Source organism: Podarcis cretensis (genome assembly GCF_951804945.1).
Source record: "Podarcis cretensis genome assembly, chromosome: 8".
Taxonomy (NCBI): Eukaryota; Metazoa; Chordata; class Lepidosauria; order Squamata; family Lacertidae; genus Podarcis; species Podarcis cretensis.
In genome coordinates, this window is record NC_137177.1 from 70044477 (window position 1) to 70188655 (window position 144179).

Consider the following 144179-nt stretch of genomic DNA (forward strand, 5'->3'; position numbering starts at 1 on the left):
GAGGAAATTCCCAGCCCTACCTGCAGATGCCAAGAATTGAACCCATGACCATCTGCATCCACCATTTGCTCTTTTACCTGTTTGCTCTTTTACTATTGCAGCAAAACCATAAGTGAATACGATTCCTAAGTGACAGGAGCTTTCCATGTCAAAAGTCCAGCAACTATGAAAACTCTCTCTGACCCCAAATCCCACAGGCAGGCAGGCAGGCAGGTTCTAACTTCCACTTCAAACCAAAATACAGATGTGGCTGTTCAGCTCCAACCGCTTCACATTTATCCTAAGATGTCCTATTGAACCTTATCTTCAGGTATACTCTGCAAGGAGCCATCCTGGCAGGATAGAATCATTATAGCTTCTGGGAGATCTGAGACCTTACATTGTATGGGGCCTCTCAAGTTCCAGCATAAAGGTTTCTCACTCAAGTAGGAAGCCAAACCTCTGACAAACTCCTAATGGGGTGCCTAGTAAAGAGGTGACCAGATTTTCAGAGCTCCTACCCATGATATTTGATGGATCCAGTTTAATTGCACCATGGTGAAAACATAGCCCACAGTTAGATAACTCCACTCCTCGACCTCTGAAACACCCTCCAGCCTAGTTGTTGATCTGCAATGGGATCTCTGGGCATAACAAGGGGAGGGTGTGTTTGGAAGGGTGTTCCCTTTGTGTGCTTTGTGTGCAGAAGGCCTGAGGTTCAGTCCCCAATGGTATCTCCAGAAAGGTCTGGAAAAAATCCTTTCCAGGAACCCTGGAGAGAAGCTGCCTGTCAGTTCAGACAATAATGCACTAGGACCAGATTCATTATAAGGTAGGGTTGCCGTATTTCAAAAAGTCCAGGCACAAAAGTTCTTGAGCTATTGAGCTTTTGGGGGGCAAAGTTGTTGGGCTTTTTTTTTCAAAATTGCCCCCCCCCCCCAAGTTTTTGAACTCTTTTTAAAGGAAATTTGCCAAAAGATCAACACTTCCAATATGGGTTTGCTGATTTCCAGAAATTCCACCCGGATGCTGTTTCTGACATGGCAACCCTATTACAAGGCATCTTCCTAGGTTCCTACTCAGAATAGACCCATTGAAGTTCATGGGCATAACTAGCTTGGGCTCATTCATTTCAAAGGGTCTACTTTGAGTTGGGTAGTTGGGTGCTACCTAATGCCCCCCCCCGCAAGGGACTGGGGAAGCCAGGGAATGCCTATCGAACTGCAGTGGCGGAACAAAGAGCTAATCTAGTTGGTTCCCAGGATCCAAATGAGGGGAATGATATCCTGGAAGGAAATTAATAGAGCAGAAAATCCCAAATGGTGTGGCAATAATTTCTCAAGCTTAAGGAAGGCCTCCACGAGGCAAATTTGAGGGTGCAACTCGGCAAATTACCATCTCAGCCGGCGGAGGCCCCACCAAAGGGAAACTGACAAGCCAACAAATACTGTTTCCCCCTCCTGCCGAAGCCAGTCCTCAGCAGGGAAACACATGAAAGGACAGCAATAAAGCTGGGGTACATAATTAGTCAATGAAGGCGATTAAGCAGCCATGATGGTCTGTTGGTGTGAAATGACGGACAGCTGGAGGCAACCAGCAGGGATTTGCTTTGTGGAAGGGGTGGGCTGTTGGGTAAATTTCTTGCAAATAGAGTTGCCAACACAAAACTGAACGCAGCCTGGACAGGAACGGGAAATGGCCTGGACATCTCACTACCTCTTTGCGGTGATGAAAACGTTTCCGTTCTTTGCAGCTTTGTGGAAGGGGTGGGCTGTTGGGTAAATTTCTTGCAAATAGAGTTGCCAACACAAAACTGAACGCAGCCTGGACAGGAACGGGAAATGGCCTGGACATCTCACTACCTCTTTGCGGTGATGAAAACGTTTCCGTTCTTTGCAGCTGTTCCCTTTGGTGGGCAGGGAGGGCTTGCCACCCGCTTGTTCAGAGAGACCAGCTTGACTCTGTCACGGGGCTGCTGAGAACTGCCAACCTTTGAGGTGGGCTGTGAAGAAAGCCGGCAATTTTTCTCAATATTCTTATCCGGAGCTGTCAGCCATTAGCCAGAGTGAGGTAGCTGCCTCAGGAGACAGATTCCAGGGGACGAAGAATGACTGGAAATGCTAAGAGGACAGAACTGTGTGAGGCATGTGCTCTGAGCTCACTAAGCTAATCTGTTGCCATTGTGTGCGTTGGAGGAAACTCTCTGGTTGACAGTACAGTGGTACCTTGGGTTAAGAACTTAATTCGTTCCGGAGGTCCGTTCTTAACCTGAAACTGTTCTTAACCTGAAGCACCACTTTAGCTAATGGGGCCTCCCGCTGCTGCCATGCCGCAGCTGCACGATTTCTGTTCTCATCCTGAAGCAAAGTTCTTAACCCAAGGTACTATTTCTGGGTTAGCGGAGTCTGTAAGCTGAAGCGTCTGTAAGCTGAAGCGTCTGTAACCCGAGGTACCACTGTATTGCTGTAAAATGCAGCTCCAAGTCTTGGTGCAAACGGTGTGGATGCAATCTTGTCCTTTGTTCCAGGCACCAATTTTTGTACATCCCAGGTAGAGCTGGAAATGCCCCCCATCTGAAGCAAGGGACCAGTCAGTGTAGACAACACTAAGCTAGATGACCCAGTGGTCTGACTCAGTACAAGGCAGTTTGCTTTATTTCTCAGATAAATGCCCTTCCGTTGAGCTCCAGACCTTGTTGGTGCAAGTTGCTCACTTGTGAGTGTCATGTCCTAAGTCCTAATCAGAGTGAAGGGACACAGGTGGCGCTGTGGTCTAAACCACTGAGTCTCTTGGGCTTGCCGATCAGAAGGTCGGCGATTTGAATCCCCGCAATTGGGTGAGCTCCCGTTGCTCTGCCCTGCTCCTGCCAACCTAGCAGTTCAAAAGCACGCCAGTGCAAGTAGATAAATAGGTACCACTGCGGTGGGAAGGTAAACGGCATTTCCATGCAGTCTGGTTTCCATCACAGTGTTTCATGCACCAGAAGAGGTTTAGTCCTGCTGGCCACATGATCCAGAAAGCTGTGTGTGGACAAACGCCAGCTCTCTCGGCCTGAAAGCAAGATGATCGCCACAACTCCATAGTCACCTTTGATTGGACTTAACTGTCCTGGGGTCCTTTGCCTTTTTTACCTTTACCCTAATCAGAGTAGACCCATAGTAAAAAATGAACCTAAGTTCACTGTTCCTGTTAAGTATCCTGCCATTGGAGTGTTGGCCAGGAAAATTAAAATCCCAGGAGTGTTCTTGGAAAATCAACTCCTGCGAAATTTCAGCAACATCTGTGCCTGGCCTCCTCCTGAGCGATAATATGTGTTGCTAGACACCAGGTGGCACCAGTGACAAAGTCTGGTATCGCTCAGCCACTGAGACAGGGCAGGTTTGTTAAGGGAAGCCTGACAGACAGAGAGGTCTGGTTGCTTAGGAAGGCAGCGGACTCACTTTCTCTAGAGAGCTCCAAGGGAAGGTTAGGCAGGCATCCACGAAGGATGCTTTCGAAATAAGACGACCTGTCTTCCGGGAGGTGGCTAGATGTGAGGGGCAGAGGCAGCTGGGAGACGAGGTGAACAGTTGCAGCAATTTCACCTTGTCCGGGTGGAATTGTTTGTGTGTGTGATGTTCAGTTTTTGATGTGAAAAACTGACATTTTGAAAGGTTAAGAAACACCTCCCCACTCCTTCCTGCTATTTGGATCTTTTATTTTATTTTTATGCCATTTGTTCTATTGACATTCTGGTGCTTCCAAATCACATTTTTGTTTTGTTTTGTTTTGTTATTTTTTTGTTGTTGAAAGGACATTGTCTTGCTACTCTTTCAGCCCCATTGGAATAAGCAATGGGTCCTCAAAGTGGTGCCCAGCATCCTCAGAATCCCCCCTCAGTGCCCACTGAGACACTCTGCCCCATGATTTCCTTTAATTGAAGTGTTGCTTTTTGTTCTTCATTTGGGGTGGGTGAGGGGTCCTGCTTTTTTGGTCTCTGTTTTGAGTTCTGTAATATGTCTCTTTGGAGAAGGGGAAGTGATTTAAAGCACCACCACTTTTACTTCTGTGAAATGGGTATTTTGTGGTGCCCAAGGCAACCTCTTAGATTTCCAAGTCATCATCATCAAACCTTTATTGGCATCACTTACAAACATTCAGAATAAATAAGCCAGTGCGATCTAGTCGCCATTTCAACAGTACAGTCATCTTTGTGGGTCTCCAGCAAGGGCAGGATCCTGTAGCGTACTGCGGCAACAAAAAATCAAATAGAGGAACTTAGCTACTGTCTTGGTGAGCTCCTGGCCTCTCCCCTGTAAAAAGAAGTGTATTACCTCCGCCTCTGCTTTCCATATTGGAATACATAGATGGTCTAGAAATTGTTGGTGGAGATCATCATACATTTTACATTTACATTTAAGGGCCATGTGAGCTGGAGTTTCCACCAGGTGGGCATCCCATGGGCAGATCCTATCTCCTGCCATACCCCCAAACCCTCCCAAACGAGGAATTCCAAGTCCTTCAGTCCCCGTGAAACAGTTAGGGTGCTCCTGCAGTAAGTTGATATACTTTGTTATTTACTGTACTTTTAAATATTTTTCAAGCTCACTGCACACTAGTAGCCTATCTACTGTAGATTTCCCAAACACAGAAGTCAAGCAAGCAGAAAGTAATGTTCATTTCCCTCTTTTTAAGGGTTTTGTTTGTGTGTGGAGACTTGCCATTGTTTGTTTTTAAAATAAAAGTCATAAAACTCCAGCTGGGGTGAGGTGGTATCAGTTTAGGATTGACTTTTTTGTGGATGCAGAGTGAGAAATATCATGGTGTTTATTTCCCAAAATACAGTGAAGGAGATGGGGACCAGAATTTGGAGGAAAATTCCAAAAGCTTCTCCTTTTTTTCATTGTCTAAGGAGGCAAGTAGAGAGATGTTAACCTGATGTGCAATGACCAACTCTGCTTGGGGTTAAACTGACCAAAACATTAGTTCACACAACCAATTTATTTAAGTATTCAGTGATGTCAGACTGTATCCTGTGGAGCACAATGAGGCTTACTCCCTAGTAAAGTGTGCATAGGCTTGCTGCACAGCTGCAGTTCCAGGCTCTTCCCTTCAGCAGAAGAAACAGACAGAAGAGCCTGCTGGATCAGGTCCGTGGCTCATCTGCTCCAGCATCCTGTTCTCACAGTGGCCAATCAGATACCTCTGGGAAACCCCAAACAGGGAAGAGCTATTAGTAGACTCAGGACCTGGTTGTCACTTGAGTCAGCTGTATCAAAGAGTTGGGATGGGTCTTATGGGCCATTTAGTACAACTCCAAAGCTAGAGCATCTGTGGCAAATGACCTTCTGGACCAGTTGGGTCCTTGGATGTTGTTGGACTACAACTCCCATCATCCCCAGTCATTAAGGATGATGGGCATTGTAGTCCAACGACATCTGAGGACTCAAGGTTGGGGAAGTTCTATGGAGAGGGAGTGATCACCAACCTTCTAGGTAATTTGCTATGTTGCTTAATGGCTCTTACTGTTGAAGTTGTTCTCATAATGCCCGGTTGAAGTCTACCTTCCTGTAACTGAAATCCCATGAGACCTAGCCCTGTCTTCTGGAGCAGCTGTGAATAACTCTTTGCCTTCAACACTCATCATTTTCCATTTAAGAAGCCATTTTTTCACATGCTGCCCTTCTCTCAAATAGTTCAAGTGTGTTTTGCAGGGAACAGGAAACCTTTCTCAAAAGCGGATGTGAGATTGGTCTGACATGCACAACTTTTCAGGTACCTGGGTGCCATTGCACAACATTTGCCTCCTCCTTCCATTGTTCCTTTTCCTAATCCTTCCTTCAGTTCAATGAGTTTAAGAGATGGCAGAAGGGCCACCTGATAGCAACTTCATTAAGGGCGTAGGAACAGACCCACTGGATAATAGCAAAGCCCTTTCTAGTGCAGGATCTGTCTTCCCACAGCAGGCAGGCAGATGTTTCCAGGGATCCTGCAAATTGAGGCATGAAGCCTAATCATAGAATTGTAAAGTTGGAAGGGACCCCGAGGGACATCTAGTCCAACCCACATATACTGCCTCTCAACCCAGAAGCAATATTTTGCTATCATAGCTAATAGTCATTGTCAGACCTCTTGACATGTTCAGCCTAATATCATGGTGGAGGGGAGGCTTACCTGGATCAACCATACCTGGGTCAACACCTAGCCCAACCTGGATCCAGTCGGAAGGAGGATAATCTTTAATTAGGATTTTTTAACCCGAACGTACTGTTAGGAAGGGCCAGAGGAAGGAGATCATGTGTCTCTTCCCTCTGCCAACCACAATGCAGTGTTCCTGAAGGGAACACACTGTTGAAGCAAACCCTGGCAGCCAGGAGGATTGAATCTTCTGGTGACCGGAGTATTCAATGGAGAATTCAATCCTGCTCATTTTGGACTGCATGCATATGTCCCCCTGCTGAGCTCCTTCAGTCAAAGCTCCTTCTTCCTGCCCAGTGCCCCACCCCTTTGCAACCTTAGTTTGTGGTGCAGGGCTGTTTCCACCTGACTTAACCGGAGCCAGTGGCCCCAGCCAATTTGATTCAGGATTTGGCTGGATCTAGTGCACAGCCCGAATCCTGAATATTCAAGGACGCATTCCAGCCCAGTGAAAGAACCATACCTTCCAAAAGTTTCCCAATGAAAATAGGGGTGTCCTATTCCATTGTTGTTGTTATTGTTATTGTTGTTGTTGTTGTTGTTGTTGTTGTCATCCTACCCCACCCATCTGACTGGGTTGCCGCAGCCACTCTGGGCAGCTTCCAACATATATAAAAACATGATAAAACACTCAACATTAGAAAATTTCCCTATACAGGGCTGCCTTCAGGTGTCTTCTAAAGGTTGTATAGTTACTCATCTCCTCGGCTTGAGGGTCACATAACTCCATACCCTCCAGCATTTCTCCAATGAAAATAGGGACATCCTAAGGAAAAGCAGGACATTCCAGCATCAAACCAGAAACTGAGATGGCTTCTGTAAATCCAGGGCTGTCCCTGGAAAAGAGGGACACTTGGAGGGTCTGAAGAACTGGAGGAAAGTGTGGAGCAAGGCTGGTGAGGGGTGTGGCCTGGGAAAGGGGTGTGGCCTGGGGATAGTCCCAGAGGCCGACAGAGAATCCTGGTGGTCTGCATTTGGCTCTCTGGCTTAAGCTTCCCCATCCCTGTGACTTGGAGGTTGACTGTGAGCTATGTCCTGCTCCTCTCTCTCCCTCCCTAACCTTCGATGGCAGCAAGGCCTCCCCCACGTGATTTTTTTGCAGAGCCTGAAATGTAAAATGAAGAGAACTCCCAGGAGGGACAATCCTGCACAAGAAAGGGACAGCCAGAGACAGGAGGAGGGGGTGCAAAGTCACAGGGAGAGAAGAAAGGGAGGAGAAGGGAAAGGAGAGGCCAAGGAAAGCGATTCTTCTCCGGCGGAATACTCTTTGCAGCTCTTTTTGAAAGCATTTATCTCTTTTCCCCCTGGAAATGGTGTCTTGCGTCTTTAAGGCACTGCTGCCAGAGAGAGAGAGAGAGAGAGAGAGAGGCTGTCTCAAAACTGTGTGTGTGTGTGTCAGTCAAGAGAAATCCCTGGCTAATTGCCGTGTTGTGACAGCACTGGCGTGTTAAGGACTATCCATGTAAGGAGGCATAGCATGTCAAGTGCTCCCCAGGGGAGGGGTGGGTTCGCTGCTTGGCTGTTGCTCCCTTCCCCCCTCCCTTCACAGGCAAAGGAGGGCCCAGAGTGTCAAAAAAAATAGGAGGAGGGGCAGGGAGGAAAGGACTAGACCATAGCTGTCAACTTTTCCCCTTTCTTGTGAGGAATCCTATTTGGAATAAGGGAATTTCCCTTTAAAAAAGGGAAATGTTGACAGCTATGGACTAGACTCTCCATCCACTATCAGGGGCAGCAAGTACCTCTGAATGCCAGCTGCTGGAAACAGCAGGAGGGGAGAGTTGCTTCGCTGCTCAGGTCCTCCTTCGGTTGGCTGTGTGGGAACAAGATGCTGAATTGCATGGGCCCCCTTGGGCCTGATCCAGCAGGGCCCTTCCTATGTTCTTAGCTCTAGTCTGAACTGGGAAGTGGGGGTCACCCATCACTTGTCTCGAGAGACAATGGAGCACACCTCTGGGAATGAAGTCAAATCACTGTGTTGGCAGTGTCCTTCCCCCAGAGAGATGCATATGGAGATCCTGGGCTGCCCAGACGACAAGACCTGCCTTCCTCTCGACCTCACTGATGTGGCCCAAAGGAAGGCAGAGCAATACACTTGGCACCAGCTTGACTGGAAGGAGACATACAGGCGCCATCCAACCATCTTAGGGACTCTTGTGTAGGGTCTACTCCTTACATTTCTTCTTCCAAAGATATCCCACAAGGCAGCAGAGGTTGAGAACCAGAGCTTAGGATCAGCTACCTTCCCAGGTTGATGAGTCCCATCTGCCTCTCCCTTCCCTCTACAGCACATGCAGAAACTTCCTTCTTGACCTTAGACCCACTATTGGTCTTGTCTGCTCAATCTGCCAGAGCTTTGACTAGAGGTGGAAAAACTGGGGATTGAGGTAGCAGGTGGTAACTGTATTGGGGCCTCAGGACTTAGGGTTAGACTTAGGGTGGTGCAGGCAGGTCCCATGCACAGGGCGCCGAGCTGAGAGGGTGCAAAATTGGGAAGATCCATAACTGAGACGATCCATTTGGGGGTGCTAAATTTTGCCCGTGAACAGGGCACCATATTACAAAAGATTACCAAAGTCCACTCCTGCCCAACACTGACTTTCCGCTACCATAATCTCCCTTTGCCTGCGGCAAGATGCTTTGGTTGGCATTTATGCACCAGCTGAACCAGGTGAAAGGGGTCCACTGGTGTTACCCTACTAAGGACCCCACCCCCCAAAAAACCCATGAGCTCACACAGTACTGGGGATTCACAGTGAAGAGTTTCCACACTTTGTGTACAGCAACCTCTTCCCCCAGAGGCCAGCAGAAGGAGCTGATGTCTGTCCACTTTGCATTCAGGAACACGTTCATGGTCAGCATGCAGCACTGTCTCTGAACCAGGTACGCATGAATTTATCAATTTCACTTTCATTCATGTCCCATCCCCCATTCTTAAGATCAGTTTTCCGTATCAGCTTGTGAAAATGTGCCAGCATTTTATGGAACATTTCTCCTAAAAATACATACGCTTTTCATATGCAGTTTTGCCCGAGTTACACATTTTCACAAGCAATTTACCCTGATGCAGTGCATTGTTGCATGTTGTTTATATTCCCAATTTCCTCTAATAAATGTATTATTATTATTATTATTATTATTATTATTATTATTCACATTGGTTGAAAAATCATTGCAAAATTCAGAGGAGTGTGGATTTGTAAACTTAGCTGCATTTTGATTCACCTGTTGTCTCTGCGAAGCATGAATTAATGCAAATGGAACCAAATTTATTCTCTTCTCTTAGATCTTAGAGTTGGTCCCTTCCAGCTCTAAGATTCTATGATCTCTTTGCAAGTCTTGGGTGCACTGAACTGCATCTTCAGTTTTATAATGGCGGGCACTATTTAGAAAAGTACCAGATGAGGTGGTTGTAGCTGATGCTCACTTAACAGGACCTGGAGGCAACATGGGGAAATTTAAGGAGGTGGTGGCAGTTGTGGTTGCCTTGCATGGAGCTTATCTTTGGAGTGCCCAGCCATTCGCCACCACCCATCTCTGCAATTCCTCTGTGCAGCGTCTCTACCACCCTTGTGGAGGGTTCCACTTCTCCAACTCTTGAGATGCAATTCTCAGCCAACCCAAGTTATTTTAAAATTGCACGTATGATAGGGAAACATGCGTCTAAATGCATATATTCATAAGAACAACATATAAACATGCATTATATTAGGAGGAATCATTTTTTGGTGGGGTGGAATGCATATTAGCTAAAGGTGCACACAAATATCCATGAGGAGAAATTCGCATTAAAACGCAGGGGAATTTTCACGAACATTTGGGAACAGATTGCAAATTGCTGCAGAGATACAGAGAAAGGAATTGAATTCTGGAACACCGAGAAGACCAAAATGGGGCCCTCCTTCCTAGCCTTGTCCATTGACTCCAGTGGGTCTACTCTGAGTAAGACTAGCCTTGAGTCCAAGCAGCTGGAAAGCGTGCAGGCCCTGCTGCCTGGGCTCCTGAGGAGCAGCTTGCTTTGCTGGTGACCCCTCCTTGGGCTGAGCTGTGCGCCAGGGCGGAGGGAAGAGAAATGTTCTGCCCGCACGGAAGCGGGCGCGAGGAAGCCCTGCACAGCGGGAGGCATTGATCTGTTTGCATGTTTCCGTGCCAAGGTTTTCGTGCCTGGCTGGTGTGTGGATGGATTCCATTCCCTCCTTGTCACCTCCGCTGAAGCTCACGCAGCAGCGATAGCGTGCTGGGATGGCCGTGACTCAGCCGCAGCTGATGCCAGAGCAGTGGGTGGCGAGGCAGAAAGCAGGATGGCCTGGCATGAAACACTTCGGGGGGGGGAGGGAAGATCCCAGAGGGCCCCACAGCACCGTCGACTAATAGTCAAGTGGCTAGACAGAGGAGGGAGAAAGGCGGGTGTGGGGTGAAAGAAAGAAAGAGAGAGAGAGAGAGAGAGAGAGAGAGAGAGAGAGAGAGAGAATGACTTTTGAGCATTGCAACTTGTATGGTATTTGAAAAAGACATCTCGGCTGAGCACTACAGATGGCTTTTCCATGTCCCGTGCTCCCAGTTCCACTTCCCACAGTGGCAAAATGCCATCTGGAGTTTTCTTCTTTGTGTTCTACATGCTTCTACCTCCCAAAGTATCACTGGCTTTCTATTGTTGTTGCAATGGTGCCCACCTGAGAGGTGCCGGAACTGAGTTCCTGTGAGTTCTAGCCATAAAAATCATAAAATCATAAAAATAATGGAACTAATACTATATATATATCTCAGCAGTATTAAAACCCCTTTCCTTAAAAAGCAGCCAGTTCCCAAAGGTCTGCCAGAATAAAACCGGCAAAAGGACAAGAATGAAGGGGCAAGTTTGGCTTGTCTAGGGAGTTCCAAAGTCTGGGAACGGCCACCAAGAAGACCCTCTCCTATGTCCCCACCTCGCATGTCTGTGAGGGTGGTGGGACTGAGAGAAGGGTCTCCTTTCTCAGAGCCCAGGAAGGTTTGTATGAGGGACTAGTCTTTCAGACAGCTTGGACCTAAGCCTCAAGTGGTAGTCGTACACTCTGAGGTGTAAATTCAGACATGCACTTGGTTCTGCGGCTTACATCTTCTGCTATTAAGATTAGAGCTCATATTCATTGACTTGCTGAATATGTGGTTGGATGTTGCCCTGCAGACTAGGGAAGCTTATCTTTGCTTGAGCTACAGGAAGGGATTATTTCTTTACATGCTCTGGCATTGGAGCGGCAGTGGAGGAGTTTGTGTCCATGTGTGTGCACGCTCATTTCAACACACACTCATAAACCCCTCTCTATCCTCCATTCCAGCAGGCAAGAGGCTTAGTCAGAGTTCAGCCAGGGACTGGGGAGAGAGATCCAAGGGCCAGATAGAGACAGGTCTATGGGAGGGCTGCATTTGGCTCCAGGTCTAGGGTTCACCACTTTTGTCTTAGAGGACTACATTCCGTTATAGGCCACTCTCCAGAGGTTCAGTCCAGAGGCAAATGTGTTTGAGGCCAGAGGCAAACATGAGCTGAAGAAAGGATGCAACTCTTACTTTTGTTTCATAGGATACAGTCCAGACATGCAGTCATGTAGGGCTGCCATACATCTGGGATTTCCTAGACATATCTGGGATTCGTCCGGGCAGAATTTCTGAAAACTGGGGGGGGGGGGGATGTCCGGGATATGGTTGCTCATACTGGAAGTATTGTGTGTTTTTCTGGTGAACTTCCTTAAAAATAGCTCAAAAACTCCAATTATTATTATTTTTTTAAGATCTTGGGGGGGGGGGGAAGCTCAACAACTTTGCCCTGTGTCTGGATTTTCACTTTCTGAAATATGGCAGCTCTACAGACAGTCACTTGCACACTCACACAACCCTGGCAGATGAAAGGCATTGTCTAGGTGATAAGTTGCTGGCTAAAGTATTATAAATTTGGAACGCAGGAGCGTGAGATGTGAGGAAGTCCAAAGGATGAAGAAAAGATGGGTACTGCAAGATGTTAAATTTTATGCTTGTTTTTTCTTACGTTTATTTTCTGTTTACTCTGTCTTTTCTCTATTGTATTAACAAAACTCTTAATAAAAATTATTATAAAATAAAGAAGAAAGGCATTGTCTAGTACTGTGCAAAAACCTATCCTCCAGTTTCTTTTAAAAATATATATACAATAATCTTCTTCTTTAAATAGGTTTCCATTTTTCCAACTCGTTCCTAGGGCACTTGAGAATTAATCTAGAATTCCCCTTACTGAGGGTTTTGAGCTTGACCTTATGGTTATGTGTTTGTATAAACTCCCCTAAATGGGTCTAATGGGTGCTGCGTCTAGTGGATGTCAGAGTTTAATCAATGTTTGGAGTATTAAGATGTGCACCCAGGTGTTGAATTTAGCAGTATCAAAATACAGGCAAAACCAGTTTGGTGTTGTTTCTTTCCCATGCCCAGGAAATTGCCTGGGAGAAGATGGAGCATTAAAAGTGGACGAAAGGGGAGGTGAAGAGCCATTAGGAAAGCCATAAAGAAAGCATAGGCTGTGCCAGACAGCAAAGGGGTGGAGCCCCTTCTTCCACTGAGAGATAGTTAGCAGAGACAAAAGTGTAGCAGTAGTGGAGTTTTGGGGTTGCAAAGCTTTGAAGCGAGCGAGCTGGAGGAAAAATAGTTGCAGTCTGTAAAAACGCAGCCGGCTGCAGAGGATCAGAGAACCATGGCTGATTTCTGGTTTGAGTGTAATGCTGGAAGCCCCTCAATTTTAGGTTCAGGTTGTATATACAGTGGTACCTTGGGTTAAGAACTTAATTTGTTCTGGAGGTCCGTTTTTAACCTGAAATTGTTCTTAACCTGAGGTACCACTTTAGCTAATGGGGCCCCCTGCTGCTGCCGCACCTTCACCGTGTGTTTTCTCTTCTCATCCTGAAGCAAAGTTCTTAACCCTAGGTACTATTTCTGGGTTAGTGGAGTCTGTAACCTGAAGCATCTGTAACCTGAAGCGTCTGTAACCCGAGGTATGTGTAAATAAGCCATATATCATAAAGACACCACAGTCTCTGCTGTGCCTCATTTCCAAAGGAAACACAAATCCTGGGTAAGTAGAATCATAGAATCATAGAATCATAGAATCATAGAATCATAGAATCATAGAGTTGGAAGAGACCACAAGGGCCATCGAGTCCAACCCCCTGCCAAGCAGGAAACACCATCAGAGCACTCCTGACATATGGTTGTCAAGCCTCTGCTTAAAGACCTCCAAAGAAGGAGACACCTTCCAGTGTCTGGAATCCCTGAAATCTCACACTGGCATAGGAATTGTGGTGGCATGTAACATTATTATGACATGTCCAGGGGTCAGATATGTTGCTTCTTTGCAGTAAATATGTCTCCAGCACCCTGCAACCTTCCTGGTGGCTCCAGGGAGCCATAGTGTCTGCCCTTGGCAGCAACCTGTCTGAACCCCTTGATCCAAGGGTATGGGGGATGTATGGGAGAAGTTGTCTCGTGTTGTCTTCTCCTGCGCTTTAATTGAAGTTAGATGCTTTGCAGAATGAAAGGCCAACACCCCTTGGCCACCTCATTAGTAAAGGAAGCCATTAAACTATGGAACTCGCTCCTGCGAGGGGCAGTGGTGACCACCAATGGCTTTAGAAGAAGACTAGATTGGTTTGTGGAGGACAGAGCTCTCGGTGGCTACTAGCCACAATGTCTATGTTCCACCTCCACTGCCAGAGGCAGCATGCCTCTAAATGCCAGCTGTGGGAGTCGCCGGTGCACAGAGTGCTACTGTTGTTGTTTTTTAATAAAGATTTTTATTGAGTTTTAGAAAAGACAACAAGCATGAGAAAAAAACAACAAAAACACAAAAACACAAAATTATAAAATACATAAGAAAAAAGGAAAATGGTTTCAAAAAGGAAAAGAAAAAACACATTTTAAGAAAAAAGAAGAAAAAACACAAAAATCCCTCTTTTTACTTCTCATCTTTGATTCACTTATTTTCTTGACTTCCTCACATCTCCCTTTTTTGTATCCCTGTTAAAAATTAGTTCAGCAAATTCCTATCCAATTTATTAGTCTAATTATCCATCCCATCTTATTTTTAACCTCATTGCTAGAACCCCTTCAGTTCATTTCAATGTCATTAACATTCAAAAAATTTTCAATATTTCTGTAAATAAATTTTAAATTTCTTCCAATCTTCTTCCACCGACTCTTCTCCCAGAGTGCTACTGTTTTGCTTGGGTGCTGCTAGCAGCCTTCTCATAAGAGGCATCTAGTTGGCCACTGTGATGCTAGAGCCAATAGGCCATTGGCCTTATTCAACATGCTCTTCTGGCATTCATATAAAAGAACCTGCTCCAGACTCTTCATCATTGCACATTTTGACATCAGAGTGCTAGGTACATACAGTTGGGTTCCTCCAGCTGAGTGGGCACCTTGGCTTGTGGGGCATGGCCAACAGGTATGTTGACGTGAAAGGGTTGGAAAGGTAAGGATATTTATACGGGTAAGGTTATTGATAGGCGCAATAGCTGTGTCGTACCTCCGCTGTTGGAGGCAGTGCACTTCTCGATTCCCAAGTGATATCTCCTTTGTGGGCTTCCCATATAGACATCTGGTTAGCCACAGTGAGAATAAGATGCTGAAGCAGATGGTCCTTTGACTTGATCCAGCAGCTAAGGCATTCTGGCGGTTTCCTCACTGCGAGAAGTGAAGCTATAGGGAACCAGAAAGGAGGCCTTCTCGGTAGTGGCACCCACCCTGTGGAACACACTCCCATCAGATGTCAAGAAGATGAGTAACTATATAACCTTTAGAAGAACATCTGAAGGCAGCCCTGTATAGGGAAGCTTTTCAATGTGTAATGTTTCATCATGTTTTTATATATGTTGGAAGCTACCAAGAGTGGTTGGGGCAACCCAGTCAGATGGGTGGGGTACAAATAATAAAATTCTAATTATTTTCTTCATAGAGTGTTAATCTTTGAATGGATCAGGTCATCCACTGTGAAGAGCAGCTACAAGTAGAACTCCATTAGCAGAACTGGCCACTCTTATAATGAGGTTCATGGAAAAGGGTGAAGCTGAGGCTCGGTCAAAAACCCCCTCCATTAGTTTCCTGGATTATTATCTGCCTTCCTAAAGTGGAGGCCATTTTTTTCCTACTGCTTTCTAGTGGGCTGAGGGACTTCTCTGAACATTTCAGGGGGTACCACTCACCTTCCTGGTTCCCTGTCTCTCCAGGGAACCATAGTATCTGCTTTGAATGCAGGAGGTCCCAAGTTCAGCCCTTGGCTGAACACCCTGGAGAGCTGCTGCCAGCCAGTGTAGACAGTACTGAGCAGGATGCACCAATGGTCTGACTCAGTATAAGGCAGTTTCCTATGTCTTTCTGCCCCACAAGTGCTTGGGTTGTTTTTTTCCAGCTCTGCCTCACTGCTCCTCAGCTGCCAGCCAGGCCAGGGAATTGCGGTGGGGGGATCACATCAAAGGGTGATTGTTTGCTTCTGCCTGTTTGAAGTTGGCTGCTCGCAGTTGGCATGTGGAGTGCAGCCCCCGCTCCTCAGCTCCCACAACGAACCCTCATTGCCTTGCTCTTAAATTATCAGAGACACCTGCACCCACCAATTTCCATCTTTTATTCATGCTCTCCTGCCCAAGCAGAGGCAAGCGGACACCTTCCAAAATACAAAACGGGAGAAATCTAGAATGGGAGCAAGCAGGAATCTTTTTGTGGTCAATTGCCACATTCCCATCTAGGCAATCTTATAAAGGCCATATGTCGGTGGTAGGCAGGACAGGGCTGGAGACAAAGGTGGGTGGAGCAATTCATGCTAATTTCCCCTTTGTACAGTAGGCTAGTTTCTACTGTCCCACTTTTCCTTAAATGTAAAGGGACCCCTGACCATTAGGTCCAGTCGCAGATGACTCTGGGGTTGCGGTGCTCATCTCGCTTTACTCGCAGAGGGAGCCAGCGTACAGCTTTCGGGTCCTGTTGCCAGCATGACTAAGCTGCTTCTGGCAAACCAGAGCAGCGCACGGAAACGCCGTTTACCTTACCGCCGGAGCGGTACCTATTTATCTACTTGCACTGCATGCTTTCGAACTGCTAGGTTGGCAGGAGCAGGGACTGAGCAACGGGAGCTCACCCCATTGTGGGGATTTGAACTGCCGACCTTCTGATCAGCATGCCCTAGGCTCTGTGGTTTAACCCACAGTGCCACCCGTGTCCCTCACTTTTCCTTAGGACGTCCCTATTTTCATCAGAGAAATGTTGGAGGGTATGGAGTTATTTGACCCCTGAGCCAAGGAGATACAACCTTTAGAAAGCAACTGAAGGCACCTATGTATAGGGAAGGTTTTTTTTAATGTTTAATGTTTTATCATGTTTTTATATATGTTGGAAGCTACCCAGAGTGGCTGGGGCAACCCGGTCAGATGGATGGAGTATAAATAGCAAAATTGTTGCTGTTGTTTTTGTTGAATAGGACATCCCTATTTTCATCAGAGAAATGTTGGAGGGTATGTAAAGTTTGTGGCCTGTGGAGAATCACACCAGCTCTCCAGCCAGGTGGGGCAGAAGCAAAAATAATTAACAAAGAACCCGCTGCCCCCAGTCTTGGGAACTATAATTTGTTAGGGTGCTTGGCACTGTAGCTCTGTAGGGCTGAACTACAATTCTCAGGATTCTTTGTGTGGAGGGTGGGGAGAGAAATGTGTGTTAATTGTGTTTTAGGTGTATGGAGAGGATGTGACCTCAATAAGCCTAATGTCAATTAAAATGCAAACTGATCTAAATGTCTCCTCCTTCCATATCTTGAACTTTGGGAAAAGTGTGAGAGAGAAATAGCTTGTGCCAGAAGGAATAAAAGCACCTCCCTTCTGAAGTGAACGGCAGAAATTGAGTAGCCACAGATGACACCTCATCAAATAAGGAACAAAGAGGCAAGCTGTGAATGGAAGAGTTTTATTCTCTGAGGACAGCCTGGACAGGAGAGGCGTAGGGATCAGAAAGAGCAGGAAGGATGAATCAACTGCCTGGCAGAATCCTCAACCACATCCCTCTTCCTGGCCCTTCCCGGCCCTGATTCTGGGGAGCAAGGTCTGTCCTGCAGCTTTTTCTCCCCCCAATGCACCCTCTTCCTCTCACCTTCTAGGAGTCCCCTTTAACCCCCTATGTGCTGGCTGCGAAACAAAACAAAACAAAACATTGGGCTCTGCAAGCCCTTGCAGTTCATACAGGAGGTTGGTGCTTCCTCTTCCTTGGCTGCTGGATTTGTACACTGTAAACAGAAGGTATTGCATCTTTCTCTGCTTAAAAATAAAGAAAAGGAAGAAAACAAAAGAAGGAAGAGCTTCCATAGGAAGAAAGAGTTGCTGCTATACAACTGAAGTGGCATTTGCCCTGCAGAGATGGCTAAGGTTAGCCAGGTTTATTGCGTTATGGAATGACTCAAATATTCCTCCCATGTCCTACTCCTAGGATCTTGCATGTGTCACATGAAAACATATGTATGGAAACTGATCACTGGTCCACTTAATTGAGTAAGATCTGCTCTTGGGGCCTTCAACAATGACACCCTTGATGTTTTTCCGTTGCACCCACAAAGCCCCTGAGCACCCTCCCCCCAGACTTACTGCCCACTTGATGATCATGGTCTCATGTTGAGAGTGGGAGTGGTTATCGTCTTATCCTTTGAAAGGTACATAGAGATGAAGGAGGAAGTTGGAAGAGTGACAATCTTCCCCACTTCCTCTTTCAGCTTTGTGTGCTTTTAAGGTTCAGACTAATGCTACTTGGATGATTTTAACCCAAATATTTTGGAAGAGCAAAGTGTGCCACGCTCTGTCTCTTTTTGTGGGGAGAGTTGATGTGGTGGATAGAAGCGACCAAAGAGTGTGGCACCCATGTCAACTCTCTCAAAAGTTCAAATCTGCCCACTGGCTTAAAAAGTTGGTGGCCCTGATCTACTCCAGCAACAGATCCCCAAGGTCTCTGGTAGAGCCCCCACCCAGCTCTGCTACCAGAGTTCAGGAGATGCTAATTATTGAACCTAAGACTTTTGGCATGCAAAGCAGGAAACTCTACCACTGAGCTACAGCCTTGGGAATGCACAAAGAAAGGTGGCAGCTGTGGGTGGTGGTCAACAAAGTTCTACTCATAGCAGAACCACTGAAATGAGTGAACCCAAGGGTTGCATTCAAATGCTAGTCCTATTTGGAGTTGATCCACTGAAATAAATAGACATAACTAACTGAGGTCCATTAATTTCAAAGGTTCTGCTCTGAGTAAACATTAGTTGGAGACAACCCTGAGTGAGCCATGTCCATTAACCTCAATGATTCTGCTCTTAGAACTAGCATTGGGTATAAATGCTTAATTGTTATGCTGGGAGTCAACATTCCAAAAAAGATGGACCAGTTGAGCTTCCTTTATGTTGGAGACTATGCAGGGGCCAGGGAGAGATGCTGTGCTTTTAGACCATTTTTGCTTATTCGAATGGGGGTGGGGTGGAGAGAGAACCATCTGGACTGTGGCAGACAATCCTATTTACAGGGAGGGTTGTGAGTAGTCTCTCTCTCATGCATTGCTTGTTCTGTGTCTTTGTTTCTTCAGAGGGCTGTTTCTCCCCTCCTTCAAAAAAAAAAAATGAGAAGAAAATGGTACAGCCCAACACCAGAGTGCCTGGATCCTCTTGCCAGCAGAGAGGCCTACTAAGAGATCAATGGGCTTTCTCAGACCCAAGTTCTGTACTTGGCTGGAAACAGTCACAAATGCCTTTCAAGGAACCAAAATACATCAACCCCACCCCACCCTGTATCCCATAATGAAAGACCAGAAGTACAGTGGTGCTTCCTAGCAGCTGAAGAGAAGCTATGTCTGGTCCCATCCTGTCCCAGTGAGGACAAGACCTTGGTGGACATTAGAGAGATCAAATAGATGAAGGTCTTTCTTTTAGCAGCAATGGAAGAACAGCGATAGTCTCTCCCCAGACCTGGAAGAGGAACTGGGCCACATCAGGTTAGTCTCTGGCTGGGTGAGCTGGAATGTGGGAAACCTGAGTTTGTGGCCCCAAGTCCTGGGCCCTCAGCCCAAGCTTCAGGCTTGTGGGTGTGAACTGCTGGTAGATTCAAAGTGTGGCTTTTTCCTCCCCGGCAGGCAACATCCTCCACTTCTGAAAGGATCATCTCAGATTCCAAGGCGCAGGTGAGGACCCAGAATGCATCTTCTCTGCCTGTCCTGGTTTTGGTGAGGTGTTCCTTGAAAGCCCATTCTCTTCCATCCCAATAAAGGGCAGCTTATTGCCAGAGCTTATTGCAATGGGATGGCAGGATAACGCTTAAAGTCCCTTGATAGTCCTCCATCTCTGCTCATGAAGAATGGTCAGGACCATCACACATTGCAGAAGTGCTAGTCCTTGGTCCTCTGCAAGCAAAGTCCAAGATATGTGCATATGCAGTGCATATGAAGTCCACCCTAGTGATGAATTGTGCAATGCAAGCCCCAGCCCTCCATCTCCAGGGGGAACAGGCCTTCCGCTGAGAGTGGCAAATCATTCTGTGTGCAGCCCAGAATCCTACATCTAACCAACCATCCTACCACACAACCTTTAGAGGAATTTCTCCTTGGCAGGTGCTTAGCCACCAACACAGGTGAAGAAGCTTCTGGGTCTATAGAGGAAGGGTCCATCACAGGTGTCTTCTGGAGCCCATGGTATTGAGCAGTTGAGACCTCATGATCTGGATGCTGGTCAGGATCTTCCTCTGGTGACCCACGAGGCTGATGCCCAAACTCTGCACATCACTGTGGAAACAAAGGCAGCATCAGGCAGACCAAAAGAAGAAGACTCAAAGAGGGTGCAAAGTAGGGGGAGTGAAGGGTGTGGCCTGGGAAGGGTCCCAAAAACCAGAGAGAAAGAGATCTAGAGAGCAACATTTAGCCTGTTCAAGGACATGCTGCAATCAGGAAGAAACACTCCTAGGGGGTATAAAGCAAGGCTGGTGAAAGGCATGGCCTGGGAAGGAGGTCCTGGGGTCATATAGAGAGAGCCACATTTGACATACACACCCTGCTGGGCCAGATGCTTCCCACCCCTAGTCTAGCTAATAATGCTCATGGGTATTCTGAGCCAGGCGACATTATGCCGATGGAACTTGCAATGCAAAATGAGATTCTACCCACGTCCCTCCAAAACACCATTTAGGTTGCTTGATAATTGAAAGTGCAAAAGTGTGTTCAATGAGGGAGAATCTTTCACTGAAGCAAATCACGGGGGAGGGGCAGAATGAGTATTTCTCCCTGTTTTTCATTTTAAGTGAGATTCTTTGCAGAGCTCTATCTAAACTGTGATCACTACCCAGGACTTGGATCCAAAGGAGTGGTGGTGGTGGTAGGAAGTACGTTTTCAGGGGCAATTGAAACTGATACGGCAATAGGATAAGGGATAAATCCACCACCACGACAGTGGTGGTCAGTGCCCACTGGGAATGGTAGGGTGAGGCCAATAGTAAGTGGCGACAGAGCCAACAAAAGGAAAAAGCAACAAATTCTACTCTTGTCCCCATCTCCCTGCTGAGCTATACAACAGCAACACTGGGACTAAGGAGGAGGAAGCTGATAGCCAGGGATACCCTCTCTGGACTGGTTGTCAGGAAGATAGCAGGCAGCTGAGGGCAGGCTGAGGGCACACAGAGGTTATTGGGGCAGTGCACAATTTGCCCTAATAGAACAACCTCCACCTCCCCTGAGAGTAGGCATGGGCAAGTTCTCTCGGTTTCTCATTTTTCCAACCTTGAGTTCAGGTCTCCACGTTTCCAGAGCAGTTGGCTCCCCACCCTGCCCTTTTAAAGAGTCCTTGTGAAAATTCAGCAGTCATTTAGCGTGAATTTCTCCCAAAAAACACACATCCGTATGCAATTTGGCCCAATGCACACATTCCTTTGCAAAATGTTTTACCCTAATAGAATGCCTTTTTGTGTCTTATTTTCATGAGGATATGTAGTTTTAAGGACACTGGTATGTGCGTTTCTATACACAAGTTGTGGCTGGAGAAACGGCATTGCAGAGAAGTGTGAATGTTGAACGACAGCTGTGTTTCAGTTGGCACATTTGGAAATTGTGAATCAGGTTGGTTCGCCTTTGAATGCGAGCCGAGTCATAATTCCCCCCATCCCTACTTGAAGGAGCCCTGGGCTTCAAGCTGATTTTGAGCTGAGCTGAATCGAGTTCACCCACCATGAGCCACATCTGCACTTCCCAATTTTCTCCAACAGAACCGCACCTTCTGCTCAAGCCAGAACAGGTGGGGGATACAGCCAAGTCTGGAACAGAAAGCTCCTCAGCTGTGGCTGAGGAATTGCCTGACACTCCTCATATAATATGCTTATGCTTCTCCTGGCCTCTTTCAACTGATAGGTTGTGTAGCAGTTTAGGCTCCTAAAATGTAATAGCAGGGAGATCCAACGGGGCTCAAGAGGCGTGTAGATGCATCCCAGGGATCCTGATTGGAGGTCAGTAGCAAAGCAGGCCACTGGGATTGGTAGGGTGGGAAGCAGGGAGGCCAACAGTAGGTGGAGCCAGAGCCAAGAAGAGACAGACCCAGAGTCAATGATAGATGAAGCCAACTAATTCTGGTTTCATCCCCATCCTTGTCTCTACTGAGTTCTACAAGGGCAACACTGAGGCTAAGAAGACAACAGCCAGCTGCACCCCCTAGACTGGGGGCTCATCCAGACTTCCGCTTGTCTTACTTCTTTCCTCAAGAAAAACCCAATCTTTACCACTGAATTGTAGGAAACGTCATCTGGGTTTCCTGCAGATTGACAGCTGCTCCAATTTAGCACTAAAAAATTGGGTTTCCCTAGGGGAAACAGCGGAGGAGACTCTTGAGAGTCCCATGGACTGCAAGAAGATGAAACCTATTCATTCTTAAGGAAATCAGCCCTGAGTGCTCACTGGAAGGAGAGATCCTGAAGCTGAGGCTCCAATACTTTGGCCACCTCATGAGAAGAGAAGACTCCCTGGAAAAGACCCTGATGTTGGGAAAGATGGAGGGCACAAGGAGAAAGGGATGGCAGAGGACGAGATGGTTGGGCAGTGTTCTCGAAGCTACCAGCATGAGTTTGACCAAACTGCGGGAGGCAGTGGAAGACAGGAGTGCCTGGCGTGCTCTGGTCCATGGAGTCACGAAGAGTCGGACACAACTAAATGACTAAACAACAACAACAGGGGAAACAGCATATAGAAAACCGTTTGGATAAGCAGAAGCATGGAGGAACCCTAAATGTGAGTAAAGAGGTAGGCTGATGGGGGCCTGAGGGCTGACTGAACTTGGAGGGGCAGTGCCCCACACATTCCAATGCACCAGCCTCCATTCAGTGGAATAACATGGGTCCCCTACCAAAGAGGAGCATGACCAAAGCTGGTGCTGGTAAGTGGTGCAGTGTAACAGGGAAAGGGGTGTCACAGTCATAGTACAGAGGGTGGGGGATCCTTTTCAGCCCAAGAGCCACATTCCCTCTGGTCAACCTTCGAAAGACCAAAGGCCAGGGGTGGGCAGGGCCAGAAGGAAAAGTGGGTGGAGCACGAGATGTAAATTTTACCTTTCTGCAGCAGCCTAGTTCACACACACACACCTCTCTCTAGCCTCCAGCCATGCAAATGAAGTGCATGGTCAGAGTTCGAGGACCAATTCCAGCAAGACAAAAACACTCAAGGAGGGTGCAAAGTAGGGGGAGTGAAGGGTGTGGCCTGGGGAAGGTCCCAAGAACCTGAGAGAGAGATCTAGAGAGCCACATTCAGCCTCTAGTCCTTACCCCTGCCATGGTGCCTAGCAGTGACTGAAGAGGAGATGTTGGGACTAGAACCCCATTTTGGCCCCTGTTCACCAAGCCTCAACCCCCCACCCCTCACACACATTTTGTGCTTACTCGATGTTCATCCGCATCACCATGCCAAGGGAAGAGTAGCCGGCCAGAGCAAAGTTCTCTTGGTATCGCCCCAGCCGGATGGAGTCCAGCCAGTCTTCCACAGTTGCACAGCTGGTGAAATCGATGCAGCCTCGTTCCGAGATGGTTTGGGTGAATCTGCAAGCCAAGAGATGGAGCACAGGAGGGAGAGGTGAGTGGAAGGTGGAGCAATGATTCTGTGTAGAAAGCGTGTGGTAGTAACACAGCACCTAAGGAAGCATAGGCCAGTTATTTTTTTCCCCTTTCCCAGAATGAGCTGCTTCTTGACAAGAGGGAGAACAAGGCAGAGCACAGCCAACTGAGCTCTGGCTCACTCTGTTCAGAGCCAGTAAGCCAGACAAGGGAAACATCCATCATCCCTGCTGGCTGGGGCTGATAGTCATTGTAGCCCAACATCTAGAGCAGTGTTTCCCAAACTTGGGTCTTCAGCTGTTTTTGGACTACAGTTCCCATCATCCCTGCTCACTGGTCCTGCTAGCTAGGGATGATGGGAGTTGTAGTTAAAAACAACTGGAGACCTAACTCTGGGAAACACTGATGTAGAGAGCCACAAGTTCTCCTTTTAGTGTGTCAATAGAAGTCAGAACAGCGACTCATACAGAGAAACAGCACAGAGCCCCCTTTCTGGATAGGGATTCCAGGGTGGGAGAACCTGTGGCCTTCCAGATGTTGCTGGATCACAACTCCCATAATCTCTGAACATTGGGCATGCTGTCCAGGTGTTGGTGGTAGTTGGAGTCCAGCAGAATCTGAAGTGTCACAGGCTCCCCATCCCTGTAATAAGCAATCACTGCTCCTCCTCCTCTAATTTCTCAAAGGTGTTCTCTGTCGGTCTGCCTCATTCACAGAGCACTTCAAACTTTCGTTATAATTTCAATGGCGCATGATAGACACCCCCCCCATCACCTCACCTTGACCTGGGTGGTTCTAACCACCTTTGGCTGCCTTCCTCCACTCCTGTCTTCATTGCCAGGGGAACAATGGACACCGATGGCCTTACTTTGGTTTCCAGCCATGGACACACAACTATCTTAGTTCTCTTCCCATGGGAGCAGAGCATCTCTCTGCTGGCAAACACGTACCTGTTGACTGTGGCCGTGCACTTGAGGTTCTGTGGGCTGCGGATGAGCTTGTCCAGGATGCTGACAATCTGGGAAAAACGTGGCCTCTCATTCCGATCTTTCTGCCAGCAATCCAACATGAGTTGATGAAGTGCTGTGGGGCAGCCCATGGGGGCGGGCAGCCGGTAACCCTCCTCCACCGACTGAATGACCTGCGATGAAGGTTTGACAATGTGCGTTTATTGGTGTTACACCTCTCTTTCCTCCAAGGTTGTACACTCAAGGTTCTGCCCTTCTCCATTTTATCTTCACAACAACTCTGCATGGGAGGTTAGGCAGATAGGTAGTGACTACCTCAAGGACACTCAGTGAGCTTCATGCCCGAGTGGAGATTTGAACCCTGGTCTCCTAGGTCCTAGTCTGATACTCTAACCACTACACAGCACTGCCTCTCCCAAGGTTTGCCTTTCTAAGAATCACCCTGCTAGGTGAGGTCAAAAAGTTTGCCTTGATGCCCCCAGAGAAGCTTAGAAGCAGGAAAAGACAGTTGCAGCTAAGGAAGGGTGAACCTGCCCATTTCAATTTCTCTCATTTTTTCAGTCTCAAAATTAGTTTTGCCCATTTCCACATCAGTTTGCATTTTTAAAGAAAAGAACAAAACCCTCAGGAAAATCCATCAGCATTTCTCCTTATATACACATTTTCATATGCCATGCAACATAACAGACACATTTTAACGCAGCAATTTTCCCCAATAGAATGCAGTTTTATGTTATTTTCACTAATATATGTCCACACCATCCTAGTATGTGTGTTCTCTCTAAAAGCTACTTGGTTGGAGAACTGCCTTGCAAAATTCAGAGAACTGCGAATGCTGAAGGACTGTTGTGTTCCAGTTTGTGTATTGTTTCAAGCATTGCAAACTAGGCAGGTTTGCCTTTCAATGCAAACTGATTCAAATCTCTCTCTCTCTCATCCCATCTTGTTAACCCCCAGCCTTGGGCCTTCAGGGCTGCCTGAAGAATCCTTGGAAAAGGATACTGTGCTGCTTAAAAAAGAGAGATGGCAGAAAAGGAAAGGAAAAGCAGAGTGTGCTTCTAGACCACATATCAAATTCGCGGAAGACCCTTTTTGAATGGCTAGAGCCCTGCTCCAACCAGAGATCAGCTGCCCCATCCAATTTCCACTATTTTCACCTGAATTTCCTTCTACATGCATTATTGCCCCTGGAGGCTACAGGGACAGAGCAGAGGTGCAATTTGCCTGATTTCCCCAATTCGTTCACTTTTCTCTAGAGCCTAAGCCCACCCCACTTTGCAGCTGTGTCTGTTTTGTCAATGACCAGCTCTTTTGCTTCGGTGTGCAGTGTCTTTGTATGATTTCATAATTGCTTACTTTGTGTTTTGTGAACACACAGAATGCCTGCATGATCTACACTTCTTCCCCACTGCAACATACTGTGTGTGTGTGTGTGTGTGTGTGTGTGTGTGTGAGAGAGAGAGAGAGAGAGAGAGAGAGAGAGAGAGAAATTGGAGCAGTACTAGCCATGCTGGGTAACCTGCAAGCCCCCACTTGGGAGAGTACGCAGGGATGGATAAGCAGAGACCGAGCCAGGGTTCAGGCTAGTCAAGGTAATTACTGCAAGATTCATCCAGGGAATTGACTCACTTGCAATTAATGTTCTTTTTTGTTTTTCAAAACAACACTATCAATTGATTCTTAACAGGGTAATCAAGTCACACAATTAACTGAAGCATTTTTAATTTTTGACAAAAAAAGATTCTGAACACATGTGGAACCCCATTCAATGTGGAGTGCACAACTACAACACATGCCATGTTTGGGTAGCGAAAATTCTGCACATTACGACTTTCTTTGCAATCCCACCCAACAACGATGATGTGCAGAGGTTGTGGGGGGCTGGGAGACATCTATAACAGATTGACCCTCTGGCTGAAGGACCTCCCTCTGCTCTTTCGTTGCCCTTCCTTGATGTCTTCTTGGGCACACTTCCTTCTAAACTGGCAGCCATCTGGATTGAGTAACAAATTCCTCAAGGAGAGGCCAGCTAGTCTGTCACAGTGCAAAGATCCCCATGGAGCCTGTTTAAGACCAACACACTTGATAGCATGGAATGTGGTCTCAACAGATCCTGAGACATAGGAGAACATGGCAGGAGCCGAAATTGGTGGAGCGATGGTGATGGCAGTGGGGTGGGGACCCTCTGAAATTTATCAGTTCAGAGAGATTTACCAAGGTGTAGGGGTAATGATTGAGTAACAAATTCCTCAAGGAGAGGCCAGCTAGTCTGTCACAGTGCAAAGATCCCCATGGAGCCTGTTTAAGACCAACACACTTGATAGCATGGAATGTGGTCTCAACAGATCCTAAGGCATAGGAGAACATGGCAGGAGCCGAAATTGGTGGAGCGATGGTGATGGCAGTGGGGTGGGGACCCTCTGAAATTTATCAGTTCAGAGAGATTTACCAAGGTGTAGGGGTAATGAGAGAGGGAGCCACCATAGACAGTGATGGGAATAAGGGGAGAAATCCTGTTTAGGTCATCGATTCAGATCTCTGGTAAGAATGGTCCTTCTTCCAGGAACCTGCCAGGATCAGGAGAGAAACTAGAGTGACAGAAAGTGGGGGGGGGGGTTGGAGGTATGTCCCCACCCATTTTCTATTCTCACTCCATTTTCTGCCCACACATGGCCCTGTGTCCAACTCCTGCCTGAAACCCTTGAGAGTCACTGACAGTCAATGTGCTTAGCTTGATAGGACAAGTGTCTGACCCTGAATAAGGCAGGTTCCTTTGTTCTCACATCTTAACAGAAGGACCATAGCTCATTGTTTTCCATACAAGAGGTTCCAGGTACAACTCCCAACATTTAGACAGGTAAATCCCTGTCTGAAACTATTGGAGAGCACCTGCAAGTCAGTGTAGACAATACTGAATTAGATGGACCAATGGTGTGATTTGGCAGAAGGCAGCTCCTGATGAAGTGCAGGAGCAGAGAGTTGAGAAGGGCGCCAGTCTCTGGTTCCAGAGTCTGTTCCAGATGCTGCACCCAGTTCTCCTACTCTGATCCCACCAGCAGAGACCATTCTTGTCTTCCTGGCAACTTGGGGAAAGGAATGACCCGGGGATGTGCACAATTCCCTTCCCACAATGCTGAAATCTACAGGGATCGCTTTCACACAAGTTCTGTTTCAGATGGAGGAATAGATTAAGTCATGGGCAGCAGCTGCTGCTTCCCTTACGTCCCGGTTGGTCATGTTCCAGTAAGGCCGCTCCCCATAGGCCAGCACTTCCCACATGACAATGCCGTAGCTCCACACGTCACTGGCCGATGAGAACTTCCGGTACGTGATGGCTTCTGGCGCTGTCCACCGTACCGGGATTTTCCCACCCTGCAATAAGGAAAGTTCAAGGCAGAGACATGCAAGTCAACCAGTCTGAATGAACCACTAGCCACCAAGAACCACTGGATTCATCAAAACGGGCACCCAGGGGGTGTGAAACCCTGAACCCTTGACTGGCTGCTAAGTTAGCTAAGAGCTTTCCATAGCTAGCTGTATTTGTGTGCATGGCTTCTGCAGTTAAAGGTAAGTAGTGAGAGAGTGCACAGCAGCGGCAAGGAGCATTTTTCAGCCTGTGGGCCACATTCCCATCCGGGAAGCCTTCTGGGGGCCACATGCCAATGGTGGGAGGAGAAACAAGGGTCAATTTGACCTCTTGCACAACAGGCTAGTTTCACACACCCTCTCTGTCTTTCATCCAGGGATCAGAGTTGAAGAACACATGCCAACATCTAAAGAGGGTGCAATGTGGGGCAGGGAAAGGATTATAGAGGCTTGGGGCTGCATTCAGCCCTCCAGGTTTCAGATTCTCCATCACTTATGTACAAATTAGTGGTGAGTGAATGATCCTTAAGCTCAATTTGGGATCAGCTCAATATTTCTCAAACCATATGAAGTTGGCACACGATAGGGATGTCTGCCTTTTCCAAAAAGTTCTTTCCTGGCTGTTGGCATTGGGTATATCTTGATGGTTTCATCTGCCCCTCAAATGGCCATCTATGTTGTAAATGTGTGTGCCATTTTCTGGGCGAAATGAAGCTCAATTCAGGATACTTCTGAGCATTGCAAGCTGCCCAGATTCATAACTCTGAAGCAGCACCAGCAGCAACATCTCAGATGTAGAACCGGATGCTGGAGGAAGGCAGTGAAAGAGACCTGTGGGGGCAATAGGAACCTGACAGGCTCCAGAGAGCAGGATCAGACATCCTTAAGGAAACGTCTGTAGCTCAGCAGGAGAGCACATGCTTGGCCTGCATAATGTCTGGTGGTCAATTCCCAGCATCTCCAGGTGCTGAGAGCCTGGAGAGCTACTGCCAGTCGAAGTGGACAATATTGCGCATAGTGGACCATGGTCCTGCCTGGTATATATATATATATATATATATATATATATATATGCCAGGCTCCTATATTTTGCTGAGAAAGGAATATGGGGGGGGGGAAGGCTGTCTGAGAAACAAGGAGGGGACAAGCAGAGTTAAGCTGAATGTGGTTCTCTCTGTGTGCATGTGTGCATGAAGAGCCCCCAAGCTAGGATCTGCAGGAAGAGGTACCAGTTCAACAAAGCTACAAAACTGCTTGAAGGACGGTTCCCCCAAAACCTGTTAAGGTCCAGGGAATTATCCAGATGCCTTAAATGTCTACAGAGATGCTGAGGAGTGGGGTTCATTTGGGTTGATGGGGCATTGCCCTGCTAACCTCAGTCTGCCCTCTTCCACCCCCACCTGCCTCTCTGCTTTCAGAGTCCAGAGGTGGCAATACCTGCCAGCATCAGTGTTGTCCCTGTAGAATGCATCAGAGAGGAGGATGGGTACAAAACTAGCAAAAGCTAGCTCTTGCCTCTGGCTCCACCTACTGCTGGGCTCCCTACTTTCTGCCCCACCAGATGCCACTGGTCCCAAGAGACCACTAGTCTCCTTTCAGAGGCTTAGAAACCATCATGGCAATCCAGCAGTATGTAAAATCACCATCACCATCAGGACTCCATAAAAAAAAAGCTAATCGCAATCACAACATAATCACGACAAGTAGCCCCTGTGCGCCACAAGCCAGAGCGTACCGTGGTGGTATAAGCGGCCTCGGGGTTGTTCTCCAGGATTCGCGACAGGCCAAAGTCAGAGACCTTGCAGACCAAGTTGCCGTTGACCAAGATGTTGCGCGCCGCCAAGTCGCGGTGCACGTAGCCCAGGTCCGCAAGGTAGCGCATGCCAGCACCGATGCCTCTCAGCATGACGACCAGCTGAAGCACCGTAAATTGCCCATCATGTTTCTGGAGAAAGACCAGCCCGTGTTAGTTTTCAGCCAGTGTCATGTCACCGGTAGAGGCTGGTCTGGAGGGCAAACAGGGCACCACCACACCAAACTCAGCCTGCCTCTAAGCAGCCCCAGATTCTCAGCCCTCATACTTATAACCAGTCCTGCGGGTGGCGCTGCCTGCCAGCTTCCTCCTCCTTGGTGTTGCCTTTGTAGATCTCACCAGGGAGGAAGAAGGGAACGAAACTAGAATGAGTTGGCTCTGTCTCTCATGGGCAACCCCTGGAGGCACCAGCCCACACTGCACCCCACTAATGCATATCCCAGGACCAACCTAAAATACAGGGGTTACATTTCAGGGCTGACACTGGAGAACGTAAGAAGAGCCTGGCTGCTAGATCAGGCCAAAGGGTGCTCTAGTGCATTATGCTGTTCTTTCAGTGGCCAACCTGATGCCTCTTGGAAGCCCACAAAGAGGGCCAGGATGTGACAGTGCTTTCCCCAGCTGTAATTTCCACCAACTGGAAGAGAACATAGCCACCATGGGTTTGTTTAATCCACGTTTATAGCTATTCAGGTTGGTGTTCATCACTACCCCTTGTGGAGGCAAATTCTGGAGTTTAACAATGGATCATGTGAAGCAATGTTTTCTTCCATCCTTTCCTGAAAGTTGGGAGATGTTGGAAGAACATTCAGCTTCACTGGATTCCCCCATGTTCTAGTATTCATAGAATCATAGAATTGTAGAGTTGGAAGCGGTCCTGAGGATCATCTAGTCCAACCCACTGTGATGCAGGAATATGCAGCTGTCCCATATGGGAATTGAACCTGCAACCTTGGCATTATGAGCACCATGCTTGAACCAGCTGAGCTATCACCAGCTCCACCCCCTTGATTATTCTGGCTACCCCTCTCTCAACCATTTTGGGTTCTATACTATCCTTCCTCCTGTGATCCTCCAGTCAGATGCCACTGTCGTGAGGCTGCAGCGCCCGCCTCTCCTTGCTCCTGTCAGTCACTCTGCCAGGAACCATGCAGCATGAATAAGAAGGCGTGCTGTTTTACCCGGAGAAAGGAATCCAGCGAGCCGTTCTCCATGTACTCGGTCACAATCATGACTAATTTGCCTGCAGGAGACAAGAGAGGTCAAGTTAATAGACATGTGCCTTTGCAGCTGATGTGTTTCTGTCTGTTCAGGACTGGTATGAGACATTGTGCGAACGAGGGCACCAATGGGTCCCCCACTCTACTTGACCACAGCTGTGCAGTATTTTCTTTTCCAGCTGCTGCACCACTCACTGCCCTCCCAGATGCCCCCCTCCATTATATCATTTTGGCAGTAGATGAGGAGTGGTGCCACTTTTGAATGGGGCTAAGCTTGATTCCCACCCATGGTGGTCACCAGCCATTGTTATTTCCCCAAAAGGAAATCTAGGTATGTCAAACCTGGAATAGCCTATATAGAGCTATAATAACTGCAGAGTCTCAAGGTCAGGACATTGCATTTGGGGTAACCCCCGGATTAGAGGACAAGCTTTGCTCTCATTCCAAAGAAGAATGTATGCCTGGCTATTTCCAATAGGGCTGATTTGGAACTCAGTGGGGAAGGCAAGGAGGCAGCTGGATCAGGCAGTGCAGTGTCCCTGGGGTGTGAGACCAGTGTCTGAATTGACTAACTGCTGAGGTGCTTATTGGTGGGGAAGGGACATTTAGAAAGCCCTCTCTGCTCCACCATAGTTCCTGAGACTTCCTCACAGGATACCAAAGACAGACAATCTATAGGCACCGTTCATGCTATTAAGTCATTCTGATATTTGCATCCTGTTACCATAATGCTTTGCATCAGAAGTGTGACCCAAAAGCTCCCCCTCCTCCCCAGCTTTATAATTCAATTCAATTCAGCTCATCCCAAAAAAAGAGAGTGAAAGGGCATTTTACTTCTGTGCAGGAAAAGAGAGTCAGAAGCGCAAGCCAAACGTTCCCTCCCCCTCCCTTTTTTCTCATCTCCATCAAATGAACCGCTGCAGGAAGAACAAACCCAAATCAACGGCTCATTTTGCTAATGATATTCGTAAGGAAGCAAGGACATCAGCCGGGGACAGGCTGCCTTCCTCTCCCTCTGAAATGAGAGGCAACAACTAAAGGAGAGAGGAGAACTAAACTCCCGCCTGAGGCTTCAGAACAATTGACAGCTGGCCAGTAGGCCAATCCAAGCTGAAGGTTACCAAGTCTTGGGCTGGACACTTGTAGGTGTCTCTTTTCAGAGGGGTCTAACCTGTAGGTAGGGATGGGTGAATCATAGGAACAGAAGAAGAGCATGAGGGAATAGGTCATTGACCAATGTGGCCCAGCATCCTGCTCTGACACTGGCCAACCAGATGTCAATGGGAAGCCCAAAAGCCGGGCATGAGCACAACAGCACTCTGCTCACATGCGACCCCCAGCGACTGCTATTGAGAGACATAATGTTTCTGACAGTGGAATAGAACACAGTCATGGACACTGGGGACCAAAACTCAGTGACATATGTTGATTTAAACCAGAGGAGGAGGATCTGCGGTCCTCCAGATGTTGGACCACAAACTCCCAACATCCTTGAATTTGCTGGCTGGGGCTGATGGATGCTGGAGATCAACAGCATCTATTTTTGTTTTATTTATTACATGTCTATACTGCCCTTCATTTGGGGATCACAGGGGCAGTTTACAATATAAAAACACAAAAATATATAGCATAGTAACAACTAAAATCAATAATCCCCAGCCACGCACACAAAGCTTAAAAGGCCATAGATGGTTTAATTAGCCAAAAGCTAACCTAGAAGGCTGCTGGGTCCTCATCCCTGACAATTACTTTCTCAACATACAGGTTGAACCTAATTTGCATTGTGACTGGTCAGGGTAAAACAATTGGAGGTTGGTGGAATGAACGTGGCCACTAGTAAGGCTGAGTTTGATAGCCAAAAGATGAGACTTGCCCAATGCCTTTCCAATGTCCCTCAATGACGCAGGTATCCCTGAAACAAGACTGATTTCTTAAAGCCATTCACGACTCCCATCTTCATAATAAAGTCCCTTTCTGGGTTGGTCTGCAATGCTGATGAGTCCAGACTGATATCAAAAAGGTTAGTTTTTCTCTCTGCTTGGGGCCTCGAATACCCTGCAGTTCTTCTGAACACTGGCCCCTTCCACCCTGATTGCCTACAAATTGATTCTTGATGTCCTTATTCATAGGAAACTATGCATTCCTCAAATGTTTCCCTGTCCCCTCCCGTATTTTAAGAGCCTTCGTCCTTCCTGACAACCCATTTGGATGGAAGGAAGATGGGTGTGTAGGTCAGGGGAGGCAGAAGAAGAGAGTAATGGGGATAAAGGCTAGCTAGCTAAGTTGTGGCTTCACATCATAAATAACTGTGAAATCTGGGTGTAGACTAGTGGCAAAGAGTCTGATCTGTGACCCAGGAAGGACCTGGTTCAAATCTCACCTGTGCCATGAGTTCCCTAGGTAGCCTTAGGCAAGTCACACTCTCTCAAACCTGCCACCTTCTGCACTATGGAGGAAAATAATACAGGCTTCTCTTACAGGGTTACTATAGGACAGCCTTCTTCAATCTACTGCCCTCCAAATGTTCTGGACTAGAACTCTCATTATCTCTGACCATTGGCAAAGAGTCCAAAACATCTGGACAGCAGCATGGAGGAGAAGGCCATTGGAAGAACTGCAACCAAATCATAGGCATGCAAAGTGTTTTGAACAACATCATTCTCTCTAGCAGCCCCCTGGAGTCATGAGACATGTTCCCCTTGTTCCATTCGCTAAACTCACCTAGTTGAGTCAGACCTGGCCTCACACTTACTTTTGGTGACCACCCCCTCCAGGTGGATGACATTGGGGTGGTCAAACTGGGCCATGATGCTTGCTTCACTCAGAAAGTCCCGTCGCTGCTTCTCTGTGTACCCAGCTTTCAGGGCCTTGACTGCCACGGGTACCTCTCTCTTCCCAGGTAGCTTCAGACGGCCATAACACACCTCTCCTGACTCTCCTGCAGACCAAGATGGACCAGCACATCACATTCAGTTTTTATCTTACTGCCTAGCCCCTTCCGAGCTTCCCTTGGCCACCAATTCCACCCTCAGATAGGCTTCTGAGTACCATCCAGAAGGCCAATGATTCTCATTTGAGAAAATGAGATCTGGTGCCCCATTGGCCTTAAAAGAGCAGCTTCCCTTGCCCCAGGATGTTCTCTGGGTCCAGGGAGAGGGACATCTATGGGGGGAAAGGGAGTACACACCAGACCCAATGACTCTCTCGATTTTAATCCTGGAGGCTTCGATTTCTCGCGTGAACTCATGCACAGCCTGGCAGGGGTCCTCATAAGTGTGGGGCTCCACGTAGAACTTTGACTCGGGGAATTTCACTGTAGGGCATTCCAAGAAGGACAGAAGAGACATGAAGCTTGAGGCAGTTATGCAAAGCAGGGGCAGGGGAGAAAGTCGATCTTGTTTGCATTTGAATGAGAAACTGGCTGCTTGGCACTTCCCAAAAGCAATACACAAACTGACCCCTCCACACACAAATCCTCTGAAATTTTTCACTTCCCTGAATGTTGCAGTGTAGTTGTCTAACCAAGCAATGTGTACATACATGAAACATTATTTTTTTAAAAAAAAGAAAATGAAATCCCACATGCATTTACAACCCCCCCCCCCCCCCCCCCCGATTCCACATTTTCACTTTTATATAGTTTTAAATGCTAATAATGCACACTATCAATCCTTACATGGCAATTCACAAAGCAATATGCATAGGATTAGCATGAAAATTAGTCCTCCAATGTGTCAGGAGAAAGGCATAGGCATGCGATTGGTCAGAAATATATATCTTAGCGAAAAAAGTTTGGGCCTATCTCTTCCCACACTGCATCACTCATGGAAATTGAAAAAATGAGCATCTCATCAGAAGAACACATTCCATTCCTGACAAGCATGGAGTGCCCCTTTGGTCTGGTCAGCCTAAGCTGGAATCCAACATGGAAGCAAGAGTTTTGCTGCAACCCACCTGGTGTGGCCTTGCAACCCACCTGTGGGTCCTGACCCACTGGTTGAAGATCTATGCTTTAGGCTTGTCTACAGTAGCTAATGGTTGAGGAAGTCAAGTGAAAGTCCTCTGCCAAAGGGAAAGCATCCATGGCATCCTCAGCACTGAAAGGATATCAGGGAAAGCAATACCAAGCTAGCAAAACATATCTCAGGGAAACAGAGATAGGCTTCTTCCTCTAGACCACCCAACTTCCTATCGTCAAGGTTGCATCCTCCTCCCAGGTGGTTCAAACCTTGAGCCAGCCAGGTACAGTGATGCCTTCACTTTGCCTCCTGGGACAGTGTCAGAGTTCCATGTGCACCATGCTCGAGGCTCTGACCCTGCACATTTACCAGCAGAGGCTTGCTCTTGGCATGGTAATGTTAGCTCTGGTGCTGCAGAATGGGCATACATGAAGGTCATTGGACAAGCTTTAGCTCAACTCTTACCCTGTCCGTTCTGGTAATGCATCTTCTCCTCGTCGGAGTCCTGGAATGCCTTGCTGTAGCCGCAGTGTCTGCACGCCCAGTGATGCGGTGGGGTGGAGGGTGAAGAGAGAGATGAGACACCAAATATGCTAGTGAGGCACCACCTTAAGAACTTCAGAAGAGCCCTTCTGGATTTGACCAAATGCCCATCTAGTCCAGCAGCCTGTTTTCACAGTGGCCAACCAGGTGCCTATGGGAAATCTGCAAGCAGCAGATGAAAGCAACAGCGACTTCTCCACTTGTGCTCTCCATCAACCTTCTCCTTCATAAATGGTCTAAACTCTTTTAAAGTCATCTAAGTTGGTGGCTATCACTTGCTTGCCTTCCTTCCAAACTAAGAAGAAGGCCCAAACCCAAATGTTGCAACTTTTCCTCTTAGGGGCATGAAAACACGCAGAAGCATACCACTTGGGGGGAGGCCCCCGGTGAGAGATCTGCCCTTAAAAGATAAGCCTACCTCTTCTTGCAGATCAGAAAGAGCAGCAATGCGACAAGGCCACTGATGAGGGTGAGGCAGGTCCATACGACTGCTGTGGTGTCGTAATGGGGAGCTACTGGGAAAGAAAGATTGCAGGATTCTAGCTCTGCAGCCTGAGACATGGGCACTGTTCTTTTCCCTTTATCCCTGGGCTCAGTGCATCCTGACTCCCGATGGAACAGAGGCAGCTATCTTTCATCAAGTCCAGCTAGCTCAAGACTGTCCACAATGACTGGCTCTCCAGGATTTCGGATAGGGGCAATTCCCAGCCTTACCTGCAGATGCTGGGGGTTGAACCAGGGACCTTCTGCATGCAATGCAGATAACTCTACAACTCTGCTACAGCCCTTCCCCAAGGAAGCAGAGGCAAGGGTGATCCGATGACAAGGAAATATGTTCTTCCTAAGAATGGAGTCTGTTCCTGAGCATGACTTACTAGTGGGAGGTCATTGGCAGTTTGATCTTTTTGCAGCATTCCATAGCTCAGTGATGGCCAAACTTGGCCCTCCAGCTGTTTTGGGACTACAACTCCCATCATCTCAACTAACAGGACCAGTGGTCAGGGATGATGGGAATTGTAGTCCCAAAACAGCTGGAGGGCCAAGTTTGGCCTTCACTGACATAGCTGATACGCCTTTGTTGCTTGAGAACACCAATGGAGAAGAAATTACGGAGGAAAGTAATGGTAAAGCAGGGGAGGAATTCTAGCAGTGAAGGGCTGTAGCTCATTCATAGAGCATCTACTTTGCATGCAGAAGGTCTATGGTTCAATGCCTGGCATCTCCAGGAAGAACTGGAAGCCACTACCAGTCATTGTAGACAAAACTGAAATAGGTGGGTCACTGGCCTGTCTCCCTCTAAGGCAGCTGCCTCTGTTCCTTCATTGAGCTGTGGCTGATGGAAGCTGGAGTCCAACAACATCTGGAAGACTCAATGGTTGCCTGATTCTCCATCTGTCCCATGTCCAAAATTCATACAGAACCTCAGAACCAGTGGCGTAGCGTAGGGGGTGCAGGGGGGGCCGGCCGCACCGGGCGCAACATCTGGGGTTTAGGGTTAGGGGGCGCAAATCCACGGGTTAGGGGGCGCAAATCCATGGGTTAGGGGGTGCAAATTACTTGCCTTGCCCCGGGTGCTGACAACCCACGTTACGCCACTGCTCAGAACAGGTGAAAGACCAAGGATAACAGGGATCATGACTGTGTCGGCACACTGCCCTAGAGCCTTAATTCTCCCCCTTCTGGACTTAGCCCTCCCTTCCATAAGAACATAAGAAAGAGCTCATCTAGTCCAGCTTCCTGTTCTCACAGTGGCCAAAGAGATGCCCCAATGGGAAGCCCACAAGCAGCACCTGGGTACAACATTGCTCTCCCCAGTTGTGATTCCCAGCAACCAGCAATTCATGGGCATAACTGCCTCCAGCAGTGGAGGGAGAACTCCTTCTCTGAAATGGGTATGTCCTGTAGGGGTTGGAGGCCACCGCATGGGGGAAGGCAAACAGAGCTTGCATTTTGGGGTGGGGTGCCTTCCAGTCCTGCCCCATCCCACACCTGCACTCTCATGCACCCCTCTCCTCCCCCTGCTTTGCCTCACTTGCTTTGGCGGTCTCCACTTCCACCACCTGGCTGAATTTGCCACAGCCGGCAGAGGTGCGGGCTCGGACCTGGAAGACATAGCAGGTTGCCGGCTTCAAGCCTGAGACGGTGGTGCTGTTGCCTTTGGACTTCAGGGTGGAGTAGCTCTGCATTTCTTTGTCCTGGGGAAGCAGAAAGTGACGTCAGTCCAGGGCAGGGGTGGGGAACCTCAGGCCTGGAGGGCAAAAGTGGCCTTTTGGGCCTCTCCATCTAGCCATCAGGACTCTCCCCAGGCCACCCCGTCATCAGCCCTGTTTTGCCTTCCCACTGCTTTTTCCTGGCTGGAATGTCTCCTTCAATTCTGTCAATGTCTTTTGGATGGTGGTTGCAGACGGACGGGTGCAGGAACTAGTCTTTTATACAAAGGTAACGTCTGCAATTTTTGCTCCAATCACTTTTGCACCTGGCCACTCCCACCACCAGATCTTTGAACGGTCCCCAGAAAAAGAATATTCCTCACCCCTGGATCAAAGCCTTGTGCTAGAGAAGGTATTATTAGCAATGGGAACAGGAAGCAGCAATTGGTTTATTTCAGCCTTTCCATATTTGCTTGGCTTGCCTTCCAGGTTAACTTGGGCAATTTCTAAAATCAGTGTTGGAATCTGGGAAATGCAGGGTTTGCTGGAGTCTTCAGTTCATGGTTTTATTTAGTTTCCTTGTGGCTTACTGAAGCACACCAACCATTAGAGATTATGAGGATGGGTGAAATCTGGTCAAGAAGGAATCATGTCGCAATTCCATCAGGATTCCTTTTTATGCTGCAATTTAGTCACTGCATATACAAGCACATGTGCATGGAATCCTGATGCAACTGCATTTAATCAATGCACATGCATGCAATCACATTAATATTCCGTGTTGTGCTGTGATTTAATCGGTGCATGTCGGAGCATGAGCAGTTGTGCGTGGAATCTCGATGTAATCATGCAGTCATGTCAGAACTCCATTTTACACTTTGATTAAATCAATGTCATCATTACAACTGTAATTTGTAAGTTAAAAAAAAGGCAAGCTGAAACTCGTGAGAAACTGCACATGCACAGTTGTCTGAACAAAGTCTGGAAATAAGAGGAAGCAGAAGTAAATAGCTGCTTGCTAATGGAGAGGTGAGGGACGCGGGTGGCGCTGTGGGTAAAACCTCAGCGCCTAGGACTTGCCGATCGTATGGTCGGCGGTTCGAATCCCCGCAGCGGGGTGCGCTCCCGTCATTCGGTCCCAGCGCCTGCCAACCTAGCAGTTCGAAAGCACCTCCGGGTGCAAGTAGATAAATAGGGACCGCTTACCAGCGGGAAGGTAAACGGTGTTCCGTGTGCTGCGCTGGCTCGCCAGATGCAGCTTTGTCACGCTAGCCACGTGACCCGGAAGTGTCTGCGGACAGCGCTGGCTCCCAGCCTATAGAGTGAGTTGAGCGCACAACCCTAGAGTCTGTCAAGACTGGCCCATACGGGCAGGGGTACCTTTACCTTTTTAATGGAGAGGTGCCCTGTGGAAGCAAGACTCTGGAAGGAGGAGGAGGAGGGGGAGATTTCCATTTGCTTTATTTGCACCTTAGATTCTGGGAAGCAACTTGGATGGAGAGATTTAGCACATGCAATGGCACACCTGGCCCAACAGAGATAGCAGACAGGTCAACCAACACAACCAGCACAAGGGTAAAACCAACTTTTACCTTTTCATAGTACTTGATCTCATATTCCAGAATGATGCCGTTGGGCTGATCCGGTTCCTGCCACAGGAGCGTGACACTGTTTTGGCCCACATTCTCCTGGTGAACAGCCAGCACTTGGGATGGAGCTACGGAAACAGACAATAGGAAACCATATGAGGGTGGTGCTGATAACGCCAAGGTTGCAGGTTTGATCCCTGTATGCTACAGCTGCATAGGTTGGGCTAGATAATCCTCAGGATCCCTTCCAACTCTACAGTCCTCTAGGAGAGAGAGAGGCAGAGAGAGGCCATGGTGGTAGTGGAGAAAGCAAGGAGGCCAGCTGTAGATGGAGCCAGAGCCATTGCAAGGTGGGCCCACCTCCTGTTTGATTGCAAGTAAGACAGTAGAAAGATAGGAGCTGGCCAAGGGGAGACCGAGGTTGGTAGGGTTCTGTTCCATCTGCCTTAGTGGACCACCATTGTCAAATGGGTCAAGAGGTTCTAGGTGGCTTAGGTAACCAAGCTCAGCCAATTGCTATAAGAGGGAGACTACATTTAATCTCACAACAAGCACCAGTTAGTGGCATTGCCAGGCAACTGCCAGGACATCAGTACTCCAGGAAGGCTTACCATTGGTGCCTGCCTTGTGACTTCCTAAAAACACCCAGCAACCATAATAGTATGACACTGACTTCCACCCATATACAATTCGGGTTGCAAATTTTCCCATTTGTTTATTTGATTCCGTTTAGGAACCACTTCCCATAGAATATCTCAAAGGGACTTCATGGCAAAAATGCCAACCACCAAAACAATTAAAAACAGTTCCAGATACAAAAACAAAATTTATTTTAATATGTAAAAAAAACCAAAAAACCAAAAACAGTTTCAGGCTTGATACAGGCACAGTCTGGAATAAAGATCTGCCATTGAAAGTGTTGTTGACAAAGGAAGGTTTTCAGAGAACTGGAAAGAATTCTTCAGCAAAGTATACTCTAACTCTGAATTGGAAGAGTACTTCATTCCTCAATAAATTGGTGCGTTGACCTATTCTTGGTTTCTAGAATTAGCGATTCATCATTGCTCTTGCTATGTAGACAACATTTTGTATGTACTGTATATAAAACATTTCTGCAGAGATGGCCCCTGCCTGATACGTAGGGGGAGAGAATTCTCAAAAGGAGGTGCCACCACACTAAAGATTGCTCTCTCAAACAGAAGTGACGTCCTGATAAAAGCAGAGTAGGCATGTCAGGGGTAAGATGATATTTTAGGTATATTTTTCCAGGTCTTCCTCATCATTAATAGTAACAGTTGGGGATTGGACTAGATGATCCTTTGGGTCCCTTCCAACTCTGCAATTCTATGACTCTATGAATTAAGGCTGCAATCCTATGCCCACTTACCTTGCGCTATGCTCCACTGAACTCATTTCTGAGCAGACATGTATAGGATTGCTCTGTTAATCTGCAATGTTTTTAATGGGTCAAAACATCCAGAGTAGGGTAGGTATGTGAGATGGAGTTCTGGTTGGTTCTATCGTGGAGGGGAAAGAAAAAGAAAAGAAAAGCAGAAAATAATGGAAGTGGGAAAGGTCACAAAAGGCAACCCAAATGAACAGAGGATGGAGAATCTTCCTCACAAAGAAATGCTTTTTATTGTTTTTGTTATTTTATTTTATTTTAAAAAAGGCTATTGGAGGGACATGAAAGAGGATTATATAATGTTGGAAGAAATAAATAGAGAGGATTTCTTCTCCTTCTCTCATAATACTAGAATGCAAGAGATCACCCTGGGAAATTGGTTGGCAATAGATTCAGGATGCATGGAAGGAAAGGACTTCCTCATGCAATTTCTAGAAATCAGTCAAGTTTGTGGGATTCAGTGCTACAGGGGTGGTGATAGCCACTAGTCTAGGCTGCTTTTCAAGAGGATCAAGCAAGTAACAGAGGAGAGAAGGCAAGCACCTAGGACCTGCCAAAATGAAAAAGGAGGTCCAAAGAGGGCAGCAGTTTGCATAAAACCTGCACGTGCCAATTTGGGGGTTGCCAGAGTAGCACCTGTGGAAGCCCATGAAATTAGGCTTGAAAGAAATATTCCATTGTTGCTTATAAAATGGGTTGCAGTGTGTGCTTGGTTGCAGTGCGCATGGTACCCACCAACAGTTTCTCCAGTCTGCAAATGTGTGTATGGGCCCAAAACGGCTGGTGAACCCAGGGCTCATACATTTGCAGAAATGCCCATTTTGAAATGATTGCTGCAATTTAAATAGAAGTGCAATACCTAGCACAGGAGTGGAGAAGACTGTGACCAGGTGATCCGGGTGCCTGCTCAGCCAATTGTAAATATGTCATCGATGGGAAACATCAAGGCCCCTTCCATCTTCGTGTTCATTATCTTTCAACATTATCAGCAAAGCAGACCCTACAAATGTCCCTATTTTTCAGGGACAGCCCCAAATTTACAGACGCCATCCCAGTTTCCAGTCTGATCCTGGAATGTCCCGTTTATCCTAAGGATGTCTCTATTTTCATCGGAGAAACGTTGGAGGGTATGGAGTTATGTGACCTCCCCAAGCCAAGTTACTTATAGATAAGTAACTATACAACCTTTAGATGACGTCTGAAGGCAGCCTTGTATAGGGAAGGTTTTTAAACATTTTATTATGTTTTTATATATGATGGAAGCTGCCCATAGTAGCTGGGGCAACCCATTCAGTTGGGCAGGGTCTTGTTGTTGTTGAATAGGACATCCCTATTTTCATTGGAGAAATGTTGGAGGGTATGGTAATGCTCGTGATCTGCAGAGCCCTTCAAGGAGAGGACTGTCGTCTGTAAAGTAGGCCACATAACCACCTGAAATAACATGGAGCTGGTGATGAAGAACATCTGACCTAGGGAACCATCCATGTCACTTCAATTTGGGAGCACCTCAATGGATTCCAACCAGTGCTTTTTTCTTTTCCTTTTTTAGAAAAAAGATGCTGGTACTCTCCATGAAGTTGTTACGTTAAGTGCCACACTTCTAACATTTAGGGGGGAAAGCTACTTCCGACCTAAGGAGGAGGTGTGGTGCGGGCTTCCCACCCCCAACACTCGTGTGGTGGCTGACTCCCAGCCCTGTGTGACCAGGGGAATCCTCTGCCACGTCATTCCCTGGCCAGCCAATCAGCTGGCTCAGGGGGAGTGGCTTGCATCATTTAAGGGCAAGCGTGGCAGAGGAGTGTCCTCTTTTTCTGCCAATCAGCTGGGGAATTTCCCACCCATCCACCCTTCAAGGTTCTCTTTTGACCTTGCTATGGACTTCGGTTGGTCGCCGTTAAGGGGCCTGGTAGGAATTTTTCCACTTGGCAAATTGGCACCAGCCATTTGGTTTTTTCGCCTACCTCATAGCAAATCATCACAACTTCTACGGTTTGGTGGTTAGGCATTGGTCGGGGTATTGTTATGTAGATGAATTGAGGGGAGGAGCACCATCACCTCCCCCAGATAGTGAAGGGTAGTCCAGTAAAAGACTCTGGGGGGCGTGGCCCTGTCCGAAGCCTATGGAGGCCAGGGCCCAAGGCACGCCCCTGAGCGGTGACCCCGGGGGTGTGCCTAGTTGATGTGCATCAGCAGGGCTTCCCCTGCTGGTGTTAACCCTTCCCAGCCTCTCAGACAGACAGACTGAAGCCGGATAGTTGATTAGGACCAATGCCTAAGCCATTACCATTCATCACCTGTAACCAATAAAGTTGTGGCCAATTTTAGCCCATTAACCTAAATAATGTTGTCCGGCGTCTTTATTTCTACTGGTGGGAGGGGGGAACTCACCACGCAAATGTGCCAGTACTGAACAACCCTGAGTAGACAACACTTGAGTTAAATGGACCAGGCGTCTGACTCAGTATAAGGCAGCTTCTTACATGCCTGATCCTGCCATAAAAACCTCTTTGCCCATTCAGTGATATCCAGGATTTTAAGCCCTGAGAAGCAGGCTAAGCCAGTTTGGCAGGGCAAGCAGAGGGGAGGGCATCTCCTACCTGCCTGGTTTGTGGTGATGTTGACGGCAGCGAATTTCGGTGGCTCAAGGGTCAGGTCAGAGACCCCGTTGACGGCCTCCACCCAGAAGGAGTAGTTGGTGTGGGCTAGGAGGTTGGTGACAGCCAGGGATCCCTGAGCCAGGTTCACTGGCTGGGGCAGGAAGCGGATGCCAGTGCTGCAAGCCTCACACTGGCCAGAATCCCACAGGCAGTGGCGGCAGAGGACGTTGTAGAGGATGTCGCTGCGGCCGCCTTTGTCCAGAGGCGGGGACCACTCGAGGGTGACGGAGGTGCCATTCACGCTGGAGAGCAGGTTAACGGGGGCAGAGGGAGGACCTAGAAGCAATCAGGAGGAGCGCAGGGTCATGGAGGGAGAGTTGGAAGGAACTTCCATAACAGTCCTAATATTTGTTTATTTATTTAGGGCATTTGCACCCTGTTCTTCAGGGACGCGGGTGGCACTGTGGGTTAAACCACAGAGCCTAGGGCTTGCCAATCAGAAGGTCGGTGTTTCAAATCCCCGCAATGGGGTGAGCTCCCGTTCCTTGGTCCCAGCTCCTGCCAACCTAGCAGTTAGAAAGCATGTCAAAGTGCAAGTAGATAAATAGGTAGCACTCCAGCGGGAAGGTAAACGGCGTTTCCATGCGCTGCTTTGGTTTTCCAGAAGCGGCTTAGTCATGCTGGCCACATGACCCAGAAGCTGTACGCGGGCTCCCTCGGCCAATAAAGCGAGATGAGCGCTGCAACCCCAGTTGGCCACGACTGGATCTAATGGTCAGGGGTCCTTTTTACCCTGTTCTTCAGTCAAAAAATGATCCCAGCCTGCAATCCATTAAAACAGGCTTATTATCTTAAAACACACACACGCAACACAACGCACAAGGGAAATGGGACAGGGAGGAAAGAGAAAAACCGGAGCCAAACCTCAGGCACCAATTTTTGAACAGCTGTTCCTGTGCCAGCTGGCACAGTTCAAAAGCAGGAGGTGCCTGATGGAGCCAGGCCTCCAGCAAAGCTGATGCAATGAGCCTTCTGATTCCTTATCTCTTCCACCGAGGCAGCCTGATGGAATGGCTGTCCCCACATGATGGGAGAAGAGGTCTGCAGGCAGACCCCCTGCATCCTCTCCTCTGCTCCTGTAGACATATAACCCTGTCCCAGAGTGGGGAACATGCAGCTCTCCAGATGAGGCACAGCCAAGGAGGTACCCTCCAGATACTACTGGACTACAAGTCCCATCAGCCCTGGGGCATCTGGAGGGCACAGCCTTGGCTACTCCTGCTTGAGATGATGTTGGGCTCCCATCCACCCCAACCAGCATGGTCAGTGCTCAAGCATGAAGGGAGTGGGGGGCAAATGTTGCACATGGATATAGGAATACTGCCCCCTCTTTTTGAGCCAGGGAAATAGGCTGCAAAACAATGCATTGGCTTGCACAGGTGCACAGTCTCAGTGTAAGGTGTTTAAATCTGCTGTTTGCATGTGTGTGTGTGTGTGTGTGTGTGTGTGTGTGCATGTAATTGATCATATGTGATTTTCAACCAGGCAGATGTCTGTAGGAGATAAAGGGTGTGGCGTGCCTGGTGACAGGTGATTTTTCCACTAGCTCTAACTATTTAGAGACAGTCAGGTGTATTCCAGTGCTTGGGCTCACTCAAGAGCTCATCCAAATGGGAATATGGAGACAAAAATCATCCAGCAACTTGCATACAAATATTCAAAATGTTTTCATAGTGTTTATTGATTGCATTTTATATTCCACTTCTTTCTCCAAGGAGCTCAAGGTGGTGTGTGTGTGTGTGTGTGTGTGTGTGTGTGTGTGTGTGTATCTATCTATCTATCTATCTATAAATATATATATAGATAAAGGGACCCCTGACCATTAGGTCCAGTCATAGCCGACTCTGGGGTTGCGGCGCTCATCTCGCTTTATTGGCCGAGGGAGCCGGTGTACTGCTTCCGGGTCATGTGGCCAGCATGACTAAGCCACTTCTGGTGAACCAGAGCAGTGCATGGAAATGCCGTTTACCTTCCCGCCGGAGCGGTACCTATTTATCTACTTGCACTTTGACGTGCTTTCGAACTGCTAGGTTGGCAGGACCAGGGACCGAGCAACGGGAGCTCACCCCATCGCGGGGATTCGGACTGTCGACCTTCTGACTGGCAAGTCCTAGGCTCTGTGGTTTAACCCACAGCGCCACCCGCGTCCCATATATATATATATATATATATATATATATATATATATATATTCTCTCCTACCCATTCAATTTCACAATCACTCTTCTTTAATTGGCAGCACCAGCTTGAACTGGGGCCTTTCTGCATGCAGTGCATGTGCTCTAGCATCAAGCTAAGGTCACTCTTTCTGACCACAGGATTAAAAACAGAGAAGCATAGAAACGAAAGCTGCCCTAAATATCCAAGTCAGTAGGACTCTGGGTCCTTGCTAACCCCCTCCCCCCCATTTGTTTACCACTTCTGCTCCCCTGTCAACAGGCATCTTCCTGACCGCAAAAAGAATTTGTTCAAGCAAATGATGGGATTTGCATGTCCATCCACACACAAAAATGCAATGAGATGCAAATGGATTTGCATGGGTCTCCTGCTCCTAAAACGAGGCAGGCTTTCTTCCTCTGCCTCACCCCTCTTGCAAATTCTGCCCCCTTTTATCTTTGGCCTGCAAATCTGAGAATTTTGCTTTTTAAAAAAACGTTTCTCATTTTTTCTACTCTTAAGCTGTCCACATCAGCTTTTAAAAAGCAAGTTCTTGTGAAAATGCGCCAGCGCTTTACGGCGAAATCTTCCTAATGTTTTCGTACGCTGTTTTCCCTAATGCATACATATTTTGCAAAGCAATTTTCACTCCTTTGATGGATTTTTGCAGGCTGCTTTGAGGACTAGTACAAGGTGTCCAATGGTGGAAAGCGATGGGTTCTCCTTTGTTAGAGGTTTTTAAGCAAAGGCTGGGTAATTACCTACCAAGGATACTGGAGCAGCGAAATGGTATCCTCTCTGACTCTTACAATTCTAATATACAAACATGGATGCATAACCTTGAAATCCAAAATGCCGAAATATAATTGATAGAACATTATAATCTATATAACTGATAGAACATTATAATCTATATAATTGATAGAATACTACTACTGCCACCACCACCACCACTACTACTACTACTATTACTACTATTTAGGGCAGGAAAATAATATTACTATTATTTAGGGCAAGGAATTTTTTATGGACCACATCAGATCCTCTTTCAACTTTTCACATTGGGGTTTCATTTTATCTCCCTTTGGAAATGCCTCACCTTTTTGACCTGGATTCCAGAATAAGTGTGCAAACAACATTGAGCATGCTGCTGGCTCCCAGGGGAAGACTTTTTTTATTATTAATATTATCTAAAGGAAAACCAGTTGACAGACAGAAAGGCTGAAGCCCTTAAGACTAGCAGAGGAGCTTCCTGCTTGGCAGGTCCCTCAGGTAGCTCAGACCTTTCGTGAGATGCACATGCTTGGCATGCACAAGTTTGCAGGTTCAATCCTCACCATTGCCAGTAAAATCATCATAATTTTAAAGGTAGCAGGGACTGTAAAAGCAAATCTACCTGAGACAAAGTTGGGTGAAAACAGCCTGTGGAAATGATCTGCCCTGTGTAGGCGTGTTTAAAAAATGGCTGTAGCCAACTAAGTTCTACTCAGAGAAGACCCACTGAAATCAATGGCCTTCAGTTAGGGCTCATCCATATTTAACTTTGCTCTGTGAATTCTAGACATAGGTCCAGACTTTCTAGGGGTCCAAGTGGGATTTTACTGTTCTGGCGGTTTCCCTGGGAAAAGCTGCATTTTCCCCAGGTTGCTATTTGCTCCAATTCAGCAAGAAAATGCAGGTTTCCTTGAGGAACATGCCATGACCAGACAGAAAAGAAAAGAAAAGAAAAGAAAAGAAAAGAAAAGAAAAGAAAAGAAAAGAAAAAACTCAGACACAGATCTGGAAAGCTCAGACCTGTACCTAGAAAAACACAGAGCAAAGATACCATTATTTTTGCTCTATAAGATGCACCAGACCACAAGACACACCTAGTTTTTGGAGGAGGAAAACAAGAAAAAAAATATTCTGAATCTCAGAAGCCAGAACAGCAAGAGGGATCGCTGCGCAGTGAAAGCAGAAATCCTTGCTGCTCTGGCTTCTGGGATAGCTGCACAGCCTGCATTCGCTCCATAAGACGCACACACATTTCCCTTTACTTTTTAGGAAGGAAAAAGTGAGTCTTATAGAGCAAAAAATACAGTAAGTATGGATGAGCCTTTTGCCGTATTCTTTTATTTCAATGGGCGTACTCTGAGTAGGACTATCAATGCAGAGATATGTAATGTAACAGAAAGAAAGAAAAAAGAAACATCAGCTCACAGTTAAGAACTATCTATCAATCCTGCTTTAGGCATATTCTTGAATATATGCAGTCCACACGCCCAAATATATATGCAAATTAGACTGGCAATTATAAGATATATGTTTGAATGTAGAAATGGCAGTAAGATTTTCAAGGCCAGTGAGTTATGGATGGTGGGTGTTTATCTTCCTGTAAGCTACTTTGCAACCATAAGAGCTTGAAGAGTCCACTTTCATTATCTCATTTCATTCTGGCAGGAAAACAGTTTAAAAGCACTTCACTGTATTCGTAAGCAGATAAATTGGGGTGTGTTGGATCAGAAGTGTTGGTTTTTTGGTGATTTCCCTAAAAAATATGGCAACCCGATATGAGCTAGGGACCATATATGCTTAGTTTGCAGCTGGAATTAGACAATTTTGATGTTTTGAAATTGTTGTCGAAGACATTTTGGTTGAAGAAGGGAGTGCAACCCGGTCGTTTTATGGCAATTGTACAATTGTAGAAACGGTTTTATTGCTTTAGTTTATGGGGTTTATCATATTTTATCTTATTTATTTAGGAAATGCACGGACTGCTGGATCAAAACAATCTTCCAAGTGGTGCACAAATAAGATTGGAGTGGGTGGAGCCAGAGGCAAAGGTGGGTGGGACAACACACACTCACATGATCCTCTCTATCCTCCTTTCAGACATGCAAGATGCAATATCAGAGTTCAAGGACATGTTCTCCACAGTAACTCGAGCAGGGCTCTTACTGTGGTGGCCCCTATTCTGTGAAATAGCATTCCTGTCGATATACAATGGGCACCTACTATCTTCACTTTCTGGAAACAATTGAAGACAGGTCTTTACCACAAATGTCTATTCACATGGCTTCAGTTTTAAATGCATTTGCTCTTTTTTTTTTTTTTTTTAATTGTCTTTAATTATGTTTAGTCTAAATCATATTGGGATGGTTGTTTGGAGGGGGATTCATTTACGATTACTGTTATTATAACTACTACTGCTGCTACTAATAATAATAAAAATACTTCTACTCAGCATAATACTTCAGATGTAAAGCAGTGAGAGGTGTGGCCTGAGTGGAAATCCAAGGGCCAAACAGAGAAAGCTTGAGGGCCACATTTGGGGGGGCCGGCCGCACCGGCCGCAACATCTGGGGGTTAGGGTTAGGGGGCGCAAATCCACGGGTTAGGGGGTGCAAATTACTTGCCTTGCCCCGGGTGCCGACAACCCACGCTACGCCACTGCCCCTGCCCTCGTATTTATGAAGTTATGCCGCTTCACTTCCTTATTGCGTTCTGGTATCAGGCTAATTTATTTCTGATGTACCTTATCCCAAGAAATCTGAATCACAGGCTGGAAAGAGAAACCAAGCCAATTATGAATAGTGCAAACGGTGCGGTATTATTTATTTATTATTTATTTTATTCATTGCTTATTTTATTTGCATCTCACCATTCCCAGCCCCTCAGGAGCTCAAGGTGGTGTAAATGGTTCTGCCCTTCCTCATTGTTCCCCACAACAACCCTGTGACATTGGTTAGGCTGAGAGGCAGTGACTGGCCCAAGGTCACTCAGTGGGTTGCAGGGCTGAGTAGGGATTCGAGCCCTGGTCTCCGAGGTCATAGTCTGACACTCTAACCACTACAGTAAAGGTAAAGGGACCCCTGACCGTTAGGTCCAGTCGCAGATGACTCTGGGGTTGCAGCGCTCATCTAGTTTTAGTGGCCGAGGGAGCCGGCGTACAGCTTCCAGGTCATGTGGCCAGCATGACTAAGCCGCTTCTGGCGAACCAGAGCAGCGCATGGAAAAGCCATTTACCTTCCCATCGGAGTGGTACCTATTTATCTACTTGCACTACGATGTGCTTTCAAACTGCTAGGTTGGCAGGAGCAGGGACCGAGCAATGGGAGCTCACCCCGTTGCGGGGATTCGAACCGCCGGCCTTCTGACTGGCAAGCCCTAGGCCCTGTGGTTTAACCCACAGCGCCACTCGTGTCCCAGCCACTACAGTACACCACACTTAATATTTGTTGGCTCTGCCTCCTCCGTCGCTTTGTGGCTACAGGGTGCTCGTCAGTATCCTGGGAATTATCCTCTTTTATCTGACTGAGACTCGCAGTAAGGGTCTGGGTTGTCCAGGCACGCATGCAATTTGAGGGAGGGTTGGATGAGATGAAGTACGTACGTGTGCAGGCTGCCGAAGGAGGGTCCTGCGCTGCTCTGTAAAAGTTGTTCTCACAGCGACACACCTGTGCCGCCTGGGTCTCAGAATAGCTGTGGGCAGGGCAGATGGCACACAGCTGATCCCCAGGGGAAGACTTGTAGAAACCCAGTTGACAGGCTAGAGGGCAAAACAAGGAGAAAGGAGAGAGAGATGAGAAGGCAGAAGACCAGCAGGTCAGTGCATTAGCTCCCACTGTGGCAAATCCCTGGGCAGCCCTAACTTTTGCTGCCAATGCGACACTGTGGAAAGGCAGCCCGTTCCCATTCAGATGACTCCTGCTTCCCTCATTGATTTTGTCCTATGGGGAAACTAGGCAAAAGTTGGCTATAAATTTCACTTTGGGTACCATAGGCTAGTTTCTTCACATGCACCCCTGTCTTTCCCTCCATCAATGTATGCAAGAGGCACCATCAGATTTCTAGGGCATATTCCAGCCAGGCAAAAACACTCATGGAGGCAGCAAAGAGGGGTGAGGGGTGTGCTTTTGCAGAGTCCCAAGGGCCAGATTTAAAGGTCTGGAGGGCCACATGTCACCCATGTGACTCAGGTTCCCCACCCCTGCTATAACCACTACACCACATAGTCTCTCTGGCTTTTAATTGGTTGGTTTAGTTTCTGGAAATCTGAGCTTTGAAGGCATGGTCTTCCCATTCTGCCACTCCTTCCCATTCATCAGTAAAGAGCCACTCCCCCAAATACTAGTTGCTAGGTATCATAATTGGGGAGTGTGATGTATGCTACTACTGTGGCCTGTGTTTTGTTAGCCCCAAAATGGAAAACGAGTGAGTTCCCAACCAAAGAAGAAGGGCAACTTAAGTTGACAGACTATGCACAACTTGCAGACTTAACATATAGGACAAGAGAACAAGAAGAACATACATTTAAAGAAGATTGGAAAACGTTTATTGAATGTATGGGAAATAATTGTGTGCAGCTGAAAACGCTGGCAGCATTAAGATAAATTCAACAGTGTAAACAAGTTTTGATGCATGCAATAATGGAATACTGAATGGTATAGTTTTTGTAAAATATGCAGGGATTTATGATATGTAAAATGAACCATGGAAAGAGAAGAAGGGAAGTCATGGATGTCTTAAGGATGTAAAATCAGTATTTTAAATTGTAGAACAGGAAATTTAATTTGTGTGTGTGTGTGTGTGTTTGTGGAGTAGCAATGGCTGCTAGTCAGTGTGGCTCTGTTCCACCTCCACTATCAGAGACATGAAGCCTTTGAATACCAGTTTCTGGGAGTTGCAGGTGGGGAGAGTTTCTTTTGAACTCAGGTCCTGCTTGCAGACTTCACATAATGCGTGTCTGGTTGACCACTATGAGACAGGATCCTGAGGCAGATGGTCCTTTGACTTGACCCAGCAGAGCTCTTCCTACGGTCTCAGAAGATGCCCTAAGGCTGCTCGGCAGATCCCATGACATTTGGAGTACTCCTTGGTTTTCTAGGTTTCACTCATTTCCCCACCACCTTCCCCATAGGCAGAGTCCCCCTCTATCTCCTGTTCCTTCTTGCCTGCCCTTTTCCCTCACTGCTTTCCTTCTTCCCACCCATCTCTCTATGTAACCAGCTGCCACCTGCTGCGTCCTCCTGCCTCGGGAGCTGACAGGCTCATCTCCCAAAGCGTGGGGGGACGGGTGTGGGTGGGAGGGCCCAGCCAAGCCATCTGCAGCATGGTCCATTTGTCCTCCTGCTCGCTCTTCTGAGAGACAGGAGAACATCTGCTAATAAGCCGGTGGGATGGCTGAAATGATAGGCAGGCCTGTCTGTCAAAGAGATGATAGCAAAGCGAGAACCACTCTGCTGGGTACCAGCTCAGAGTTCAGGGGGGCGGGGGCTGCACCATGCATATGAAAGGACTTTGGGGACACAAAGGCTGCATTCAGAGCAGCTCAGCACAGGAGTAAAGAAAAACAAGACAGGCTTATTCCACCCACCACCCCCTACCCCACAATTGCCAGGTTCAGAGCCTGCAACCACCGCACACCCTTCTTGCAAATTCCACTGTTCAACCTTATTTACTAATTGACTTCCCTTTGGTTTTATCTAAGGCAGGGATGGGCTCCTGGGACTCTCTGTCTGGCCCTTGGGACTTTCCCCAGACCACACTCCTCTCTGGCCCTCCTTTTCACCCTACTTGTGTGTTTTTGCCTGGGAGTAATGGGTCCTTGAGCTGGATCTACAAATTCTGCCATAGGAGGCAAACGTCTGCGCTGCCACCCTCACACTCTGTGATTGTGAACTCCAAGCGTCAAGGCTCTATCGTTGATTTACTTGAATATTGATAATCTGCACTTCCCTAAAATATATTGCAACTAAAGTTGGGTGCCACCCCGCACTCTCTGCCGAGCGATGAAAAATTCCACGGGGTTCCAGGCACACCCCCAGGGTCTGTGGACTTTTGGAGACTTAAGACACAATGGAGACTGTCGGAGCTTGAAGAAATATGGTTTATTCACTTATTTACACCTTCAGTCTGCATGGAAGGAGTCAGGCTTTTACAGCATGGTCATTTCAAGAAGGGCAGTGCAGCCCTGCAGTCCAAGGCATCTCTCTCCCTGCTACCTCTGCTAAAGACTCCCTTTTCCTGTCAACCTTCCAAACACGCCCCCCTCACCGTCTCTGTTCACATGGGGAGGACAGTTCTCTTGCATTGCCAATAGCTCTCAACGCTTAGCTACTTTGGGAATTCCTCTGCGGCTTGTATTTTCATCCATACCCCCCAATTAATCAAAATCCTACCATTTATTAATTTCTAGGATTTGGGTGTGTGTGTGTCCCCCCGAATCTATGACAATATCAAAATGGCTTACAAAACAGCGGGGTATTTATTCGCCTTCTGCCACCCACTAGTCTGCTCTCGTTCCAAGCAGCAACAGCAAAAGCAGTAACCACAGCAAACCCCCATCATCAACCCCAGCCTTTGGTTAGCCACGGCTAAAGGAACAGGGTCTTTAGCAATGTGGCCTGCTTCTTAGGGAACAGCAAGGACAAGGCACTGCTGGAAACTGACCAGGTTCTACAGCTGATGTATGGGTGCCAATTTGCATAAAATATGGGGGGGTTGCAGGTAAGCTCCATCCTGCATAATCGATCACAAGACACACACCATTTGAATGACAATGCCCATTAACTTTGGGGGAGCCCAGCCCCCTCAAATATTTTATTAGGGAGGGGGGAGAGGCGAAGGGACCTCAACCCCTAGGAGTTGGCTCCTATGAGCTGATGTCTGGGCCTTGCAGAGCACCAAACCCTGTGCTAGGCATCACCACTGCTTGGAAAGGTGTGGGTCAGCGGGGCTCGGCTTGGCCACACTGTGTGCCAAATCAGACCTATGGGCCAGAGGTTTCCCTATCCCTGCCCTTTCCCTTCCTGAACTGCTTGTCTGCTGGAGAAGCTGATGCTTGATGAACGAACCCCAGCCTCTCTTTGACTGTCAGTTCATTATACAGAGAGAAAACCCTGGGAGAGTTGAGGGGGTAGGAGGCGCCGAGAAAGGTAGCCCGGTTGTACTAAGCTGACAGCACCCAGGCCTCTGTGACAGGCCCTTGCCTCTGGGGATGTGCCTTCTGGTGACCCGCAAGGGATGAGAAAGACTCTGAAGCAGGAGCTTAGGTCTCCCCTCTGTGCTCTTTCTGAAGACGATGGCTCCTGAGGGACGGCAGGGGCAGCCCCAAGGTTCAGTCCCTTTACCTCTGATTGGCATGGGGGTCACAGCCTGCTTAGCATAAGTGACACAGCCGTGGCCGGGAGCCTTTGGAAGGGCTCAAGCAACAATCCCTGTGAAATGCTAAACTCTCCAGCGAACCAGGCTTGCAAGGCTTATGCTATCAGAGCAGTTGCAGGGCTAAGGTAAAATTCTTTTGTATCTAGCCCACCCTAGATACAAAAAGACAGCATCTTTTTGCCAATATCAGAGTGCAGGGCAGAGCACATGGCATTCGCAGCTCTGTCCTCTCCCTGCACCTTAGCATTTGCCACCTGAGGCAGCTGCCTCGCTCTGCCTCTTCCTAGGGCTGGCTCTACCCACTCAGCACACACTATTCCCCAAACCACTCCCCTCACCAGCCTTGCTTCACACCCTTTTAAAGGGATCATTAGGAAAAGGAATTGAAAGCAAAAGTGCCGATATCATAATGGTGTTATATCAGTCGATGGTGCATTTGGAATACTGTGTACAAGTAACTCATGTCTTAAGTGAGGGTTAGGTTCCGGGAGTCTATGTATATATGCAAAAATGTGTAAAGCCAGGACCCGGGGAAGTGGGCTCTGGAATGTTACCAGAGCCCTTGCAAGCTCCTTCCCCAAGCCAGGTAAGCCCACAATTGCAGCTTTGTGCAGGGGCAGGGGAATAAATTAATAGAAAATGGGTTTCCTTCACTTTCCATTGATTTATTTATTTCCACCCAGCCACAATCTTACAATCAAGTAAGTAAAATAATTACAAGTGACCTGTACAAAATCTCGTCATGTCACCTCAGAAAGGAGCCAGGAAAGGTTCAAAATAAGTCAACCAAAATTATCAAGGGGTTGGAGTGACCTCCCCCTCCAAGGAAAGGTATTTGGGACATTTTAATTTAGAGAAAAGATTAGGGAGATGTGACATGACAGAAATTTGGAAATTTGCTTTGTGACCAACTGACAGTATTGGTAGCACAGGGAGCCAGCCTGGTCCGTGGGGCTCTTGGTTCTGCCACCTGTCTGACCCTTAAAAAAAATGCATAGCCACAGCAAGACTGTGATACTTTCAGGAATTTCCAGCAAACACAGGAGGGGTGATCAACTTTCTTTACAATCTCAGTCCAGCAACAGGCACTATCCTATGTCTCCTCTTCCGCTGCCTTGAAAGCTCCTTTCTTAGGTAAACATTAAAGCCATAAAGAAGTCCTTAGCTGTGCAAACATCTTTAAGAAATAGGATGCCTAGCTGTGAGAAGGAATGGGGAATTAATTTGGAGTCACATTAGGATGCTACTACGAAGCTAAAGGTTTAATTTCTTCCCCTGCCCCAAAAAATTGAATTTCTCTGATATTTATAGAAAGATGATTAGGACTACAAAGTGGGGTTTACATCATCCTGTCCCAATGGCAGGGAATGAAATATTACCCAGAGTGACAGCAGTGTGGGATCTCGTTCTGACAATTAGAACAGCGGAACGAGGAATTTCCAATTCCAGTTGATTTGGGTTATCAATCTTGCAGGGCCAATTCTTTTCTCTACTGAAAGAGCAGGCTAAACAGCAGGAAGAACTCTCTGACGGTAAGAGCTGCTCAACAGAGGAACGGTCTCTCTTGGAAGGTAGTGGACTCTCCTTCATTAGAGGTGTTTAAGTAGAGGTTGGATGGCCATCTGCCATGGATGCTGTAGCTGACATTCCTGCATTGCAGGGGATTGGACTAGATGACCCCTTGGGGTCCCTTCCAACTCTACAACACTATGATTCTAAGTCCAGGCTAAGAGTGCTTTAACTGGGACTGGGACACCACATTCAATGAGTGTGCTAATGTCCGTGCCTGTATACACAAGTGGTGAACCTGTGCACTCGCACTGTTGTTCAAATGTAGCATTCAGTGAACATGGAATCTCTGGTCTTCACAAATTTGCTGCCAGACAAAGGAAAGGGTTTAAGTGTCACCAATTAAGGTTGCATTAATATGAAACTGTGTTCCATTACCCGATGCTTCCCTAACTGCTAATTTCCGCATTATATTTGGGCTTCCACACAATGTAAAAGCCACTTCCAGAAATGTAGCAGAATATAGCACATGTTTAGCACTCGTTCGTGTGTTATTTGCTTCCAGGGGAAAAAAATGCTTTGCAAATAACACAGAAATGAGCACTAAATTTGCACATTATTTCCAGGAGTGGCTTTGACGTTGGGTAAAAGCTCAGATGTAGTGTGGAAGTTGGGGAAACATTGGGGAAACAGGTTCAACTGCTGTGTGAAAGCAGCGATAAGGCACCATTGAAGCAATTCCCTTTTACTGGCAACAAGGCAAGGCATGCTAGATCTGTTGTGCTTCCTAAAAAACAAGCCCGCTACCAACGTTTACATTTGATAGAAAGAATTGTGCAGTGTTGCTCTTTTCATTTTTTTTCTGCACAGGGTCTTAACTTTAGAACAAAAACACTAACTTCTCAAACTATCAGAATCATAGCAATTAAAAAAAACACACCCTGTAAATAAATAATTCTTACTGTCTAAGGGGTGTTTGCATGTTCAATTCAATGCATGCACTATCTGTGCACCCGTGTACACAAATAGCTAAGCTGTACCAAGTATATTACTTCACACAATACATGCAGAGAGACCTGTGTTCAGTGTAATCCCAGGTCTTTTTGGGGGTCCAAGGTGCTGTTTTTGATCTTTAAGTCCCTTCACAGCTCAGGGACAGGGGACTTGGAGGACTCTCTGATTCTCTGACTCTCTCTCTCTCTCTCCACCCCCACTTATATCTCCCCAGACCATCATATTTTCTCTGGAGGGTCTTCTCCAACTGCCCTTATTGCAGTGATGCCCACATGACCTCATGAGCCCTCAGATTCAGGACAAAAAAAACTGCAGGCATAACTGAAAAGGAAGAACTGGAGTTATATTTTAGGGGAAATTGCTAGCAAAGAATATATATACAACAATGGAATTGCAGAGTTGGAAGGGGTGCTCAGCGGTCATCTAGCCCCACCCCTGCCTGCCTGACCTGACATTCACTTTCCTGCCTGATGCCTACCCCCCAGATCACCCCTCCACTCAACAGCTGTTGAAGGGGCAATCTGGAGGAAGAGGACTCCTTCCCCAGTCTTCTCCTTCCTATATCATAATTATGGTTTTAAAACCTAATTAAACATTAGCAGGGCCAATGAGGGCTGTGGCTTGCGGAGAGAGTGTGTGACCTAGGAAGAGTCTTGAGGGCCAGATACAGAACCCTGAAAGGCCACATTCAGCCTCTGGCCAGGAAGTTCCCTCTTTGCTTCACCTGGTTCACAGCCTATGTGACTTCCAAACTTGCAATGTGTCCAGGGCACGTGAAGACGGGCATCTGTCTAGCTTAGCCATGTCCTTCCCTACATGACTTTGCCAGAGGTAACCTTGTGCAAGGTATTGTCAATCCTGCTGTTCACATTCCCCCCACCTCTAAACAAAGCCGCCTTTTCATATTTGCCAAGTCAAAGCTCTGCTCCTCTAAATAGCGCTCCCCCCCCCGAAAGAAACTGAAAGCAAAGAAAGCCTCCTATGAGTCCTCCAGTCAAGTCGCCTGTTGTACACATGTAGCCTCAGGGCAGTGTGTACTGCTGCCTTCTGCACAGCTGCTGCCTCCTTATCGTCGTTTATACAGTTGCGAGCTGCAGCCGTCTTCCCAGAGCCCACGGACACTCGGGGAAAACGCCTCCGTCTTCCTCCAAGTGCTTGCCGGCGATGGATTAAGGAGATAGCTCTGTTTCTGTTGACTTTGCTTTTGTTTTCTTTGCTGAGGAAATTTCCTGCCAAAGGAAAGGCAGGGCTGCAGAAAAAACGGCCGGCTGATGGAGCCCAGAAGTGGCCAGAGCCCCCAAGGGAAGGCCCTGGAGCGGAGCCAAACGCACACAGCTGGAAGGGAGGCCGCTCGGCAAGGCGCCAAATAATCAATGCATGTGAGGCTGGCGCTCAGGGCAATCTCTACTCAGAGCAAATCGGGTATCTCCATTGTTATTGACTCCTGCACTGTACGTGGGCCCAGAAGGACCTCCAGCTTCTAATTACACCTCGAGAAGTCCTGGGAAGGTAGACAGCGGTGGAACCAGAAACAATGTAATAATCCTTGACTCCAGGATGCGTGTTGTAAGCTGTTAGAGGTCTAAGGGGGCCATTTCCCTCTTCTGTCTGGTTTCCTATTTTTCTCCCTTTAACCAACACCTTGACATCCTCCAGGTTATGGAAGCAGCAGCAGATTTAGGGTGGTGTGGGCTAAGGGGGCATAAAGTTGAGGAAACCCATAATCCATTTGGGGGTCCCAAATTTTGGCTTTCCACAGGGCACTGTATTACTAGGGTTGCCCTTTCCTGGACATATCCATAATATCGCAGTCGGCAGCAGTGTCCGGGCAGAAATAGGTCATATCTAGACCTATGACAGCCCATGTCGGCAGTGCTGAAGAACAGCAATTCTTTTCATGATTTTGCCGAAAAAGCTCAACAGCTTTTCTGTCCAGATTTTCACAAACTCAAATATGGCAACCCTCGCTTTATGAAAGATTACTGAAGTCTGCCCCTGATGGAAGCTCACAGGTCATTGTCAGGCAATATTGCGATTTCTTTCCCTTTTTTAGCTGCAATTTGGGGGGGGGGGCGCAACCCTGTATCTGTTCTTTGAAGTGGACCTGATCAAATAGAGCAGCACCAAAACATTTTCTCCCAGTGCCTCTTCCCTCCATCCTTCCCAACAGCAGCAACAGTAGTTTTGCACAACCCACATCCAGACTTACCTAGACATGAATCCCTTTGCTCCTCATAGCCGGCACTGCAGACACATTTTCCGATGGGCACCAGCCACTCCCCGTCAGCACTGCAGTACATTTTCGGGGTGTCCCTTTCCTCAGAGTGCCCCACGCACTCGCCCCGCACCTCCACAAGGGACGAGGAGTCTGCTCCTGTCACTGCCTCGGAGAAGGATGCCAAGTTCCTCACCATGGCTGGGCACTTCTTGTAGTAAACTCGGACTGAGACTATGGCAATGCAGGCTCCAATGTCCTGAAAGGCCAGGTAGAAGCCTCTTTTGCTCAGGGGCCCCACGCCACGCACTTCCGTGTTGAGCTTGAGTCGCCGGATGCCCAGGTCCACGTTGGTGAAGCTCTCGTCGGCCGCAATGGTGTCAATCTTCACAAACTGGCTTTCGCGGGGGGTGCTGCCCAGATCACGGTCTGACTGGAGGTAGTAGAGGTTGAAGGTCTCCTTGCATGTGCCCAGGACCCCTGGCATGCTGTTGCAGTCCCGCAGGGTGAACCGGATCTCTGCATACACCCGGTGAGCCCCGTGACGCTGCACCCAGCTAGTCCGCAGCCAGTTGTTCTGGTTGGGGGACATGACATTGCAGACTTGGTAGGTGTGGATGGGGTTGAAGAATTCATCCATTTCATTGATGGAGTCCCACTTGGAAGGAAAGAGCAGGAGAGAGGAGTTAGAGGCACCAGGTCCAGCAGATTTTGTACTTCAAACCTATGTCCCAAGGTAAGGGACGTCACAGCAGATAGAAGCTAGGTGGGATTCATACTTTAACTGACATCTTGACCTTTGTCAACAGGCAAGTGTAGGAGGGAGCTGTAGGGCTACAGTCATAAAGACACTGACTTCAGTCTCACTGAACTCGGTCAGGCTAGAGGAAGAAAGTGGTTCAATTCACATTTTAATGCCAGCTAACTGAGTTTGTGCTTCCAAAGGCAAATATGCAAACTGAAACACATTTCTCTGAATTTTGCAATACAGTTCTCCAGCCAAACCATAAAAGTTAAAATCCACATATTTGTGAAATGTGCACACACACAAAAGTGTAGAAATGCATTCCATTTGGGGAAAGTTGCTCATGAAACTGCATATACCAGAAACAAACGTGTATAAAAATGTACATATTAGCAGAAATGAGCACACACACAAAGTACGAATTTTCATATTGCCGTTTTGGGGGTAGGGAAATGTAAGTGGGAATGGGGCAATCTAAATTAAGATTGGGAAAATGAAAAACTGGAAGAAACCAAAATATGCAGATTCATCCATCCCTAAACAGGACTTATTTTGAGCAAACATTCGCAGGATTGTTAGTTGGATGAGTTCAGAGGTTACAGAACTAGATCTGGACAGAGGACCACACCAGGAAGTGGCTAACCCGGCACAGGCCACTCTGGCAGGTAGGCAGGCTATGTTCCTGTCATTCATCTGATGCTATATGATGTTGGGTCATTGATAGTTCAATCCCAGGTGTACACTCTGAGTGTGCTCTTGATCCTTCCTTTGCAAACAAAATTTGGCATGTTTTGAAGTTGGAGACTTTTCTTTTTACTGTGCAAGGCAGCAGGAAAAAAGGCATCCAATTCAAAAAGTTCAGGGTTTTGCCTGCTGAATGCTCCCATATGACTTGAATTTTCTCATATGACATCAGGCCCAGGAAAGATGGCTAAGGTTTGCCCCAAACAGCCTCGCAAGCTGACCTCCAAGACCATATTAGGCCCATGTGGTGGAAGTTTCCCAACAGCTGATTATTTAAAGCACTTTCCTTATTTGAAAGAGGTTCCTCTGATTAACTGGGATGCAAACTGTGCAAGAAAAGGGACAGGCTGTGAGAGCTCCTATTACAACCTAACATGCACTGCCTTGTTCCTATCTCTGTTTCTTTTTTCATAAAGCGAAATGACTCTCCTCTCTTCCCATGTCATTGAGATAAGGTCTCCTAGCAAGATGAAAATGAGGACATCATAATTAATGCGGCAGGCAAGCGGGTTTGATTACATCTGTATTCAGGAACTTGTTAACAGTTTAAATTAAAATCAACACAAGATTTTAAACACACACACACACACATACACACCAGATTATAAAGGGATAAAGATGCAAATAATAGATACAAGTGTGGCTTAAGCTTGCCCACATGGGCAAAGGAAGAAGGAAGCGCAGATGTTTGCTGGGAGAAATTGTTTGGCTCAGGGGGGAATTTTTTCCTCCTCCTACGCTACTAGAATTTGGGGTTATTCAATGGAAGATTCGGGACAGACAAAAAGAAGTAACTCTTCTTCGCACAGTGCATATTTAGACTGTGGAACTCTCTCCCACAAGTGGCAGTGGTGGCCACCAACTTGGAACGCATTAAAGAGGAATAAATAAATTCTTGGAGGAGGAGAATAGAGGCTGTAGGGCAATCAGTTCCCCACTGAGTCTTCTAAAGTGGTAACCTAAGTCAGTCTATCAAAAAAGATGGTGGCTACTTCCTTCCCAGGGGGTGGGATTCTCAGAAACATTGGGAAACAAGAAACTTAACAGTATGGAAATTTGGCTCAACCCAACAGGAATCAAAGAAGTGCAGAATTGGAAGAGACCGCAAAGACCATCTAGTTCACCCCCCCTGCAATGTGAGAATTTTTCACCCAACGTGGGGTACAGAACCACAATTAAGATTCCCATGCTCTACCAACTGACCTATCGCTCATCCCACTCCATAGGTTTTCCATGTGACTTACCCCATGGGAAGGGTAGGTGAGCCAGCCCCAGTCGCCAATAATGGTGGAAGTGTCCAACAAGTTCACTGAAAGATATAAGAAGAAAACTTTCATTAGAGAGAATGTGAGGCACACACAGTTGTCCAACAAATGCTTGGGCCTTCTTGAGAACCCATTCATCAAAAGTCACAGTCTGAAGAACCTTTTGTTGTTGTTTAGTCGTTTAGTCGTGTCCGACTCTTCGTGACCCCATGGACCAGAGAACGCCAGGCACTCCTGTCCTCCACTGCCCCCCGCAGCTTGGTCAGACTCATGCTGGTAACCTCGAAAACACTATCCAACCATCTCGTCCTCTGTCGCCCCCTTCTCCTTGTGCCCTCCATCTTTCCCAACATCAGGGTCTTCTCCAGGGAGTCTTCTCTTCTCATGAGGTGGCCAAAGTACTGGAGCCTCAGCTTCACAATCTGTCCTTCCAGTGAGCACTCAGTGCTGATTTCCTTCAGAATGGAGAGGTAATGGATGCTCTAATGCAGGGGTAGGAAACCTGCAGCCCAGGAGCCAAATGTAGCCCTTTAGGCCTTTCCATTTGGCCCCTGGGATTCTTCCCAGGCCACACCCCATTTCTAGTCACACTCCCTCTCCCCAGGCCACACCCCTCACTGGCCCAACTCTGTACGCTCCTTGAGTGTTTTCGCCTGGCTGGAATCTGTCCTTGATAAGGCCTTCTGTTTGCCTGGATGGAGGATAGAGAGGATTGTGTGAGAAACTAACCAACTACAGTGGTACCTCGGGTTACATATGCTTCAAGTTACATACGCTTCAGGTTAAGAACAGTTTCAGGTTAAGAACGGACCTCTGGAACGAATTAAGTACTTAACCTGAGGTACCACTGTATACCATGGTAAAATTGTGTGATGTGCATCAAAATGTATTGATTAGTAAAAATAAGTATACAAACATGCATTCCATTAGGGAAAGTGCTTTGCAAAAATGTGCAAAAATACCTGCAAACTGTCAGGAGAAATTCTCATTAAAACGCTCAGTTTTCATGAGGACGTTTAAAAAAAAATTCACAAACTGATGTGGAGATGTAGAAAAGCAAACTTAAGAGTGGAAAGATGAGGAATGGAGAGAAACAGAAACTGACAGATTGGACCATCACTAAGCTTGAGTGAAGGCAAGGTTGGGAGTCTCTGCCCTGGAAAGTGTGATGGCAGAAGCAGCAACATTTGTTCAACAGCTGGTATTCAAGTCTGACATTGCACAAATGCAAGCACACTTCTAAAGTCCAGTGGTGTTACCCAGAGCTTTTTTCAGCCAGAACTCACGGGAATTGCATTCCGGCACCTCTCAGATGGGCACCATTGCCATTATAAGAGAACAAGGGAGGTATTCATGGTGAGTTCCAGCACCCCTTTTTCTAGAAAAGGGTGTTAGCCACAACTGCAGAATAGAGCTTGCTTTTTCCATAATGAACCAGCCTCCATCATACACCTGTGTTTGTGTTTGATTAACCGCTCTGAGAGTCTTTTTGGTTGAAGAGTGGGGTACAGATCCACTAAATAATATAATAAATCCATCTAGACAGCCGGAAGAAATGCCGGGTCCAGCATTCCTCCCCATGAATCTGTGCATTGTTCTTTCTTTCTTTCTTTCTTTCTTTCTTTCTTTCTTTCTTTCTTTCAAGGGCAGAGCCACTCCATCCAAAGCAACATGCTCCCACTTCCCCCTTGCAATCTTTACTTTCCAGAGGCTCAACCAAGTCCTTCTCTGTTTGTTTCACACTTCCTGCGGGAATTAATCCAGGTTTGAAGTCTGCACACTAAAGCCAAAGTAATTATGCCCCGTGGTGCACAGCTACGACACGCACACACGCAAACCCATACCAATACCTCTCTGCTCATACCAAAAGAAGCGAGCGGGCAGGATCTCCCAAGCAGAGATTTCATGGAGTAGGGGGAGACAGCAGGGGTGGAATCAAAGTCACCTGCTCCAAAGTTGTCCGCCTCCAGGGAGCCCAGCTTAAGTTAATGAGGAAGTCGAGGCAAATTGCTCTGCTCGTGATCTGGAAACCAAATGCCTTTCAACACTGGTGAAGGTTCTCTTTAATCTAGCCATGTGCATGTGTGCTGTGGGTGGGCAGCCAAAAGCTCAGCCTCCTCCATGTTGGACATTCGTTGTGTCAAGCGAGAGCCTCATGGGGCCATTTTCTTGGCAACCCTGCGATGGGTGGGAATGAGAAAAGGCCAGCAGCTGCCAGCCAAGGTCCGTCATACCCTCCAATATTTATCCGATGAAAACAGGGACGTTCTGTTCCATCATCATCATCATCATCACAATAATTTTACTATTTATACCCTGCCCATCTGGACAGGGTTGCCTCAACCACTCTGGGCGGCTTCCAACATATATAAAAACATAGCAAAACATTAAACATTAAGAAACTTTCCTACACAGAGCTGTCTTCAGATGGCTCGGGGGTCAGATAGCTCCATACCCTCCAGCATTTCTCTGGTGAAAATAGGGACATCCTAAGGAAAAGGGGACATTCCAAGAACAAATCAGAAACTGGGACGGCTTCCGTAAATCCGGGACTGTCCCTGGAAAATAGGGACACTTGGAGGGTCTGTCAGTGCATGGATACTTTTGCAGGCTACAGCTCATGCTGCAAGCAGCAGATTTTGGATCAGGGACATACAGTAAGCCTTATACTGTGTCAGAATTTTACATTTATCTATCTCATTACTGTCTACACAGGAGAAGAACCATGTAGCTTTCCTAGAACTCCTTGGCAGAAGGATGTGACTGAAATATACCTCTGAGCATGCCCATTTTGTTCCTGCAATGTATTCATCCTGCTTTGTCTGAATAATTTTCTGGAGCTTTTCCTCCCCTTCAGTTTCTAGCTCCTGATATGCCAACCATGCATTGGAGAACAAAGCCCCATTGCGTACCTGCCCATTAAGTAGCAAATCCCCCCATTTTTCTTCCCCTAGGGCGCCGGCACAGAAATATTTTCTGCTCTCCATGCTGACATTTCCCAACCCCGCATTTCCTCTGCACCACTTCAGCCACAAATAGGCCACAAATTACGATCCAGTTCTTCAGGGGAACACAGATGTTCTGAGTCTAGCCTTTGTTGTGAATCCGAGAAGTGATTCCAAGGCTTAAAATGTGCTTGTGGTGAGGAAACAACTCACCACCCAGCCAGCAATAAACTGCAATATTTATGCTGCTGGATAAATATTATTCTTACCATCAAATTGCCTGACTGTGTCCACCATAAGTTGCTTTGTCAAATACAGTGGCATGCAGAGCCGGCACAAGACATTTTGGCACCTGAGGCGAAGGCACCCCCTCCCCTCCAGGGAAGAAGGGGTGAGTGAAGATCAGGAAGATCAGGATCAAGGGGGGGGATAAAGATCTACACTGGGATCTGCTGCCCCTATAGATCCTGCCACCTGAGACATGGCCTCCCCTTGTCTCATGGGTGGGCCAGCCCTGGTGGCATATGTCAAACCAGCCTCTGGCTAGTGTTGGTGAAGACACAACTAGGAATTTGGACCCTCAATGTCATGCCCACATCATGTTGAACATTGCACTGTATTTAGAACTAAATTTCATTGACTGTGAGCACAGAAATCCAGCCTTCATTGCAAACCCTGTGCATGTCTACTCAGAAGCAAGCCCAGTTGAAATCGGTGGGATTTACTCTCAGATAAGTATGTATAGGATTGTGAGTTTAGGGAGCACTCCGGTACCCATTTGCTTAGATGTAAGGACGGGTACCTATGCCAATTTTGGTTTTTCTCAGTTCCTCATTTTTCCATTCTTAAGTTTGGCCCTCCATATTTCCACATCAATTTGCAATTCTTTTATAAAGTCCTCATGAAAATTCATCAGCATTTTAGGGCAAATTTCTCCTAATCTACACTTTTGTATGCAATTATCCCTAACAGACACTTTTTTTTTTTTTTTTTGCAAAACAACTTCCTCAAATATAATTCATTTCTGTATGTTGTTTTTTATGGCATACGTACATTTGCATGAACACCTTATCCTTGCATACACTTTTTTTTTTTGTAGACATTATTCGGCTGGAGAACTGTATTGCAAAATTCAGAGAAATGCAAATTTCAGCTCTTGTTTTGTTTCTGAAAGTGCAAATTAGGTGGGTTCACCTTTAAATGTGAACTGAATTGAATCCCCACCCCCAAACTACTTGGAAGTAAGCCTCACTGGACTTAATTCTAAGCAGACATGCATAAGGATTCCACTGTTAATATTTTAAATTATTCTTTTTAAAAATTGGATGTCGAATCAGCAAGCAAACACACACACACCTACCTATTGTATCACCCAATTGCCAGGAGGCTCAATTAGTTCTTTAAACCAAAAGGCTGGCCCAACCCCCCTTCCAGCATTGCTCGGGCCATTTTATTCTGTCTCCCCCCCCCCATCCCAGTTCTCTTTTGGCCGACGAAACTCCCTTTCCACTTTCTCTACATTAGTTCATTTGCCCATAAATTAGGATTGACCTAGATGTGCCATTGTTTGTGCAATTAGCAATTGCACGGATACGATTAAAAACAAAAACTGTAAACGAAGCTGCCATGGTCCGTAGTGATGGTGTTGAGGAAGGGGACTTAATCCTTGCTTCTACTATGACTATGCCCCCCCAACTGCAGCAAGCCAGAACTTTGACTGCCTCCGCTCCCCATAGTCCAGCTTTGACAGGTGGTTGACCCTGCCCACTTGTCAGTCACTTGACATCATTATGATGACAGGTGACAACTTCAAAGAGGCTGATCAGCTGTTGGAGGCATGCTGTCAGCATCAAGAGGCAGATTCTGCTGAAGACATGTCTCTGAAGGAGCTTGCTGTAACCCCTGGCAAGCTGCCTAAGGAATGAAAATATCTATTTGCAGTTTGTATTCTTAGCTGTTCCATCATTTACGACATCAGGTGTGGGGCAGGTAAGTACCGTTTGTGGAAAACCTTTTGGCTGTTCCCTCACTGGGAGAAATGAAGCTATAGGGAGTCAGGCAGAGGGCCTTCTCAGTAGTGGCACCCACCCTGTGGAACATTCTCCCATCAGATGTCAAGGAGATAAGTAACTATACAACCTATGGAAGACATTTGAAGGCAGGCCTGTATAGGAAAGTTTATAATGTTTGATGTTTCATTATATTTCTGTATATGCTGGAAGCCAGGACGCGATTAGCGCTATGGGTTAAACCACTGAGCCTAGGACTTGCTGATCAGAAGGTCGGTGGTTCGAATCCCCGCGACGGGGTGAGCTCCCATTGCTCGGTCCCTGCTCCTGCCAACCTAGCAGTTTGAAAGCACGTCAAAGTGCAAGTAGATAAATAGGTACCGCGCTGGCGGGAAGGTAAATGGCATTTCCGTGCGCTGCTCTGGTTCACCAGAAGCAGCTTAGTCATGCTGGCCACATGACCCGGAAGCTGTATGCTGGTTCCCTCGGCCAATAAAGCAAGATGAGCGCCGCAACCCCAGAGTCGGCAACGACTGGACCTAATGGTCAGGGGTCCCTTTACCTTTGCCTATATGCTGGAAGCAACCCAGAGTGGCTGGGGTGACCAAATTAAAACAACCTTATGGGCCAAATGGAGACATGTGCCAGGTCTGTTTAGTGAGCCAGAGGCTCTCTACCTCTGCACTGTTGCATTGGGAATAAAGCTCTCATCAGCGGTGGGGGAAACGGGGTTCCTTCAAAGGCTTCTCTTGTACCACAGCACACATCTCACCTTACTGGGGAGTGCCAGAGAGAAAGAGAGATTCTCAGTCTATTTTGGTTCTGCACTTTTGCTCCTGGAAGCGAAATTGGTTAAGCTCCATTTAGAGCATGCTGTGTGGCGAGGCAGTTCACAAAGCTAGGTAGCAAAAATATTCCGCCTCCGCCTCCGCCTTCTCCTGGCATTCTGACCTGGCAAACTGCATATAGTTAATTAAAGGACCTGTCAGGGCCGTGGGGAGGGAGGGGATGCAAGAAGTTTAAGAAGGTTGCAGGACGTTTAGCAGGATTGCATAATTAAGCAACTGAATGAGGCAGTCGGTGCTGCTGGGTTCTGATTCTCTCTTGCACACAGCCTTCCTGCACATTGGGGAGAAAATGTGTCTCTACAGAATTAACGCTGCAATCGACCTGTATCTCCTGCATTTATGACATTTGCATGGGAAAGATGATCCTGTAACAGGGGTAGTTGGACAGATTTTATTTTGTTTTATTTTATTTTATTTTTTGTTTTATTTTATTTTATTTTATTTTATTTTATTTTATTTTATTTTATTTTATTTTATTTTATTTTGTATTTATTTTTTTATTTATTATTATTTTATTTTATTTTATTTTATTTTACTTTACTTTATTTTATTTTTATTATTCCCAAGCATTGGTCATGCTCGCTAGGGCAAAAAATATGCTTTTAAAAGCATACTTGAGAGATTCAGAAGCACTTGTTTTGATTTTTTTAAAAAATGTTTTAGAATATTCAATAAATGCACATTTTTGGTGCAGATTATTATTATTTTTAATCCACATGATAATGCAGGAATGGGATGAAACTGGTGCATAGGAGAACACTTTGAAAGTAACACAGACATAATGTGCCCTCTTTAAGCAGGGATGTACCATGCAAATACCTGATTATGTCTTGCCTCATAATTGCTTTGAAGCCCGACAATACAAATGAGTCCAGTGAGATTGATCAGTGCCTTATTCTAGGAGGGAGTTATACAGCCCCTCTAAAAGAAGTCTTCCCTAGATAAAGAGGTTTCAGAAAACTAGAATCCAGTTTGCAATATTCCTTTCCAGGGCAAGGTGGTTGAGTAAATAGTGGCTGGCCAGCTGCAGATGTTCCTGAGGGAATATATAAATTATTTTGATGATGGGTAGGCAAACCAAGGCCCAGGGGATGGATCCAGCCCAATCACGTCCTAAATCTGGCTCGCAAACGGTCTGGGAATCAGCATGGTTTTACATGAGTAGAATGTGTCCTTTTATTTAAAATGCATCTCTGGGTTATTTGTGGGGCATAGGAATTCGTTATTTTTTTCCTTCAAAATATAGTCCGGCCTCCCACAAGGTCTGAGGGACAGTGGACCAGCCCCCTGCTGAAAAAGGTTGCTGACCCCTGATTTAGATCTATTCCAGTCTGGTTTCAGACGCAGTTTTGCCACCAAAAAAACCCTGGTTGCCCTGATTTATTACCTTTATTGGGAGAGAGCTGGAGGGGTGTAACCCTATTGGTTATCCTTGACATCTCAGTTGCTTTTGACACCATGGCACTGGCCATAGTGTCTTCTTCTGGAGCAGCTCAGGGAGGTGGTTATTGGGGGCCCGGTACTACAGGGTTTCGCCCCTACATACGGGATCAAGAATGTTGAATGTTGACCAAGCCAGTTGTTTATTCACTATGCATTTGGACAGCTCTTGAGATATCTTGGCCAAATTTTGCATGACGGTTCCTGAGATCAAGGAGCAGGTTTTCGTCTCTGTTTGGATACAATTTTGATTCAAGATGGTGGACTGAAGCGTTCAAAACCAAACTGATTTTGACCACTGGTTTCAAAACTGCACAGTCCTTTTTGTTTTCTAGGAATTCCTTAGCAATGTCGGGTGCAGGGCTTCTGGTAAGTAAATAAATATGACATGTGTTTAGCATTGACCAACTGAAGAGATCCTGAGTGGTCAGGAATTAATTCCTCTTTGTTTGACTCTTATTACTTTGCCCTCACTTCTTAATTTCAATCCCACTGCTATTTCCTCCTCTCAATAATCACACCCAGTAGAAAACAAAGAAAAACATGCCAGGCCAATGAGTTTGTACTAATGATGGCAAGTGGTCCCTTTCTTTCTCACGCTCATTCTGCACCACGCAGGACTGTCAGAACGATGAAACGCTTCCAGACGGCCGAAGGCCTTGCTTTGAAAGCAATAGCCAATTAAACTGAATTTTGCATGATGTCAATAGAAGTCTCATTCTGAGGATATTGCACGACAAAAGCAAGCACCAGCCTGCTTAATAAGTCAGACAAATCACACACTGGAAAATCATTTCAAAATGGATCTCCTGCCGACATGGCTTATAAAACTATCATCAACAGCTTTTCGAAGGGTGTAGTTACAGTTAATGAAAAATTAGTCTCTCTCTCTCTCTCTCCCTGTGTGTGTGTGTGTGTTATGTGTACAGATAAATCTACCCTTGCATTCCTCCCTTCCTAAAAGCACACACACATAAAACATATTTTTAAACTAGATTGCCGGAAACAAGTGTGCTAAGTCATAAGCATAAAGCAAGTATTGTCAATTTACTTATGTAAGCATGTGTGTGAGAGAGGTGGGGTCTTACAGAAGCAATTCTGAGGTGACCTCCAGTTTGAAGAAATAAATTCCAAAATTAGTGTTTATTGGGAGCTTAATGCATTTCAGGGAAGGAAACATTTTTAAGGGCACTGAAAAATTCAAACATAATCAGGAAACAGATGATTGACACAAAATAAAATGGAGTGAAATATATTCTCCTGAATCCATTTAAAGATACTGAGTTGTATCCAGTGCTTGTGCTACACAGAGTAGACCCATTGAACTTAATGAACCTTAGTTATGTCTATTACCTGTAATGAGTTTGAGTAGGACTAATATTGACTACAACCCATAAAGTTTTTATAGATAATTACATCACTTAAAAAAAAACTAATATCAAAATATGTTTAACATTACCAAGTTCAAAACCAATTGTTAATAACGAAACAAACCCTAAACAATTTTGGAGGGGGGGAGGGAGACCTAAACTATAAATAAGATATTGTATATATACACACACAAGGCTTTTTTTGCAGTTGGAGCTCACAGGAGGTAAGTTTGACACCTCTCAGATGGGCACCATTGTCATTCTAAAAGAACAAGGGTGAAGTTCATGATGAGCTCCGGCACCTGTTTTTCTAGAAAAATAGCATTGTATACACACATTATATCCAGCATGAAAGTAGGTGTAAAAGGTAAACTAATAATTTTTAGCAACACTTCTAACACACCAAGGATAATGCAGTAGCTCCTGCTACAGAAAACATTCAGTGTGAAATTCGTCATAATAAAATGTGACCTCTAGTTTGGTGACAAGATTGGAAGCTTGCTTACCCCTTTTAAAGGTAAAGGTAAAGGGACCCCTGACCATTATGTCCAGTCATGGCCGACTCTGGGGTTGCGGCACTCATCTCGCTTTATTGGCCGAGGAAGCCAGCGTACAACTGGTCATGTGGCCAGCATGACTAAGCTGCTTCTGGCAAACCAGAGCAGCACACAGAAATGCCGTTTACCTTCCCACCGGAGCGGTACCTATTTATCTACTTGTACTTTGACGTGCTTTCGAACTGCTAGGTTGGCAGGAGCTGGGACTGAGCAACGGGAGCTCACCCCATGGCGGGAATTCAAACCGTCGACCTTCTGATCGGCAAGTCCTAGGCTCTGTGGTTTAACCCACAGCATCACCCGCGTCCCTTACCCCTTTTAAGGACCCACAATTTAAGGACTAAGGAATGACGTTTCTAGCTTTTCAGTGACTGGGGCATGTGGATATTCTAGTCCACACCAGTGACTTGGAGTGGGGGACTGTACGGCCTAGTCTTTAATAACTGGAGACCAGTTCACTCGAAGGATCGCCTTAACCAACATAGACCCACTCAGCCACCTCGATCTGACACTTTTGATGAATCCCACCCAATCTTTGTTCTGTATGTGTAAGGAGCTGACCATTCCTACATTCTGGGTAGGAATGGTCACTGCATATCGTAAGAACATAACAAGATGCTCCTGGATCAGGCCAATGGTTCATCTAGTCCACTATCCTGTGCTCACAGTCACTGGCGGAGAAAGGGGGGGTGCGATAGGTGTGGTCCACCCCGGGGGTCATCCCTAAGGGGGAGTGACAAAAAGGCACACTGCGGGGAGCTCGCCTTGCTGCTTCCATGTGCAGTGGCTTGAGCGTGGTGGACGGCCCTGCCCCCGTGCAGCTCACAGTGGATGGCCCCCAACTGTGCAGTTCACCCTGCCCCCCCCCCGGTGCACATGGCCGCCCATGCAACTAACTCCACCACTGCTCACAGTGGCCCCCCAGATGAACTAATGGGAAGCCCCAAAACAAGACGTGAGCACAGCAGCATTCTCCCTTGTTTTCCAGCAACTGGTATTCAGAAATGATCCACCTTTGACTGGGGAGGCAGAGCGTAGCCATTATGGCTGGTAGCCATTGATAGCCTTCCCCTCCACGAATTTGTCTAATCCTCTTTTAAAGCCATCCAAGTCGATGGCCATCACTGCCTCCTGGGGGAGCAAGTTCCAAAGTTTAGCTACACTCCTTGTGAATACTTCCCTTTGTCCTTCTAATATTCAGCTTTTTGGGATTCCCACGAGTTCTAGTGTTGTGCAAGAGGGAGAAAGACCAGAGCCCCCATCGTCCAGCCCATATTTTCCAGTGCGTTTCTCCGTTACTTTGCTAGCCACAAAACTAAACAAAGATTTCTCATCCTATCCACTTTGATTGCAGCCCCTCCTGCAAGATAGTGAGCACCAACCTGCTTCTGACTGAGTTAGAAAACACAGACTGTTCCTAATCCCAAGGAAGCTGATAATTAAGTTTCTACAATTCAGATCACTTGGGGTAAAAACTTCAGGAAGTCAATGAATCAGTGAGCTATACCGTCCTTTGGCTTACATTCCACCCCACCCCCCAAATGGTTTATTATCATGGTATATTTCATCGGATTTTTAAATTTTTCCTTTAATAGCTTGTTTTAATTAAGTAGGGGATTCTTCTGCTGGGGTGATGTTGCCATAGCCATAACCTACAGGCGTAGCTCTATATAATATTGTGACACCTTGTGCATCTTGTGGACTGGAGTCTTAGTCAGAAGCGCTGTGGATCACCATGCTAGGATCACGATAGACTGCATTCGCAGGTCAGTTTATTCTGTTTGCCCTATTAATTTCTGCATTATATTTGAGCTGTCACAAGACATAAAAGCCCATTCCAGAAGGTTAGCAGAATATAGTGGAAATTTAGGACTCAGTTCCATGTTAATTGCTTCCAGGCGGGGGCGGGGGGCTTGCAACCACGTTAACCCTGAAAATTGTAGGAGTAAAATGACGAAATTTCAGGCAGTATACTGGCATACAGTTCTTTCTTGCCATTTCAATGCGTGAATCATGGGGGAACAGAAACATGCATATGTGGAAAGGGTGTGGGAGTAGCAATTATTAGTAGTAGTAGTAGTAATAATAATTCAAAAAATGGCTGTGTCTTTGTTTGCTTATTGTTTCACCAGTGGGTGTGGTGTGACACAACAATGAACATAATTGGACATTATTAATAATAATGTCCAATTATGTTCATTGTTGTGACACACCACACCCACTGGTGAAACAATAAGCAAACAAAGACACAGCCATTTTTTGAAATTTAAACCTATCTGGATTTTGCAATGCATTTGTCCAGCCAAGTGACACATACAAAAATGCATACACCAGGAGACAATGTGCATTGTAATACATGCATTAGTGAAAATAACATGAGAAAATGCATAATCTAAAGGGAAATTGCTTTTCAAAAATGTGTATATCAGACAAAATTGCATACAGATCTGTGTATGGAAGGGAAAATTCAAATTATATTATTATTCTTATTATTCAAATGCTGCTGAATTTTCATGATTTTTTTAATTTAAAAAAATTGCAAACTGATTTCAAAATGTGGAAAACTGAATGGAAAACTGAATAAAAAAATGAAATAGACAGATTCACCCAGGGTCAAATAGCACACTGTGTTAAGGGTGGGCAATCTACAACCCACAGAATAATTTTATGTGGCTCTTGACCTAATTTCTTGCAAGTGGAATGGAAGGGGAAAGGGGAAAGGGAAGTGGCAGGAAACGAAGGAGGGGGTGATACCAGACAGACAAAAGAGAAAGGTGGCTCCACTCACCTTTGACTCAAGCTCCACCTACTTTTTACTTAAGCCCCACCCACAGCTCCCCTTTGATTATCCGTGCTCACCCCTGCCCTACATTAAACTGCAACAAACTTCAGACAGACCTCATTTGGGATTGGGATCACATTCAGGCAGAGGAAAGGCTTTTCAAATGCACCACCCTCCTACCCAAACACGCCATTGTCCCAAAGAAAATCCCTTCTTCCTTTAAGCAGAGAGGGAGGGTGTAATTGGTGATGACTGGCAGTGGAGAAAGAGAGGATCATGGGTCAACGGAAGTGCAGGTCAACCAGCTCTTTACCTGTCCGACTCTGAAATCATTTCCTCTCTTTCTGTCTGTCTCTCTGACACACAAAATACTGAATGCATAGGTAAGGTAATTGAGCACCCTCCAAGTCAAAGGTAGAGAAGCTTTTTTCTCAGGTGATGGAGGTGATTTGCCTTAGGTGCAAGACCAGAATTCAAAAGTGGGTGCTTCTTCTCACCTTCCTCCTGCCACTCCAATCTCTCTCTCTCTCTCTCTCTCTCTCTCTCTCTCTCTCATTCTTTCTTTCTCTCTCTCTTTTCTGGTACTCCTTCGCTTTCTCTCTCTCCACTCATTCTGCATTCACACAGCAGTTTATTCCGGTTTCTTCAATGTTTCCCTAACTGTTAAATTTTGTATTATATCTGAGCTTTCACATGACACCTCTGGAAAAATAAGAAAATGTAGCTCAAGTTTAGCATTCATTTCTGTGCTATTTACTTCCAGAAAAGAATCTGGTTGCAAATAACACAGGAATAAGTGCTAAACTTGTGCTATAAGGTAAAGGTAAAGGGACCCCTGACCATTAGGTCCAGTCATGGATGACTCTATGGTTGAGGCGCTCATCTCGCTTTACTGGCGAACCAGAGCAGTGCATGGAAACGCTGTTCACCTTCCCTATTTATCTACTTGCACTTTGACATGCTTTTGAACTGCTAGGTTGGCAGGAGCAGGAACCGAACAATGGGAGCTCACCCCATCACAGGAATTCAAACCGCCAACCTTCTGATCGGCAAGTCTTAGGCTCTGTGGTTTAGACCACAGCACCACCTATATCTGAAGGTGGCTTTTATGACATGTGAAAACTCAATCTCTGGTTGCAGCGGAAGGGCACCATTTCGTGGTTCACCTCAGGTGCCAAAATGGCTGGGAACAGCCCTGGAATTGGAATATGGACCGTTTGCCCAATAGCACCTGAGCATTTATCTTTCCAGACACATTGCTTTCTGCATGACTTCAGTGTCCATACTCCAATTCTGGAATATGATGTGGTATTAGAAGCACATGGCTGCCAGGCCCAAACCATCCTGTTACTGGATGCAACCTTGACACCACACAATACTGTGACCCTGGAACTAATAATAAATTATCTGGGCATGTCCCATACTAGAACAGCCTCTGGTTGTGTGAGTAGAAGGTCACAAATACACACTAGGTTTGGATGGATCTGGCAGTCTTGGTTCCTCTGACTTTTTCATTTTTGCAACCTACAGTTCAGTTCTCCATGCTTCCAAATCATTCATGATAGGCACACAAACATATATACATTTATAGATATAGATATAGATATGTTTAAATGTCCTCATGGAAATTCTTCCACAATTTAGTGGACATACAGATTTTGCAGAATGCCTGTTCATATATTTTTTCATGAAAATATGCATTTTTTTATGCAGACGTTCCCCTAATAAACCCATGACTGTACTTCTTAAACTTTTTGGGGGGCAGGGTCAGAGTACTGCATTGCAAAATTTGGAGGCATATGAGGGCTCATCCAGATTTGCCTTTGCCCTATCGCTTTCCCCCGGGGAAGCCTACACTTTAGTGATAAATCGGAGCAAATGTCAATTGAGTTTTCTCTGGGTTGACATTTGCTCTGATTTATCGCTAAAGACTGGGTTCTCCTGGGGAAAGTGGTGATGCAAGGGCTCAACTGCTGGGACCCATGCTTTCTAGACAATGGACAGGTGGAAGTGCGGATGAGCTCGGAGTTTCCAATGATGGTGCTTTTGCTCATGCAGTGGATGAATTAGTTGGTCTGCATTAAAATGTGAAGCCAACTGAGTTTATTCCCTGTGCCCACCACAAACAGTATGATCGCAATTGGAAAACCCAGACAAGTCGGTCCATCCACCCTGGAAACTCGTGCTCACAGCATAAAAGATGTCTGAAAAATATTTTTGTGTGTGAACCCAATGGGCATAAATATATCAAAAAATATTTTCTTGTGCACTCAGTTCCTGCCAGGCAGGAGATCTTTGATATGGAGTGGAAAGGGTGGGATTTGGGGATCAAGTAATGAAATAAGGATCTGGAATCAAGGCAGGGGGGACAGATCTTCAGAATGGCAAGCCCGCAGCCACTCCCCCCCCCCCAGCCACCAACCCTCCTTCTGTAAGGTGGTGTTTGGAAAACATTAATGCCAGTACCAAGCCTTCGCATTGCTTGGCACAGACCTGGCAGCGTGGACAGCATCATGCTGGAGCCAAGGACACATTGGCCTTGTGTGGCCCATAAACCCACCCAGCATCAGGGGAGAAAAAACACCCTCTGCAAATCCCAGCATGCTGTTATGTAAACAGGAGCAGAGCCTCCCAGCCAGAGTCAGGCTGGCATGATCGGTTTGGGCAGCTCACGGGCACCATGCCCCTCAAGGAGACAGAGCAAGTGCACTGCCCCAAGCCCCGGGGTCAAGGTGATGGGCCCCTTTGTTTACCTGGCCTCAACTCCCTTCAGAACCATCTTTCCAGAAGGGTGGACTGCGAGAAGCAATGTCGGCCACTCAGCACAGGCCATGCCAGGGTATTTCAGAGCCAAAGGAACGCAGGTCACCATGATCTCATGCAAATTCCCTGAGACACCCTCCTCTCTCCCACTTATCTCTACCAGCTTGGAAACTGCAGGTGTGGTGCCTGCGGAAAAGCTGCAGGAAAGGGCAGCGAAAAAATGATCAAGGGGATGCAGCAACTCAAATGTTCCGGCGCTTTAGGCTTTTTCGCTTGGGGGGGAGACACAATGGGGTGGGGGTGGGGGTGGGGGGACAACAGCACATAATCCAGGTGGGTAAAATGGTGCCTGACATGAAGAAAGTAGAAAGGAAGGCATTGGTCCCCCTCTCTCCTAATACCAGAAACCAACGGGGTCACGCCGCAAAGCTGAATGGTGCAAGATTCAAGGCAGTGGGTAATTAGACTGCAGAATTCGCTGCCACAAGATGTGGCAGTCACCAGCTTAGATAGCCTCAAAAGGGGGTTGAATAAATTTATGGAGGAGAAGTCTATCAGTGTCTATGATAGTCCCAATGGCTACGGACAGCCTCCAAAATCACAGGAAGCATGTCCCTGAAGACCAATCTCTAGAGAACAGCAGAGGGGGAGCTGCTGCTCTCATGTGCTGCTTGTGGGGGAACAGGTTGTGACCCTAGATAGGCTGAATAGCCCTCTGCCCTTGTGGTTCCCCTGCAGCTCTGTAATAGGCCTTGAGTTTGATCCAGCAGGGCTCATTTGAGGCGCCCATCCTCCCTGTCACAATCCCTTTTCTGCTAGCTGTCTTTGACCTGACATGCTCTCTCCGAATGGCTGTGGTTAATGTAGCTTCAGAGTTGGCGTGTGAGAGAGAGCAGCTAGGGAGCTGGGAGGGTTGTGGGAGCTGCTTTGCCCTGCCGTGACCTCCTTGTGATCTCTCAGCCACCAGGGGAAGCAGGTAAGAACCGTGGGTGATGATCCCCCTGTCTCCAGGTGGCAGGGAAACACAACTGCACTTGTGATTCTAAAGGGCTAGGCCAGGGTAGAGGAGGAGGACAAGCACCAGGAGAGGGGCATATCTTCTTTAACAAGCACATGGAGGCAAGTGAGGACCCAAGGAGAGCATTGCTGGATCAGACCAAAGGGCAATTGAATTCTACATCCTGTCTCCCACAGTGGTCAGTCCAATGGCTCTGGGAAGCCCATAGGCAAAGCATGAAGACAACAACCCTCTACCACTGCTATTCACAAGAACATAAGAAAGAACCCTTTTGGATCATGCCAAGCACCCATCCTATCCAGCATCTTGTCTCTGCCAGGGGTCATCCAGATGCCCATAGGATGGCCCAACCATCCATCCCCTATTGTCCTCACACACCCCCAGCAACTGATATTTAGAGGTATGCTTCCCCTGAACCTATAGGTTGCTTTTAGCATTAATAAATGCTAAAATAAATGGCATTAATAGAATTATCCTACATGAATTTACTGATTCATAGGATTGTAGAGTTGAAAGGGACCACGAGGGTCATCTAGTCCAAATGCAGTAAGTATTTTGCCCAATGTGGGGCTTGAACCCACAACTCTGAGATTAAGAGTCTCATGCTCTACTTTTACCTTTGTAAGAGAGACTTGTATCAGTTAGAGTCATGGCAAGGAATGGGGAGACTCAGGGTCACATCCCAATGAAGCCACAAGGTTCACTCTGGGCTAACTTCTCCCCCCCCCCTTCTAACCTACCTCACAAGGGTGTTGTAAGGGTAAAGTAAAAGGAAGAAAATCCATGTACTTTGAAAGAAAGGAGGGATATAAATGAAAGCAGATACAGTGGTACCTTGGTTCTCAAACTTAATTCATTCCGGAAGTCCATTCGATTCCCAAAATGTTTCAAAGCACAAAGTGCGGCTTCCGATTGGCTGCAGGAGCTTCCTGCACTCAATCGGAAGCTGCGTCGGACATTCGGCTTCCGAAAAACATTCACAAACTGGAACACTCACTTCTGGGTTTGCGGCATTCGGGAGCCAAACCATTCGGGAACCAAGGTACCACTGTAAATTAATGCAAAATCAGGTAGGGGCTTTGGAAGTATGGTTGTGGCACAAAATTGGCAGGAATAATGGAGAGATGAGCAGCTCTACCAAGAGGCATGCTGTGGCTCAGCTTTTGCTAACCTGGCACCCTCCAGATGCTGGCTGAGGCTGGAGTTGTAGCACCAAAAAACATCTGGAGGGCACTAGGTTGGTGAAAGCTTCTGTAGGTGAAGAGGTGCAGAGACTTTGCTGTAGTTGCTGGAGAGGAGTAGTGGAAGAACTCAGGCTAACAGCACCAGACTTTACAGAACTGGTCAATACTCTGGCTAGTTATCCATCTACCTGATATTTGCTCTGAGGCCCCACAGAATGACCCTGGATGTATTCCAGAGATGAGTCAAGGAAGAGCACAGAGGTCAACAATGGGATGTGAACATGCCAGTGGATGGGCACTTATTTAAAGTCCAGGGAAGTTGGCCATGCAGAGTCAGCCTCTCCACTGCAGGAGTTGGTTCTGCCATAGTTTCACAAGAAGGCTTGCGCCATGGTGGAAGATGAAGGTGGTTTTGACAGTATCAGAGGAGTCTGCAGAAATGGGCAGCTGCTCTAGAACCAAGACAGACTGGCACTAGAGGTGGCCTCAGCCCAAAATCCCCATTGCTGATCCCCAAAAAGCCAAGAACACTGAGACCAGCATCTGGGCAAAGGAATCAGCAACAATGTTGTGGGACAGTCTCCTCCTAAAGCATAGAGGTGATGAGCAGGTGTGTCCTGTCTGCCTCCCCTTCCTAGACTTTTCTAGGCAACAAAGTCCATCTTTTAAGACGCCCAGCAACCCACCCTCTTCCTCTTCTCAGCTCAAAGACCACAAACGCCCACTGCACTCACGCAAAACTGGGGCATCCTGTCTGCACACACCTTGCCACTGCTGGAGCCCTGGGCTGGGCACTCTTCATTATTTACAGAGCGGGAGTTCCCGATGTCCTTCTCCTCCGCTGTGTGGCGAAGGACCGTAGCTCCCTGAGCCCCTGCCTTGCAACAAAAGGTCCCTGGTTCAAATCCCGCCATCTCCTGCCCGAAACCCAGTCAGTGTGGGCAACGCTGAGCTGGAGGGACAAGCGGTCTCGGACAGGTTCCCGGGTCGTTGTCCCCAAACCTCCAGGAGCATCAAACTCTGGGAGACCCTCCCCAGCAGTGCGGGAGGAAGTTTGCTGGGCGACAAGCCCTCGCGAGCGCCCAACCCACCCGCGCCAGCCGGCAGCCGAGGCAAGGGCTGCCTGTCCGCGCTGCTCCCGGACTCTTACCTTCGCTGGTGGTGGCCGCGAGGCAGGCGGCGCAGGAGGCAAGGAAGGCGGCCAAGGAGGCTGCGCGCTCCGCCGGGGCCGGGATCCTGGCCATAGTGCACCGGGGGCAGCCCGGCGGGCCAGAGCGAGCGCCCTGGCTGCGTGCTGTCAGCGGAGCCCCGGCGCCTCCGATTGCACTTTCCCCACATTTGCTCCCATCCACACTCCGGCAGCGCTGCACGCAAGAGGAGGGGGCGAGGCGCCCGGCTGCCTGTCACGGCGCAGAAGCCAATTGGATTTGCAGCCTCGCCAAAGTTCCCCCTTCCCTCCTCCCCCCACCCTCCTCTCCTCCCCATCCGCCACCTCCCACCCACCCCGATCGCTGGGCCAGGAAAGCATCTCCTTCCGCGCAGCCAGGGAGCGGGGTGGGCACCTCTGTTCAAACACCTCCTGCGCCTCCTGCATCTCGCCTCCTCTGCGCGCAGCTCCAAAAAGAAGCCCTTGCCTCTTCTCGGTCCTTTGCGCCTTCCGCATGGCAAGTTGTTTGCGGTTGCTAGGGAACCGAGCCTGGACAGCCGCTTTCCCCTTCCCGGACCCTCGGGCTGGGTGGATGCTCAAGTGAGGGGAAGGGGCTGCTGGACAGGTCCCGGACCCAGCCGCTTGGTCGGGAAGGCTGCAAAGAGCTAGCTAGAATGGCACGGGTGGATTTGTCGATTGCAGTTCCTCATCCCTTCCGCCCCCAGTCTGAAGTTTGGTCCTGTACATTTAAGCATCAGTTTATGGCTTGTTTATTTATTTATTTATTTATTTATTTGTTTGTTTGTTTGTTTGTTTCAGTGCACATTTCTCCTGATCTGCCTCCTTTTCTGCAAGCAATTGGTATAATGCGTTTTGCATATTGTTTTCAAGAAATTCTTATTACAATTTATTACCTTTTCACCCGAAGGTCCTGGGGTGGGTTACAACAATTTAAACACAGCACTGATATTAAACCACAATATATACACAATATTGGACAATATTAGACAGGTCTCTCATGATCTTAACACCCAAGATCAGGAAGGAAGCAGTCTTTCATAGATTTGGGACTTGAGTCATTTATATGCATTTTATACATACACTCACCAAGGGGTGGATTTCCTATGAAACTAACAGAGATTACGCTCTACCACTCCTAATCCCAAAGCGACCTCAGAAGTGACTCTAGTCCAAAATGTTTTTTTAAAATAGGTCTAATAAAACCAATTTCAGTTGCACAACTCAAATTGATTATTTTGTTGTTGTATATATTTCAACAATCCCAAAGTATGAGAGTCAGTTGCTTTTCCTCTTAACTAAGCCCCAGATTTGCCCCATCCCCCGCTACTTCAGGACTCCACATTTTCTTATCTCTCATGAAAATCAGCAAAATGTTGATTTTGAAGATTTTCTGCTCAGCCTTAAAATACATTTTTAAAATGACAAACTCACAGCACCATGTGATGATACATAAGGTAAAAACTAAAGTGTATAATTAAAATGAGCAAATCACATTTTAAACCAGGAGTAACACATCTGTTTCTAATCAAGTTCAGCTTATTGATATGGAAGTATAATTTTAAAAATGCTGTCCTGGGTGATAAAATGTTTGTTCTCCTACAGTTCCTGACCTTCAGCAGAGGTAGAGAACCTTTCCTCAGTCCCTAGGCTTCACTCTCCCATGGGGAACCTACTAGGGGTTGACTATGGGATTGGGGTCCCCTTGAGCAGGGGATGAAAGAGAGGGCAGAGGGGCAGAGGGGAAATTGCATGCAAATCAAGCCCCATGCAAATGAAGTCAATAAGGTGAGTTCGTAGTGGCTATCAGTGGCCCTCTGGTTTGAGGTAGTCACACTATCATCCTCCGACTCCATTGGAGTAAAAGTCTGCTGGAGCGGTTGAGGTGGTCCCTTCCCAGGGTGTGCAGCTGGGGTGGAACTGCTGCTCCTGCATAAGGCTCAATCTAAAGCTGAAGCAACATCAGAGGGTGAGGCCAGGCTTCTGACTAGGTCAAGGCTTGCATCACAACACTGGGCAACCAATTCACGGGCTTCTAAAAAGGGCTGTGCACCAGGGCTGTCCAAATTCCAGATCTCAAACCAAACTGGGCCAAATTGGATCAATTCAGGATTTAGCTGGGTCAGGTTGAGGCAGCCACAGATTGAAGCAGGTCTGCCCTGAATCATCCAGGGCTTTCAAAAGGGCCTGTTCTGGCAGGTGGGGAAGAGAGAGAAGAGAAAATGCCATGATCTCCATTTTCTATCCCTCCCAACTGCATGCTCTATTAAACACCATCCAAGGCCCCTGAACTGAGTTGGAGCCAGATTCGGGTTGGGTCAGCCCCAGTTTGGATTGGGTCAGGTTGGGGCCAGTCTGAAGCATCAGGGGGCTTTTGCAAAACTCCTACTTCTACTATAACCACATCTTGCCCCTTTCACTGCCTCTTCTTCAAAAGGCTGGGTAGAGCATCTGCACACTGCCTGTTGTGGAGGAGGATGCTGTCACTATTTGACACCAGACTTCTGTTTTGTTTTGTTTCCCAGGAAGCTCTGGGAACACAGTTCTCATTGATGAAAGAGTGACCATAAATAGAGTCGGGTTTCTTTAGGGTTTTTGCTTCTTTTATCATTTCCCACATAGCAATGAATCCCCACGGTCTTAACTCAGAGTCCTAGCCATCATGACTAATCTGATCAGATTCTGGAATTGCAGAAAAGGCAGATCTTCTAGTACAGAGGTATGGGACCTCCTTCCTTGGACCATTTGACCACACCCTTCAACATTTCACAGATGAAAATATGAATGCTCTTGTAAGACCTCTGTCCTCATACTACAGATCATTGCATTGTGTGAGTTCACCCGCCCTTTCCTCTTAACTTTGTTGGATCCAGGAAATAAAGGAGTCTGAGACACAACACCACATGTGGACCTGTCTAACCCAGAAGAGACAGGGCATACAAGCTGAGAATTCTCTTGGGTTGCATCTGATCTTCATGGCCACTTCATACCAAGTGGAAATGCTAATACTGTAAGAGTGATGGGCCCTGTTGCTGGCCTTGTGTCAAGGAACTGTGAATGAGCCAGGTCAACCGCAGGGCAGGCACACAAGTGGCAGGCACAGAATGCAATTAGCTCTTTATTAACAGAAAATAACAACACAGAAGAGTCCTCTGGTTCGCCTTAATCTAGCTAAGATGGTGCTGAAACTGACCACTAGCTCCAGCCTCCCCCCTATAGCCTCTCACTTTGAATCCCTCCCAAGAAGATGAAGGGGGTGAGATCCTCCTCCTCTGGGCCTGTCTGGCCTGTTGCTCAATAATGTGTAGCACTGTCCTCGTTCGGGGAGTCATAGCGGGAGGTGAGCCACCAGGACTGGGACTGTCCTGCTGCTATGTAGCAGGGCCAACCTCTGACTCCTCTCTATCTGAGTCTGTGCTCACATGGTGACTCTCAGCTTCTAATCCTGTCTTGGAAGACCCTCCTTCTCCTGAACCCTCTTGATCTCTCAAACCCCCTGCTTCTAGCACTTCCTGGTTCATCCCTTCTGCAGACTGCTCTTCAGTGTCCAACCACCAGGATCCGGGATCTAAGTTGTCTTCTTCTGTGCCCTCCTTAGGGGGCTCTTGGGCAGGTGGCTCCCACCACTCTTCCTCATCCAGCCAGTCCCTGACATCTTGGGACCCTGACAAATGACCATGTTTGCCACCTTCTGGAGCCAGCTCTGCCTACTATATGTTGCTAAGCCATCTCTGATCCATGCTTTATTCCAGGGATGGGGAACCTACTTCAGCCTGAGCACTGCATTCTCTTCTGGGCCACCTTCCCAAGTCCTCGTGCTAGTAGTGGGTGGGACCAGAGACAAATGTAAATTTTACCTTTGCTCAGCACACTAGTTTCTGCAAAGACCCTTTTCTATCCTCCATCCAGGCAAGCAAGAATCACTATCGGAGTTCAAGGACATATTCCAGGCAGAACAATGCAAAGCTGGGTTGGTGAGGGGTGTGGCCTCAGGAGACAAGGCATGGTTGGGGGCGGTGTCCTGCAGGAGGAGGATGTGAAGCAGGGCTGGGGAGGCGAGGGGCCTGGGGGAGGTCCTTAGGGCTAGAGGGAGAGGCCTGAGGCACTGGGCTTGAGGTTCCTCGCGGCTGACCTAGATAAAGCAGTGGCCAGAAATGGCACGAGGCAGCTTCCTCGGTCCCAGCCAAACCCAGCTAGAAATTTCAGAAGCCGCCGTCTATTTGAGATCCATCCATAATGCAGAGCTATTAACTTTAAACTGTTGTCTTTGCTGCCGGGCCTTTGCTCACGCTGCGAATGCAAATATCAGCGAGACCCAAATTACACAGAGATGTGCATAATCCCTTTGAAAGCAATTGGTAAAAGTACACGCTCTGTGCAGAGCACCGTTCCCTTGGCCCAGGCAAATTATAACTAAGGGCTGGGCTATGCCTTATGGTTACCGGGGTTGACAAACCATCGCAGCTCTGCTTGTCTGGAACTCAGAGGGCAGGCTGAAGGTAAGACAACTCCCCAACAGGTTAGGAGAATTGGTGGGGCATAAAGATGTCCTTACATGGAAGGAGGAGCTGTGGACTGGCCACCGTTCTTCTACTCACTCACCCTGGTTACCTCTTCTTTTGGATTTAATCTGCCAGGGGTTACTTACCAGCAGTGGGTGGGACCAGATATTAAAGTAGGTGTGGCCAAAACCATTGGAGGCAGGGCAGGCTGAAGAGGGGAGAGGTCACATATTCACTCTCTCCTTCAGCTAGAAATTGGAATAGGAGGATAAACAAAATATTAGGAGGGAGAGAGAGGAGAGAGAGAACGGGCACATTCACACAATACATTTAACAAATTTATTGACAGCTGCACAAATTATGATGGCTAGGAAGTGGAAGGGGCAAGCAGAATATAAAATGGATGAATGGTATAAAGAGGTGTGGGATATAGCTATTAATGAGAAATTAACATGTGCCATTAAGGCAAGGCAGGGAATATGCAGGATAAATGATTTTGAGGAGATATGGAAGGTGTTTGTAGAATTTGTATTGTTAAAACGGAAAGGGGTCAAACCACCGCAAGAGGTGTTGATGTTTTGGGAGGTTGGATAGTTACAGGAATAGTCTCAGTGGTGGGGTGCACATTTTTATTCTTATTTATTTATGATTACACGCAGGCATGGTCAAACTTGGCCCTCCAGACTACAATTCCCATCATCCCTAACCACTGGTCCTGTTAACTAGGGATGATGGGAGTTCTGGTCCCAAAACAGCTTGAGGGCTAATTTTGGCCCTGCCTGGATTATAGCTTTGTCAAAATAAAAATGAATGAATGAATTCTGGGAGCTGTAGTTATTCCCCTCCCTCACCTACAGTTCCCAGAATTCTCTGTGAAGAGGAATCAATGACATAGCATGGGTTGCCAGTGCCTGGGGCCGTGAGGAAGGTGGGTGTGAGGGAGGGAAACAGATTGAATACGCATGCACATTCACCGCTCTCATGGTGTCTGCATCACCCAGGAGATCGCAACCACACAGATACGAAAACAAGAATCATACCGTTGTCTGGAAGGGTCACTTCCTGGTTCTCATGGAGAAACCGTTTTCAATGGAGCCCAGTGATGGAAGTGCGCAGCTGTTTTGAGGCAGCAGCGGGTGTTGAAATTTTGCACCCTTAACAATTTTGCACCTGCGGCAACCACCCCTGTGGGTCCCCCCCCCTCCACTCTACTCCACTGAGAGGGATTGTTAAACCACTCTGCAGTGCTTCCTCAGAGTGAGGGAGGGGAGATGGTGAGGCCAAGGCTCAGCCATCACTGCCACCATGTTAGCAGCAGCAAAACAATGAACATGTTAGGATGGAAGCGAAGAAGGGCAGAAGCCATTCCTGGTCATGTCAGTGAAGAAGCTGATCTTCAAAATTGCCTGATGCTTTGGGGAGGGGGCACATCCCGGAGAGCAGATGGCGTGAAAAGACGGCCTAAGCAATGGTTTGGAGTGTCCCCACGCTAGTAGGTGGTGCTCCCAGCCGCCCTGACCAGAATGTAGATGCCGGCCTCGTACAATGGATTCCCAGAGTGCAGTTGGCAGGTCAGCTACCTTCTAATCCCATCTGAGGGTGTCAGTGAGGCTCAGTCGTCACACGCCTAAGCACCCCATATCCCACCCCCGGGCTCAGCTTTGTATGATGCCAGCCTCCGTGAAATCGCTCTGACATTAGCCACTTCCTAATAAAGCTGTCAGAGGCACCCCCATTATCTCCCAGCCTACCAGCCCCACTTGCCCTCAGTTTCACCAGATAATCTGCCTTTTAAAAATAGATTTTCTGCTGGCTCAGTGGAAGCTGAGCCCCATCTCAGCTACTTGTTACCACAGTGCAATGCAAAAAAGAAGAAGAAGGGGAGGGGGGACTTGATTGTCACAGAGACTAATTATTGTGCCATTCCCAAAAGTCCTGCTGAATGAAATTAAAATGTTTCAAGGGAAAACTCAAGCACCTCTGCTTTCGAGCCCAGGCTTGTAGAGGTTAGGAGTACAGGTAGATAGATCAGATGAGTAGTGCCAGGTAAGGTGAAGAAATCTGATTCAGTTTGCATTTAAAGGTAAACCTGCCTAACTGACAGATTAAGAAACAATATGCAAGCTGAAATCTGCAAATTTTCCTAATTTTGCAATGCAGCTCTCCTATGTGTCAAAAATGCATATAGGAGGGTAAATAACAATGCACTTATTGGTGAAAATAACATTTTAAAAATGCACAATATTAGGGGGAATTGCATTCATAGATAGATAGAGTAGATATAGATAGAGTAGATAGAGTAGATAGAGTAGATAGCAAGACAACTAGATAGATAGATGATAGATAGATAGAGATAGATAGATAGATGATAGATAGATGATAGATAGATAGATAGATAGATAGATGATAGATAGATAGATAGATAGATAGATAGATAGATAGATAGGTAGATGATAGATAGATAGATAGAGATGATAGATAGATGATAGATAGATAGATATAGATAGATAGATAGATAGAGATGATAGATGATAGATGATAGATAGATAGATAGATTAGATAGATTAGATGATGATAGATAGATAGATAGATAAATAGATAGATAGATAGTAGATAGATAGATAGATAGATAGATGATAGATAGATAGATAGATAGATAGATAGATAGATAGATAGATAGATGATAGATAGATAGATATAGATAGATGATAGAGATATAGATGATAGATAGATAGATAGATAGATAGGTAGATAGGTAGATAGATATAGATAGATATAGATAGAAATAGATAGATGATCGATAGATAGAGTAGGTAGGTAGATAGATAGATGATAGGTAGGTAGGTAGATAGGTAGATAAATAGATGGGCGGGAAGAGCACAAATTCTTGTGGAAACGTGGAGAACACACCACAGCACATCATTAAAAGCTTGGCAGGCAGGGCATAGAAACTGTTGGGACATATTTGTTGCTTCCATCCAGTTCTGAACTTCTTGCCTGATTCAGGAACTCCTCAGTTGTGACTCCTGAGCGCTGTCCTTTGCCGAGCAAGTCCTGCTCCTTGCCTGAATAAAGTTCTCTTTCTCACTGCTTGGGAATGTTGGGCAGGAGCCAGGACACCTTCTTCAAATACTGACTCTGCTCTGCCCTCTCCTTGAGTCTTTTCTGCCCAGTTGGGAATGTCTCATTGAACTCTGATCATGCCTCTTGCTTTCCTGAATGAAGGATGGAGAAAAGGCAACTAGCCTACTGTGGAAAGGTAAATTTTTACATTTGGTGCTCCACCACTTTTGCCTCTGGCCCAGCCCACTACTAGAAATTCTCCCCAAGTAGGCTACAGAGAAGGGAACATGGTCCTTGCCCTGTAAAAGGTTCTCCTGCTATATTGGTTCTGTTCTTCCAATATATATTGAGTTTGTTCTATTCAGAGCAGATCCATTGAACCTAATAGACATAACTAGCTTAGGACCAATAATTCCTATGGGATTACTCTGAGTCAAACTTGGTTAGATGCATTGCATTATATCCAGGGACATCTGTATCCTATTGATCATTTGGCTGTGATTACTGCATTGCAAGGGGCAAGACAAGACAACCTTTTGGGTCCCTTCCAACCGTACAATTCTACAATTCTATGGTTTGCTCTGTGCCAGTGTTTTTTCTGCTTGGCTCACCATGTCCATATTCTCTCCCTTTTTGCACCATGCACCTCACCCTCCCGTCTTCTAATATTTGTGTAGAGCCATTTATGTTCGTATATACTATCCATTGCTATTGAGAACCTCAGCGATAGAGGATTGCATATGTTTTAACTTGGTCTTGGGTTTGGTTTTTTTAAGAGAGATGCAGGTCAGTGCCCAGCAGGGGAGCCCTGGCAGACATGGAACAGCTGTGTGTAGCCTGCAAAGGGATATGCCAATCACGCAAAGCAGCAGCTGCAAGCATCAGACATGCTATATAGGGGGGGAAGTCTGCAAGTAGACCAAGCCCGAAGAACACAAAAAGCTGTGAGCTTCAAAGAGAGACCCCAGTTCAGCTCACTAATGGGAATAGATGTTTGTGCTAGGAGGGCGACAAGATGCAATGGAGGATTTCAGGCTTCTCGAGATTTGTTGTTGGTGTTTGCAGGTGTATTACACAAGGACATAAATTGAGGCTGCTGGATCAGGCCAATGGGCCATCTATCCCCACAGATGCCTGGGAAAAGTCTGCAAGATGGGTATGAGCAGAACAGCAACTCTTCCCTACTGCAATTGACAGCAACTGGTGTTCAGGAGCATACAGCCTCGGACAGTGGAGGCAGAGTATAGACATCATAGCTAGTAACTGTTATAGCCTTGTCCTCCATAAGAATCAGAATCAGGAGAATCTTTATTTGCATCAGCCACTAGCCATAGCAATAAAATAAAATAAGACGTACTGAAGACAGAGGTGAAAACTTAACTATACAAAATACATTTTGGAGGTTTGCATCAATAATCAAATAATAGATCTTATTCTAATTGCCCCTGCTAAAAAACATGCAGTTTTTGCTGTCACCTGATCATCTTGATCTGCTAGAAGAAAGGACATGGTAGCAATGGTTGAGTGACCTGGCATGGACAATAATAGAGGGGTAATAACCTCACTCCTCAAATTTTTATAAAGAGTGCAAACCAGAAGCACACAAGCCACCGACTCAATACTGCCATTTCCACATGGACACAACCATTTTTCCAGTGGAATTTTTTGAAATCGTCCTTCAAGTACAGTGGTACCTCGGGTTAAGTACTTAATTCATTCCAGAGGTCCGTTCTTAACCTGAAACTGTTCTTAACCTGAAGCACCACTTTAGCTAATGGGGCCTCCTGCTGCTGCCGCGCCGCCAGAGCCCGATTTCTGTTCTTATCCTGAAGCAAAGTTCTTAATCTGAAGCACTATTTATGGGTTAGCGGAGTGTGTAACCTGAAGTGTATGTAACCTGAAGCGTATGTAACCCGAGGTACCACTGTACAGCCGAAGGCAGTATATTCAATCTTGCGAAAGTGAAAGCGGGTCTGTAGTTTGGAATGGTTAAATTTTGCAAATAGGGTGCCAAAGTGTCAAAATGACTAGGTGGGAAATAATCATACCATGGACAAAATTTCCTTATTGTGGCCAAATTATTCTGTCACTCGATATCATATAGGTGCTGTATAATTAAATGATTTGCTTTGCTGAAGCCCAGTGTTAATAACTGTTGTGGTGATAAACCAGAAAAGTACAGCTTTCAGTTGACCATTTTAGCCCAATCTCATGAGTTTTATCTGTTTGTCTTTTGAAGCTGCCTTCTGTGGGAGAGAGTTCTATAGATTCACCAATGTGCTGCATGATTAATTCCTTTCTATTCTGCAACATGTCATTGACACAGTAGTACTGCATTAGTGGTGAAGGATTGTCCACACCTTATTCTACTTTATTAGTTGCTCTTCGGTGCTTCTGCTATGTTGGCAAATTATTGCCACCTGGAGGGGCTCTCTTGTGCTATAGCGCAACAAAAGCAGGACAAAACCACAAACCAGAACATTTGTGGGATGGAAAGTTCCATGCTGTCTTCAGGAAGTTTCAGGGCTGATTGTAAGCATAGCAGTGTCCAATCATAGAACTGTGGAGTTGGGTCATCTCATCCAATCACCTACAATGCAGGAATCACAGCTGAAGAATCCCTGGCAGGGGGTCATCCAAACCTCTCTTTAAAAACCTCCAATGTAGGGGAGTCCACCACCTTCCAAGGTAGTCTGTCTGACTGTCAAACAGCTCTTACCATCATAAAGTTCTTCCTAATGTTTTTAGTCAGAATCTCCTTTCTTGTCATATGAATCCATTGTTTTGGGTCCTACCCTCTGGACCAGCAGAAAACAGGCTTTCTCCACCTTCCGTGTGATAGCCCTTCAGATATTGGAATGTGGCTATCATCACCTCTCAGTCTTCTCTTCTCTTCTCTTCTCTTCTCTTCTCTTCTCTTCTCTTCTCTTCTTTTCTCTTCTCTTCTTTTCTCTTCGCCAAACATACCCAACTCCCTCAACTGGTCCTCACAAGGCTTGTTTTCCATCTTGGTCACTCTCCTCTGCACATGTTCCAACTTGTCTATTGACAAGGTCTTCTTAAACTGTGTTGCTGAAAAGTGAACTCACTACTCTACGTGGAGTCTGACCAAAGCATAATAGAGTAGTACTATGTTTTCCAGTAGTTGTGAGAAGAATTGCAGGAGGTATATTTTCCTCTTTTTCTGTAGATGACAGGTGAGCAACCTGAAACCCTGAGCTCAATGCAAACTCACCCTTCCATAAGGAGGTAGGTTTTGGGTAGAAGAACTGTGAGGAAAAGGGGTGTCATTGATAGCTATGAGAGGTGTTGTGTGCCTCCCCTTCAGTGACCCAGATGGAAGGTATGGAAACTATAGATCCTATGATACCCAGGGAAGAGAGCCATAGCCCAGTGCTTTGCATGCAGAAGGTTCTAGGTTTGGTCCCTAGCATCTCTAGGTAGACCTGAAAAAGAGATGGTCTAAAATTCTGGAAAGCCCCTGGCTGTCAATATAGACAGTAATGAGCTAGATTAATCCATAGTCTGGCTAAATATAGGGCAGCTTCCCATGTTCCTATTTAAACAGTTGGAACCTTGAGGACTCAAATCTTGAATTACCTTTAAGGAAACAGACCGCAGCTCTGTAATAGAACATCTGCTTGGCATGCAGAAGGTCTTGGGTTTAATCCCCAACACCTCCAGGTAGCATCAGATGAGCGTCTGAAAACGTGGAAGGCTGCTGCCAATCAGTGCAGGCAAGGCCAAGCTAGATGGAGCAACAGTCTGACTGTATAAGGCAGCTTTCTAGGTTCCTTTGTAATGGAGCGGAGTGGACAGAATTCTGAGCAGGCATGCTCTGCATTGCAGTTTCCACTTGAGTATTTGGGTTGCTAATTGATTGTATTATTTGTAAGAAGACTTAGACACTGATGAGTGCAACGGTGGGATGAAACAGTTTAAAATAAATGAAACAAGTAAATCCGAACACACACACACACACACACACACACACACACAGCCTTCTATCAGCCTGCTCTCTCCTTGATTTTCCCAGTGGCGAGGCAAGACCTCATTGGGATGCATGGCGCTCGCTTATGATTGACAAAAGGCATCACAATCTTCTCCATCTCCCTGTCACCATGACCGCCTCCCAGGCCCCTGAGACTGGCCACTTCTGGGGTCTTGGGGCTGATTCTCATTCATGTCAGTCCACCTGGTGGTCAGAATGTGCTGGCCTAGCTTCCGTGGTAGTGAGTGGTGGCACTGATGTGTGCTCACGTTGTACAAAGTCCAGCAGAGTCTGGCTCAAAGTGACATGGACTCGGTTCAACATGGCCCAGCGGCCCAGCATGGGCGGCCGAGATTCCTTTGTCCCACGGTTCTCTGCCTCAGACCCTAGAAGGCAGTTGGGATGAAGCCGTCTCGCAACAGGCAAGGCTGAAGATGTAAGGAGAGGCATGAAATTAGCAATGACAGTTGTAACCGCCACCGCGTCAGGCATTAAATGGAACATGGGCCACACAGCGTGGGTCCTTTCTCGCCATCAGCTACACTGCGCCCAGTGCTGCAAAGCCTGTCATGTGAAGATAAAGGAACAAGTACAATGAGATGAGGAGAAAAGAGAGGATTAGCTCAACCACTAGGCCACTGACGGCAGTTGCTCCAGAAAGACACCTTCTTCTCTCTCCTCAAAATATGAAGTTTGCTAACCATAGAAGATAACCGTTCTAATGCCTAGCCTTAGCAAGGTCTGGGCAAGGGATGCCTTTTGTATGGGGACTGGAAGGAAAAAAGAAACCACTTCCAGGTTGTGCTTGTGCAAATTTGTAAGTGAACCAATCACAAGATTCAAGTTTACCCCATTTGGATATATGGTTCTTTTTATGATTTTCATTTTTATACATTTCAATAATTTTACAATCATTTAAACATTTCAAAACTCGACTTTCTTCCCCCTCTTTCTGCGGTTCCTTAAATTTATTTTTTATATTTCCTGCATATTCTGGATTAACTTAATTTACTCACTTATTCATCTACTTTAAAAATATACTCTTATAAAACTGCAGGTTATTACAATAATCCTGTCAATGTTCTCTGTTTACAGTTTATTTGTAAATATTCAATAAACCATTTCCATTCTTTTATAAAAAGTTTGTTATCTTGATTTCTTATTTTTCCAGTAAGTTTCACCATTTCTGCGTATTCCATAAATTTTTGTATCCATTCTTCTTTCACTGGGACTTTTTCTTCTTCTTTCCATTTTTGGGCAATTAACATTCTTGCCACTGCAGTCACATACAGGAATAAATTTCTATACAGTTTGGGTAGGTTTATGCCTATAATTCCCAAAATTATAATTCTGTCCCTATAATTCCCAAAATTATAGGAATTGGGGAGGGGGATTTCCTTTTCAAATATAATGTTCTTAGCTTCCCACTAGCACCCATTCCACTCTCCCTGTATGCAGTTCAGCCCAAAGGTACCAGGTTGGCCCCAAGATCATGGGGGCCCAGCATATGACATGGGCATGACGTGTATCTCAGTGTGTGACGTCACTTGCAACATGTGTTGTGTGTGTGTGTGACATCACTGTATCGTGTGTTTCATGCGGGTGGCGCTGTGGGTAAAACCTCAGCGCCTAGGACTTGCCGATCGTCAGGTAGGCGGTTCGAAACCCTGCAGCGGGGTGCACTCCCGTTGCTCAGTCCCAGCACCTGCCAACCTAGCAGTTTGAAAGCACCCCCGGGTGCAAGTAGATAAATAGGGACCGCTTACTAGCGGGAAGGTAAACGGCATTTCCGTGTGCTGCGCTGGCTTGCCAGATGCAGTTTGTCACGCTGGCCACATGACCCGGAAGTGTCTTCGGACAGCACTGGTCCCCGGCCTCTTAAGCGAGATGGGCGCACAACCCCAGAGTCGGACACGACTGGCCCGTACAGGCAGGGGTACCTTTACCTTTACCTTTATGCATGCACACAATGTGCATGCAATGGAGAAGGTCAAGGCTCTGGAGAAACCAGCCACTGGACCTGCAATGTGCAATGTGCGTCGTGCATATGACATCCCATGTACAACACACACAGTGCCTTAAGATTCTCATCAGTAGGCAGGCACTGAGGTTTCTTTGTTTGTACTCCTGCCAATCAGCCCACCGCTGGGCTCTGTTACTCCAGACTAACCTCCTTTTTCTCTGTTTCCTCTCTCTTCGGTAACACTTGCCATTCACTGTTACTCGGCTGCAATTTCTCTTCTCTCAGTTCACCGCAGATGATGCTCTTTACCCTTATTCCTGCGCTAGTCAATGTCTTACGTTGTGTCTCTCATTACATTTCCTGCTTTTCTGCCTGTCCTCTGCCTGCCTCTCTACTTGTTCTTTCACACTCTCTCATGCACCCTCCATTCCAATCTTCCCTCCCTCCCATCTCATCTCCTGTCCTACATGTTTTCTTTCACTTCCTTTCCCTCTCACAGGCTCCCATTCATCCCCACTCTCTCTGCTGCAGCCCCTTTCACCCCCCCCCCACTTTCTTTCCCATATGTCAGCTCCTTTGCTCCTATTTCCCCATCTGTTTCTCTATTCCTGGGACCTACACCTCACATTTATCCTCTGCTGGGCTACATAGTGCTATGTTCTCTGCATGCTCTCCCTGTAACCTCTCAAAGAGAGGCTGAGAGTCAGTCAGAGGGAGATCTGACTTGTTAAACTAGGCCTGTATGGCAGGGGAGGCAAACCCTTTTTTCCATTTTGGGCAGCCTCCCAGAGGCTACATACCAGTGGTGGGCACAGCTAGAAGCAAATGTTACCTTTGCCCGGCAGTGGCATATCATGGGTTGCCAGTCCCTGGGACCGCACAGAGCAGGGGGTGGGAGGGAAATGGATGAAGTACGCATGCACATTCAACTGCCTAATGGCATCCGTGTCACCCAGGATTTGCAGCCACAGAGATAAGAAGAGTTATTCTGCTGTGTGTAGAGGTTGCTTCCTGCTTTGCATGATGAAGCTGTTTTCAACAGAGCCCAGTCATGAAAGCGCACAGCTGTATTCAGGCAGTACCGGGTGTTGAAATTTTGCACTCCTAACAATTTTGCAGGGACGCAGGTGGCGCTGTGGGTAAAAGCCTCAGCGCCTAGGGCTTGCCGATCGAAAGGTCGGCGGTTCGAATCCCTGCGGCGGGGTGCGCTCCCGCTGCTCGGTCCCAGCGCCTGCCAACCTAGCAGTTCGAAAGCACCTCCGGGTGCAAGTAGATAAATAGGGACCGCTTACCAGCGGGAAGGTAAACGGCGTTTCTGTGTGCGGCTCTGGCTCGCCAGAGCAGCGATGTCACGCTGGCCACGTGACCCGGAAGTGTCTCCGGACAGCGCTGGCCCCTGGCCTCTTAAGTGAGATGGGCGCACAACCCCAGAGTCTGTCAAGACTGGCCCATACGGGCAGGGGTACCTTTACCTTTACCTTAACAATTTTGCACCTTGGATGACTGCTCCCACACCATGCCACTGTTGCCCAGTAAGTCAGCTTCTACACACACATGCACACAGCCCTTTCTATTCTTCATCCAGACAAGCAAGAAGGATTATCAGAGTCTTAGGACACATTTCAGCCCCTCAGCAAAACTTGTGCAGGGTGCAAGCAGATCGGCAGTGGGGGTGTGGCCTGCATAGAGGGATGTGTGTCCTGGGAAGAGTCTTGAGGTCTAGACAGAGAGCCTTGAAGGCCAATTTTGGCCCAAGAACATGAGGTTCCTTATCCCTGATTTAAAATATAGAATATGGCAGTGATAACATGCGGTTGGGAATGTTGCCATTTATATCTTTATTTATTTGCAGTTCTGATATTTCACAAATATTGTATCTTCAAAAAAGATATCTATGATGACCTTTACAGATCTAGCAGTTCCTTTTCCTAACACCTCCAATCCCCCTCTCTCCCTGATTGTTGTTGTACTGTCACCACCCCCTCTTACAGATTTCCCTTCCCTTCCTTTCTCTCCCCCCCCACCCCACGTCCCGCCGTAACAAATCAGTAACACACAGCAAGAGGAAGCAGTTCCACTGACAGATAGAACTGGTGCTATCATCCCTCTTGAATGTCACCAGGAAAATTGCATGGCACACTCTGAAATTCAAATTAGAGCTTGCTTGAAACTGCTAAAACTCATCAAATGCTTGCTTTGAAGTCCACTGGGAGGTTGGTCATTTCTTTTAAATTAGTCCCTGTTGAAAATGAAAATGCAGGGAGCTGATGCATTAGCATACTGGAGTGTCAGAGATGGTGAAATGTTCCCCTTTTTTAAAAAAAGAGAGAGAGAGTACCTGTACTTTCACTTCCACACAAAGCCACACTCTCAAACGGAACTCTTAGCACATTAGCGTACATGAAGGAATCATGTCAAGCTCCCAGTTTGACAACGAAGTGATTTCCTTGTAGGAACGAGGTGAGACAGCTCCCGGCTCGTGCAGAGAATCCCTACTGTACCAGCTGGAGCCCTTACAAACCATTTGGATTTTCCCAATGGCCCAGGCCTCTTTGCTAAGTGGAGGGGTTCCGATTCTGACATCATGAAAGTGACCCCGAGGAAGGGACATTTGAGCACAATGCTCTGTTTCATGTGCGGCCTCTTGCCGTATGTTGCATGATGAGTTAACTCCCTTAGGCTCAGAGTTGATTAGCTCGGCTTAAGCAGAGCTCTTTCGCCCCAAATTGGAAAATAACGCGGCTTAATCGAGTCCATCCAAATCAATTCAGACCCTTGATTGGGTCCAGTTCCTTGAGAGCTTGAGGCTCGCAGGAGAAGCAGGCAGTGCCCACTCAAAGCAGAGAGCAGAACGGAACAGGACCTTGGACAGCTCCAAGAGGCTGCTGGATCAGCTGTTGCCTCTGCAGGGAGCTGTGGTAGGTGGAGGTGCAATGTGCCTGCAGTCCTCAGAGATGCCAGGGATTGAAGCTGGGACCTTCTGCATGCAAAGCAGATGCCCTTCCACCGAGCTACAGCCTTCCCACAATTCATCTTGCACCTGCTGAACCACTAGCACAGCAAATTTCATGCTGCACATATTTAGCGGCATTTAGAGTCGGGATGGGGAGTCTGAGGACACCCATCTTCTCTGACCATTGGCCATCCTGACTTTGGACCGATAGGAGTCTGGCAGCACATGGAGAGCAAGACTGTGAATATGGTAATGGCAATAATGGGAATGAGATGTTTGGAGGCAGAGGGAGCTTGGCAGGTTCTGTTTGCTAAGGCCATGCACTGAATTTGGCCAAAGGCTGGATCCTGAACCAAATTGGGCCAGTTCTGGTGGATGCAGGCTTACCCGTGTTCGTGCTATAAGAGAAACAGTCTATTTTGTTTGTTTATTTATTTATCATATTTATATCCCACCGTTCCTCCAAGGAGCTCAGGGTGACATGCACAATTCTCTTTCTCCCCATTTTGTCCTTACTACAACCCTCTAAGGTGGGATAGATGCTGACACTGAGTAAATTGGCCCTGAGGTCACACCCAGTGTGCTTCATGGCTGAGTGGGGATTTGAAAACTGGTCTTTCAGGTCTTACTCCAACACTCTAACCACTACACCACACTGGCTCTTCAGCTGGTGTTACAGTCGTACCTCGGGTTACAGACGCTTCAGGTTACAGACTCTGCTAACCCAGAAATAGTACCTCGGGTTAAGAACTTTGCTTCAGGATGAGAACAGAAATCGTGCTCCGGCGGCACAGCGGCAGCTGAAGGCCCCATTAGCTAAAGTGGTGTCTCAGGTTAAGAACAGTTTCAGGTTAAGAACGGTCCTCCAGAACGAATTAAGTTCTTAACCCAAGGTATCACTGTACTCTGTAACTCAGAGTAGATCCTTTGAAGTGAATGAATATGCCTAACATAGGTCCATTAATTTCAACCAGCCTACTCTGAGTAGGACTTAGTTGGAGACAACCCTATGTTTTCTTCCTAATGTTTCATCTTGTTCTTTGAGCAATTAATCAAAATCTTCCAAAGGTTATCGACTTTGAGAGGGAATTATTAAATAGTCCTGCAATACAGTCAGATGAAGAAGGGACTATTAGACACTCTTTAAATTAATTATCTGGATTGGATGGTGTTAGGAGAATCTTACTAAAACTTTGCCTTTATTCCATCACCTATGTTTTTTTAATTAACATCTGGAAGGAATTAATAAGATTAAGCAGGATCCTATCATCTTGGGATGAGGCAAAATGGGTAGTAATCCATAAGTTAAGAAGAATCAAGACTCTTCAAAGACTATTTCTCTCCTGAATATTGACTACACTGTTAGCTGTCCATTTATATGTGGATTTTCCAATCAATATACCAGTCCTGATCACACAGGGGTGCAAATTCTCTGATACTTTTTGTTTGTTTGTTTGTTTTTTTAAAAAAATGATAAGTATAATAGCAAAATTACAATAGCAAAATTAGAAAGTTTTTTTTAAAAAAGCTGTCCTGCTTTTCCAATTACTGGTGCGTACCTGAAAGGCTTTCAGTGCCCAAAAGAATGGAAATTTCTGAAAAGTATCACTGGGGAATATGCCCTAGGAATGTATTTAAACAATGGCTAACACGGATATATAATATCCCTAAAGCATGGATGATTCTCATTAATGGGGGCTACTCTGTTTTTCAGTTTTGAACGTAACACAGCTAGAATATGACCATGTCTAATGCTTGTTTAGTGTATGTAATACTTGGCAATTGTTATACAGGAGAATGAAATTGTCCAGGGGATTTAAAACTGGTTGAAAAGAAAATTGCCTTTATAAGAATAATATTATATACAAGTGACGTCGATGTTATTCTGCAATTCAGTATGGAACACCTCACTTTGAAACAATGTTGAACATGATTCCAGTGAAGATTATTAACATCACCCAAATCAGATGTAATTGTTTTGCAAATCTCCCCGAGAGAATCAAACAATGTCACATCTTTGTAACGAAAAGGAAATCCCAGCTATACATTAGGAATAGCTTTCTAATAGGAAGAACTATTTGACAGTGGGAAGGACTTCCTCAGAAAGTGGTGGACTCCCTTTCATTGGAGGTTTTTAAGCAGAGGTTGGGTGACCATCTGCCAAGAATTCTTTAGCTGTGATTTCTGCATTGTAGACAGTTGGATGAAATGACCATTAACTCTACAGGTCTATGGGTCTCTGATTCTCTACAGCTTTGTTTATAATCAGTGCATATCCTGCAATTTCCACCTGAAATCGTGGAACGTTTTCTCCCACTCCAATTTGTGTTTTTGTCCTGCTTTTGTTGTTCTATGGCACGAGAGAGCCCCATCATATTGCAACATTGTGCTGGCACCGCAGAAGCTTTGAAGGACAAGTAATAAAATGGAATAATGTGTGGACTTCTTAGGAGACCTCTGTTCCTCTCACAGACAGGGCCAGCCCAACCATGAGCCAAGGTGAGGCGACTGCCTTGGTCAGCAGGATCCACAGGGGCAATAGAGTCATCCTCCAAGGAATATATTGCCCACTGCTGCTGCTGCCACAATTGCAGAAATGGCTGTAGTGCACTTCTTGGAGACTATATCTGCCTTCTCCTCAGCAGCCCATTCCATGTCACCTCTACAGTGGTTTGTTGGCAAAGCCATTTCTGACCGGACTGGGAGGAGAGGGCGTTGCGGGCAGAAACCCTCCTCCCTTCTCCCACTCATGCGGGGGCGGGACCTGGCCCCCGCGTGAAGAGGGAATCCCCGGGCGTGCCTTCCACCCCACCCGCCAATCGGTGGGCCGGGGAGGTGTGGCCTAGCCCATTTAGGGCCAGGCACGCCCGGGAACCGCCCTCTTTCACCTTTCCCGGCCGAGCGGTTTTCCCATCCCACCCACCCTTTAGGTTTAGGTAGCTATGGCCTTGCTATGGACTTCGGTTGGTCGCCGCAAGGGGCCTGGTAGGAATTTTTCCAATTTGGCACACTTCGAGCCTTTTGGCTTTTTCGTCTACCTCGTAGCAAACGTCACAACTTCCTCGGTATTGGCGGTTAGGCATTGGCAGGGGTCAATTGTTATGCAAATGAATGGGGGGGAAGGAAGCGCCATCACCTTCCCCAATGGAAAGGGTAGTCCGGTAGAGGACTCCGGGGGGCATTGCCTTGTCCGAAGCCTAGGGAGGTCAGGGCCCCCGGCACGCCCCCGAGCGGTGACACCCATGGGATCCTAGTTGGCGTACTTCAACAGGACCCCCACGGCTTGTGGACAACTCTTCCCGGTTTCCATGCTGGGTAGTCGATAGGAGCCAATGCCTAAGGCCAATACCTTCCAATTCTGTAATCAATAAAGTTGTGGCCTTTTTATGCCCATTAACCTTACATAATGTGTCCAGTGTCTTCATTTCTCTTGGGGGAGGGGACTTGCCACGCAAACAGGAGGTGCCATCCTTGGAAGCCGCTCAGATATACCCAATGTATATCTTCATTCCTCTCTAGTCTCTGATGTACATCTTCACTCACCCCTTTTTCCCTGACAGTTGAGGGGAGCCATTTTGTGCTTCACCTCAGGTAGCAAAATGTCTTGGGCTGACCCTGCACACAGAGCTACAATCCTCAGAGTCATACCCTCCAACATTTCTCTGATGAAAATAGGGGTGCCTTTTCTAGTAGTAGTAGTAGTAATAGTAGTAGTATTCTCCGCCCACCTGAGTGGGATGCCTCAGCCACTCTGCACGGCTTCCAACAGTTACTTATCGCCTTGGCTCAAGGATCGCCTAACTCCAACATTTCTCCAATGAAAATAGGAATGCCCTAAGGGAAAGTGGGACATTCCCAGATCAAATCAGAGACCAGGACAGCTTCTGTAAATCCAGGACTGCCCTTGGAAAATAGGAACACTTGGGGGGGTCTACAAAGTTCCCCTAAGAGGAATTCACTGTTAAACCACTCTGGGAACTGCCATTCTAGGATGGGATAAGCATCTTCTAACAACTCTGAGTGCTCTTAACAAGCTACACTTCCCAGAATTCTCTGGGTGAACTCATGACTGTTCGAAGTGGTATCATAGAGCTTTAAATGTGTGGTTTAAATGTGGCCCTTGTTGGATACAACCTGTAGTGGATAGGCGACTGGACAGCTGGACAGAGGAGACATGCACCAATCCTTTCCCTGCTCTTAGAGAGGTGGTAGCCCTTCTCTTTTTGCTTTTTCCATTCCTCTCCCCCTCCATCCCAGCCCCTAACCTGCCACGAATCTCTGAGCAGGGGCCTCATTTTGTATCTGAAATCTTGAGGTGTCAGCTGTCTGCAGATTGATTCGTCCCTTTCATGACTGCACTGATGGGATGGCATGGAGTGCTGAGTGATGCTAGTCACACACCAGCCAGTATCAGCTCGCAGGCTCCAACCCTAGAATTTTGCTCTCCTGGTTGCAGATTTCCACCATTCCGAGCGCGGAGGGGGTTCAACAGACGTCAGAGGTCAGAGAACGGCCGATTCTCTTGCGATCGGTCAGAAGCACAAAAGTGAGGTTTTTCTGCCACAGTGTGTAACCTGTGACATTTCACTGGGCTAATGTGGGTTGTGCTGATGCAGACAGCAATGCGAGCTGCCAGCATCACACAGATAAAGCTGTCAAGGATGGGATTTGTAGCCGGAATATTAATTTGGAAGAAGCAGGGACAATTCGTTTGGGGGTCAGCTGCAAAGTGGGTAGGCCCAGAACCAAGAAATTCTTGCAGCTTTTGGTACGGGGTGGAATGGCAAACTTACAGGGCAAATACTATAATGCAGGGGTTGGGAACTGCAGGCCCAGGAACTGAATGTGGCCCTCCCGACCTCTCTATCTGGCCCTCATGACTCTCTCAGGCCACACCCCCTTTCTCTAGGCCACACCTCTCACTGACCTTGCTTCACAGCCTCTTTGAATGCTGTTTCCTGGCTAAACTATGTCCTTGACCTTCCTCTTGCTTGCCTCGATGCAGGCCCTCCAAGTGTTCCTATTTTCCAGGGACAGTCCCAGATTTACAAAAGCCATCCTGGTTTCTGATTTGATCCCAGAATGTCCCACTTTTCCTTAGGGCATCCCTATTTTCATTGGGGAAATGTTGGAGGTATGCATGTCCCCTGAGTCATCTGAAGGCAGCTCTGTATAGGGAAGATTTTTTAAATGTTTAATGTTTTTATATATGTTGGAAGTGGCTGGGGCAACCAGGTAGATGGGCAGGGTATAAACAATAAAATACCTATCATCATCATCATCATCATCACCATTATTAATATTGAATAGGATGTCCGTATTTTCATCTGAGAAATGTTGAAGATACAAATTTCTGTGGGTAGATACCAGCCTCTATGCAAGGGCAAAATGTTCCTCAAGTGTTGCAGAAATAGGAATCAAGAGTGACTCTTCTTCTTCACCTGTATTAATAGGTGAGATGGGAGAGAGATTTTCCTACCAGCAAATAAATCAGGAAATGGTTTGGTTTAATTCAATCTGCATCTAGTCAGACATGGTCACAGGCCTACTGGTGATGCAATAGGGTCTGACTCCTGCCCTACTCCCATGAACCCCCAGCCACTTTCGCTTACCCCCACAGGTCTTCTTCCTTGTCCCTCCCTGACATACACCCACCTATCTGTTCAGCTTGTTTGCTATTGCTCCCTTATGGAGCAATATTCTGATCAACAATCCTAGAAGTCCTAGAATCATAGAGGTGGAAGGGACCCCCAGGATCTGTGCTTATGATGTAGGACAAATACCCACCCCTCACAACCTGGTGCCCTCCCGGTGTTTTGGACAGCCCCAGTCAGTATGGTCTTGCTGGCTGGGGATGATGGGAATTGTAGTCCAAAGCATTTGGAGGGCACTGGGTTGGGGAAGAAGCACCTAGGACTTTCAGGGGGCACCCATGCGCTTGTCTGCGGTGAACTCAGAACTAAAATGCATTTGATGCTTTAAACTGTTTACGCAGATTCCACTCGTGCACATTTGCATGCCAGGCTGTGAGAATCAGAGAAGCAAGTCTGTGCATCTTATTTAAAGATGAAATGAGGCTGCCTTCCAGGAACAAGAAACAAACAGAACAATGGCTGCATGAAGTTTTGGATCTTTGGCGGAAAAGATGGTGACAAGGCAAGGATAATGAGAGACTCTTTGTGCATCAGTCGCTCTGCAATTTCCCCTCCTCTCCCAACTGCTTTAAGTTTTGTTTAGCTATCCCCCCGCACACCTTTGTTCCTAAAATACAAATGCCCCAATCCAGCTAAGACAACCCATATGTGGAAACAGACTTCTGCTGCATATGCATCAGCTGCTAGATCAGGAACCGCAGGCATAACTTGGATATACAGCCAAGTGTGGAAACAATGAGAACTGGGGCCGGGGCATTCAATTCTATGAATGCATTTGAATGAAACACTCGTCCCACTACAGCCACCATGCAATTATTCTGCATCTACAAAATCCTGTCATCTACACTGTACAAGTTTTAGTGACTCTTCAAGATTCACCTTTTCACTCGGGATAAATGTGAGTTTTCCTTTCTGTTGCTGATGCTGGTATTGCTTCATTTTCAAATTGATGCTTCCTTATTTTATATAGTGATTTTTCCCCCATCCTGGGACATTTTGTGAAGGGTGCGTAGTAAATATGCATAATAAATTTTGGGGGAGAAGTGAGGGTGAGAAAGCATCACTTTAATGTCAGGAGACCTAACACTGTATTGAAAATACCTTCTGTGGTGTTGCTGTTGTTTTCGACCATTCTCCAGCAACGAGTAAGAAAAGAAATCACATTCAAACATTTTCAAAGGGGAAAGACAATGTCCGTGAATTTCTCAAGGGTGCGGGAGAGGGTGCAAGGCTTTTACAAATCACAGAATCATAGAGCTGGAAGGGATCGCAAGGCCCATCTAGTCCAACCTCTTGCAACGCAGGAATGTTTTCGCTGAACATGGGGCTCAAACGCATGACCCTGAGATTAGGAGTCTCATGCTCTACCAACTGAGCTATCTCTCTGCTGGTGGGACTGGGTAGCTCCAGCTTCCAAGCTTTTAAACTCTTTCTATAAATTATAAACCAACCAACCAAATTGCAAAACCCAAAAGCCCATAAATTGTGGAACTTCTTCCCCACAGGAGTGAGTCTGTCACCTTCGCTATGTCACGCATTGACGATGCAGCTCTGTAGTAGTCTGGCCTTTAATAGCTGAGATGCATATTTTTAGGAGCCCACTCTATTCTTGCAGTTGTGATTTAGAAGCACAGAACTGTAGAGCTGGAAGGGTCCCCAATGCTCATCTCACCTGGAAATGCAGGGATCACAGCTAAAGAACCCCTGACAGATGGCTATCCAACCTCTGTATGAAAACCTCCAACGGAGAAGAGTCCACCTTCCTCTGTATTTCACCATTGTGCAACTCTTGGAAGTTCTTCCTAATATTTAGTTGGAATCCAGTTCCTTGTCTTAAACTGCTTTTTAAATTGCTGTGACCTCTCCTGGGACTGTTGACTGAAGGATGGACAATAAATCACATTCATCACCACTTTCCAGGAGGACATCCCATTGAGCACAGGATTTGCAGGCTAAAGACACAGGAAAGACTACGTGTTGAGTTGCATGTTTCTGGCTTCCACTGATAAGAATCTCTCAGATTCTGTATTTGCATGTAGTCATGTGACTCTCTAAGTTCATCATTGGGTGAGATCACATCTAGTTCCGGCCCGGGGTGGAGGCTGCACACATGCAGGGAGGGAAGGTGCCTCCAAACCCTAGATAAAGATAAAGGGTAAAGGGGCTCCTGACCATTAGGTCCAGTCGTGGCTGACTCTAGGGGTTGCAGTGCTCATCTTGCTTTATTGGCCGAGGGAGCCGGTGTTCAGCTTCCGGGTCATGTGGCCAGCATGACTGAGGTGCTTCTGGTGAACCAGAGCAGCACACAGAAATGCTGTTTACCTTCCTGCTGGAGCGGTACCTATTTATCTACTTACACTTTGACGTGCTTTTGAACTGCTAAGTTGACAGGAGCAGAGACCGAGCAACGGGAGCTCACCCCGTTGCGGGGATTCGAACCGCCGACCTTCTGATCAGCAAGCCCTAGGCTCTGTGGTTTAACCCTCAGCGCCACCCACATCCAAACCCTAGGGATTAACCCAAAATTGAGTTTACCTTTTGCTTAATGAACTGACTTGCTGGTGCCTGATTGGCGTGTGTGTGCAAGGAAGGGGTGAGGAGCAGGGCGGAATGAGCAAGCAGCCGAGGCAGTCGCACACAGATCAAATCAAGGGCAGAGCCGAATCGCACTGGCAGATCGCTGCAAAACTTTCTCGGTTTTTCAAATCCTCTTTTCCCCACCCCCATGATTGATACCCAGCAGTCACTGCCCTGGCTGCTCTTCTCTGCCTCCCCCCTCTCTTCCCACAGATTTAAAGACGCAGCCTCAGGGAGCTTATAGGAGCAGAGGTAAGACATAATAGTCAGATCAATGCAGCACCCCACTGCGCCGGAGAGCGAGAGGAGGGTGGGGGAAGAGACCCCCGAATGCAAGCAGGAACAACAAGCAAAGGTAGGAATTGATCTGCTGGCTGGTGTTAAGGCGGTCATGTGCACATTCCCAGAAAAGAGGATATGTTTACATAGGTACATTTGTACATCTCAATTCAAATGCAGAAATAATTGCTCTCATTTCAATCAGGGGTGAGAAACCTTTTCCAGCCGGAGGGCCACATTCTTTTCAAGGCAACTTTCCAGGGGCCACATGCCAGTGGTGAGTGGACCCAGAGGCAAGACTGAGTGGCTCAGTGAATACTAATTTTACTTTCCTATATCTGGTTTGCTTCTACACAAACCTCCGCACCTGTCTCTCTCTGCTCCATCCAGGCAAGCAAAGAAGCACTGCTGGAGTTCAAGGACACATTTCATCCAGGCAGAAGACACTCGAGGAGGGTGCAAAACAGGGCTAGAGAGGGGTGTGGCCTGGGGAAAGGAGGTGTGGCTATGGAGGGGTTGTGGCTTGGGGAAAGACTCAAGGACCAGGTAGAGGGGTCCTGGGGACCACTTTTTACCCCCAGACCTGTGGTTCCTCTTTTGTCCCAGCCCTTCCCACACCATGCCAACGGAGACTCTTACTTGAGAGTCAGGAAGAGATCTTTATGGGTGCAAAGAAGAGACACAAGTGCAGCAAAAGTTAATGAATCACAGCAGCTGCTATGCTCAGGCTCAGCAACAGGAAAGGAAAGGAAAGGAAAGGAAAGGAAAGGAAAGGAAAGGAAAGGAAAGGAAAGGAAAGGAAAGGCTAGCTGGCCTAGAGGCAGCCACCTGAGTTTAAGGGGTCCAAGGTCAGGGCAAGGAGATCAGAAGTGCATGGAAGCAGCAGAGTTGCCCCAATGGGTTGGCATGCCCACCGACCAAGCTTTCAAAGGCAGGGCAAGGCAAGTAAACTCATGAAACACTTGCACCTTACAAGACTGCTGAGCATGCATCGTGGAGAGTGTGTCTGATCCCAGGGATGGATCTTTGATTCATTTGTTTACAGCTTTGGGGGCCTTTGGGCCAAACAGTAAATAAACCCTAAGATAACATCGCTATGCAAATGTTGAAAAATGTGCTTTCTAAAAAGAAAAACACTTTCCAAACAATGTTTCTTCCTCTTCTGATTTCAGAATCACGCGTGTCGGAATTGATTACACCCTTTAAAAAATTACCCTAAGATTATTTTAGTGGAGATAATCCACTGCAGATAACATAAGAAGATCCATTTGCACAAGTCTTTGTAACACAGCGGCAAGAAAGGAAGTGAGGAGGGGTCCTCTAGCCCATGTTGTCCTTGATATGCAGAAAGTGGCTGGCCTTTTAATTGGCAATTTTGGAAAAAGCAACATTAATTAAAATGAAATCTTGCAGAATCATAGAACTGTAGAGTTGGAAGGGACCCCAAGGATGATCCAGTCCAACCCCCTGCAGTACAGACATCACTAAAGAATATCTGACAGATGGCCATCCAACCTCCATTAAAAAACCACCAAAGACGGAGAGCCCACCTTCTGAGGTAGTATGTTCTATTGTGGAACAGCTCTTCCCATCTGAATATTCTTCCCAATGTTTACTTGAAATCCCCTAGCATTTGGAGTAGCAGAAAACAAGCTTTCTCTCTCTTCCATTTAACAGCACTTTTGATATTTGAAGATAGCTGTCCTATCACCTCTCAGTCTTTTCTTCTAAACATACCCAACTCCCCCATAAGGCTTGGTTTACAGACGCTTTATCCTCTGCCCACATTTCAGCTGGTCAATATCCTTATTAAACTGTGGTTCCCAGAATTTGGCCCTAGACTTATTAAAATGGTCCGTATTCCCCAAGGCTGCCAAAGCAGCAAACGCCATATTAAACCAAATTGCTTTGGGGAGCGGGGCAGTGAGAGGAAAAGACACCTTTCCTGCATTTCCTATACTCCTTGTGCTCTTTGCTCGCACCATCAGGGATAATCCTAAAATAGTTGGTTATCGCATTGGTTCTGCGACGCGTCGGATCAGTCAATTTCCAGATGGTGCTACTTTATTTACGGTAACGACATTTCCAAGCAATTCAAACTGGAAGGCTCTGAGAAATTGCAGGGTTTGAAATTAACGTGGGCAAACCTGAAATATTCCATATTTAGTTGACAGATAGTTCAAAGCAAGATCTTTAGGGTATCATGCTATATAGATTGCTTGACTACCCCATGAAGATGCTGGAAGTATTAAGGAGAGAGAAGATCTCATTTCCTAGAGTGTCAAAAATATTCAAGTAAGAACTTCTCACTGGCAGATAAACTACCAGCTCCTCAAAGGAAAAAAAGGGCAGGGAGAAATGGAGAACATGGATATTGAGTTCTCATTGTGTTGATGGATCCAAGAATCAAAGAGCTGAAAGGTTGTATCCTGAAGGTCATCATGTCCAAGCCAGTCCAGGAATCTTGCAAGTCCAGCATTCATAACAGATTGTTGTCCAGCCTCTGTTTTTTTTTAATATTTATTAAGTTTTTGACAAACAGAAGAAAAAGAATAAACAATTAACAAAAATCACCTAAAGAAGATCTAAATACAATACAAAAAACAAGATTTAACATAAAAAGAAAAAAAAATCCCTCTTTCTGATGTCTTCCAATCAATTACTTATCCAATCAATTACTTATTTTCCTGACTTCCTCACACCTCCCTTTTTTGTATTCCATTTAAAAATTTATTCAGCAAATTCATACCCTCTTAATTTAACCTTAATTATTTATCTTCACATATTCTAATTTCAGATCAATCCCTTCATACATATTCTTATTTTTCCTTATTGCTAGAACCACTTCATTTCATTCCAACGTCATTAGCATTCAATAATTTTACAATATTTCTTTAGATAGATTTTAAATTTCTTCCAATCTTCTTCCACCGACTCTTCTCCCTGGTGTCGGATTCTGCCGGTCATTTCCGCCAATTCCATGTAGTCCATTATTTGCATCTGCCATTCTTCCAAGGTGGGTAGGTCTTGTGTCTTCCAATGCTTTGCAATGAGTATTCTTGCTGCTGCTGTAGCATACATAAAAAAAGTTCTATCCTTCTTTGGCACCAATTGGCCAACCATGCCCAGGAGAAAGGCCTCTGGTTTCTTCGAGAAGGTATATTTAAATACCTTTTTCATTTCATTATATATCATCTCCCAGAAGGTCTTAATCCTTGGGCACGTCCACCAAAGGTGAATGTTGTCCAGCCTCTGTTTAAACACCATAAACTCTTCATGACCCCATGGACCAGAGCACGCCAGGCACTTCTGTCTTCAACTGCCTCCCACAGTTTGGTCAAACTCATGCTGGTAGCTTCAAGAACACTGTCCAACCATCTCGTCCTCTGTCGTCCCCTTCTCCTTGTGCCCTCCATCTTTCCCAACACCAGCGTCTTTTCCAAGGAGTCTTCTCTTCTTATGAGGTGGCCAGAGTATTGGAGCCTCAGCTTCAGGATCTGTCCTTCCAGTGAGCACTCAGGGCTGATTTCCTTAAGAATGAAGAGGTTTGATCTTCTTGCAGTCCGTGGGACTCAAGAGTCTCCTCCAACACCATCATTCAAAAGCATCAATCCTTCAGCGATTAGCCTTCTTTATGGTCCAGCTCTCACTTCCATACATCACTACTGGGAAAAGAAGCTGCCTTACAGTGAGTCAACTCAGCCATCTCTTTAACTCAGTATTGTTTGTCTGCAATAACTAACAGCTGCTCTTCTATGTTGATATGTACAGTATAGGTAGGTATTATATAGAGTAATGTAGGTATGTTTTATGTTATGAAAATAAGGCAGTGTGTTGTGTATGTGTATTGTGTAAATTTATATGTATGTGTTTTATATGTTAATAAAATGTAAATAAAAGAAAAGAAATCTGACAAATGCTCTTCAGAGTTTCAGACAGGGGCCTTCCTCGGCCCTGCCAGGACTGAACCAGGGACTTTCTGTGTGCAATTTATAGCACTGGGTTATGGATCTTCCCTTAATATAAATTAATATTCTAGTCCTCATGGTCCCAAACAAAGGGCTGATTTAAATAGGAACCCAGGAAGCAGCTTTATACCATGTCAGATAATTGTCCCACCTAGCTCAGTATTGTTGACCCTGGTGTCATGGACTGGTTGGACGAAGAGGAATGGCAGGAGGAACCAGCTGGGGAGTAGTGGTGGGACAGTGATGTGTGGTCAGAGGGAGAAGACTGGGAAGAGGAGGTGTCGGAAGTTGAAGAGGTAACAGGGTTAGTGAGCTAGGAGTCTGTGGCAGAACGAGGTCCAGAATCAGAGGCAGAAGCTGAAGCAGGAGAGTGGAGGAGGGGGGCCAAGAGGCAGAGGGGAGGCAAGCTGGTGAAGAGTCACAGGTATCTCTCTCTCTACTGCTGCAACAAGCTCCCATTCCTCCTGGTCTCCCAGAACCAGAAGGGGCATGAAAGGGCATAGGATAGGTTAGTTTCATGCCGGCGCAGTCTCCGATTGCTTGGGAAGAACCCTGGAGAGGAGGGGCCTTAGACAGCTGTGGGGAGAAGGGGAGGCAGGGACTTTCAATCTCATGGGGCCAGACCTACCAGAGAATGAGCTACTGTGCTCATTAGGCCTGACACTCACCAGGTCTACCAAGAATGAGCTTTTTTTTTTTTTTTTTTTTTTTTTTTTGCTAATAAAGACTTTGAAGCCACTGAGGAATGAGATAATCACCCCACTCTTATTTACCATCCCAGGCCACCCATCTGCGGCCACATTGTACTTTCTTTTATCAGATCAAAATGATCAGACAACAGCAAAGGTTGCTAGGTTTATCGAGGGTGCAATGAGATTAAGGGCCACTACCTGAACAATAATCTTGGTCATCTGATTGTCCTTTTTACCCATTGTTGTCTTTTTAATTGTATATATTGCTTCATTTATGTTGCTATGACCGTTGGCTAATGCGAAGAAAGTTTATCTATCTATCTAAAGACTTTGAATGGTGGGATCTACTGCCGGCTGGCTCTTTGACTACTGGCTGGCAGCAAGTCTCCAAGGGGACATTTCCAACCTGGGAGCCTACTGCAAGAAAAAGCGGATGCTCTGCTTTTGTTCTATAGCCCTTCCCCTTAAATAGGAACCTATCCATTCTTAAGGAAATCAGCCCTGAGTGCTCACTGGAAGGACAGATCGTGAAGCTGAGGCTCCAATACTCTGGCCACCTCATGAGAAGAAAAGACTCCCTGGAAAAGACGCTGGTGTTGGGAAAGATGGAGGGCACAAGGAGAAGGGGAGTCAGAGGATGAGATGGTTGGACAGTGTTCTCGAAGCTACCAGCATGAGTTTGACCAAACTGTGGGAGGCAGTGGAAGACAGGAGTGCCTGGCGTGCTCTGGTCCATGGGGTCACAAAGAGTCGGACACGACTAAACGACTAAACGACAACTATCTATCTAAAGACTTTGAATGGTGTGATCTACTGCCGGCTGGCTCTTTGACTACTGGCTGGCAGCAGTTCTCCAGGGGGACATTTCCTATTGCAAGAAAAAGCGGATGCTCTGCTTTTGTTCTATAGCCCTTCCCCTTAAATAGGAACCTAAGAAACTGCCCTATACTGAGTCAGACCATTGAGCCACCAGTTCAATATTGCCTGCACTGATTGACAGCAATTCTCTGGGGTTTCAGGAATAGGTCAGGGATTGGACAAGGGACCTTCTGTGTGCAAAGCTGAACTCTGGCCCTTCCTGTGTGAAATTCAACAGAGTGTTGCACATTAGTGGGAACCGCAGCCTGTGCAAATAACAGGCCTTATGCGAAATGCACACAACACCTATTGTAATACCTCGTTCCCTCTAGTCTCCTGTTCTTTATAGCTCAGTTCATTTTTCTGCTTCTCTTGGACCTTCAGAGTCGCATCACGACAGACTTTCTATCCAGAAGTCTCCCTGGCCTGGAGACATTGAAAAGAGAAAATTCAATTACAGGCCCAGGACCAAGTTTAGAACTCTTGGATCTCCACTGTTTTTTGAGTTGATTGCAAAAAAGAAGAAAAACAAGAAAGAAAAAAAGAAAGGGCCCAAACAATTTCTCAAGCAGCTAAAAATAAGCACCGAATAGATGAGAAATGGATTGTCGTCAAATTTCTCTGGGGGGAAAAAAATCACTTCTGAGCTTGAAGAAGAGAAATATCAGTCCCAAAGGTAATTTGGGAGCAGGGTGAACTGCGACTTGCCGTAACTGAGGACTGTGGAAGACTATTCCCGGGGCTGTTCTCATCCCTGCTGGGATAAATAGGATCTGTGACACCAGCGGGTCTTCCTCGCTCGGCAACTTTCTCCATGCATCAGCCGAGTGGTCTGAGATTAGGTGTGTAATTGACTGGAAGATGTATCGGAGCAATGGCTCAAAACAGAGAATACCTCTCCATAGCAGCTATTTTGCAAGATGCAGGGAGGGCAGGAAGCTCTGCTCCCCACCCTCTTGGTCCCCCACCCGAATAAAAGCCACAAAGCAGGAGTCATAAGACGGTGGCAGAAGGAGAGGAGTAATTGACTCTGTTTGCACAGGTGAGAGCTTTATGCGGTGTGGTTTTTTGGGGGGAGGGTGGAACTGTCTCAGATTGGCTGTGCTGACAAGATTTGCTAAGAGTTCACTTTTGTTTCTCACTGGTCATTTATTGACTGGCATGGCAAGTAACAGGCACCCATAACTCAGTCGGTAGAGCATGAGACTCTTAATCTCAGGGTTGTGGGTTCAAGCCCCACATTGGGCAAAAGATTCCTGCATTGCAGGGGGTTGGGCTAGATGACCCTCGTGGTCCCTTCCATCTCTACATTTCTAGGATTCTATTATCCAACTTGACTGCATGGTACAGGGGTGGGGGAAACCCTGAATGTGGCCCTCAAGGCCTCTCTATCTGCCCCATGGGGCTCTCCCCAGGCCATGCCCCTCACCAACCCTTCTTTGCACTCCTTGTGTGTTTTCTCCTGGCTGAAATCTGGTCCTGGTGGCTGCAACTGACATCTACCCCAGGCAACCACAGGATGGGATTCTTGGCAGTCCAAGTTGGAGAGTTGGCAAAGGTGTGGACAAATAAAGGTTTATCCCATCACCTGGGAAATCCAGCCAGATGGGTGGGGTATATTATTATTATTATTATTATTATTATTATTATTATTATACCTCGGGTTACATACGCTTCAGGTTACAGACTCCGCTACCCCAGAAATAGTACCTCGGGTTAAGAACTTTGCTTCAGGATGAGAACAGAAATCATGCTCTGGCAGCGTGGCAGCAGCAGGAGGCCCCCATTAGATAAAGTGGTGTTTCAGGTTAAGAACAGTTTCAGGTTAAGAATGGACCTGCAGAACGAATTAAGTACTTAAGTACTCTCCACTGTAGGGGAGTATTTCTTTGGTCTGTTTGGCACTCAGTGCGGGCAGGTAAGGGAATTTAAGAACTTAATTGATGGCACTCTAAGACATCTTGGGTTAAGGGCACTCTTGAGCCATTTTTTGCAGCCTTTGACTTGTGGGTAGGGGGGTTGTTTTGGGGTCTGCCCTCTAGGCCAGAGCTTTCCAAACTTTTCATGTTGGTGCACACTTCCTAGACGTGCATCCTTTTGCAACTCAGTAATTCAGTTTTGCATCATTTTGTGACACAGTAATTCAGCTTTACTAGCAGACCGTAGGTTAAACTAACCCCTGTCCAGCCCCAGGAGGGGCACACCTATCGTGACACACCTATGCACTGCAGCCGACGCACTAATGTGTCACGACAAACGGTTTGGAAAGCTCTGCTCTAGGCCTTTGTGAACACTGGACAGTGGGGCCAAGATGCACATCTTGGCTCACTGAGAAGGAACAGAGAATTTTCTCCCAGTCCTTGGATGGGCAGCCACATAATCCAGCTGTTTACATGTCCAATGGAATGGAGGGGTGCTTCCCTCATATACAACAATCCAATATCCACCTGCCCGTACTTAGATCAATGAGTTATTGCTTGGCAGGCTTTCTGTTGCTCCATCTGGTACACAGGCTGAGACCCTACCTGCCCGCAGACAGTCTCACCAGAGTGGTGCATGCTCTGGTTATCTCCCGCTTAGACTACTGCAATGTGCTTTACATGGGGCTACCTTTGATGGTGACCCAGAAACTACAACTAATCCAAAATGCGGCAGCTAGACTGGTGACTGGGAGCGGCTGCCGAGACCATATAACACCAGTCCTAAAAGACCTATATTGGCTCCCAGTACGTTTCCGAGCACAATTCAAAATGTTGGTGCTGACCTTTAAAGCCCTAAATGTCCTCGGCCCTGTATACCTGAAGGAGCAACTCCACCCCCATCGTTCAGTCCCGACACTGAGGTCCAGTTCCAAGGCCCTTCTGGCGGTTCCCTCACTGTGAGAAGGGAGGTCACAGGAAACCAGGCTGAGGGCCTTCTCGGAAGTGGGGCCCGCCCTGTGAAACACCCTCCCATCAGATGTCAAGGAAATAAACAACTATCTGACTTTTAGAAGACATCTGAAGGCAACCCTGTTTAGGGAAATTTTTAATGTTTGAACTTTTATCGTGTTTATAATATTCTCTTGGGAGCCTCCCAGAGTGGATGGGGAAACCCAGCCAGATGGGCGGGGTATAAATAATATAAATAATAATTTTTTATGATTATAAATTATTATTTGAATAGATACAACCTTTCCACCTTTACTCTGTCTTACAGAAAGCGTCGGACTTGTCTTTGCCAGAGTTTTTTTTAAAACAGAGGTTGGATAGCCATCTGTCAGGGATTATTTAGCTGAGTTTCCTGCATTGCAGGGGGTTGGAGTAGATAACCCTTGGGTGTCCCTTCCATCTCAACAATTCTATGAGTCTTCTTCCGGGGTATGTGTGGGAGTGGCCAGAGGCAAAACTATGCAGAGCAAGGAATGCAAATTTTACTCCACTCCACTCTGTCCTGCATCCATCTCAACACACACACACACACACACACACAAACACACATCTCTGATGAAGACCATTAAGCCCAATGTTCAAAATTATCTAGCCCCAAAGAAATGGTGCTTTAATAAATCAGGAGTCTTGCCAGGGCCGGATTTAGGTTTGATGAGGCCCTAAGCTACTGAAGGTAATGGGGCCCTTTATATATCCAGCTGTCCTTTGTCAACAACAAATTGTCACTTTTGTGTGTGTAATGCTATATGGTAATTTATGGACCTAATGGGTATCTAAAGTCTTTTGCACATGCAGAATGTAGGCACCCAACATATAGAAATGAGCAAACCAGTGATATTTTAGGGAGCAGGCCAGCCAGCGGGGCCCATTACTTACATCATAGGAGCCTGCACAACACTGTTGCTGTATGTAGGTTTTATTTTATTTGTTTTTTATCTTTTATTTTGGAAATGTATATCCAGTTTTTTTCCTTTAATTTTTTGGGGGGCCCACAAGAGATTGGGGCCCTAAGCTATAGCTTCTTTAGCTTATACGTAAATCCAACACTGAGTCTTGCTATAAAGCATCCTTTGCCAACCAGGTGTCAGACTGCAATTCAGATTGGCACCAGCCAACACAGCCACCCAACATAGACAAGTGAGGATTTTACAGCAATGCATCTGCCTCCTTAGCCAACCTAGCACCCTCCAATCTATTCAGAAAAGCAAAGGGCACTGGCTGAAATCTTAGACGCATAAAAAACCCCTTTCCCCGATATATGATATAAGAGGGAGAGCATAATTGCCATCCCAGTATGTAATGTTCTTTTTTAGGCTTACCACTGAACAGTAAAATATTTGGGTCAAATAATGCCACGTCAACACTCTCCCCCCCCCCTCCAAAAAGAGAGGAAAATTAAATGTGAACCCGCAATTCTGCTGAGCCCACTGTGCTTTCAGACAAAGCTGCTTGCTGGCTCCTTCTTAAATGTGCATTCTGGCAAATGTGTTAACCCTGCTGCGCCTCGTCGTCTTGATTCTCATATTTTATGCACGGGATATGCTCGCAGGAGCCGTCGGACACGCGAGGAAACCGCTCTCCAAACTCACGGAACAACACGATGGCACGCAAAAAAGACATGCATGAGTTGAAGGCATCCCAGGGCTTTGCTTAAAATTCTGGAACGGATCCTGTTTTAATGAAGCTGTGCACAGCCCCCAACAAGCCGTGAAAATGACAGAAAGTTCCGTGGCAACTTATAAAAAGAGGGTTTCTTGGTGGAACCGGGTTTCATAGACCAGGGTCCACATTGTCGAATGCTTGAAATGTCCTAAGTCAAAAGGTACAAACACATGATTGGAAGGGAGATTGTAATATGGATGTGAGGGGGGCGAATTCAATTTTGTTTGCATTTTAGTGAAAAGCTCACTGATTGCTAAAAGCAATACTTCAACCGAAACAGAAGTCCCCATTGAAATTCACACTTATTGGAATTTTGCAATGCAGTTCTCCCAGTTATAATAAAATGTTAGGGCGAACGGGACATAAAAGTGAAGGCATTCGTGAAATTAGCATACAAAACTGCATTCTGCTAGGGGAAAGTGCTTGCAAAAATGTGTAGGTCAGTCAAAACACCATACAAAAAATGTATATATTAGAAGGAACGTGCACTAAAATGCTGGTGAATTTTCATGAGGGAAAAGAAAATCAAATTTCTGTGAAAAGGTGGAGAATTGAATTTAATATTGGAAAAATAGGAAATGGGGAGAAATCAAACCTGGCAGTTTTGTCCATCTGTAGATTGTAAGCAGTCAAGTTAGTGTCCCTTTGACATTCCTTTATTCAAGTGGATCATGGTCCATGAATGTTTGTGCCATGATATTTATTTACTGATTTGTTTAATTTTTATCCTGCCCTTCCTCCCAACGCACCCCTCTGTCGCCTCCTTCCAGACAAGCAACAGGCATGATCAGAGCTTGAGGGCACATTCCAGCAATGCAAAAACTCACAAGGAGGGCAGCAAACAACAAGTGATAAAACAATTTTTAAAAACCCTCTTAAAAAAAAATAAAAAACAAATCCAGCACAGAGGCCGATGGGGAGAGGTCCCTGCCGAAAAAGCTTGTTGGAAGAGGAGGGTTTTCAGTACATGCTAAAAAGACACCATAGACTAGTATTTCCCAAACTTGGGTCTCCAGCTGTTTTTGGACTACAGCTCACATCATCTCTAGCTAGCAGGACCAGTGGTCAGGGATGATGGGAACTGTGGTCCCCACAAAGCTGGAAACCCAAGATTGGGAGATCGTGGTATAGATAGTGCCTGTCTAATATTCAATGGTTAGGTAAAGGTAAAGTACCCCTGGAATGTTAAGTCCAGTCAAAGGCTGGACAATGGGGTTGCGGCGCTTATCACATTTTCAGGCCGAGGGAGCTGGCGTTTGTCCACAGACAGCTTTCTGGGTCATGTGGCCAGCATGACTATACCGCTTCTGGCACAACTGAACACCGTGACGGAAACCAGTGTTCCTGGATACACCGTTTAGCTTCCTGCCACAGCGGTACCTATTTATCTACTTGCGCTGGCGTGCTTTTGAACTGCTAGGTTGGCAGGAGCTGGGACAGAGCAAAGGGAGCTCACCCTGTTGCAGGGATTCAAACCGCCAACCTGATTGGCAAGCCCAAGAGGCTCAGTGGTTTAGACTACAGCACCACCTATGAGGGAAGTCCAAAGAGGGTCCAAAACAGTGTCAGTGAGAGATGTGGCTGGTCCAGCCTGGAGAAAATTTTGAGAGGCCTGGAGGGCTGCCTTTGAGCCCTATGTCTAATGTTCTTCACCCTTGGCCTTGGAGATGAAGGAACAAGGTGGGAACAATGCCCTCCCCTCAAGCTGAAGCCAAAAGGGCCACAAACCAGCCCTTTGCAATCTCCTCCTGACTGTGGGCTGTGTTGATGGGATTTGGAGTCTGCCCACGTGCGGGGGGGGGGGAGGCTGCCACCTCTTGCCCACCCCTTCTCCTGGGAGGGTTCTTCTGCCTGCTTCTGTCTCAGCCAGTTCTAAAGACACACTTTGCCTTTGCTCAGCGGTTGGGTGACCAGAGGTTCCTTGACCGCCTCTGGAGAGTTAGCAGAGTTGTTTCCCCCGCTCTTCCATCTGACAGCCAGCTGCGGCCTTGTACACCAAACATTAACCACCAGCTCGCTTTGTGCTTTGGTGCGCCTTCAGATAAATGAGACGTTTTCCCTTTCATTGTTTAAAGGGAATAGCAAAGTGTTTTCTGTTCGCCTCGTGCCTGGGATAAGCTTTGCGATTCACTTAGATCTGTGGCAGGGACGCTTCTAACTGCTGGGGAACAAAGCATACCTTGCTGCTGCTGTCCTTTTGCTGACTTCCCCGGCATTGCTACATCTTTCCCTGACCATTTTTTCTTCTCTCTAATAGGAGAAAGCAACCAACATAAGAACATAAGAGGAGCCCTGGAGGATCAGGCCAAAGGCCCATCCAGCCCAGTATCCTGTTTTCACAGGACGGCCAACTAGATGCCCATGGGAAGCTCATATCAAAGACCTGAATGCTTTTGATCCCCAGGTAACTAGTATTCAGAGACATACTGTCTCCAACAATGGAGGTTGTTGGCATCCGTCTGTCTCAAGAGACAATGGAGTGCTTCTCCAGGGGTGAAGTCAAACCACTGTGATAGCAGTGCTGAAGTGACCTCCCTGGGACGCAAGTCTGGGCAGTGTGTATGGAGGTCCTGGGCTACCCAGATGAGAAGACCCCCTTCTCAGTTTTGCTGATGTAGTCCAAAGGAAAGCAGAGCAATACATTTGGCACCAGCTTGGCTGCAGGAGTTGCTAGAAGGAGGTATACAAGGCACCATCCAACTGCCTTAGGGACTCCACCCCAGATTTGTGTAGGATTTAGTCCTTAGCCTTTCTTCTTCCAAAGATATTCAGCAAGGCAGCGGAGATTTAGGACCACAGCTTTCTTTCTCCTAGATGGGCTACCTTCCTAGGTGGACGAGCTCCATCTGCCCCTCACTTCCCTCTATAGCACATGCAGAAACCACCTTCTTGACCAGGCATAGGCAAACTCCGACCCTCCAGATGTTTGGGTCTACAATTCCCATCAACCCTGACCACTGGTCCTGTTAGCTAGGGATGATAGGAATTGTAGTCCCAAACATCTGGAGGGCCAGAGTTTGTCTATGCCTGTTCTTGACCAATGGACCCATTACTGGTCTCCTCCACTCAATCCACTGGAGCCTGTCTTCTCATGCAGGGGAAGTCCCTAACTCACAAAGAGTTTGAGATCCATCAGCTTCCTTCAATTAGTTTGGCCGGCCATTCCTTGGGTGTGTCCTCTGTTGCTTGCTGACAGCTTCTAGGAGCTGCAGGTGAGAGCTGAGTGTGTCTCCCACCAGAAGTACTACCCCCAACAACAACAACACTCCATATACCCCTATCAGTGGAGATGGAACAAATGCATTGTAGCCAGAAGCCACTGAGAGCCTTCTTCTCCCATGGATTTGTGTAATCTCCTTTCCACGCCATCCAGGGAGAGTATGAAGAATAAGAACGTAAGCAGGGCTGGCTCAACCATAGGGCAAGTGTTGGTTCTTGGCTGGCTCTTCTGGCTGCCAATATGTTTTTGAGCCCAGTTCAGGTGCTGGTTTTGAGCTTTAAAGCTTTATTTGGACTGTCTTTCCTCTGAACTTGCCAGGACCCTGAGATCATCATCCAAAGCCCTTCTTTGCACCTCACCTTCAAGGAAGGCAAAGAGGGTGGCAATGAAAGAACACGTATTTTCTGTCGACAGATCCCTGTCTATAGAATGCAGGGCCACCAAGAGCGGGGGGGAGGGGGATTCAGTTCCCGCAGAAAGGGTGGACTGGATAAAAAACATTGTATGGGATATAAAATAAGTATGTAGTCTCATGTTTATGATAATAAGAAATATGATAATATCTGTACCTGTTGAGAATACAGTGGTACCTCGGTTTTCAAACAGCTTAGTTCACGAACAACTTGGAAACCGAACGCTGCAAGACCAGAAGTAGGTGTTCTGGTTTTCGAACTTTTCGAAGCTGAACATGCTCCATTTTGAGTCCCCCTGTGTTTCCTGTTGCACTGCTAATTTGCGTCCCCCTGTGTTTCCTGTTGCACTGCTAATTTGCATCCCCCATTGTAATTCAAGCCTTCCGTTTCCAATTGCAGTGTTCTAAGGTGATATTTGGAGCTTATATTGGGTGCTTTTGTTTTTGCTATTTATTTTGCGTTTTTTGTTTTGAGACTTTTTCAGTTAATATGTGTTTGTGACTGTGTGGATCCCAGTTCAGCTACTGATTGATTGATTGTGTGACTGTGGAAATGGATAAAAGCCCCCGCATCCAAACAATGACTATCATTAGTGCAGGTAAGACTTTTTTAAATTTTAATTTTTATCATCTACAATACTGTTTTATTTATTTTATAGTACAGTACATTGATTATTGCTTTCAATTTATGGATCAATGGTCTCACTAGATAATAAAATTCATGTTAAATTGCTGTTTTAGGGGTTGTTTTTAAAAGCCTGGGACAGATTAATCCATTTTGCATTACTTTCTATGGGAAAGTGTGCCTTGGTTTTGGAACGCTTTGGTTTTGGAACGGACATCCGGAACGGACTAAGTTTGAGAACCAAGGTACCACTGTACTATGAACCTAATTGCAGGGGGTTCCTACATTGCAAGGGTTGGACTCGATGACTCTTGGTGGTCCCTTCCAACTCTACAATTCTATGGTTCTATGACTAATATCAGTCATGAGACCCCCCACACACACCCAATCCTTGATGGACTGAAGCATACACTTTAATAGGGTGGCCATATGTCCTCTTTTTCCAAGACGCATCATCTTTTTTTATGGGCATGTAAAATGAGAGTCGTCATAGTGATCCATAGTTAAAAGCAGAAGTTGGCAAATATGTCCTCTTTTTTGCTCTTCAAAATATGGCAACCCCGAACTTAAACTTGTATGTGTAGCAAGCATCACGCAAGGTGAGATTGTGATGAGCTCTTTAATATAAACAAACATTTGTTTTGTAGTATTTGGTTTCGGTCTCATCATTTTTAATTTTAGTATGGCCTAGGTCTCTGGATGTGGCCTGTGGTCTCTCTAGACTTCTGAACAGGATGGTGGGCCAACACCCCCCCCCAACAGCCGCTCTTGCTCATCCCAACCCAACCTCCGGGGAGTTCTCCCAAAAAGCCTTAAAACACTCTTAGAAATTAACGCCTTCTCCCTTTTGACAGCCCGGTAGCCTCAAAGGAAGGACAGGAATCCAGCAGCGATTCACAAAGCGGAAGCATTTGCCGCCTTTCTAGCTTCGTAGAATGGGAAGAAAGGAGTGAGGTTTCTTCTCAGAAACAAAGTTTCAACAGGGGGGGTCTGGGAGAGGTGAAATAAAAATAGCAAAGGTCTGTCTTTATTCTAATGTAGAAAGGCATCTGATTGCATCTATTGGCAGACGATTCTTTCAAGGACCTCGAACATCACCAGAGACCAGATATTCTAGGGATTGCTGCCCAGTAACAGAAGCCCCTCCAACAGCTGGGGCATTATGAGCTTCCCCTACTTATGAGAGCTCTTCACCAATAGAATTAGTCTTATAACTTTTCTCCATTGTAATAATCCTAATGAATAGATGTAGTATCCAAAAGAATGAAACTCTCACTTTTTAAAAAGTTTCTGTGAAACAGAATCCAGGGGGGAGTTTGTATTAGAGCACTCTTCTGCAACTGGGTGAACTCAATATATTCTTTTTTTTAACTGGCAGGGAATGGTGAGGGTTGTAGTCCAAAGATTCAGAAGGCGCCAGGTTAGCAAAGGCATTAATAAGCTGAAACAAACCTTTAAAACACCGCAGAACAACCGCTGGACTTTTAAGTTTCAGGACTCAGCTACATTAGTCAAAATACAGCGTTATAAGTGTGTTATAACCCCATGACACCAGGTGGCACTGTAGAGCTGAAATCGCAACACAATGTTTACAATTGTGAGCTTTACAACGGTTTTTTGCAGAGTGTATTCAGAGAGTTTTTTATAGCTGTGTAGATCTAGCCTCAGAAAGGGGGATCAGCTGACTTCTTAATTTGCTCCCTAGAAACGGTTTAGCCACAGATAGCTTTGTCTCACCTACTTTCATAGTTTTTATTCGTTTTTCGATATATACATCCTTTATGAAATATCTCTCTAACAATTTTCCATCTTTTCCTGGCCCCCCTCCTGGACTTCTCTCATACCTCCACTTTGTTTTACTTTCAGTTTATTCATCCTGTGTATTATTTCCCCAGTTAATTCCTAATACATTTACATCTATTTTTTTTTATTATATACATTTGTGAATTTTTACTCAAACCCTGCCAATGAGTCCAACTCTTCATATTGTCTCTTCATATATACAGTGGTACCTCAGGTTACATACGCTTCAGGTTACAGACTCTGCTAACCTAGAAATAGTGCTTCAGGTTAAGAACTTTGCTTCAGGATGAGAACAGAAATTGTGCTCTGACGGCGCAGCAGCAGCAGGAGGCTCCATTAGCTAAAGTGGTGCTTCAGGTTAAATACAGTTTCAGGTTAAGAACGGACCTCCGGAACGAATTAAGTACTTAACCCGAGGTACCACTGTATATATGAAGAGACAATATGAAGAGTTGGACTCATTGGCAGGTTCCCAGTCTCACCTACTTTTCAAGCCATACAAGTTGGCATTCGGAGAAAATTCAATAGTGTTAACTATGCAATGCACGAAGAAGTACTTTCTTTTGCGTGCTCTGAATCCCCTGCCATTTCACAGAATAACAGTACTGTCAAGTTGGAACGGACCCCAAACTCCATGTAGTCCAACCCCCAGTAATGAAGGAACCACAGCTAAAGAACCCCTGAGAAATGCCCATCTAAACTCAGCTTAAAAACCTCAAATGAAGGAGAGTCCATATTTGACTTGATTGAGATCCAGTCATATGAGAGAGGGAGGAAAACTTCTCTCTGTCCACTGAAGCGTCGCACTATTTATTGGGGGGTTGGGTAAAACATACAGGGAACTTTTAGATCACAGCCACATGTGTGGTGGAGTTCAGGAGCTCCCTTGGTTCAGTCTTCAGTGGGAAACAAGAGAACCTGGTCTGGAAAATCAGGGTTAAGCTGGTAATTGAGCTAGTCACCTGCTTCATGGTTTTGCCCTGTCAGCTCCAGAGGGATAATCACCCCATGGGAAGCGGGGTAAGTACAATAGCTTTTATTTAACTTCTTTTTAAAAAGGGAAGGAAATGCAGTGATTTCCCCCCTATAAATGTCCCCAACCCCTCTCACACTTTGGGGTGACTGCATTTGCTTATTCATGTGAGGCTACCTTTGAAGGTGACCCGGAAACTGCAATTAATCCAGAATGCGGCAGCTAGACTGATGACTGGGAGTGGCCGCCAGGACCACATAACACCGGTTCTGAGAGATCTGCATTGGCTCCCAGTACGTTTCCGAGCACAATTCAAAGTGTTGGTGCTGACCTTTAAAGCCCTAAACGGCCTCGGTCCTGTATACCTGAAGGAGTGTCTCCACCCCCATCGTTCAGCCCGGACACTGAGATCCAGTGCCGAGGCCTTCTGGCGGTTCCCTCATTGCAAGAAGTGACGTTACAGGGAACCAGACAGAGGGCCTTCTCGGTAGTGGCGCCCACCCTGTGGAACACCCTCCCTTCAGATGTGAAGGAAATAAGCAGCTATCCTATCTTTAAAAGACATCTGAAGGCAGCCCTGTTCAGGGAAGTTTTTAATATTTAATGCTGTACTGTTTTTAACACTTGATTGGGAGCTGCCCAGAGTGGCTGGGGAAACTCAGCCAGATCGGCGGGGTATAAATAATAAATTATTATTATTATAAATTATTATTCTCCTCTTGATGACCCTTGTTTGGACCTTTGAGGTATGCCAGCTCTTTTCATATTGCATGGATCATAGCTCAATCGCACAGCATTTCCCAGGTTCAGTCGTTGCCATCTCCAAGAAGAAGTGGGAATGTCCTCTGTCTGAAAACCCCAAAGAGCAAAATGGCCTAATGGGTCTGGTTGGGTATAAGGCAGCTTATGATATCCCTGTAGACCATTTGCTTTGCATGTAGAAAACCCCAGGTTCAATACCCCCAGAATTGCTAGGTGGGGTTGGGAATATCCCCTGCCTGAAACCCCAGGGAGCTGCTGGTGGTCAGAGTAGACAGTAGACAGAGTAGACAGCTAGATGGGCAATATCCTGAATCAGTATAATTCAGCTTCCTGTATGGTGGAATTTGGGTCTCAAATTCCAGCAGCGCTTTGTGTGACACTAAAACCCCACCTTTTGCACTCCATTCTTCATCGCTGTAGCTGAACTGGTCGTGCTACCCTAAAACTGCCTCTGTCCCCATGTCCCTTTGTTATAACCTGAATTGTGCTCCTTAATCTGTAGGCGGCTTAACTGCAAACAGATGCTAGAGGGTTAGACTTAAATTTCTCCCACCCTCCTTTTTCTCCTCCTTCTTTTTGCTCTCCAATAGTCAGTCAAAATTCTGAACCTACTGAATATTTTTTTTCCGTTCTCCAAAAACCCTGGGTTGTCGCAGATCTGCTGATGCCTCCAGTCTAGCTGCTTAATTATCTACACTGAAAGATGGAGTTTGCTATTGGTATGGAAGTATTCCTCTCATTTTAAAAAAACTTGATGGGCTTCAGGTCACCTCCACTTCTATGATGAAAACTATCTTTGTTTTTTTTCTTCCCCATTACTATTCCCTTCCCCCCCCCCCCCGCCCGCCAAAGTGCACAACTGGTTATTTTAACAGCCCATCTTTCTAAACACCTGCAGATTTGTAGTCTTTGGCTCCCCCTGCTGACATGATATTTGTACATTGCATTCAGTTTGTTTGAATAAGTTGAAGCATTCCTTTCCATTGTTGCCATCTGAACCCTTGTACTGAGAGGTTGGGGTCAGTTGTCATGTACTGTTCCATAGGGGTACAGGTGGGGAGAGCTGTTAGAGGTGTTCCCTTCGCAGAGCTGCCAGAGTGGTTCAACAATCAATCCCTCTTTCCAGAACACTCTGGGAACTGTAGCTCTGTGTGGCTCTCAGCCCCCTTAACAAATTACAGTTCCCAGCCCTAGTCATTTATTTATTATTACATTTGCATTCCAACTTTCCTCTGAGGAGCTCAGAGTGGCGTAGATGGTTCTCCCCCTCTTCTCAATTTTTTCCTTACAACGACCTTGTGAGGTAGATTAGGCTGAAGTGGGAAATGGGTTAGTCCTACTCATAATTATTATTATTATTATTATTATTATTATTATTTATACCCCGCCCTCCCTGGCCAGGGCCGGGCTCAGGGTGCCTAACACGAAATATAAGTTACAATAAAATGTAATAGAAAACAACAACAAACAAACAGTTAATTAAAATACAGCTTAAAATGCAGCCTCATTTTAGTCGTGGCATATAAATCAAGACCATAAAGGGAGGAAACATCAGATATTTACCTGAGCCAGCTATCCATGCTGGTCCTATATGGGCCAGCAAAAAAGCCAAGGGAAAATTTATATACCAGTTCCCATATAAGAGGTCAGAGTAAGTCTAAGCCGAAGGCCAGGTGGAACAGCTCTGTCTTGCAGGCCCTGCGGAAAGATGTCAAATCCCACAGGGCCCTGGTCTCTTGTGACAGAGCATTCCACCAAGTTGGGGCCAGTGCTGAAAAGGCCCTGCTCCTAGTTGAAACCTACTGAGAAAAGTCCTACTGAGATTAATGGACATGATCAACTTAATTTCAATGGGCCTACTCTGATTGAAGCTTAGCTGACTAGCCCAAGGTCAGCTTCCTGGTCAAGTACGGAGTTGAACCTGCTGTAACCACTACACCACACTGCCTCTCCTCTTTGCTGGAGGCTTATTCCCCCCTGCATTGTTGAGTGGGATAAGCAAAGGTCTTCCTTTGCAGCTCCATGGGTTTACTCTCTGTGTTTTGCTTCTCCTGGATTCAGGTTTAGCAAGATCGTCCATTGTGTGTTACTCATGAGAAGTGGGTGATGTGAATAGACAGGAGTTTTGGTTAGAGAAATGGATTTTGAGGACTCAGGAACCAGTAACCATGGTAAAAGCTAGCAAACATAACCAGGGTGAGGGAAAGGAGGGAAATCTAATCATTTATTCATTGAAAAACAGAGCATATTTGTTTATGGATTGATGTGCCAGGATTGAAGGGAATATTCTGCTGCATATATTATTAGGAGCCCTGTAAAATATTAATCATCTATTCCGGTTTCTTTCTTTATATTTTGTTATTTATTTATGAGTCTCCCGTATATTAGTACAAATCAGCATTGCTCTAATATTGGATCTCTGTGCAGGCAATCTGTTTGCTGCTTTCTGTTTACCCTGGGCAATGCTACACATCGTCTTTACATATTTATTTTCAATCTTTGCCGTGCATTATCTGAGTACGAGTGAGGAGGGCTGGAGGAGGAGGAGGGGAATGAAGAGCGGAAAAGGAAGAGGAAGCTGCAAGCTGGTGCTTCTGTTGCTAACAGCATATGAAGAATCTGCTGGGTCAGGCCAATGGCCCATCTAAGTTCAGCATCCCGTTCTCACAGTGGCCAAACAGATGGTTTCCAGCAACTGGTATTCAGAAACATTGCTGCCATCAGCCATGGAGGCAGAGCCCTCTCCTCCATTATGTGATGGCCTGGGAATCTGATTCAGAGGCTGAACCTGAGGAATCCCAGCCTGCACAGGAGTCCCCACCTCCAGAGCCTGCTGAGCTGGGGCAGGGGCTTGAACCTGAAGGGCTCTCACCTGTCCGGATCCTCAGGAGCAGACACCGGAGCTCTGGCTCCAGAGGTGATGGAGGACCCATTGCCTGCAGGTGCTCCTCTCCCAGGCCTGTCGGGGGAAGGTGAGGTTGCCTCTGGGTCCAGTAACTCTCCAGCCTCTCCTGAGCTGCAGAGGCTCAGGGCAGAGAGGCAGAGGGAACGAAGTCCCCGCAGGAGGAATGCTCGCCTCCAGGCCAGGAGAGGCGAGTCACCTGTGGGCCGGGACTGCCCTATGCCTCAGAGGAGATAAAGCCCAGTCAGCCCAGTCCCAGGTTGTGGGAGCAACATTATTGGTAACCTGTTCCCGCATGCACCCTGACCTGCTCTCCTGAGTTCCTGACCACGCCCGACTCCTCGCTTTGGACCTCGCTTCACCCCTGACGGACAGCCTCCTTACCCTCAACCTAGGACTGGACATAGACCACGCCGCACGGTAACCCCCGCGCCCCCCGGGACCAGCACACATTAATTTGTCTAATCCTCTACCTCCTGTGGGAACAAGTTCCATACTTTAACTATGTGCTGTCCTTTCTTTTCTCTGCCCTGAATCTTCCAACATTCAGCTTCAAGTTCTAGTGTTATGAAAGAAGGAGAGGAGCATTTCTCAATCCCCTTTCTCCGTGCTATGCATAAAACACTGCCAGACATGGGTTGACATACGTCCATATTTTCCCAGACTTTGTTGTTGTTGTTTTTTGCAATTTGCACCCAGGACACCGCTTCCCGCTGCAGTATTCTGGCTATGTCCAGGAAATTCCTGACCTATGGCAACCCTATTTAAGTGCATCATAACACTGTGACACCAGATAGTGCTGTAGAGTTCGGTCCTTAGGCAACGTGATTTCTATGAGCTCTACAATGCGTTTTCCTAAAACCTTTTTTTGATGTATCTACTGTAGATACTGTAGATCTATTGAGGGCACAAGGAGAAGGGGACGACAGAGGACGAGATGGTTGGACAGTGTTCTCGAAGCTACCAGCATGAGTTTGACCAAACTGCAGGAGGCAGTGGAAGACAGGAGTGCCTGGCGTGCTCTGGTCCATGGGGTCACGAAGAGTCAGACACGACTAAACGACTAAACAACAACACTGTAGATCCAGCCCAGATGTCAAAGAGATGATTAGCTATATAACCTCTGAAGGGGGCCTATATAAGGAAGCTTTCTAATGCTGAGTGTTTTATTATGTTTTTATAGATGTTGGAAGCTGCCCAGAGTAGCTGGCACAACCCAGTCAGATGGGTGGGATACAATTATTATTATTATTATTATTATTATTATTATTATTATTACTACTACTACTACCTCCAACTAGGAAGTCTCCAATACTCCTTCCTCCATCCCTTGAATAATTTTGGTTGCCCTTTTCTGAACCTTTCCCAACTTTCCAAACATCCTTTTTGAGTGACCAGTGAAGTGACCAGTATTACAAATTTGGCTGCAACATAGATTTGTCTACGCCTCCCAGAATAGACCTACATAAGAGAAACCACAACTTTCTTGCATGCGCTTCCTCTGTCTCCACATAACTGCGAGCTCCGAATGTGCAGACTTCAATGAATGAATGTCATGATTTCGCTCAGAAGGATATCTTGGAAGCAGGAGAAAAATAGAACCAGGGAAAGCTGTAGAAGGAATTAAACACCTCATCTGTCTCCATATACCTCTCCTTATTTCTCAGGCAAGCTGTCGGCCTGTCAGAATATCTTAATGCATGGCTCAAATATTCAACCAATTGTACCTTCCTCTCCTTATTGTCTTCCAGAAGACAAGGCAATAAATGTTGACATTGGTTAAGCTACTTTGGAGCGGAAGTCATCTCGTGACATCATAAGGCACTAGCCAATTGAGACAGTATTTCCTCATATGAACCTGCCCGGGTTTTGAGATCTTCAGGGGAGCCCCTTATCTGGGTCCACCACCTTCTCAGGCATGCTTGGTAGGGGCATGAGATCGAGCCTTCTCCATGGGGGCTCCCAGATTCTGGAATACCCTTCCTGGAAAAGGCAGAATGTTGTTCTTGTTGTCCTTCCATCCAGTGCGGAGCTTCATGCTCTGGCACCGGGGGCGGAGAGCAGGCAGGGGCATGGCTAGCGCATGTCCCGGGGGCGTGGCACACTGCCTGCCTGGGTGTGGTGCCCAGCGCAGGGGGGGGGGCAGCCATGATGGGATCCCACCGGGATCATGGTGCCAGGGGCGGTACGCTCCCCTCGCCCCCCTCTTCCTTTGCCAGTGCTTCCATCAACATGTGAAGACTTTCTTATTCCAACAGGCTTTGGGGAACTGGCTGCTCTTTAATGAATGTGCTGGTGCTGTGCTGTTTTTATTGTAATAATCTGGATGGCTTTAAATGGATCCTGTATGTATGTATGTATGTATGTATGTATGTATGTATGTATATTAATGATCCCCCTATGTTTTTAGCTGTTCCTATTTTATTTTTTTTCATATAATTTTTATTAGTTTTTTTAACATATCATTTTCAACAGTAATTAAACATACTTTTACATCTTATTTAAATTTTTGACTTCCATCTATCCTGTCTGAAAATTTTCCAGTCTAATCTCTCAGTATGCATTTCTTATCTTCCCTATTACATTTCAAACTCGTAACCAATATCTCTATCTTTTTCTACTTTGTTACACTTTGTATATTTCTCCTTACAAAACTTCTTGCAGTCCTACTAGCGTAATTTGTTGATTACAGATGCTCTTCGAATAATTCATATACTTCTTCCAATCTTCTGTAAATCTCTGGTCCCGCAGGTTTCGAATCCTTCCTGTCATTTTGTCCAATTCTGCATGGTCCATTAATTTTGTCTGCCATTCTTTCGTCGGAATTTCTTCTTGTTTCCATTTCTGGGCTAACAATAGTCTTGCCGCAGTTGTTGCATATTAAAAATAATTTAACATCTTGCCTATTAATGTCCTGACCTACAATAACAAATAAAAATACTTTTGGTTTTTTTAAAAATGTATATTTCAACATGTTAAAATCTTGAGCTGTTCCTATTTTAAGCTGCCTTGAGTGCCTACCAGGTAAAAATGCAGAATCATCATCATCATCCATGCTATACGCATCTGGATGCTGCCGAGAATTGGTTTCCCTTGAATATGGCACATCTATATATATATAAAATGCTTGGTTCAACAGAACCCTCTTTTGTTAGAGCTAACTAGCTGTAAATATAGCAGAAGTTGACAGTACTGTATTATTTTTTTCAGGTCCTGGATTTCCATCTCATATTTCCATGGTGCTCCACTTTCAGTTATGTGGAGCTTCCTGAAGCCTGTTTCAACCATAAAATTATAAAAGAAGAGTTCCCCACAAGCGTTATAATGCCATAGCAAATCCAGTAGCAATGCACTCTGCTGGTCAACAGATGGCAGCATGAAACTACCCAACAGAAAACGAACAACTTTGGAAGTTAAGCAATTAAGGAGTCGCAAACAATTGATATGTGAGTGAAATTTTTTTTCTGCAGAAAAATCTGGGATACAAAAATGTGCAACTTAGGGAGAAATACAAGAAATGCATTTTTACGGGAAATGCCTAAATTTTTCCATTGTCATCCCAGACAGATGCCAACAGCAGCAGTTTTAACCATTATTAGTATACTTGTTATTAGATTAACACATTTCTGCAAAACAACATTTTTTTTAAAGTAATGCAATTCTTTGTAAGCATACATACTCTTTCCAGCAAAATTCAAAAAGAAATCAAAATAATATTCACCACAGTTGACCTTACTATATTCTTTATTAGCTAATGCTATTAAATTAACAGGGACGTGGGTGGCGGTTCAAATCCACGTGACGGGGTGAGCTCCTGTTGCTTGGTCCCAGTTCCTGCCAACCTAGCAGTTCGAAAGCACGTCAGAGTGCAAGTAGATAAATAGGGACCGCTTTGGCAGGGAGGTAAACGGTGTTTCCGTGTGCTGCTCTGGTTTGCCAGAAGTGGCTTAGTCATGCTGGCCACATGACCTGGAAGTTTTCTGCTGACAAACACCGGCTCCCTTGGCCTACAGAGCAAGATGAGCGCCACAACCCCAGAGTCGTCCACGACTGGACCTAATGGTCAGGGGTCCCTTTTCCTTAGTGACCACTGAATTAAACCAATACAATACAATTCTATTTCCTTAGGTTAAATACCATTTTGAATTGATACCTTAGAATGGGGGTGGGGGCACTTCTGGACTTGGAGCTTACTTCAGTTCACAATTCATCTTCATTTGACTTTCACGGCTGCTTTGGTCAAGCCAGAATAATAATTTTATAATATAATAATAATTTATTATTTATACCCCGCCAATCTGGCTGGGTTTCCCCAGCCACTCTGGGCAGCTCCCAACAGACTATTAAAAACATGATAAAACATCAAACAGTGCAAGCTTCCCTAAGCAGGACTGCCTTCAGATGTCTTCTAAGAGTCAGATGGTTGACATCTGATGGGAGGTCGGTCCACAGGGAGGGCGCCACTACTGAGAAGCCCCTCTGCTGTACTCCTGAAATTATAAAGGGCCCCAGGTGTGGGGCAGATAAAGCACCCTGCCCCAAAGAGGTTTGCAGGTTATCAGCTATGAATAACACTGGAGGGTCCCAGTGATCAGCAGTTCATCACTACATAACCTGGTGTCACATAGCTCATTTGGTAGAATGAGATTCTTAATCTCAGGGTCACGGGTTTGAGCCCCACATCAGGTAAAAAGATTCTTGCTTTGCAGTGGGTTGGACTAGATGACCCTCATGGTCCCCTCCAACTCTACCTATCTATGATTCTATGTCAAGTGATTGGCGGCTAGGTGCTCTCACTGTCCTGTCAAACTTGGCCCATGGGATCTGGTGTGCTCAGGGAGATATGGACCTGTCTGAGCTAGATCCAGTCCTCCATTCTTTTTTACATACAATTTAAATGTAATTTAAATACATTTAGTTAGAAGTACAACCCCTTCCATCCCATTTTTTGCTAGGTGATATATATCACCTAGCAAAAAATGGGATGGAAGGGGTTGTACTCAATTACTCAGAGTAAACCCATTAATGGAAATTAATGGCTGTTAATTTAGCCATGTTCACTAACATGCTTAAAACCTTCACTGGAGGTTTTCAAACAGAGGTTGGATGGTAATCTGTCAGCTTTCTCAGCTCCCTGACCGTAAGGGTCTTCGAATGCCAGAACAAGAAGGGTCCATTAGTTCATCTTGCACTCCGGTAGAAGGAACCATACTTCCTGCTCTGAAAGATGTCTCACAACTGCTCTCTGCTGGGTTCTGTTTCCGCTGCACCCCTGGGATGCCATCTGCACTATCCATTTTTGGAAAACAACAACAACAATGTTTTATTGATTTTTAAACAAACAAATGCAATAACCAGTAAACACTGAAGGAGCATCTCCACCCCCATTGTTCTGCCCAGACACTGAGGTCCAGCACCGAGGGCCTTCTGGCGGTTCCCGCACTGCGAGAAGTGAAGTTACAGGGAACCAGGCACAGGGCCTTCTCAGTGGTGGCACCCGCCCTGTGGAAAGCCCTCCCACTGGATGTCAAGGAATTAAATAGCTATATGACTTTTAGAAGACATCTGAAGGCAGGACTGTTTAGGGAAGTTTTTAATGTCTGATGCTGTATTGTTTTTAATATTCGATTGGGAGCCGCCCAGAGTGGCTGGGAAACCCAGCCAGATGAGCGGGGTATAAATAATAAATTGTTATTGTTATTGTTATTGTTATTGTTATTGTTGTTGTTGTTATTGTTATTGCTATTGCTATTGCTATTGCTATTGCTATTGCTATTGCTATTGCTATTGCTATTGCTATTGTTTCTTCAACCTCTCCACTGAGAATATTGAGTGGCTGGTATAAGAAGATCTTGATTTTGATCATTAACATAGTTAAAAGAAAGGGGGTCCACGTTTCTTGGAAGCTGTCTCTGTTCATTATGCCTTTGATTTCCCTCCTATGTCTGTTGAGACACTCAGACAACCTGCACTATCCGTTTCAAGCACTGTCACAACACTTTAAACAGTCATGGCTTCCCCCAGAGAATCCTGGGAGTTATAGTTTATTAAGGGTGCTCATTGCTATTAGGAGACCCCACCTACCTCACCAAGCTCCAATTCCCAGAGTGGTTTAACACTCAATCCTCCTTCCCAGAGAACTCCAGAAACTGTTGCTCTGTTTGGAGGTGGGGAGGCAGATGTCGGAAAATACAGACAGAAATGGGAATGGCAATTGCCGATGTTTGATTATTTGTCCCATGTCCAGAATGGAAATCAGTTCAGCAAATATTATCAATATACACTCTTGTTCTTGCTTTCATCCGCAAGTGATACGTAATGGATTATGCTCCCACTGTTCTGCAGTTTGCTGCCTTTGCATTGAAATGAATGGCTTGGAGCAACGACAACAAAATTTACATCACTTATAAAGCTAATCACATAAATTTCCTAAGTTGCATCATTTCAGCACAGCCAGTGCCGTGTAGTTTTTTTGGGGGGGAAGATGATCTGCAGCAGAACCGAGACATTGGGGCAGGCATCAAAATCAGGGCAGGACAGAAAACGATGCCTTCTTACACCTCTAGGAACAGCTAACAAAGGGGAATGGTATCTGTGTGACCAGTCCAGTATAATAAATCCACCACTAAGGCACATTACAGAATATCTCTCCCCCCACCCGCAAATTTAAAAAAGCACCACCCTTCTTGGCGGGACCTTTCTTGTGCACCCTTTTGCAAACCCAGCCTTTGCTGAATCCTCTCTCTTACGCCCCCCACCCCCTGCCACCTCTCCCTTGGGACAGCCTTGCTAACAGACACTGCTCATCTGTAGCAACCACAAGCAAGGCGAACAGGAACCCTGCCTGACAGCCCTGTTCCCTTATAAATCACTGAGGCCTGGAAGTCGCCACATTTCTAAATATTGATAGTGTCACGGGGGAGAGCTCAGGGCTTGAGAGAGAGCCCCCATTCACCGGGGAGAGAGAGACGTCGCTGTTATTTCTGGCTTTGTCAACAGAGGTGATGTGTGGGTTGCCTGTGTGTGGGGACAGAGCTCCAAGGAGCCATTGCCCGGGTGTTTGAGAAGCAGCTGAGTGCCCAGGGGGATATTTGTTCTGGGGTCAGGGACCTGGAAAGAGCTTGGCTGTCAGGCGAGCTTTGAAAGAACCAACCTGGGTGTATGGAACTTGGCGGCGAGGCTTGCTCCTCATCTCTTGACCCTGCTCAGGCAGGAAAGACGGGATTCTGGAGCTGTAGATCAGTCAAGGCAGCAGGAATCGGGATTCAGGCTTTGTGCAGTGAAGTTAAAGAAGCCTCTGGAAAAGAGATCATCACCATCATTTTATCTGTATGCTGCCTTTCCACAGTTAAAACAATGCTTAAGGCGGCTTGCAATATGAAAAGATTTACCGTACTTTTCCGTGTATAAGATGATTTTTTTTATTTTAAAATTATGTTTAAAATTAGGGGTTGGTTAGTGCATAGGGGGGACGTGGGATTGGTTGGTTCTGTGAGCCAGTGATTGTCAGCGCCTATTGGGCGTGCTATTGTTGGCTGCGGCAAGGGCTGGTGTTGATTGGCTGTTGCTGCGGCAATTGGGCGGGTGATTGGCGGCCTCTGCCGGTGATGGGACAGATGATAGGTGGCTTTTGCGACGAGTGCAAGTGGCAGTGAAGGTCAGGTGGGTGAGTGATTTTCTGCAATCCTCCCCAAAAGATGCTCAACAACTTTGGGCAATCCCCCCCTCATTTTCTTTATTTGGAGTCCCCCAAAATAGGGGGTGTCTTATACACAGGGGTGTGTTATACATGGGAAAATACAGTACATAGTTACAAACATCGCAAAGCAGTCATAAAAATAAATACAGTGGGACCTCGGGTTAAGAACTTAATTCATTCCGGAGGTCCGTTCTTAACCTGAAACCATTCTTAACCTGAGGTACCACTTTAGCTAATGGGGACTCTCACTGCTGCTGCACTGCCGCTGTGCTATTTCTGTTCTCATCCTGAAGCAAAGTTCTTAACCTGAGGTACTATTTCTGGGTTAGCGGAGTCTGTAACCTGAAGCATCTGTAACCTGAGGTGGAGCGAGGCAGGAAAAGGGCCCCCAGGCTCCCAGCAGGTCAGAGATGGCTGGTGGCAAGCCCAAGAGGCCCTCAGGCTTGAGGAACCCCATCCCTGCTTTCAGAGAGTTAGTCAAATTAAAATTGTGGCAGGCAGCCAATTCCATCTAGGGAGGCAACCAGGCACCAAAGCTCAAAAGTAGAGTTGCAGAGCGAAGGCCGGTGGGAGAAGATCAGTCCTGCCACCTAGCAGACATAAAAAAAGAGGGGGTGCCAAAGAGAGGTTGGCAGCCCTGTCCACCTGGAAAGTGCTTCACCTGCTGCGGAACTCAAATCAGGCAGCGCCTTCACATACTCTCCAACATTTCTCCGATGAAAATAGGGACGTCCCATTCCATAATGATAATTTTACTATTTATACCCCACACATTTTACTAGGTTGCCCCAGCCTCTCTGGGCATATTTCAACATATATAAAAACATAATAAAACATTAAACATTAAAAAAAACAACCTTCCCTATACAGGATTGCCTTCTGACAGCTCAGGGGTTGGATAACTCCATAACCTCCAGTGAAAATAGCGTCATCCTACCATACCCTCCAAGGGACGCGGGTGGCACTGTGATCTAAACCACAGAGCCTAGGGCTTGCCAATCAGAAGGTCGGCGGTTCGAATCCCCACGACAGGGTGAGCTCCTGTTGTTTAGTCCCTGCTCCTGCCAACCTAGCAGTTCGAAAGCACGTCAAGTGCAAGTAGATAAATAGGTACCGCTCCAGCGGGAAGGTAAACAGCATTTCCGTGTGCTGCTCTGGTTCGCCAGAAGTGGCTTGGTCATGCTGGCCACATGACCCAGAAGCTGTTTGCTGACAAACGCCGGCTCCCTTGGCCTATAGAGCGAAATGAGCACGCAACTCCAAAGTCATCCGCAACTGGACCTAATGGTCAGGGGTACCTTTACCTTACCATACTCTCCAACATTTCTCCAAGGAAAATAGGGATGTCTTAAGGAAAAGCAGGACATTCCAGGATCAAATCAGAAACTAGGACAGCTTCTCTAAATCAGAGACGTCCCGGGAAAATAGGGACACTTGGATGGTCTGCTTTCAGCAGAAAATGCAAAATAAAGGAAGGAAGGCTTTCCTCACACACAACACATCATTAGCAAGGAATTCTTCACCATAGGATGTGGTGTTGGCCACCCACTTGGAAGACTTTACAAACAGATTAGATACATTCCTGGAAGAGAGCCTTATCCCGTGGATATTAGCAATAGCCATGTCCTTGTTCTTCAGCGTTGGGTCCACAGATCTTGTCAGGCTACAACCCCCACCATCCCTGGTTAAGCTGGCTGGGGATGAGGGGACTTGTATTCCAACCATGTCAGGAGGGTCAAAGGATCCGTATCCTGAATGTGGACTTAGAAGAAGAGGCACACTTCTGTGTGCTTGTCAACATCCTCAGAGCCATTCTTTCCTAGTGGAAGAAAGCATGATTTCAATCCAATTTTAGAGACTGGATTTGTGTGTGCCGTATGAGCCTCTAGACCATCTTGGCTAATCATCTGGGGACATCTTAGGGAAGGCAGTAGCTCAGTGGTAAAGGTTTAATATGTGAAAGGTCCCAGGTTCAGTCCTCAGCATCTCCAGGTAGGATCGGGAGTAAAGAGGCCTTATCACAATTCAAGGAAATATTCCAGCCAGGGAAAAAGCACTTGAGGAAGGTGGGACTGTAGATAGTCCCAAGGCATAGGAATGAACTCCAAGGGGTTGTGGGGGCTTTGGCCCCCTCAATAAAATATTTGCACCATGTCATGTGATCAATTATGCAGAGTGGGGCTTACCTGCCCCCCCCTATATTTTATTCAAGATGTCACCCATGTCCCAAGGACCAGGTAGATAGTTCTAGAAGACCACATTCAGCCTCTGGGTCTGAAGTTCCCCACACCTGTACCAAACTCTTGGAAATAAACAACAGAGAGCTGCTGTCAGTCAGTGTAGACAGTACTGAACTAGATGGGCCTGACTCAGGAGAAACAGCTTCCTATGTTCCTATATAAGGTACAAATTCCCCTTCTAGGATAGGGAAGGTGCAAAATGCCCTCCTTGTCCACTTACCGGGGTGGGGGACTTTATATCAGGAATCTGGCCAGGCCTCTTTCTGACTGAGCTTTCCATTATGACTCCCTCCTTCCTCTACCTCACCCCACCCAATGAGAAGGAGCAAGAGGGTTTGGGTGGGTGAGGCAGGAATCAGCTCTCCTGGCCCGGGTCCTGGGAGTGCACATGACAACTGCGGGGGGGGGGTGTTTTTCGGGATGCGAACCAGAAAATGATAATAAAATGTGAGTGAGAAAGTGTTGATGCAGACGCAGAGCTGCTAATCGGAACAAGCCTTCCAGGAATGCTCAACAGCTAATTCAAACCAGGGACAGAGTAGCAGTCTGTGGAACATCTGCCTGTCCAGCAAGAAGATCTGGAGAGTGGAAGAAGACATCTCTGCCAATCAAGCTGCAGGGGAGGACTTACCATTCTCTTAATCTATTTGGGGTTTTCAATGTGGCACCCATGGGTGTCATCGTGCCTGCCAATACACCTATGGTGCCCTCAAAATCCACTATGCATAAGAGATAATTTGTTTTTCCAGCTCAGGATCTGTTTGCACTGGCTTGGTCTCTCCTACATTGAACGTGCCCAAGTGTCCAGAATCAGGCTTCCAGGACTGGTTAAGAACAGTGGGTTCTGTGAGCCCTTGTTGTGGCTAAGAGGCTTATAAGAGCATAAGAAAAGCCTCCTGGATCAGGCCAGTGGAACGGCCCATCATAGTGCAACATCCTGTTCTCACAGTGGCCAACCATGGGCCTCAATGAGAAACCCACAAGTAGGACCTGAATGCAACATCGTCTTCCCAACTTGTGGTTCCCAGAAACTCGCATTTAGAGGCATACCGCTTCCAGCAATGGAGACAGAACATAGTCATTGGGGTTAGTAGTCATTAACTATGGGCCTCTTTTTGTCTCTTCTCACTCTCTCCACAACCAGCTACAGATTCATGGAGGTTAAGGCTATCAATGACTACTAACCCCAATGACTGCATGGTGAGCTTCTTCTCTCCCACCTCCCAGTGATCAACTCATGGATTGGGACTGTAACACAATGAGGCATAGTTGCTTTTTACCCCTCCCAATGAAAGCCTCTGACACATGGGGGAAATTACTTATATGGTGACACCAGTTCATGTAAAGACTCATAGTAGATGTTATTAGAAAGAAGCTGAGGCTCCAATACTTTGGCCACCTCATGAAAAGAAAAGACTCCTTGGAAAAGACCCTGATGTTGGGAGGGCACAAGGAGAAGGGGACAACAGAGGATGAGATGGTTGGATAGTGTTCTCAAAGCTACCAGCATGAGTTTGACCAAACTGCGGGAGGCAGTGGAAGACAGGAGTGCTTGGCGTGCTCTGGTCCATGGGGTCACGAAGAGTCAGACACGACTAAACGACTAAACAAAAACAACACTCCAGGGATGGGGAGCCTGTATGGTCCTCCAGATACAGTTGGCCTCTGACTCCGATCAGCACCAGCCAGCATGGACAGTGGACAGGGGTGATGGGAGTTGCTGTCTAGCAACATCTGGAAGGCCACCAGTTCTCCACGCCTAGTCTAAGGAGATGCTGCAAACTGCAGCCTTGCTGGCTGATCATGTGGGGCGGAGGTGCCCAGGGTTGAAGGCTCCACATCCTAGCTCTAGCACTTCCCAACAGTGGGCCAGTCTGACTGGCTCATGCTCATCCTGTGAGCTTCATGGCTCAACAGGGGCTCTAACCAGCATTTCCCGGGCCCACATCTAGCCACATCTGGCTCCTTCCCAGTCCAGAGGAGCAGAAATTCCAGTGAGTTGAGCTGGTCCTCAGCCAAAGTGACCTCTGCATCATGCCTGGCATGACGCGATCTTGCCAAGGCCTTGCTCTGGCTGGACTCAGCTTCTGGGACTGAAGGATGTTTGCCTGCCCTTCCTGTCCTCCACCCTAAGTCCAGCCGGAGAGCAGCGATGCACACACTTGGCACACAACAGGGCCTGATGAGATGCACGGGCGCTGCAGATGGAGGAGGCCGTGAGATCATCGGGGGCCCAGCCCATGTCGAGGCACAGCTCTTCCCAACAGCCTGCGTTATCTAGTGCTCGGCCTGAGATGACTCAGCTATGGGGCTGATGCAGTCTCCTCCGCCCCCCAGCCCGCCGCCTTGGGAGACGTTCCACAGTGCTGTGAGCATGGAAAGATTTCCTGATCGCTTGCCCAAAAAAACCTCTGATGCTCTCAGTTTGGACCACCGCTTCTCCTCGCATTCCCGGAGGCACCCTCTCGGTTGTCTATACCCCCCACATTCTTGCAGACAGATGTCAGAACCTCTTCCTCTTCCCCGGGGGAGTTTGGCCAAATCATGCGTTCTGGTGCCCACAGTGATGATTCTGCAGATTGTGTGCTTGTGTGGGGGAGAATTCCTGACAATGTTTGGAGGGGGGGTTGTATTTAGTTTCCTGAGGACGGTTTGTGTGGCAATCCGTGGGGGAGCAGGGGATCATTATGGGGAAAGGAGAAGAAAGGAAGTGGCTGGTGAATAGAACACTTATCCTACCCAAAATCTGTCTAGCCTAGGGTCCTGTTTCCAGAATTGGTCAGCCAGAAGCCTGTTGCGGAACTTCATGTCGCAGGGGCCCAATGTGGCCCTCTAGGCATCTATTTGGTCCCCTTGAAACTTATCCCCTGTCCTCAGAGCATAGCCACCACAGGCCTTGCTCCACACCTTCCTCAAGTGTTTCTGCCTGGATGGAATATGTCCTTGAACTCTTGCCTGCAGGGATGGAGGAGAGAGAAGGGGTGGATGTAGAAACTAGCCAACTTAACAAAGGAAAAATTCACATTATTGTTTGGTCCACTTTTGCCTCTGACCCTGCCCAGCACTGGAATGTGGCACCCCAAAGTAGGTTCAGAGGGCTATATGGCCCTTAGGCTGAGGAAGGTTCCTAAGACCTGGTCTAGAAGCATTGTTGTTGCTGCTGAAAATAACAACAACAACAATAATAATAATGTATACCACCCTCCATCCATAGATCTCAGGGTGGTTCACAACCAGGATGGGGACAGCAGTCTTGAAATTTGCTTTTCATATATGAACATATTAGTGGGATGGGGCAGGGAGCTGTAAAGACTTACAGGAAACAGATTTTGGGATGCTGGGGACCTTCTATAAGCTGATCTGATCTGTACCTGCGAGACTAATGCACAGATTGACAGTTGTCTCGTCTCACCATCGTTTTGTACACTTCTCGGCTTTTAAAATTTTATACATTTAAAATGCATGTTTTGAGGTGGGGCGAGCAAGCATTTGAAAACAATAGGCATTGAAAATGTGTTCTTCCATGGGGGTCCCCCCCCCTTTCGTTTTGGTGGTAGTGGTGTTATTTTAATGGCAGATTGATGCAGAAACAGGACAGAATTGAGTTATGGGTGGCCATGTGCAAAACTTTCCAGACCAGATATGAACTGCTTTAGCAATCTCTCTCAAGAGGCAAGGGATTTTTCATGCAGCTATAGTGTTTAGTTTTTTAACTTCTTTATTTTAACACGTTTTTGAATTGTGTTTTTTTATTAAATGCATTGTTTTTGTTTTTTTAAGGAGAGTTTGCCTGAACCCCTCTAAATCAGTTTGGTCTTTTGCTTACATAGATGGGCAGAGACTTGATCACAGGGACAGAGGACAGCATGTGGATGGCATTTGTTGCTTGTCTATCATTAATGTACATCTATGGCCCACTGCCAGGCCTGGCTATAAATACTTATCAGGCAGGCAGCAATGGAAAGATCTGCAACAAAGGGGGAAACTCAAAGGACAAAGGGGCACCAAGCAACACTCCCACTTTCAAAAAACAGACAACGTCTTTGGGTACGGGGAGAGCCCTACTATGAGATGTTTGTGTCAGGCTGGAGAAATGACTGTTGTGCACAAATGAATGTTTTGCACAAATTGCTTCCCCTGCCCCCCCCCCCAATTCTCAGAAAAGATTGTTACTTTTTACCATTTGGTTCCCCATCTTCTTTTAGGCTGGCCTTCAGCAACATTGGCATCCTTCAGATAATTTGGACTACAGTTCCCATCAGCCTTGGCCAGCATGGCTGTTCTGGACTACAATTCCCATCAGCCCCAGTCAGCGCAGCCACCTGTATTCATATGATCCTGTCTGTAATCAAAGCCTGTCAGTTTTAGTGTTCCTCTGTTTCTCATTTATACAGTCTTAAAATTCAGATATTTATGTAGCATTTCAGTGCAGATTTCTTCTAGTACAGTGGTACCTCGGGTTACATATGCTTCAGGTTACATATGCTTCAGGTTACAGACTCCGCTAACCCAGAAATATTACTGCGGGTTAAGAACTTTGCTTCAAGATGAGAACAGAAATTGTGCCGTGATGGCGCAGCGGCAGCAGGAGGCCCCATTAGCTAAAGTGGTGCTTCAGGTTAAGAACGGACCTCTGGAACAAATTAAGTACTTAACCCGAGGTACCACTGTATAGACATTTTTTTGCATGTGGTTTTGACCATTATACACATGCTTGCAAGTATTTTACCTAATATAATGCATTTGTTCATGCTGTTTCCATTAAGGTATTCATTTTATGCTGATGTCACACTCATGTATGCATGTTTGCACACACTTCCTTGGAGAAGTGCAACACAAAATTCGGAGATTGTGGTTCTGAGAAATCTGAATTAAGGAGCTTCTCATTAAAATGCCAACAATCCATAGGTCCATCCATAGCTCACCTGCCATTCTCAATGGCCTCCTCCTGCCTCTCTGGCCCAAAGTCCTTCTGTTGCTGGAGCCACCATCTAGATCAGCTAAAAGAGAATTTGGCCTGTGACAGGAAATGAATTCAAATGGGGATGAAAGAATATTTTGGTCAAAAAAAAGAGAGAAAAGATTGTGAGATACTCCTTCTGCTCTTTATTAAGCAACAAAGGGCGAAACCAACAGCAAATTGTGTGCAAAACCACCCAACGGCTGCCCTGAAACATCTTTATCCACTTAATCTGGGACTCAGGAAATTCTCCCCCAAGCCAGTTTTATTGGGCAGTCTGAAGTGAAGCTCGCCGACTCCCAATCACTAACAGATGCAACAATTTTGTATCGCATTTTTCTTGATGAGTCTTGGCTTGGCCCTGTCCTTTCCCAAAGCTGCTCTGGTGAGACAGCGTGTGTGTCGTTCGAAGGCCTTCTGAGAAGCAAACCTTACTTCTGGGAAGAGGGTGGCATTGGGAGGTGCAACTGAAGCTTCCAGGAAGCCTTGGGTGGCCGAGCATCTGATGACCTCTGTGCTCTTTGGATTAGAGGAGTTCTCACTCCTACTTGTAGACAAACTTCTGCCCCCTGATCATCTTCACACCCACACCCCGGCTGCATACTGCCCCATTCCACTGTATGGGGTTGGGTATCATAAAACTCAATCCATCCCAAGCAGAGCACCTCACCAATATTGGATGGGGGACACCTGGCTTAGCAGCCATACATGTGGAAAATAATCTGGGGGTCTTAGTAGACCACAAGCGTAACATGTCAAAAGTGTGATGCAACAGTGGAAAAAGCGAATGCAATTATAAGCTGCATCAACAGAGGTATAGTGTCCATATCAAGGGAAGTAATAGTACCACTCTATTTTGGTTTGAGCAGTCCCCACCTGGAGTCCTGTGTCCAGTTCTCAGCACCATGGTTTAAGAAGGATATTGACCAAGTGGAAGAAGAAGAAGAAGAAGAAGAAGAAGAAGAAGAAGAAGAAGAAGAAAAGTTTGGATTTGATATCCCGCTTTATCACTACCCAAAGGAGTCTCAAAGCGGCTAACATTCTCCTTTCCCTTCCTCCCCCACAACAAACACTCTGTGAGGTGAGTGGGGCTGAGAGACTTCAGAGAAGTGTGACTGGCCCAAGGTCACCCAGCAGCTGCATGTGGAGGAGCAAGGAAGTGAACCCAGTTCACCAGATTACGAGTCCACTGCTCTTAACCACTACACCACACTGGCTCTACACACATGTGCAGTGGAGGGCATCCAAGATGACATAGAGTATGGAAAGCAAACCTGGTGAAGAATGGTTGAAGGAGCTGGGTATGTTTAGCCAAGAGAAGTTTGAGGTGATCTAATCGCCTTACGATATGATACGATACGATATGATAATCTCTGCTCCAGAGAGTAGGACCCGAACCAATGGATTCAATTTGCAAGAAAGGAGATTCCGACTAAAGATTAGGAAGAACCTTCTGATGGTATGAGCTGTTTGACAGTGGAACTGATTCCCTCAGAAGGTAGTAGGCTTTCCTTCACTGCAGGTTTTTCCATAGAGGCTGGAAGCCATCTGCCAGGGATTCTTTAGCTGTGATTCCTGCATTGCAGTGGATTGGACTACACAACCTTGCTCTACAATTCTACATCACTCAGCAATTCTACATGACCCTACATGACCCAACTCTACAATTCTATTATTCTACTCTCAGTAGAACTCACCATGGATATAACTCCCAAAGCCATGGAACTAAGGGACAAGTACTTATCAAGAGAGAAGAAAATGCAGCAGGTGGGAGCACACTGGAGACACAAGTGTGTCCACCCCCCCTCCAATGTGTCTAACCTTCTAACCTTCACTCAGGTTGGCTTGTGGGGGGATCGCAGAGAAGTCAGAGTGTGTTGTCCTCTCTCCAGCATCAGCAGCTGCATGGCAGAGGATGGAGGAGGTGCGGAGCAAGCAATGGAATTTTAATACCTGACAGTGCATCAAGAGAGTGAAGGTTGACTGATGAATGGTCTCTTATCTCTGACAGATCAGCCAAAGGAGCTTTTTAGTCCCAGGACCACATTGCCTCTGTGCAGGTGGCAATGAGTATGGTGTGGGTGGAGAGAACCTCACAAGACAAGGCTTATCAGGAGGGTAAGCTCCTTCCCAGGCAGGTGATTGAGGGCCTTAATAAATCTTCATAATTTACTTAGGAGTCAGGGGGCAACTAGCAAAATGGAGGGGGGGACCAGGATGGAAATAAGTTTTCCAACTTTCTGGGATGGAAAGAATGAAAGCAGGAATGGGTGGCTCATACTTCAGCCCTCAGAGGATCGCATATGTGTGAGGGAACACCATGAATGAATGCATGTTTGGTTGATTGGTTCGTACAAAATGAAAGCCATGTGTGCAGTAATGGCATGTTTTTGGAATGTCCAGGGTTCCGCTTGTATGTTAGGACAGTGTATCATGTGTTGGCCTGATAGAGATGCTGCTTCTGAGAACGTGAAGCAACAGGGAGCTCAGCAGTTGCAACCAGTGATATCACTAGTCATTTTTTGTGCCTAGCATCAGTTACAAATGCTCTTTGGTGATGCTTTTTATGTAGGATTGCCTTTCCATTGGCTGGTGCAAAATTTGACTGTCAGGATGCTCAAGGTGGTAAGGCAGTTCATTTGCATTACACCCATTTTGCATCAGTTACATTAACTGCCCACTCATTTCCAGAGTCTATCTAAAAGGCTAACCACTAGAGAGGGGCAGGGAATCTGCATACAAAGGAGAGTTTTGACATGACACAAAATCTACTTGCAGAATTTGCCAGAACACAACGAGGTGAGGAACAAATGTGGTGCAATTGTTTAAGTGTCCAGTGAAAACTGAGATGATTCACTCAGTTTCCCTGATGCAACAATGTCTTAACTTCCCTGAACGAATGCTTAATAAAAAGCCAGCATTGTCTAACCTCCCTGCAAACAGTGTGCAAACAAATCAGGGCAGCAATAGGACATTTCCCCCTGTTCCAAATGATCCTAAAACAGATCTGTAATGGTTGCCACCAGTGCTATTTTTCTAGAAAAAGAGGTGGCAGAGCTCACCATGAGCACCTCCCTCGTTCTCTTAGAATGGCAATGGTGCCCACCTGAGAGATGCTGGAACTGAGTTTCAGTGAGTTCCGGCTGAGGAAAAAATGCCCTAAATAATATGGACACAAAATACACTCTTTGAAAGGCTCTGATGGTCTATATTTGTTGGAAACCCTGGAACTAATCTGTTTTTAAGCAACTTTGCTTTCAAAAACAGAGCAGGATTTCAGTCACTTTCCAGCCTGCCTTAGCCCTCGTCTTAAGTGTTCTTTACAGGATGATTTGAAGCCTTTGTTAAGACTGGTCTTTAGGAATGAGGGGGGAAGAGAGACAGATAAAGGATTAGCGGTGGAAGCAAACAGCAGATTTTGATTTAAAATGTAAAAAGGAAGGGATGGGCTGTTAATAACATGAACAGCATCCTGGTTTAGTCGGTGCAAAATGGCAGCGTTCAGTAGCCCCTAGCTGGCATGTATTTGAAACACCGGAGGCTTCAACAATAAGGGCATTAAAATATTATTCTACCTTGCCAACAAAGGTCTGTATAGTTAAGGCTATGGTTTTCCCAGTAGTGATGTATGGTCCATATAGTTAAAGCTATGGTCTTCCCAGTAGTGATGTATGGTCCGTATAGTTAAAGCTATGGTTTTCCCAGTAGTGATGTATGGAAGTGAGAGCTGGACCATAAAGAAGGCTGATCGCCGAAGAATTGATGCTTTTGAATTATGGTGCTGGAGGAGACTCTTGAGAGTCCCGTGGACTGCAAGAAGATCAAACCTATCCATTCTTAAAGAAATCAGCCCTGAGTGCTCACTGGAAGGCCAGATCGTGAACCTGAGGCTCCAATACTTTGGCCACCTCATGAGAAGAGAAAACTCCCTGGAAAAGACCCTGATGTTGGGAAAGATGGAGGGCACAAGGAGAAGGGGACGACAGAGGACGAGATGATTGGACTGGGTTCTCGAAGCTACTAGCATGAGTTTGACCAAATTGTGGGAGGCAGTGGAAGACAGGAGTGCCTGGTGTGCTCTGGTCCATGGGGTCACGAAGAGTCGGACACGACTAAACAACAAATATGTTCTGGAAGTATTTTAACAGATATCACCTCATTGATCCTTAAAAACACTCTCTACGGTAAATCAGTATTGTTACTGGGAAGAAAGGGGTTTGTCTAAGGACATGTAGCTAATTTGTGGCTGAGGTGAGATTTGAACATTCGACTTAGGTGCCATCTTCAGATATTTGAAGGGCTGTTTCATGGAAGATCGAGCAAGCTTGTTTTTTTGGTCCTTCCTCTGACCTTCCTTGCCAATGGATTCAAATTATGAGAAAGGAGGTTCTGACTAAACATCAGGAAGAACATTCCAAGCTGTTTGACAGTGGAATGGACCACCACAGAAGATGGTGGACCCTCCTTCATTGAAGGTTTTTAACCAAAGGCTGGATGGCTATCTGTCCTGGATTTGTTAGCTTTGATTCGGTTTTGGACTAGGTGACCCTTGGTGTCGCTTCCAACTCTACAATTCTGTGATTCTGTGCTTAGGAACTTTTGTACCCAGCAGCTCTTTATCCTACACATCATTGTTGACATCATCATATATATTTCTTGCCCAGTTTCCAGAATAAGGTCCCAGGGTAGGTATCAACAATTAAAAACACACA

At 46.4% G+C, this 144179-nt stretch overlaps 1 protein-coding gene across 2 annotated transcripts; it reads right to left on the bottom strand.

The window, feature by feature from the left end:
• Positions 1-17086: 17086 nt before the first annotated feature.
• Positions 17087-79016, bottom strand: EPHA8 (EPH receptor A8). 2 transcript variants are annotated; one of them, XM_079986855.1, is made up of 17 exons: positions 78765-79016; positions 60678-60742; positions 57939-58602; positions 49434-49589; positions 42845-43180; positions 38846-38970; positions 37136-37298; positions 35522-35615; positions 35026-35093; positions 33789-33914; positions 33354-33539; positions 30563-30624; positions 29304-29513; positions 27425-27574; positions 24185-24375; positions 23064-23219; positions 17087-19938 (listed from the first exon to the last, which is right to left on the bottom strand). In XM_079986855.1, exons 1-17 carry the CDS (start codon positions 78856-78858, stop codon positions 19824-19826), a joined length of 2961 nt encoding a protein of 986 aa, XP_079842981.1. In that variant the 5' UTR covers positions 78859-79016; the 3' UTR covers positions 17087-19823. The 2 variants fall into 2 exon arrangements, with proteins under 2 accessions (XP_079842981.1, XP_079842980.1); XM_079986854.1 differs by having other exon boundaries at positions 35522-35618.
• Between the last annotated feature and the right edge of the window lie 65163 nt (positions 79017-144179).

What these genes read in the sequence shown, in the direction of transcription:
- EPHA8 (XM_079986854.1), bottom strand. Translation starts at nt 78,858, where the DNA reads ATGGCCAGGATCCCGGCCCCGGCGGAGCGCGCAGCCTCCTTGGCCGCC. An exon ending in TCCTTCGGCAGCCTGCACAC is followed by an intron (nt 43,181 to 49,433) that starts GTACGTACTTCA and finishes GATTGCTTCTAG; the next exon opens with GTCCTCCCTCTGCCCCCGTT. An exon ending in GCATTACCAGAACGGACAGG is followed by an intron (nt 33,915 to 35,025) that starts GTAAGAGTTGAG and finishes AATGCCCTACAG; the next exon opens with TGAAATTCCCCGAGTCAAAG.